This window comes from Anastrepha ludens, chromosome 2 (genome assembly GCF_028408465.1).
Source record: "Anastrepha ludens isolate Willacy chromosome 2, idAnaLude1.1, whole genome shotgun sequence".
Lineage (NCBI taxonomy): Eukaryota > Metazoa > Arthropoda > Insecta > Diptera > Tephritidae > Anastrepha > Anastrepha ludens.
In genome coordinates, this window is record NC_071498.1 from 72875817 (window position 1) to 72996569 (window position 120753).

Here is a 120753-nt window from a genome sequence, read left to right on the forward strand (position 1 = left end):
AACTTTCTATTCGCCACATTTTCGTTATTACTATTTGATGAAAATATTTATGCAGGATTATTTTCACCACAAACGCCTCAAGATATTAGGGAGGCAAATAAAGTATAGATTATTCGTTTATATTTAGCGCTAGAGTATGAGCACTCGTGATAAGCCAGATGACACACATGGTTTTTACAGCAACCCTAAAAAGCTTAGCAAGAAGAACAAACATATATTACACGTACTCATACATTTGTGTGTATGTGTTTGGATATTTTTTTTACATGCACAGATGCAAATACAAACAGTGTAGACAGATAATACTGAAATATAACACAAATAAAATGTCTCAGCAAATATTTCAGGCCGTTCACTTTGATGTTTTATGCATAATAAACAATTCTATTTATTTAAATATTTCCATTGGGTCTTAGTTAATAAGCTCCCACAGAAGTGGAGAGCTAAGAACAGCTAAAAACAAAAAATGATCCAAAAAGCAAAACTGAGACCGTAGCAGCCGTCAAATGGTTTTGACTTGGCAATCGGAAAGCCCAGAGCGTCTCCTAATACCTGGTTAAAAAATAGTGTAAAATAATTAATTTTTTTTTCATTAGGGAAAAAACCAAAATTCTATATTACGCTAAAAACTGGAAAAATGGACTTCAGTGCAGTATTGGAGAAATGCGGCAGTTATGGACGCTATCAATTTATGTTGTTGTTGTTATTTGGATGCACAAATATACTCTCATCGATGCATTATTTTGCACAGACGATTATTAGTTTTACGCCAGAACATTGGTGAGTAAAAATATCGTATTCCGAGCAAGTGTACGTGCATACATAGTTAGACATTTATCTATGCATGAGTTAAATTTATATAAAAAATTAAAAACATATTACAAAAAGTGCCATATTGTCATCTATAAAATAAAGTCATCTCTCTAACCGATATGAGAAATCAGTGATAACTTTAAAATTACCTTTAATTATTCTAAATTTTTCAACGAAATAAAATAAATAAATAATTGGCGCTACACTTCTGTTGTTTTGGTGTTTGTCCGAGCTGCTCCTCCTATTTGTCTTGTGCGTCTTGATGTTGTTCAACAAATGGAGTGACCTACAGTTTAAGCCAACTGCGAAGGGCAAATGGTTTTTATGAGGAACTTTTTCCTGGCACAAATACAATCGGAAGTTTGACATTGCCTGCCGAGGGGCGACTGCTATTAGAGAAAACTTTTTTTTTTCATTTTCGAACCTGCGCCTTTCCAAATGGTCATGCACCAACTCATTCCGCTACAGCGACCGCCCGATTTTTTAACTAACTGAGAAATAATTTCGCGTATTTCGAGATTAAAAATACACAAATATTAATGTACATATTCTCAACTTGTTTTAAGCCAGGTTATGTCGGTACTTTAAACCATACATACATTTTAAAGAGCACATCAACCATTTTTCAAAGTGATTTTTTATTGCATACCAAGTTTGTGGGAGTTTCTACTCACTTACAAATATTCTACAAAAATTCAAGAGTATTTAATTAAGCTTTTAAATTAAGTTAAGAGCTTTTCGCCTTGCACAGCGTGAACGTAGCACAATCTTTCAAAAATTACGAAAAACTCTATTGTTAGTTTTACGACAAAAATCCAAAGCCATGGCAAGTTTTTAATCCTTGAATCGGGTTCAAATGTTTCCTAATGAATTATCTTAAACGAAAAAAAAATATAATTATGCCTACATAGGTAGGTATCATACCCCAGCTTCATTTTGATACTGCTTTATAAACACGAAAAAAAGTAGTCGAACTTTTTTCCTATGAAATGAAGTATACGCAATGGGTACCTCTGCCTGCGTTTTCCCCTTTTTGAGTTTTAAAAACTGAGTATACCGATTCTATTGTTTCACGCACACATACAATTTTTCCTGGATGACAAAAAAAGCTGATTTTTGCCGCATGTAATTCACCGGTAAGCAACATTTTGAAGATCAAACTTTGATTAATATAAATAGTTTTCCTTTTCCTAGTTACGAAAACGCAATCAAACTATACCAAATAAGTATAGCGCGACTCAAAATTTGTACTGACCGCAGAATTAATTGAGTACATATGTTTGACCCTTAGGTTGGAGGTGATTTTACTTTTGTCACACTATTATTTACAGATGTATGTCTGCACGTATACGTATTATTATTACCAGCCATGGTGCCCAGTGGAAAGTATACATATAAATATTATATACTGTTATCATTGTCAGGTGTTACCACGAAAAGTTGGGCAATGCCAGCATATCTTACATACGCAGCATTTATGAGCAGACGGCAAATCCTCACTGTACCCTGCTCGATGATATCATCGACGACCGACCAGTGGTTGCAGGGGTAGGTAAGTGCAGAGAATGGATATACGCTTACGATCGCGATTACCGCAGCATAACAACAGATGTAAGTATACTATATGTGTCATATATTACATATATTGTATAAGTCATTAAAAGTATAAATTTTTGTTAATCACATTAAAAAAATGATTACATTATAAATGTAAATCAATTTAATGTTGAAAAAATACATAACTAACGTAATAACATATATCCATATTTTTCAAATTATTCAAATGCAAAATCTTAAATATCTCCAAGTAAAATAAAATATAATATACTTACAACACTTTCAAAGAGAACCGCTTATATTTAAAATATAAATGTACAAATGCAACAAATCATTTTTGAAACAAGGTCATCTATACCTTCTGTTTGAATGGCCTGCCTTTACTAAAGCAAGGCTACCAATTTTGCATTCTGATGTCTTGAGAATGAGTAATATTCCTTCTCTAAAATTGGAGGATATTTTCAGATTTGCTCACAGGACTAGCCATCTATGTCCCTATTCTATACTATCTCTTTCTTTCTGTTACGTCTCTCCTTCCCTTCTTGACTATCTACGCTTTTACTTTCCCCAGATTTTAGCAATCCCTGGGTGCTTCTTGGCTCCCTGTAGAGGCAATGATTTATTTATAGGTGCTGTAGTTTTTTCAAGTGCGGCAGAGTAAATATTGAGGGTAATCAATGCTCAAGCCGGACGATTGATTGATTGAGGCGGCATCCCCAGACATTGCTGCAGTGATGAAAAGAACATTTCTGGAAGGTTTACGTTTAAAGAAACAAACCGCAGAAATCGTTGAAATTGAGTTTTTGAATGTATAAAGTAAAAATATGGATAAAATAAAGAGTTGGATGGTTAAAGCAAATAAAACTTGGTTCCATCAGAACACAAGTTGAAGTCAGAGTCTACACAGAGGCACAAAATAGATGCACCTCAGTTTAGAACTGTATCGTTGGAAAGATGAAGGCTACCGGCTTTTGGAATTCAATTGCAAAGCAAATTGTGCATATATTAAAAATGAATACTGTCCTACGAGATTTCATTTAAGAAATTAATAAAATAAGTCGAGAAAAACCATTTCCTTATGATGATGAAATGAATTTGACTATTTTTTTCTGGTTTGAAAGCCTAGACAAAATACTACTTTTTTCTTTGGTTGGTATATTTAAACTTTATTTTCGTATAATTGTATCAGGATTAGGGGATTAGGGAAGAATATATAGAAAGGTTCCATTCCACACTTCTTTCTCTTTCTTACGCCACCTTTTTGACTCATTTCGTAAAAAAAATGTTGTAGAAACCATATAAAGAAAAACTATTTACAGAATCACAGTAGCCAAATATCTCAAGCAGAAAAAAAATAATTTTATTCATAATTCCACATCCATTCATCGACGGTGTCGCATAGCAATATTTTGATAATTGGACAGCATTTTCCGGAAGAAGCAAAACCTTTTAGCATAATGGTGGCAAGTTCAATGTGGCTTTCCAAAATGATTTAATTTCTGATAATTCAATAATAAAAGGTTCTTAAAAGGCGCGTCTAGATGTTGTTTTAAAATAAAAAATGTAATCATTTAGAATCTTTCAGGTTTCACTATTTTTCGTCATGTCATTCTAGATCTAAATGTCACGTCTACTGGTAAAATCCATCAAAGAGTCGATTAATAAATCCCGAATGCCTAATTGTTGAGAACGTCGAGATATCGATGTTGAAGGCTGTTCAGCAACATTTTGCGCTTCAGTAACAATATTCGCCGCAAAACGTCCTGTTTGGAATTTGCCTGTCCTTTTTCTATCTTCAACAGAACCAGTTTCTTCAATTTTTTTCAAAAACCTTTCAATTGTCGACTTATTCGGACGATTATTTTGATTACAAAAAAATCACGAATTTTGCGATGTGTTGCTCTTGAAGACATAGACCTTAACTCCAACAATAGTAGTGCGACGTAATTTCAATAAAAATTGTTTGCTTACTACATTTTCAGCTCAAATGGGTGTGTGACGATGCGTACCAAGTTGCTGTGGGGCAATCTTTTTTCTTTGTGGGCTCTATCGTTGGTACAATATTCTTCGGTTTTCTGGCTGACAAAATCGGACGCCTCCCAGCGCTGATTTGTACCACACTCGCTGGTGCTTCAGGAGATTTTTTAACTTCCTTCGTTAGTTCACTGCCGACATTTGCGTTATACAGATTTGTGTCGGGCCTATCAAATGACACCATATTCTATCTCATGTACATAATGGGTAAATAAAACACCAAAAAGTAGCACTCAAAGTATGTACCTCAAACAATCTAATTTGATTTCTACGCAGTTTTCGAGTACTTGAGCCCAAAAAAACGCACATTCGGTCTTAACATCATACCAGCTATTTTCTATTGCTTTGGATTGTTTATGTCACCCTGGTACGCCATTTGGGTGGGTACATGGCGTTATTACCTCTATGTGGCCTCTTTGCCGGCGCTGGTCGTACTCGTCTACCCGATCTTCATCTGTGAGAGCGCGCAATGGTTAATAGCGACACAACGTTACGATCGTGCCATTAATTGCTTGAAGCGAGTCGCTAAATACAACGGGCGCGTGGTTGAAGAGGAGATATTCGTGCAATTCAGAAGATACTATGAAACAAAAATGGCCGAGGAGATTAAGTTGAATACCAATAAAGACTCTTTCTGGGGCATGTTTCGCACGCCGCGGCTGCGCAAGTTCACCACCATACTGCTGATAAAATCGTAAGTAAATGTTTACAACCACCAGTTCGTAATACAGCAACTCAACATGATTTGATCGATTTCTATATCAAAGCGTTATCATTACAATGGCTTTCGACGTGCTCAGCCGCAATATGGAAGGTTTAGGCTCTTCTCCCTTCATGCTGTTCTCGTTCACCTCGATTACCTATATCCCAGGCGGTTTAACAATTATTTTGCTACAAAACCGTATCGGTCGCAAAGGAATGGCTTTCGGTTCGCTCTTCGTTGGTGCAATCGTTGTAACGATCACTGGCTTCTTGATTGCATTTCTTGATCCTGAACAGAACGCTGTGCTGCTGGCAGTTATGGTTGCTTTGGGTCGTTATGGTGCGATTGTAAGTTATGATGCAGAGGCGCAATATGCTGCTGAATTCATACCAACAACTGTACGTGGACGGGGCATGGCAAATATTCATGTGATCGGTTATGGTTTTGCATCGCTCAGTTCGTATGTCATTTTCTTGGGCCACTACTTCAAACCACTACCTTCGATTGTTATCGCTGTTGCAATGATGTTCGGCGCTCTACTCTGTTTGGCATTGCCAGAGACATTAAATCTGTAAGTAGAATTATGTTTTCCAACTAAATAGCAAATAATGTACCGCTTTTTCTGTAGAAAATTACCTGAAACACTAAAAGACGGCGAGAAATTCGCAAGGCATCAGCGCTGGTACCACTTCCCATGCTTAAGTCACGAAAGAAAGGGTGAAACAAAACACAAACAAAAAAACGAAAATGCGAATAGCATTAGCTGAATAAATTAGGAGAAAAATAAATGAATTATTTTTTGTTACATTAATGATTCTAATTTCAAATAAGCGAAATTGTATGCATTTTCTTATAAAATATGCATTATTAAAAAACCGAGATCTGTATTATGTGTATATTACTTAACAATTTTATTATTTGCACAGATAAAAAGAGATACTTTTCTATAAAATAATTCTGAGTACTTAGAAATACAAAGTTTTTGGTTATGTCATTTCATCGTTTAATTTTTGGCCCTTCCAGTACTTGATAGAGCAACATGAAAATGTCCATGGACTTGCAAATCTGTGTCTATATATTTATATATGAAATGACACATACATAGGTATACGTGAAACGTATCGTATGCTGTTTATCCAACTGCAAACCGCAGGTAGTCGAAGATTATACAACAATATAATTGAAATGCCATTTTTAAGTTTAAGTTTATATAGTGATAACTAGCTGAGCTTAATGAATTCAAAAAATGTATAAGGTAGTGTGCAGTATCTGCGAGAGCTGTGTCGATAGAAGCGTATTCCTTAATTTCTCCGCCAATTTCTGTAATGCCATGTTGTTAAAACTATTTCTCCCTCGGTCAACCAATTATACGTTTTTGTTGGAATATTTGCAATATCGGGATATGCTTCAGAAGTTAAATTGTTTATGGTGTGCCCCACTTTACCAGCTCTGGCATCTATGCTAACTTCTTCTTCTTTATTTTAGGGCTAGACGTCCAGCACTCGTGCCAACGTGGTCTTCCTGGAAGTCGTGGTGATTTAAGTAGACCTTTCATCACAATCTTGGTCAATCGATCGTCTCCCATTCTCTTTACATGCTGGTTCCATTCTTTTCTGCTTCTTTCGGCTCCATTTTACTACGTCAGTGATTTCGCACATCTCTCGTATCTCCTCGTTTCGTTTGAGATCGCGCCTTGTGTAGCCAGCTATTGCTCGAAGCGTTTGCATTTCGATGGTGGATATTATTCGCTCTATTGTAGTTGTAGCCGCTTGAGTTTCAATTCCATATGTCATAATTGGCTTACGCATGCCTTATATAAGCGAACTTTACTCTTGATGCTCATTGTTTTGTTTCTCCACATAATATCGCGTAAACACCCGGACATCCGAGCCGCTTTTTCGGATTGGTTTCGCACTTCATCAACGACATTTTTTGAACATGTTATTTTTGCGCCCATTTAAATAAATTCCATGACCTGCTCGATGCTTTTGCCATATACGGCTAACTTGCATCTTAATGGGTCCTTTGAAATTGTTAGTGATTTCTTCCTTGATGTGGATATTTGAATGTTGTATTTTTGCGAAGATTTTTCAAAAGAATATAGTAAACGTTGAAGATCATCTTGCGAATTTGCGATGAGCACTGTATCGTCCGCATAGCATAATATTTTTAACTCAGTGTTAGAGATATTAAAACCGTGTGTTACGTCATTAACATCATTAATGATTTCATCCATTATAGTATGTAATTATGTAATTCGATTTGATATATGTGTTTTTGTCCGTATTCATGTTCTCTATATCAGTTATTATGTTGTTATCCTCACATGTTTGGGTAAGTACGTATATAACCCCTCTAAGGGTACTCCTTGCACTGTCAAATGCCTTTGTAAGGTCTACAAAGCATGGATTTTTCAATAATTTCTCTTAGTATAAATATTGCATCAGTTGTCGATCGGCTTTCCTTCTTAGCGAGAATTTTTGTAAATAGCATGCTAACTAATCAAATATTGAGGGAACCCAGAGTCAATGTTTTTAAGTCCGCAAATTTAATTTTTTGCCCTTATGCCATAAAGCCGACCTCATATCATCCTTTGATGATGATGTGAGGTCGAGTACCTTTTGCTACGACCGTCAACATCAAGACGCACACCACAAATAGGAGGAGGAGCTCGGCCAAACACCTAACAGAAGTGTACGCGCCAATTATTTATTTTTATTAACCTTTATTAACATATTTGCAAATGGATTTTATTGGTTTATTCAACATTTATGTGAATTGAAAAGAATGGAGCCAGAATGGGAGAGGAAAGAAGAATCCATCGATTGTCTACAGTCGTCATAGCCCACGCATTTTAAGTATTGCTGCATATCCTCTATTATCAGGAGCTCTTCCTCGATATATGGGATAACCACCCTCATACCATTAATAAAACTGCTGCCAGCAGAGATTGCCAGTAAACGTTATAAATAAGTTCGGGCGAGCATCCTGACCCTTTTCTGGTATATATGGATGTGATTCGTTAAATGTTGTTGTCGTTGTCTAACGCTAAGGATAATAGATTACAAGGTTTGCACGATGGAGAGAATAATGAGATGGCGCATATCGTGGTCCCGTTACTTTGCTCTCAGCGAATTTGACAACTAGTTACGTGATTTTAGCTCCAGTATGGCCAGATTACCATTTTCGTAACTTGATTTAGCTTTTTTTTTGTTATTTAGTCTGAGAGGTTTAGTTCTTTCTTCATGACATTTTTCTAGCTGTTCTAATTAAAATGTAATGTTTATAATTTTGTAAAATATACATTTTTTAATAATTATTTAAATAATTCACCCAGTTTTATTTAGCTTTACTTTTTTTAACATCTGGTGACATTGCCCGCGATTGCAAGTGTTGTTGGTGTTCTTCTGCTTTCGGCAGTCAAATCTCTCTCTCGCTACTGCAGTGTTGCCTAGCTTTGGATATAAAAACGCACTAAAATGCCCATTCAAAGAAAATAACCCAACAAATTGTTATTGAATCACTTAAAGAACTTTGTATGCGTGACAAATTGTCTTTAAAATGTGCGTTTTTTTAAATAAATGTGTGATGCTTATGTACAATTTAATTGATGAGTTTTTTTTGTTAAGCGAGACTCTTTTGTTAAGGGAACGACTTTTTTGCTATTTTTGAAGTTATGTAACTAGATAAGGTACTCTTTTTGTAAAAATGTCAGTATGGTTTCTTTAGTATTTTCTGGTATTTTGTTGCTTATTTTTATAGTGAATACACCTCTTGATGCCCTATGTCCCACTAAGGATTGATGGCCGGAAGAAACGATTACACCTCTATGGTTTTAATTCGCATTCAATAAATTCAAAGGCTTTTTAAAATGTGTAAAAAGGTTTTCAATCTTAAGAAGAGTTGAGAGAAGAAGATTTAATATTCTTGCATAACCTTAAATGGAGCCAAAAATTAAATTTGCACTTTGCACTTTCAAATTATCAAATTTTATAAGAGTAAAAAATTTTCATTAGCACTAAAATCTTCTCAGAGTGACCTTTTTTAAACTTAAAGTCTCGGTAGCTTTAAATTAAAAAAAAAAACAGACACGAAACTTAAAAATTTTTGCATTTTGGGTATAAAAAAGCATTAAATTTATTGTGAAGAGCAATGGTTGGCAACACTGCACAACTCGGCAAACGTGACGTCACGCACTCTTGATGGGCGCAATCTTCTTTCTATCATTCTTGCAAGGTTTGGCCATCCGATGCTAAATTGTGAGAGCAACTTCGGCTGTCCCGTTAAAGAGTATTCTGCAGCAAAATTGTGCCCGCTCATTTCACACGTACTCTTACGCTTTCCAGTCAATCGCTGTTTATACGGCGAAGAAGTAACACGAGAATAGGCTGCGCTGATTTTTTCTTATATCACCAAATTTTCTTATAGTCCGAGAGCCAGGGGTCATTTTGACCTCATCATTTCATGCCGATTGATTTTAATACTGAAGGCAGACGCCATCCAATGAATGACGAAACCAACCATCAGCTGACCCAGTAGCGTGCGTGGGATGCTGCGAAACGTCTCGAAAAAAAATTTTTAACAACTCATTTAATACCGGCTGAAATTATATTTGTGTATTGTTGACATTTAGTAGAATAAAAAAAAAAATGGTCAGCTGCACCGTAGAGGGGGGAAAATACGAACTTGTAAAATAAATTAAAAAGTAAAACTACTTTATGCCGATTGAAATGCCTCAGCCGAGGCATTGAAAACTCCGTACGTCGCCGATATGTATGAACGCAATGATACATTCTTGCTTCGGCTGACGGTCTTCCCAGTATTAAAATCAGTCGGCATGAAATGATGAGGTCAAAATGACCCCTGACTAAAAATTACGTAAAAAATTTTCAATCGGCATAAAGTAGTTTTACTATTCAATTTTTTTTACAAGTTCACCCACAATCACACCCACCGCGGGTGCGATAGCTGACGTTCACTTTCGTTATTCATGAAAGCTAAACCACAAGTATAGTCAAGAATTTAACGGTATAAAAACGCAGTCCATAATCGACTCCTGGCTCCCGGACTATTCTGTCGTAAACAAAGCCGTCTGTGTGATGGTCTGATATTTTCAACAAGGTTTCATGCATGCTTTAGATGCACATGCCTGCGTGTGATTTTCTTTGATTAAACTGGATGTAATCTTTCTTATATCATCTTTGCGGGCATATCAACGGAATATTGATCGCATATACAATAATTTTTAAAGAAGTGCAGCTGATTTAAATTACTTGCTCTAACCATAAAACGGTAATAGTATTGCTGGAAATGTTATTTTGGCTAGCTGCGATTCGAAATATTTTGTTGTGCAATATTGAGGTGATATCCGTTATTTCCTAATGGAAACATCACAGGGTATTGAAGAGGATCGTATGTAAGCGCGATGTTATTCGGAAATTCGTTTAAATTCACCAGGGCGGCAATGCAAGCCAATGTCTCTTGCTCCCTATCCCCATTAACCAGAAGAACTACCTCATTAAAAGTAGGAATGTTATATCGTTCAAGATGATAATTATTGGCTGGACGATCAGCGTATGTAATCAAATGGCTGATGACTTCCATTTCATTTAAAATGGTATTTTCTAAATTTTACTTGAAACTTGAAATACATTGAACAGATTAGTGTTTCGGTTAGGTATCATCCATAATCACGTCGAGAGTTGATCGACAGAAACAAAATACATTTGCAACAATTTGAGGCAATTACCGTATGGGAAAAGTAATGATCCGATGCATTGAGACTTGGGCTTCAATTTTTATTGTTGGCATCAAATTTCCTTCTACTAATTCTTTTGCGGCAAAGGAGGTCATTCGAAATAAATCGTTTTAAAGGGTGGTCAACTGAAAATATTTATTAATTTTGTGTAGAACCATTCATAACATTTATTTTTTAAAAATAAACACCAATTTTGAATAACTCACTGGAGGACTCCGGTCGGTATCTCGTGAATAACTTGATAAATGAGACGACGCAATAAATCCATCGTTTCACAGACTATATGGCAAGATGGCAATTAGTGCCGACTTGTTGGAACCAAATGTTGTGGAAATCACAGGCTTCAATTTTCGGCGTTTGTCATAGCGCGATAGCGTTCTCCATTCACTGTTACGTTGGCGCCAGCCTCGTCTTCGAAAAAATATGGGTCGATGATTCCACCAGCCCATAGGCCACACCAAATTAATGGCTTCGGACGGAAACACGACAACTTTAACGAACACAACTGCAGAATTGCACAGCTGTGGACGACTCCATATGCTAAATGCACAGAATGCTAAGCCAATACAGTCGAGTTTCGATAACTCGAACTATGACATGCCACAAAAAAAATCGAGCTATCAAGATTTCGAGTTATCAAATATAATATACATATGTACATACATACATTAAAATCCATAAACAAAATAAAACCTGATGGAAAAATAAAACAATCCATAAAACTCAAGGGTTAGCAAACAATTTTATTGATAAAAGAGTACATACTTCAAATTACGTATTATGTATAGTTGCTATATAATATTGTATGTGTATATTTTAAAATTATATATTATATATATACATAATTAAGAACATTGTATGAATAGATGTATAGCTTTCATTCGTTTAAAGTAAAAAAGTCAGTTATTTGGGATTGACGAGAGGATTTTTTATTATAATCTTCAAAAAAAAGTTCAATATTATTTAAACCATTGTACAGAGAATCGGTTGTATATTCATTGGTTTTTAAATATGACCGCAAGATCTTGAACGAATTTGCAACTAGCTCGTTTGAAACTAGTTGCAGCATATCATCTTGCTAATCATCTTCTATATCACTTTCGCTATCATGCTCAAATTCGGATTTAGATCCCAATAGCTCCTCAATATCTTCATCTGTGGGAAACTCTAAACTAACAATATCGTCATCCACATGCATAAAATCATAAAAGGTGACACCTTCTGTACCTTTGATATTTTGCCAAGCTTCATATTCATTCTGCAGTCGAATTTCTTCCTTACTCCTTTCTTTTATGCGATTGCTTATGAAAACCAAAGGAATGTCATATTCTTCCTCCCATTCAGAATATTGACCGAAGCCGGCTTTTGTAATGTTAAGATTTTTGTTTACTTCAAAGCTTTTTATAGTATTTTTTAAAATTCTGCGACGATAATGACATTTTAAATTTTGTATGACACCTTGATCGAGTGGTTGTAATTTTGATGTCATATTCGGGGGAAAAAATGCAAGTTTGATAAACTTTAATCTCTTTTGGATGTCTTTAGGACTGGGCAGTTGTCAATAAAAAGTAGAATATTTCTTCCGGCTTTTCCAAATTGTTTGTCTAAGTTAAGAAGCCATTCTTCAAAAAAGGCTCCCGTCATCCACGCCTTTGAATTTGCTTTATAGTCGAGAGGTAATCATTTAACACCACTAAAACAGCGGGGTTGATTACTTTTACCAATCAAGAGTAATTTCAATTTTTCTGATCCATCCATGTTTGCGGCAATCATCAACGTAACTCTCTGTTTACTGTGCTTTCCTCCATGGCATTTTTGGTTTTTAAAAGTTAAGGTGTTATCTGGAAGAGATTTAAAGAATAAGCCCGTCTCGTCTGCATTGAATACGTTCCGTGCTTGATAACCTTCTAATAAATGAGATAAAACATCACGTTGCCATTTCATACAGTCTTCTTCGCTTACATCATTACTCTCAGCACACGCCTTTTTATGACATATACCAGATCTTAGAAAAAAAAATAACTTTAGGTGCCAGCTTGCAAATAGGCAAATTCCGTGTTCTTGCCGATTTAAACCATTCTAAAACTGCTTTGTCCACATTTACGTATGTTGGCTTTTCTAATCTCTTTGAACTCCCACTTGCACCACCACTTTCGATTGCAGTAATAACCGTTTGTTTATTTTTTAAAATAGTTGACACTGTATATGCCGGAATAGCATTCTTTACAGCTACATCTTTTTTTCGCGCACCCATTTCTACTTCCTTTATTAGTTTAAATTTTTCATCAATAGATAAAGTTTTTAAACAACGTTTTGATGGCATGTCAACAGAGTTTATTTTCGCGTAAGAACTACTAATAAAATACCTGTGGACTTAAACAGTGCAGCGACCCAACTGCTGACATCTGTTTGCTATAAAATAAGCAACACGTAATAAGGGGATTCTCCCGGAAATTCGACTTATCAAAGCTGGCGCCCAATATTCTGTTCGAGTTATCAAGATATTCGAGTAATAGAAGTTCGAGTTATCAAGTAAAAATTACACACAATTCTCACTCTAAACGCCATTGCCAAGCAATTTGATTCGAGATATCGAAGTTCGACTTATTGAGGTTCGACTGTATATGCCTCTATAACGGGGCACTGCCTGATGAGCACATATCGATGGTTTTCGAGAAAAGCGACACAACTCAAAATTAACTCAAATTCGGAGTTTTGCCGTTAAAAGCAAAAATCAACTACAGAGTTTATATATTTTTATCTGGAAAAGCGTCATAAGCGAATCTTGAAGCAATTCTGAGAAATCGCGTTAGTGTCGTTTTGTCAGGTGATCGAATTGGCGCGTCACTTATCTAGAAAACTGACCCAACTCAGTATTTTGTATTTTTGAATTGTGTCACTTTTCTCGAAAACCATCGATATGTGTACCTTCAGAATGCCGCCTAGCATTCACATGACTGTTGCAAAAACTATACAAATAAAGAAGAGATGATTTTGCACTTTCTGTGGAACTCTATCCAGAGTTAAACAAAATATAGTTAAATTTTAAACCATAAGGCAAAAAATGTATTATTTCATTAAATCACATAGTTGTAAACAAAAAACGCTACTTCTACATACAGATCAGATATCAGAGGCTAATGGTGTCTTCTTTTCTCGTAATACTGTCGCGTTCAGTCCGTCCAGCAAATTTCAAAATTTCGTTTTCTTTCCTGAAAATGGTATGCTCGAACCAGGCGAATGTGAGAATAATTCATAGTTCTCGTGTTTAGAGTAGGTATGGGACTGTGTTTATAGACAACATGTCTTGAAAGCCAATGTGTTGGTTATCGGGTACAGTCGGATCCAAAACAGAAACAAAGCGCAGCCAATCGCACACCCGTACACACAAATCTTCTGTTTTAATTGTGTGTATGGGTGTGCGATTGGCTGCTCTTTGTTACAAAGAATTTCTAAATAAATGAATAAATTATTTAATTGCAAAGCAAATATACTAAAAACACATACTCACCCGTGTATCAGCGCACACATAGAAAGAGATAAACGATTTGGGCAATGTAAAAATAGCAAATAAAATTCTGTTGATTTTGAGCTTTTACCTAAAACGTCGCCATACAAATTGGCTCAGTAGCGCTTACTTTTTTTGTGTTTAAAGAAGTTATTTGCTGTACTTTCCTGCCTAGCAATAGAGTGTACGATGTGTACAAGTGAGATGTTAGGCGGCAGTAATCATAAACGTAAGCGTTGTGGGCTTGTATGATTAGTGATCACCACTTTGTTATCGATACTTTTACTTCTCTCTGCTATCGGAACAAAGTGTCTAGGACTGATCAAATATATAAATTATTTAAGAGTCGAGTAAAATATTTAAATTATAAAAATCAGACAATTTTTCTTTGGGCATGAAGCACCAAATGACAGAAAAGGTTTTTTATAATAGCGATCGCTCCTTGGCAGACAATGGCAAACCTAAGAGTGTGTTTCTTCCATGAAAAGCTCCTCATAAAAAACCATTCACCGTTCGAAGGCAGAGTAAATCTGTTAGTATCTTTTCCCACAGATCAAGAGGCACATCACAAATAGGGCGAGGAGCTCAGCCAAATGCCCAATAAAGGGCACACATAATTATATATTCAGATATAGAATGAATTTATGATGAATAATAGTTATTCCGTTGCCATAGTGTAAATACCAGAAACAAGTATCGAAACAAAGCATCAAATTAAAAAAAAAAGGCAACCAAAAATATTACTTACTTCAGGAAAAAAGTATCGAGTATTTAATTGGAAGTACAGCTATCAAGGTATCACTATGAGTGATGCGTCGACAGCAGCGCCGACGAACCGATGTGCCGGCGTCTTTTTAGCTGTATTAGCAGCAGTCAGTAGCTGGCGGCACAAGTGTATAAAAGCTGACATAGAGACTTGAAAATTTCGAATTGAATTCCGGAAATGTTTTCGAACTTTTCGCGTGCATAGCAGAGTGTTTGTAAGGACAAGCACTAAGAAGGATCAGCAAAGTGCGAAAACAAAAGACATCAAAAACAACGACAAGATGGGTCTGCCACCGATGGATTTTGATGCTGTTTTGGAGAAATGTGGTAACTTCGGACGTTTTCAATACATTTTATTACTATTATTTGGATTTACAAATATCCTCTCATCGCTGCATTATTTTGCGCAGACAATAATCAGTTTTACGCCGGAACATTGGTAAGCTGGAAAATACTTATGGGTGCATAAGTGTTCATACGAATGTAGATATGTATGTATGTACGTGGTGATCATTACAGGAAAAAATTGAAGGGGAGTTAAGTGTATTACAAAGCAACGAAAAGTGATTACAAAGTGAGCATAAATTCAAAAAAGTGTTTAGAAATGCTCAAAGTTATTTGAATGTCAGTGATTACACTACATAACAGAAGTGAAAAAGGTCGCTTGTTGTGTGTACTTATATATGCATATGTGTATGCATGTAGTGGAATATTGAATAAATAAGGAAGTACTAAATTCCGTCTGAACCGAACTTTTAGTTATATTTCATGCAGTTAATTTGTGCTTTCGTTGTACTTACATATATTTACTTTCTTGGGCTAATTTTTTATACCAAATGTGATTAATTTTGCTTTACCTATAACGGAAAAATATGTTTTTGGCTTTTTTGAAAATTAGCGTTATATGAGCGTGGGCCGTGGTTATTGCCCGATTTCGCCGGTTTTCTATACCAAACTACCTTGGACAAATATATTGACTTCCGCTCGAGTTATAGTGCCCAAAGCAGAAAAATGATCACTACGCTGTTAGTGTTGCTTGTCAAAACTGTGCTCAGCTGTAGAAATTAAACGAAATCAAACTTCAACTTGAAAGGAAATTTGTATTAAACTGATGCACTTGCAAAAATGTGAGTGCATTGCTAACAAAATGTGAGTGCATTGGGAATTGAAGGCCAAATTACTTGAAAACTTGCTTGTGTAAGCCCCAAGTAAATACTCATTTCAAATTGCCGCTTAAGATTTTGAATGAACAAATAAAGGGGAAAAAATACTATTATTTTCTCCAACGTGTGATTGATTTGCAAAAGTATGCTTTGAGATATAAACTAAGCTGATGTAGTTACATTTATTATTGTTGCTTTTTTACTACATTTTTCATGATGATGCAAATAAAATTTAAACAAAAATTAAAACACAAAATTTATTTTTGAAAACTTCCTATACTTCATAGTGGACTTTTAGATTTGCGAAGTACGTTTTAGCAAACTTTGTAGGTGTTTAAACTAAAAGGAAACTGACGTCTCTCGGCATGAATTCCACTCTATGTACGCCCACCTCTAATTATTTCTACACGCCTGTTTGGTTTTTTTCTAAAATTTTAAAGAAAAAGCAAAGAAATGAAAACATATATTCTATTTCAACAGCTCACTTGCTTACTAGTCTCCCCCTCAAAAAAAAAAACTGTTTGTTAAATTAAATAATATTTACTGAGCACAATTGTATAAATAAAACTAAGACGCATTGTTTATTTCGCATTCTCACCTACTCTTATTCCCAACTAGGTGTTACCACGAAAAATTAGCTAATGCCAGTTTTGCTGAAATTCGCGCTGTTTACGCTCAAACTGACAACCCCAAGTGTACTCTTCTCGACGATATTATTGATGGCAGACCAATTGTTGCTGAAGTGGGCCAGTGTCGGAAATGGATTTATGAATATGAAATGGGATACGAAAGCGTTACCTCAGAAGTGAGTATAAAGTTTTTATAGAATATTCCACATGACTGAAAAATAATTATTTATTTAATGAATATAAGTAGAAAAGAGAAAGATCACCAGCGATCATGTGCTTATTAAGAATTAAAAGTTATTTTTAAATTAAGATAACAATAATTTAATAATGATCCAGCACTCGTCATCATCCACTTTGTTTTGGTGGTTGCGCGCGCAATTGTTAATATTACTCGTATAGCACAGAAGCGCACAAATGCATGCTACGATTTTTGTGTACGCTGTACACGCTGTGTACTTAAATCTACAGTAGAACCCAGAACGTTTAGTTCGATGAAGAAATGAAGTTGTTGTTGTAGCAGCATAAACATTTCGTCCCCTTTCTGTGTTAACCTCGAAACTTAATTTTTTCGAAAATGAGATTTTGAGTGAAAAACACTCCTTAGCACTCCTGTTACGTAAAACAAAACATACAATATTCATAATGATTATAGAATTTTTTCAGAGTATTTCGATTTTTCGTATCTACATGTTCGAATTCAAAAACCATCAAATAAGCTATAACTTTTCATAGAAGTTAAGTAATTCTAAACTTTTTTATCGATTTACTGAAAATTATGATTTTGTAGAAACGAGGTTAACACAGAAAGGGAACGATTGCCCATACATGTGCGGAGAATGCTGCCGAAGGGACAGTCCTTTTCCGGATATAAATACGGGCCTTTCCGGTAACGTAGGACCGACTGTCGTAGGAAGTGCTCCTCCCTATTGCTGAATTTCCTCCCCTTGGTATGACTCTATAACCCGATTATGAAAGTTATATATAGTATGAATTCATCATAAATAGTTATTTGTTTTCCAATATTTGAAACAGTAAAATCGTGGAAGCTCTTTCGACAAAGTTGTTTAAATGGTCCGAATATGGACACATCTAAGGGCTGCAGACGGTGTGAGGTATGAGGTGGAAAAGATAGCATCAAAATTCCATTATCTCTGCAAAAGTTAATGCTTTCGAGACTACAATGACATGAATGTAAACAAGAATGAGCTTATCTTTTGAACGATTACTTCGATAAATAGTTCTGAAGTCATCCAGCCAGCACTACTTAGGAGTATTTTGTCTCAGATGAAACGAAAGTCTGGCCAGGCTTACTTTCTCTAGCTTTCGCAATGAAATAGTTGGGTTTCTTTTGAGAAAAGCATAAAGCCTGTCCTTACTTTCTTCCTTAGTAACATTCCATCCAACTAGAACGGTGATCTGATGTATTTTAGCATAATAATAAACAAACTTTCTGAATATCTGGTATGAGAAGCCATATGCGTAAAACGCACATTCCTTTATATAGTGAGCAAGCTTTTTCTTCGAATTTCTTTGTGAAGAGTTGACGCGATTAATATTTAGTGGTGTACAATAATTCATCATCCGAATGACTATTACTAGAGTTCACCGTAAGTTTAAGTGAACTTTGACGTTTCATCCGCGTTATTAATGTCGTTCTTTTGATGCCGTATTTTTTTGTTTCCGAAGTTTGTGTCTCATCTCCATTTTTTAAATCATTCATGGCTTTTTTAATATTTTCTTCATTTATTTCTTTTCCAGATGACTTTTTCTTATAGTTTCGTACCATTACTGTACAAAAGTCATATATAAATAAGCCAAATCGTCAAAAATACCCCACACTCAAAAGTCAAATGTGCCCCAAATGACTTTATCTACATTCATTGTTTTATTCTTAAAAACTCAGTGTTACTTACCAATTTTTCACAAAATTGAAATCTCGAAGCACCAGTTAATAACTTTAGCCTTTAGAAAACAATTGCTTTTACTTCAAAAAATGCTTACGTAGCGATACATAAAAATTACATCACCCAATCGAAAATCACTGAAGCACGTGTTGCTCCGCTGAGCATTTAAGGAGAACTGCCAAACTATATATAAGCACGTGTTATTATATTAGGCTGCGTATAGTTCTGTATTTGCGAAGTTTTTGAATAATTTTGTCACGGAAAATGTTAAAGTCAATGCTGCCACATAGTCACAGGTACCCCACTTTACCCTACTCATAAAATGAAATGAAAAGGAATAGCGATGTGATTCCGGTCTTTGTAAAATTAAATTTCTTTTTTTGCTAACATGAAAAACCTTCACTCTTATCGAAAAGTTTTCCTTTTCTTTTTTACCTTCCAGCTAAACTGGGTATGCGAGGACACCTTGCAGTCTGCAGTGGGTCAATCGCTGTGGTTTGTCGGGTCCGTTATGGGCACGGTATTCTTCGGTTTCTTGGCTGATAAAATCGGTCGTCTGCCAGCGCTCATTCTCACTACACTTACAGGCGCTACAGGTGACTTTTTGACAAGTTTTGTCAATAGCCTACCACTTTTTGCAATCTTCCGCTTTATTTCTGGGCTATCAACGGACACCTTCTTCTATCTCATGTACATAATGGGTGAGTGCTATCGATCTGCTATAAAACATGTAAGTATGTAATTCTCCAATATGCATGTTAAAAATGTTCTTGCAGTTTTTGAGTACCTAAGCCCACAGAAGCGCACACTCGGTTTGAACTTGATAACCGGTTTATTCTACTGTATCGGCTTGGCAATCTCTCCCTGGTTAGCAATTTGGTCTGGTTCGTGGCGAACCTATCTCTACATTGCTTCGGTGCCCGCCTTGATTGTACTCGCATATCCAATTTTTATTTGTGAAAGCGCACAATGGCTGATCGCAACCAAACGTTACGCTCGTGCAATTAAATGTCTCAAATATGTTGCTAAACTCAATAAACGTGAGGTGAGCGATGAGGTATTCGACGAGTTCAAAGCATACTATCAAAACAAACAGAATGAGGAACGCAAGTTGAAAACAAACAAGGACACCTTCTGGGGCATGTTCCGTACACCGCGTTTACGTAAATTTACCATCATAATGGTGTTGAAGTCGTGAGTACATAATTCTTGCTTAATAATGGAACTCCACTTGCTAATCCAACTCTCTCTTTCTCTCTCTCTCATACATATAGCATGTTCATCTCGCTCACATTTGATGTAGTGAGCAAAAATATGGAAGGCATGGGCACCTCACCGTTCATACTTTTCTCAGCCACTTCAATTTCCTACATACTTGGCGGTATGACAATCATCCTGCTACAAAATCGAATAGGCCGCAAGGGTATGGCTTTCAGTACGCTCTTTATGAGCGCAATCATTATTTCCACTACCGGCTTTATGGTTGCTTTACTCGATACCGAAAAACATTCCACACTACTTGCCATTATGGTTGGTCTCGGACGCTACGGCGTTGTAGTGAGCTATGAGGCGGAAGCACAATATGCTTCAGAATTCATACCGACCACTGTACGCGGACGCGGCATAGCCAATATTCATGTTGCAGGTTTCGCTTTTGCAAGTCTTAGCTCTTATGTGATATATTTAGGTTACTACTATAAACCGCTGCCATCGGTCCTTATGTCTATAATAGCTTTGATGGGCGCACTGTTATGCTTAGCTTTGCCAGAGACAATGAATCAGTAAGTAACTTTGTTTTTTCTTCTCAAAAGTATATCTGAATTGTACTTTAACTGCTTCCACAGAAAATTACCGCAGACCTTAAAAGATGGCGAGGAGTTTGCGCGACATCAACGCTGGTACTACTTCTTGTGCTTCGATAGGAAAAAGAATACCAAAGAAGCTGTGATCGCAGATAAATTTTAGGCCAGTACTCGCGATCACCTGTCAAGTGAAGGATTTTTGTTAAGATTTCAAAGGCAATTTTACCGCTTTGTACGCTTAGGCCACAGCGAGAATTGACATCGCGTCTTAAAAATTCTGAGCAAATCTAACTTATTTGGATAGTGAATGAATAAATGAATGGTGAAGTATGTATGTAGTTGTGGTGAGAATATTAATAATATTTTTTACTTTTTAAAAAACTGAAAGAAACTGTGAATCATGCGTGAAAATAAATGCTGCTTACATTGTAAATTAAATTATGCGAAAATGTTCGGACATTGGTTCAGTGAAAAAACTATCTCCCCAAGCGAAAGTTCCCGGACCGATCCGCTAGCAAAACTTAGCTGAGAAATTAACCACGCGAAAACCAGTTAAAACCTGATCTGCGAACGCACTTTCTTGTCTTTATATGCACGGTCTTCATTCGAGAAAAAGTCGTCCCAAAGCAACTTATTTGATTATTAGGCGTAATTTTAAGAAATATCATACATTATTATAGATTCTGAAAAACGGGTCATATTTTGAAGGAGATAAAACAAATTTGCCTGAAATTTAACTCTGTTTTGTTTTATTTAAACATTCTCGGTACTTTCTGATCATAGGGTACGTAGGAATAATACACTTCGTACTCATTCGTAATCTACTTTGTCTGCTGCATCAACAACGGCAAGCAAATATGTAAGTAAGAAATTCGTACAGCAAAAGTGTTGATACGCTCGCACTTTGCGCGAAATAACGATAGTTTTGATTTACGATGCTTCGAAATAATATTTATTGGCAAACTATTTTTAGCATAACGCACTAAGTACTATTGTTTCATCAGATACAGTGCGATGGTCAATCAAGGGAAATGGATATGAGGCATACATTCCCAGAATTCTTCTTCTTAATTGGCGCGATAACCGCTTACGCGATTTTGGCCGAGTTTAACAAAGCGCGCCAGTCGTTTCTTTCTCGTGCTAACCGGCGCCAATTAGGCACACCAAGTGAAGCCAAGTCCTTCTCCACCTGATCTTTCCAACGCAGAGGGGGCCTTCCTCTTCCTCTACTACCACCAGCTGGTACCGCATCGAATACTTTCAGTGCCGGAGCGTTTGTATCCATTCGGACGACATGACCCAGCCAACGAAGCCGCTGGATCTTTATTCGCTGCGCTATGTCTATGTCGTCGTAAAGCTCACACAGCTCATCGTTCCATCGTCTGCGATATTCGCCGTTGCCAACGTGCAAAGGTCCAAAAATCTTGCACAGAATCTTGTCAACGTCAACGTCCACGCTTCTGCGCTATACGTTAGGACGGGCATGATGAGAGTCTTGTAGAGTGTTAGTTTTGTTCGTCGAGAGAGGACTTTACTACTCAATTGCCTACTTAGTCCAAAGTAGCACTTGTTGGCAAGAGAGATTCTACGTTGGATTTCAAGGCTGACATTGTTATCGGTGTTAATGCTGGTTCCTAAGTATACGAAGTCTTTTACAACCTCGAAATCATAGCTGTCAGCAATGATGTGGGTGCCGATACGCGAGTGCGCCGACTATTTGTTTGATGACAGAAGGTACTTCGTTTTGTCCTCGTTCACCACCAGACCCATTCGCTTTGCTTATTTATCCAGTTTGGAAAAGGCAGAACTAACAGCGCGGTTCTTAAGGCCGATGATGTCAATATCATCGGCATACGCCAACAATTGTACGCTCTTATAAAAAATTGTGCCTGAGCGATTAAGTTCTGCGGCTCGTACGATGCTCTCCAACATCAGGTTAAAGAAGTCACACGACAGCGAGTCACCCTGTCTGAAACCTCGTTTGTTATCAAACGGCTCGGAGAGGTCGTTCCCAATTCTGACGACGCTGCTGGTGTTAAGCAACGTCATCTTGCATAGCCGTATTAGTTTTGCGGGGATACCAAATTCAGACATCGCGGCATATAAGTAACTCCTTTCCGTACTGTCGAACGCAGCTTTGAAGTCGACGAAAAGATGGTGTGTGTCGATTCTCCTTTCATGGGTCTTTTCCAAGATTTGGCGTATTGTGAATATTTGGTCGATGGTAGACTTTCCAGGTCTAAAGCCACATTGATAAGTTCCAATCAGTTGGTTGACGGTGGGCTTCAGCCTTTCTCACAAAAAACTTCGCTAGAACCTTATAGGCGATATTTAGTAGACTAATCCCGCGGTAATTGGCACAAATTGCAGGATCGCCCTTCTTATGGATTGGGCAGAGCACACTTAAATTCCAATCGGCAGGCATGCTTTCATCCGACCATATTTTGCATAGGAGCTGATGCATGCACCTTACCAGCTCCTCGCCGCCATGTTTGAATAGCTCAGCCGGCAGTCCGTCGGCGCCCGCGGCTTTATTGTTCTTTAGCCGCGTTATCGCTCTTCTCACCTCGTCATGGTCGGGTAGCGGAACGTCAATTCCGTCGTCAACGATTGGGGTATCGGGATCTTCACATTCTCTTTGACATGCGCAGCTATCACTATTAAGTAGGTTCGAGAAGTGTTCCCTCCATAATTTAAGAATGCTCTGGATGTCGGTTACCAGATCGCCGTCTTTGATCTTACAGGAAAAAAAGAACAGAATTGTATGCCGTAAATCTAAACCGGTATTTGGTTGTAATGATTATTGCGAACACAATTTTTGTTTATTTACAAACAAACACTAGGACCAACAAGTGAACACTTATTCCATTGACGAAGAATTGAAGATTCGTAAGATAAATATTTTAAACCATTTGCGAAAGGCGGGCACCCTTTGTTCAGGGTCTAGTCGAGTGCCTTCTCTAAAAGTGGAGAGCACGACAGTTTTATGTTTCCTTCGAAGGGAAAAATACACTCGGAAGTTTCAATAGCGTAAGTTAGTGATTTTAGCTTCAGATTAGTAGCATAGGCGACACCCTCACCTTAGTAACTTCCACTAGGAGGATTGAGATATTAGGTGAGTGAACGAAAAGGGGCATACATCTTAAAATATTGCAGGGAATCCACAGACAACTGATTCGCAGACTAGATAGGGTAAATTTGAAACCACTTTAGCTAGCAAACAAATCAATACCGAGTTACAGCTCGATTCAAAAATAGGCGAGTGGGGTTCGGCGGTTCAGTGAACGGAAGAAGCAGATTTCTCTCCAAGGGCGAAAAAAGGAAACGGAAGCCTCCAGTGTAGGCCACTCGTATAGCAAACCGGAGTAGAGAATACAGAAATTTGTATACTGAAGCGAAATCCAAATCTTTGCCCGCCAACGCATATTTAAGTATGCCACTATGTATTTTGTATTTTGGTGAGAACTGACTACATCGTCCCGACGGTAACTTTCAATAGGAATTTTGCCACTCTCTTTCCAACTAAGGAAGAATGGAATAAGGGATTCTCTCTAAACAACTTCGACACTACCGTCTATATGGATGGAAGTAAAATGGGCTGCGGTGTTGGAGCTGGTATATATTCTTACAGACTTAAAATTGAGAAATCTGTGCGTCTCCCTAATACCAGCAGTGTCTTCCAGGCGGAAGTACTGGCGATTGGGGAAGCTTGTAGGCTACTAATCGCAGATTTCTCTTTTAAGGGTAATATCGCTATTCTCTCGGATAGCCAAGCTGCAATCCAGGCACTGGGTTCGGCCACAACAACCTCCAAAGTGGTGGAACAAAGTAGGAATAGCCTCACCATCTTGAGTGAAATCCATAAAGTTACCTTAATCTGGGTCCCGGGACATCGGAACATTGAAGGTAACGAAAAAGCAGATGAACTGGCAAGAGGGGGATCTGCCATGAATAACGCTCTTGCAGAATCGGTACTCACACCATTAGGTGCAGTCAAGAGCACAATTTCCCAAAAATACCTCCTAATCGCTGACTGTAGGTGGAAAGTCCAGACGAAATGCAATATTAGCAGAACGTTATGGCCCACCTACAACCTCAAGCAATCGTCGGCATTAATAAGAATGAAACGACGGGATGCCTGGAGACTAACGGCAGTCATAACTGGCTTTTGGTCTATCGGAGAACAAGCAGCCAAAATGGGTATCCCTCACAATACATACTGTCACAGTTGTAAACAACCGGAGAAAAAGGAGACAATCTTCCATTTCCTCTGTGAATGCCCTGCCCTATGGAAGGACAGACTGTTAACCCTGGGCCAACCGCTGTTCGAGAATCTCGAACAACTATCTGGCTTAGACGTTAACAACCTAATAAGGTTCCTTAACTGCACAGACTGGATATAGTTATGCTGTAAAAAACCGTTAAACAAGTTGGCAACGAGGATGTGGCAACAAAACTTTAAAACCAACCAACCAAATGTATTTTGTCAAAAGATAGAGAGCACTTCGGTGGGCAACAGACTCCGTAAAGTGTTATCCACGAGACCTAATAGGTCTAGTTTTCTCATAAAAGAGGAAGGCACTTAAGAAACACTATAACTAGTAATTTAAACACATTTTTCGAGTTGTCTTTGTAATAGAGGCAGCACCACTTATCCAATAGACTGTAATGGGAATCCACCAACAGATATACCAGCTGACCTCAAACATATTATAGATATCTTTGATGCGGTTATCCGGCTTAACTACATCCTTTTCGCAAAGCGAGAAAAACCACACATACGAAACCCAAGGACTTCAGGCAAATTAATCTATCATTCTTCTTACTAAAATCCCTAGAGCGATTGCTGAATATGGGAATAAGCAGTGCGCTAGTCTCGTTTAAAGAACGAATGCTAATTGGCCGACGATAAGCTAATTCTGCACTGCGGAATTGTATTAAGAAATTTTCGGTCAGGGGTACGCCTGAAGGTGAGTTAATCACACCCCTACTCCGAAACTTGGCGGTCAATAGTCTCGTCTAAGAACTCGAAGATATCGGAGGAGAGATAATTGCGTACGCCGATGATATCGGACAAACACGTCTAATATTGGGTAGTTTTCTGCAAAGGTCTCTCAACAAACGGGCCCATTAATGTAACAGTCGAGGCTTAAAAGTAAATCTGAAGAAAACGGATTTAATAATCTTCATCCAAAGACATAAGGCACCTGTTCCTAAGCAAATATCCCTAGCGGGGAGAACTCTCAGGCCTTTGGCTGGATATGAGGCTAAACTGAGGCCCACAGTTTCAGATAGAATGTGCAAAACAGCGGCAATAATGCACTCCTGTAGCAGCCCAATTTTGAAAAAATGAGGAATGGAACCCAGAATAATACACTGGCTCCATACCGAGTTAGTTAGACCTGCTATAGCAATTTGTGTGGTGGAAAGTCCTTGAGAATGGTGTGAACGTTAAGAGGATTGAGCAGGTTTTAAGGCAATATACTAACACCAGTGTTTATAACCTATGCAATATCAACAACGCCATCGAAAGCAACGATACTGGATTTCCTTCGAGTAGATCTGCAGAGGAAACTTGCCGCAATAAGACTGAACGCTTTAAAAAAGTGTTGACGTGACGAAATCCCGCATACAACTGCAGATGTATGCACAGATGACTCAAAGCTCGAGGGCAGTGTGGACAGAGACGTATATTCTGAACATCTGGGGATCTCCTTTAAGACCGTGACACGTGCGACACCGGGAAATAGTACCTACGTTTTCATTGAAAACCAGGCAACCTCCAAGGAAGCTATGAAATGCCGCACATCCCTTAATGAAATGGTTTAATCATTACGCTAAAATGTAACATGTCCCCTTGCAAAATGGAGCGGAATTGAACTAGCAAGACTTGATTGTATGTATGTATAATTGGCACGTGCCCTTTTTGGGTGTATGGCGGAGCTCCGCCTCCTATTTGTGTTGTGCATCTAGATGTTGTTCCGCAAATGGAGCAACCTAATGTTTGAAGCCTACTCCGAACGGTAGATATTTTTATGAAGAGCGTTTTCATGGCAGAAGCACAGTTGGAGATTTGCCATTGCCTGCCGAGGGGCGACCGCTATTAGAAAAATGTTTTTTTTTATTAATTTTGATTTCACCGAGATTCGAACCTACGCTCTCTCTGTGAATTCCGAATGATAGTCACACACCAGCCTATTCGGCTACGGCAGCCGGATTAGAATAATTAAAATGGCATATAAATCACTTATTTTTGAGAAATATTAAAAAAAAAGGGTCGCAAGACAGCATAGCGAACGCATATGTAGAATCGCCTAACAAATGTGGCCGACTCTCCCTCAATACTGAATGCGCAGAATATTTGCTAAGCTACTGTCCTGTTCCTGGCAGACGAAGGCTCACCACTTTAGGTAGCCAATTTTTTAATGGGTTGGAAGTTCTCAGGACTGTGGAAATCAGATATTGAAATTTTTTAAAAAGTTCACATGGACTTTAGGGAGATTAGGACAAGTTCCTCATTCGGTATCACAATGGGCATCGTAATGGACAGCCACTACCACTTAACCTACATAACTTAATATGACTTCCTCTGACGCAATTTCCTTGAGCGTGTTCTATACCTTCGGTGGTTAATTTAGTTTTATTTTTTTTTTCTACTGGCTACCAATAATCACTTGCCCTGGATGTTCAAAGCATTTTCTAACATTGACTAGGGATTTCTTTTACACCCAATCTTTGATACTCTACCTCGGTTTTGAAGAATTTTGGTTTTTCTAAACCCATTCGATGAGTTTTTGACGTGATAACGTCTTATAATTCGATTTAGCCGGCTGCACGCACGAAAAAATGTGTCGTTACCTTGCTCATTTGTCGTTACCTTGCTCATTTGCAGTTACCTTGCTCATTGTCGTTACCTTGAATGAACTGCAAGCGAAAGCGCGGAACGAACCACAAAGCAAACGAACGGCAACGTTCGACATCTTGCGCTCTCCTACTTAAGTGAGCGCATATGTACATATATAAATTCACGTATTTGTATTTGCATATGCCTTCTTATTGATTATTATTAATTTGATTTACTTTAAGAATTTAAAATAAAACCAAGTTTGTTAATAATAGCTGTTGTTTTAATGTTATTATTATTCATTTTTTTATTATATATGAAGGAGAAAATGTATGGTAATATTTACCATATACCATATAAGATATTTTGTATACTAATATGTATATGCATATAAACATGCATATGCATATACAATTTCGCGCAATTTTCAAAAAGAATAAATCTATATGTAAAGATGCATACAAATCATATGGACATATCAAATATACGAATCTATTCCGTAGGCAAGCAAATGTAAGCTAATGTGCTTGAACTGCAAGCGAGAGCGCGGAACGAACGACAAAGAGCATAATCGGCCCCCGCGTTCGGCAACGTTCGACATCTGGCTCTGTCCTACTTGAGTGAGCATATATATGTATGTATATGCGCATTTGTATATAAATTCACATACTTGTATTCGCATATGCCTTCCTCCTGTGTGCATGGTACTCGTAATGAACCATTTCTCTGTTGAGAATAAACGATGATAGGAAAAGTAGGAAATGAAAGGGAGTGTTTCAAGTGTAATGTGTCTTGAGAAAGTCAAATCGATGATGGTGCCTCTTAGTGTTGTTGACTTATTAACGTCTGTTGCACAATCGAAATTGAAGATATCTTTCATGAATTTGATAAATGTTTCGTCATTTTTCACGTTTGTGTAAATGTAACTTGACCTATTCCATTGCAATTCCATTTACCTCCTCCTGTATATCCATAGAAAATATCTATCAAACAAATAAAATTAAAATTTTGTTTTGAAAATTGCAACCCTTACATCAGTATTTTCTTATGACGTTGTCACGTTAAACTATCGTCAGTAAACCGACTTTACAGACAACCTCTTTTTGGTGTTGTACCGTTATAGACGTTAACATGGGAGGTCTTTCAAATTTATACCCTGAGGACATAATCAATCCCTCCCTGCAATATAATCGAGTACGCCAAAAGGCAACCGGCAGACTTGTTGTTTGCCGTTGTTTAAAAAGAAGGCTGTTTTCTCTGTATATCTTTCCGATTTGTTGAAAGACGGTTTTTAGGACGAGTGTGGTTAATATTATTCCTGACTGATATATATATTTTTGTATCTGGTTTTTGTAAATGGATCTTGAGGGCCAAAGGTCAGCCAATTCTTTGTTGACAAAGTCAGCAAACTCCCAAAGTGCGGGTAAGGTTTAAAATATACCGATTCCTCTGTCTTTGTTCAAATAATGATGAAAGAAAGCGACTCGTTGGGATCTGCAAAGACCTCCTTTTTATTTCCCACCATTGTGCAGAACTGATCTTCATGGTGGAAAAAAAATTAAATCAGACCATTAACCGGCTCTCAGCGAATTTGAAAGAATGCATGGACTGGCTGTCGTAACCGGAATCATAACAGCGGTTTGTTTACAAAAAACTGAGACAGTGTGGGTGATATAGGAAAAAAGTAAACACAGCCTTCGCTTATGGCTCTTCGTTGCCGTCTGAACAACAACAAACAGATTGGACTGGTCTATAAATACGTAAAAAATGAGCGGGCAAAACTCTACTGCCGAATCCCCAATGACGTGGCAGCCGAAGTTACTCTCACAATTTCGTTTTTCACCATAGCTGAAGACCAAACCTGGTAATCTACCATCCTTTATTGATTTTGGATAGAAGACGAAATTTCCACGCTTTATAAATGAATATAATTCACAATTTTGCATTCCTGGGATAATGCCATCACCAATTCTTTGGTTAATACACTGAAACAGCGAAGCTCCCTTAAAAAAATGAATTCCGTGAATTCCCACCTTTCCTCATCCAAAGAATTTGTTCTCTGCATTTCTTTCTAGATTCTGCTTGCTGTTCTATGTTTTTTGTAGTCAGATAAAAGTAATATATTTTTGTTATTGCTTTGGCATTGTGTTTTGTCCTGATAGGCGCCAGGTTGAATTCTTCGATTCAGATGACTCGAAACCCATTAGTGGATCCTATTGCTAATTTTATTCCCCCTTTACTTGGTTGACTCCGCAACTTCTGCTCTGAGTTTCTATTATAAGTATGTAGCTGTTTGTAAATTATGTTGGCGGTGGATAGTTTCCGTAGTGAAAGTTCGTAGTGAAAACGTTGCTTTTTTTGTTCGACTCAACCTTTCGAGCCAGAGCCACAGCACTAAATACACCTTCTGAGCGTGATGCGAAGCGAATGCCTTTAATGTATTGGCTTTATATAACTACTTTGTGCAAACAGATTGGCCACTGAGGCTCACATATGTATGCCAAGATAGCTTTATTTATATATATAATAGACATATTTCCCTGCAGTGGCATACAGTGGCTCCCATAAGACAAGGACAATTAACAAAATCTTAAATTTGTTGCATTTTTTATAATTTATTTATACCTTTTTTCACAATTTATTAAAGTTAGAGGTTTATAGCACATAATTCAACAAAGTTGGGTAAGTATTTTTCCCATTCCTCGGCCAAAAGAGACTTAAGGTTACTTTTTTCAAATTTTGTACTCCCGCACTTTATCCCCGAGATAGGCCCAACAATTTTCTGGAAAGTTTATTTTAGGACTTTGGGGAGGTGTTTGCAAATCCTATACAATATTTTTACGTCTTTAGGAAATTCGCAACAATTAGAATACGCATTTAAATAAGTAAATGCTTCTACCTTATATATGGGAATATACAAATTAGTTCTGTAGTTCTAATCGAGTGATTATTACGTCCAAGTTTAATACTATGTTAAATGGGTCAAGACCGACCTTCCTAGTATGTTCGCTATTATACCCAACGACTTAGTGCCGGGAAGTCTTCTAACACCCGCAAAATAACTCATATGTCGTATGTGCTTCCTGACCCTTACACACCCTTAAATACTTTACTAAGTCCATTGACTCTACACATATTTTCCCCATAGTCAAACTCGTTATTTGTTCCACCAGTTTCGCTGTTCGAATGCTTCCTTTGCTGTTCAAGAACACCTAGCCTGACAGTTTGAACAAAACTCTCAACAAGAATTAAAATTAAATAAAAAACTTCCCACTAAATATTTAGGTATGTTTATTTATTAATGTAGTTTTAAATGATTACGAGGGGTGCCTTTTATATTTCGGGATTAGAGAACAAAAACAAATTTTAATCATCGAAAATATTGTTTTTCAAAATATTCTCCATGAAGGTCTATACACTTTTGCATGTGTTTGAACCAATTGTCGAAACACTTTTGCCACTCTGAATGAGGTACCTCCAAAACATGCATTCCGAATGGCGCAACCGCTTCTTCAGGTGTCGAAAAACGTTGACCTCTCAGTTGGTTTTTTACGTACGGGAATAAAAAGAAGTCATTCGGTGCCAAGTCAGGACTATACGGCGGATGACCCATTAATTCGATGTTTTGGGTGCTCAAAAATGCAGTTGTTTGAGCCGATATGTGAGAGCTCCCATTGTCCTGGTGAAGAGTGTTCCGTCTTTGGCGATTGGTTTTCCTAACTTCTTGGAAGACAACTGGCAAACAAATGGTTGTGTACGACTCAGAGTTTACTGTTCTGCGTTGTTCTAGTGCTACGGTTGCCACATGTCCAGTTTTTCCGAAAAAACAGACGACCATTTGCTTGAAAGTGCTTCGTGCGCGAACAACTTTTGTTGGATTTCGCTCATCCTGAAACACCCATACAGTCGACTGCTGTTTACTTTCGGGCTCATACGCGTAAATCCATGATTCATCACCTGTCACGATGTCATAGACGTGTTTCGAAGCCCCGCGATCGTATTTTTTGAGCATTTCCTTCGACCAATCGACACGAGCCTTTTTTTTGAGCGATTGACAAATTGTGTGGGATCCAACGCGAACAAATTGTTTTGACAGTCAAATGTTTATGCAATATTTAATGTATGCGGGTCCCACTAATGCCTAAGATTGTCTCAATCTCACGATAGGTCACATGACGATCTTGCAATATCAGTTCGCGCACAGCATCAATGGTTTTCGGAACAACAACTGATTTGGGACGACCTTCTTGAAGTGAACTACGACCACGATTGAATTCACCATACCATCGATAAACACTGGTCCTTGATGGAGCTTCATCGCCAAAAAATTAATTAAGTTCATCCATGCAATGGTGCTGAGTTAATCTACGTCGAAAGTTGTAAAAAATAATCGCACGAAAATGTTCACGATTTAATTCCATTTTTGGACCGAGATGAATCTTTTAAGTTACTGTAAACAACACAAATAGCGCTGGTATTTCAAAACGTTCTGAGTACGTAAAAGCCAAAAAATCTCAAACTTTGCGATGCAGCTGTCAGTTGCCAGATTGCAACACCAGGGTTGCCAAATCCCGACATATAAAAGGCACCCCTCGTAATGTTTTAATGTTTATGTATGATGATTAGATTCAACGCTTCCAATGGATTACTACGCTTATATTGTCTTTTTCATGTGTCGTATTTTAATATAATTACTTTAATTTTGCCTCTATTACTATAGCACTTATTGAGCTTAATAAAATCTACAGTTCCTTTGACTTCGTCGTCGCTATGCTGAGATATTTCTTTTTATAACAAATCTCTTGCAATTGATCAAAAAAAAAATGAAAGCTCTTCTAGCCTGTAAGGTTTGTAATCGTACACTTAATAACAAATGAATGAAAACTAACAATTTGTCAAAGGTTGTCAGTATGTCGTATTGAATTTAAACTGAATTTGGCACTTCCAATTTGGCATCACCGTGCATAATGTATATTTTTACATAATTTTTATTCTTTTTTTCTTTTTCATTGAACTCCTAGACTTTTACGAAGTCTTTTTTATTTGCGCCTGATTGTATGCAACATGTTTGTGCTGAATTCCAACCCTCGCCTATCGTCACTGAAGCAGCTCTATGCAGCAAAGCTGCTCCTAACACTTCTTCTTGGAGCTGGTATTCATCCTAACCCTTGATCTGAAGTTCAATTCTGCTGCGCTTGCCAAAGACAGCTTCACCTAAACTCAACTTTGGTGATCCAATCTTTGCAACGGATGCCCATCTTAAGACATGTTCAGGCCTTTAGACCCACAGGGAGTGCACCACACGGATTATAGCCACAAGGCGCCTCCAGCCTCTACGGCCTCTACTTGCACAATGCGCCAACGCCTCCGTTAAGCACCTTAATCGGATCTCCCTTGGCTCCTCACTCACCACTTCTTTCATACCCTTTCCACTCCGATTCTCACGTAATGACCAACCAGCTGCTCCAACCTCTTCGAAACCTGACATCAGTCAAGTGAATACGTGGTCCCCTGCTCTGCACCCGCAATCGCTACATCACCAACAACAACACGTTGGACAGGCAGTAACGGTAGAGTAAAACCAAGTAAACTATTTGGAAGGTAATTCATATTAAATTAATACCTTTCTTTTCATGTGAACACTTTTACCTCTTCGTGAGTGAGTTTGAGTAAATAAATTTTTCATGAAAAAGGCAAACCAATTTACACAAAACTATTCTTTCGAAAATTTGCGCTATTAATGCAGTGTCAATACACTACAGTTTCATCATATGCCCACTTTTAATTTTGCTTTCGACCGCACTTCGGATAATAACCCTCATTGAACCAACTCCAGCTGCGCTATCCCCAGTATTTTTGTGTGTGTGTATAAGGCAAATTGATAAATTCAGTTGCCAAGCTGATCACTGAACCTCTAAAAGGGTTCATGAAATGGTAAATAAATAGCACACAAAAGATCTTGATGTGGGTTAACAAACCTATGAGATATCAAGCAGCAGTAAATAAACCCGTAAACGAGCTCACCTCGAGGCTCAGGTAGCACTCCCTTAATCTTCGACCACTCTTCCTAAGCTAAGCACCTGTTAAAACTTTTTATTTCGGTGATATTAGGGCAATTGAATTTGTATGCTGCTCCGTTTCAGGATATTTAAAGTGAATGAAATGATTTACCTTAAAATGGATATAACCCTAAGCTACGGTGCACTAGACAGGGCTAGTTTACTGGGGCGGCAAGCCTTGGTCGGGAAAACCCCAAGTCATTTCGATAATTTAGAACCGGATGCCATGGCAACACTGGTTATTAGGCCAGGTCGATTTGTGGGGAGGCAAGAAAATCGCCCATTGCTCTGTGAAAATCATATTCTAGGGATCAGAATAAGAAATTTTGCCGAAGGAACCATACCTCTAAAACGATTTCTGATGTCCCCCAACATGGGTCGAACTTTTTAGTTTCTTTTCCATAACTCACTTAAATTAATTTTTTCATTTACATATGTTCTGACTAAATAAATTTCTTAAGAGAAAAAATAGATATTATTATAAATAAATAATAAATATTATTATAAATAAATAAATAAAAATAAAGAAAAAACATAGCCATTTAGCTGATTTTTTCATGTAAAGGCCAAAAATGGTGATATTTTTAAATTGGGGGACATCAGAATTCGTTTTAGAGGTATGGTTCCTTCGATAGAATACGATTTTCACAGAGCAATGAGCGATTTTTAAATCGACCCGCCCTACTGGTTATATATGTAACTAGTTACACAATTTTAAATTTAACAGTCGTATGATGACAAAAAATTGCCATTTTCCTTTTTGCACACTTTTTAAGATAGCCTTCACCTCATTTAATATGAAGATATGTCTCGACATTTCAATTCAACCCGAACGATTTCAAAAAAAATAGCAAACTTTAAAGAAACAAATTGGGGGCATGGCTCAATCTGAAAAAAAAAAAACTATGCCAAACGGAGAAGAATATATACAAAGTAAAGTTGGAGAAACCAATCTGCACGCAGGAGTTCATTGAAACTACTTAAACAGCTGCGAAAAATATGTTTAGTTTACAAAGCTAATATTGGGTATTTTATCATGAAAGAAACCACTATAAATTCAGGTCACTATTAGTTTTAATGTTCAAAATTGTTAAAACTTTTCATAAAGCCACACCTTTTCCTTATTTGCAAGCAAAATTCTACATAAAACGCTAGGCAATTATTCCTTAATCCATTTTTTTTATTCCATCAAGTAGCTCCTGCTCGTCAGCACGCTCTGTGTTCTCAATGTTAGTGGTGACTGCTTCATCTATTCGCAAACGCCTGGTAAGGCCGCTGGCAATGAACGTCGCACTTTAAGGTAGTAGTTTGGTAACTTATTTTGAAAATTTCGAATTTCGGTTTTTTACGTATTTTGAAAGTGCGATATATTGGTAATATACTGTACAAATTTTAGACCGAAATTCGAAATATTGGCAAAATTATAGTAATATACATACATGAGAGCGGCTTGTACTTGCGCGGCTCAATTGCTAAAACTTTAAACGCGTTTTTCTCAAAACAACGTTTTTCCGGATGGCCGTCGTGAAAACAAATTTTCTAACGGATTGAGCTGAAATTTAGATATGTTTTTCTACACATTAATAGTTCTGGCGGGTAGTAGATTTAATTTATTTCGTCCCTAACTTTCCATTTTTTAGTCCGATTTCCACTTTAAAAAAAGGCAATTTTCTTACGAAGTCCGCCATTTTGTTATTTTTTGTCAAAATCATTTGATCTTACTACCCGCCGGAACGACAAGCACACTGATTAATAAGCAATTTGTTTTTTCTGTTTCAGATGACCACAAGTGACGAAATCACGCCGGCCAGCCACTGAACCTCTTTTTTTTTGCCGCTTGCTGCAGTGTACAAAAATAGTATGAAAGCATTAAAAAAAATACCAGTCTAAAGGTTAGACGCGATTGAAGTGAAACAACTGAAAGCAAACTGAGAGAGAATGAGACGGAAGCAGCATTAGGAGCGGGATAATTATAGGTTCATTATAATATTGCTATAAAGTTCATATTTTACTTTCTTCATTTTATTATTATTCATCCTCAATGTTTTCAATTTCAACAAATGATACGAGCGGCTTGTGATAGCTAAAATATGATACAAATGCTTTATTTCGATGTTGTCAACATATCTTTGAAATACCGCGTCAATTGTTGTTTTCGATCGTGTTGTCGATTCAGTGCGATTGTTACACATTTTTAAATTGAATGTTGTATTGAGAAAGTCAATTAAAGGAACCTCCGTGCCCAATGCAAAATTTACGTTAAAATCGCCACTTAAAATCATTGGAACTTTATCGTAATCTTTTCTAAGTATCCGTGATACTTCTGGTGCATACTTTATTAAATTTTCGTGAATGAATTCCGTGATGCTATTTATTGATTGATTCGGTGAAATATAAATTGCCACAATTAAAACTGTTTTTCCATTGCTCAATCTGGTTTCGCATGCACATATTTCTCCCACTTTAGAGACAGTGATTCTAGTTGCTGTGCATTCAGATCTATCTGTGGAGTTACAATACGAGCACCGTCATTTTGATTGTGGTATATTGCAACACCGCCTGCAATTGCGGTAAATATTTAAAAGTGAAAATATTTACGAATATAAAAATACGGACGCAATACAGCACACGCGGTTGCTATTATGAGCATCATAACGCGTATATTACACAGACGTACTAACATACACACAAACATTCGTAGGACGCTTGGTCTAAGCAAGTATTAGGTAGTGTAGTATAGGTATACATAATGCCTTCTCGCTCACCGTGGCTCCGTAATACGCAGGCGCGCACACATACGTACTAGCATACATACAAACATACATACTACAATACTCACTATACTAGCGTGGCTCAGCAGTACGCAGCTGATGTCAACACTTAAATACCTCAATTTTTCCGAGGCAATTTTTTATCGAATATTTTTCATTGCCCTCTTACAGAACCGAAGACGTTTCAGCAGCAAAATGGTGCTTGATATTAAAATATATTTTCAATTAAGGAATGATATTCTTTACTGATATAAAAAAATCATCTCTATTTAATCACACACTAAGGCCCCTATTATGAGCAACATTCGATCTTCGACTGTAGTCGAAAGTGCTGATCGAACGAATTTTCATTTGGTATTATGGTGCTCATTCGTTGAAGAATAGGACTATTGTGAATTTCGATCGCTCGACGCATTTACAATAGATAATTTTTCTCAGCTGATACAGCAAATCAAAATAAAAGAAAAACCGATTGTGTTGAAATTCTTTGCTAACAACAATTTTAAAAGTTAAAAAAAGTATTTTTTGTGAAATGAGTACAACGGAGTTGTGGTTCGACGATTCAACGCTCGATGAAAAATTAGTGGAACTAGCTAGATGTAGAAAACAGCTGAGGGGCGCATCCAACCCCCTTGAAATGGCTTCCACTGAGCAAGTTTAGTATTTTCAAACTGTGTTGACGTACATAATTTTACAGAAATTTCCTTACAATTTTTTAAAGAACTTTAGATTATCTAAAGAGCCATTTATGAACCTACTCTCCAGTACAAAAAACCAGTTGCAGCAGTGCACCCGAGCCAAGAGCTCTTCACTATTCTCCAAAAAAAGCAACACAAATTATAAATGTGTGTGCAGCTTTGCACAACATTTGCTTGTTTTATAATGTTCAACTTCCGGATGAAGAGTTATCCGATGAGACCCTCAACGATGATGCTGAAGATATTGAAGTGGAGCCAAATAACGGAGAAGCAGAAAACATAAGAAATGAAATTCTTAGAATATTATAGAAAAATCTAAAAAGTAATAAATAGAAACCTTTACGCCACAGTTTCTGTTTTATTTTTGTTATAAATTTTCTTTATTCAATTATTCGTCATTCGAAAAAAATATGTATTTCAGTTCCTCTACGTATTTCAGCCCATACCTGCCAAGGGAAAATAAAAATGTATTTCTATAAACATCACAAAAAAAAAACATTATTAACCTTAATCCATTTTGCTGCCGTTCTAACTGGTGGTCCCAAGCAATTCAGCTCCGTTGTAAATTCCTCCCAAAATATTAACATATATTAACATATTCCTGCATAATATTAACAAAATTAGTATATATTTATTATTTGGTTACTATAAAACAACAAATAATCGCAAACAACTTACATTTTAACAAGTTTTCCCACAATACGCTACACAATCGAAAGCAAAATTGCATTCGACTCTAAATTCGGTATACAACGAAAATTTCGACAGGCATGCACCGCTCATAATACCAAATTGACATTCGATTTTCGATCTTCGACAACGAACGAATATCGAAAATCGAATGCAACTCATAATAGGGGCCTAAAATAAACCAAACCGCAACATTTCTCACTTGGCGAGGTATAAATATAAAACTGCGAAAAACACAGTACTACCGAATAAAAATAAATAAGTAGTGATTGACAACTCAGTATGGCTCTCTTTAAGAGACTACAATGTCAAAAAATAAACACACTAATTAAAATGGAATTTTTGTTTTTCATTTCATATTAAATATATTCCTTATGAGAGCACTGTCAAATTTAGTCACAATTTGTTGAATACATTTTGCCCACCATGCATAACGGTCGCATACACGATGGAGAGAATAATGAGATGGCGCCTATCGTGGTTCCGTTACTTTGCTCTCAGCGAATCTGGCAATGAGTGACGTGATTTTAGCACCAGTACGATCAGATTAATATTTTCGTAACTTTATTTAGAATTTTTTTGTTATTTAGTCTCCGAGTTTTAGTTATTTCTTCATGAAATTTTTGTAATATGTTCTAATTAAAATGTAATGTTTATAATTTTGTGAAATATACATTTTACAAGTTTAGTTTTATTTAACTTTACTTTTTTTTAAGATCTGGTCACATTGCCCATGATTGCGGTTATTGTTGATGTTTATGAATATTCGCTTCTTTTTTGAAAAGTGCGTTAATTAACCAAACGTTTTAGTGAATATTTACGCAAAAATAAGATAATTCGTGAAAGTGTAAAAGTGCAAAATAAGGAAAAATGAAATGTGCAGTGAAAAATTGTGATACTAAGAACCTCAATAAAGCGTGTGATATAAGCTTTTTTATATTTCTTATCAGCCAATATGACATTTCTCGCTTTATTTACATTTTTAATTTCCAAATTTTTCTTCTTCTTCTCCTTTCAGCAGTCAAATCTATGTCCCGCTATTGCAGTGATGCCTAGCTTTGGATATAAAAACGCATTTAAAGAAAATAAAATACCAAATTTTTATTGAATTACTTGAAAAACTTTGTATGCGTGACAAATTGTCTTTAAAATGTGCGTTTTGTTTTAAATAAATGTGTTATCGAAATGTACAATTTAATTTATGAGTTTTTTTGGTAAAAGAAACTCTTTTGTTAAGGGAATGACTTATTTGCTGTATTTCAGGTTATGTAACAAAATAAAGTACTCTTTTTGTAAAAATGTCGTTATGGTTTTTTCAGTATTTTCTGGTATTTTGTTGCTTATTTTTACTGTGAATACACCTCTTGATGCCCTATGTCCCACTAAGGAATGAGGACCGGACGAAAGTATTACATCTCTATGGTTTTAATTCGCATTCAGTAAATTCAAACGCTTTTAAAAGGTTTTCAAGGTTGAGAAGAGTTAAGAGAAGAAGATTTAATATTCTGACATAACCTCAAAAGGAAAAAAAAATTAAATTTTCACTTTCAAAGTACTAAATTTTATAAGAAACAACAAATTTTTATTAGCACTAAAATCTTCTCAGAAGGACCTTTTTTAACCTTCCTTTGTTTAATAATAAATTTTTTTTAACTTGCAGTTTCGGTAGCTTTAAATTAAAAACAAAAAGAAACAAACACGAAACATCAAAATTAACGCATTTTCGGTATAAAAAAGCACTAAATTTATTGTGAAGAGCAAATGGTTGGCAACACTGCACTACTTGGCAAACGTGACGTCACGTACTCTCTGATGGGCGCAATATTCTTTCTATCATTCTTGGGTCGCATATACATACAGTGGCTCACAGCTTATTTCCAGTATTCATTCATTCAAGTTTTTTTTTGAAAATGTAACTATCACGCAAGATATCACACATTTTCTTTTGCATGAAGTGTCACAGCCTACCAGTTCTCCAACCAAACTGTTCTCCACAGATGTGGTTGGTTTGTGGGGACACCAACAGACGTGTAAGGGATTAAGCTCGGTGAATTGAGTTGAGATGAAAGGTGATTGAATGATTATTATTTTTATAAGACTACAGAAATATGAGTAGAGATATCTTAACCACTGTAGATTGTCTGCCTTTCACGTATTTAGTATTTCCGAATTTAAAAATAAATAAGGGAGAATGGGGAGTTTTGAGATGGGTTTTGTTTTTGGACCCGTATTACTCAAAATCTTAATATTCTGCATATGTCAACGATGGAATCTTTAGTCAATGAATACTGGTAGCTATTGGTATGGCCTATTTAACAAAACAACAATTTTCCTTAAAATTAAAATTGTATATAATCGTATAAAATATAATACAAAATACAAAAATGTGGGGAGTTGTGAGACACCATGGTTTAAATCAATAAAAATGACTTATTTTAGTTGTTAGTTCTTTATTAAGATGAAAAATAAAAAAGAAAAGACAATTGTTATAAAAAAGTGTACAAAAAATGCAATGCCATCAATCTGATGATTCGCAGTGAGAACATGTATAATAACCAGTTCGTAAATTGGCGCACTTTAGGTGAATGGAGTTGTTTCTGCTTAACTTAAAACAATAAAAACTCAAATTTAACCAAAAATTTCATGATATATATACAAACAATGCATGAATATTGCGAGGTACTTATGAAAGATGCGTTAAAACGTCGAAAAAATGGTCTCACAACTCCCCACATTTGTTGTCTTACAACTCCCCAAATCGTTTTTTTATAAATGGCCGCGTAGTCATAAACACATCGAACGTTCCTGCCCAAGTGAATGTGTAAATTCAAAGCTAATAGGACAATTAATAATTTGTATATATTAACATTTGCAAATTGCTTCAACAACTGATCGAATGTATCGCAAAACAAATGATGAAAAAAACTTACCGAGAAGTTCCAAAACACAGTAACTGGAGAGACGCGTCGAATGCGTTTAAATATGACCAATGCTAGATGAAAAGTGAGATCGCATCGAGAACACTTGTTGACACTTAAAATCGAATGTAAACAAATGAATAATGCCGAAAGGTAACAATGTCTCACAACTCCCTGTGTCTCACAACTCCCCATTTTCCCCTACTTTATCAAAAGGATGTATCAATTTTTTCCTTTATAAATTTTCTTTGTGTATTTCGTTTGTATAAAAAATCAATTTACAAACATGCATACATAAATTGTTTATAGTTTGTTACACCAGCTGCATATATAAAAATATGAAGACAAAAAAAATCGTTTTAAAAGATTTTGCTTTATAATTATTTGGATTTGCTAGTAAAGGCTAACATTTATTTAATTTATATGTACTATATGCTTATAAAAAACTAAATATATTGAAAAAAATATATATATATTATACAACTTTTGTGTTCATATGTGTAAATGTATTTTATAAATTTGTATAAGTATTTTTTCTTCGTTAGCGCTTAGGTATGAATATAATTATTATTTGACTTATTCATGCGCATATGCATGGCTTATATATGCAATATATGTATGGCTATGTGTATACAGCATATTTATGTACATGCATTTACATATATACATATATATAAATACATACGTACAGATTATTTTACTGCCGCTCACATATGTATATGTATTTACATACATTTTATAAGGAGCTTATAAGCCTAACTTGTTTGTTTGTATGTATATTTATATATTTCGCGGTGTTCTTGTGTCATCATACGATATTTAGATTTTCCATATTTAATTTCACTTTTTTGCAAATTTTTATATGCCTGCATTTTTTTTTGTTTTTTTTTTTGTAAATCAGCATAGAAATCAGTACTTGCTTAAAGCCTTGCTTAAGTAAAATTGTGCCCAATGCTAAGGGTGGTTAGTGAACTTTTGAAGTACTACGATATACCTTTTGTATATATGTATGTATATGTATTTATTTATGCCGATTTGATTTCTATAAGAGTTTATATACGGGTTTAAGCTAGTACTAATTTTCTTTATATCTATATATAAGCTTTGCGTATAAGAATATATATATTGTATATACATATATACCAAATACCCGTTTCGCTTCCCTAAATTCTTTTAAATTTTTAAATTATTTTTTCTTTATATGTACATACATACATTTGTAAAAATTGATCTCTAGCAAATATTATTTTGAGTGCTTTCCACGAATTTCTTCTACATCCGCCTATCACCTAGAAAATTATCAGTAAGTACTTAAGAACTAAAGACGTTTACTAACAAAATTAAACTGTAAAAAAAATTCTTTCTACTTTTTGCGCTTGTTTGTATTATTTCTTTGATTTATAGCTTAACATCTAAGGAAGCCTACAAAAATATTATATTGTAAGTATATCTAGCGAAATTCATGCGCTCCATTACTTTTACGCCGCACTGTTAAGGTTCTCATCGGCCGATTCATCACCACGTTCAAAAACAGTTAACGATTGCTTTCGCTCGTAGGCTTCCTCCTCTGAATTGCATGAATGTTTGCCTTTCTTCGAAATACATGGGAAATCAAACATGCGTTCACCTTTGCCGAATACCTCACCCTCCTCAACGGTCTTTGGAAGCGTTCTATAAATGCACATAAAATAAGGATTAGTAAGAAGATTTTCATTATATTCTAATCATGTTTAAAAATGTTTATTTACCTGTTCAGCGTTTCGGGCAAGAGCAAGCAAACAAAGGAACCCGTAAAGAAGAGCACACCCAAAATAATAGATGGCGCCGCCTTGAAGAACGTACCCAACCACAAGATATATGGCGCTAAGAATGATGCCGCAAAACCAGCTACATGCACCGCTGCCACACCTTGCCCGCGCACACAGGTCGGTATCAGCTCAGTGGCGTATTGTGAGCCTGATTCGTAAGAGATGGCCACACCGAAACGCGCCGCAATTGTTAAGGCCGCCAATAGTATCGCATTGTGGTTGTGTTGTTGATAGGCGATTGCTATGCCAGCCATTGTTGTGAATAAACCGCCGACAAGCAATGATCCAGCCGCCATACCTTTACGTCCAATGCGATCCTGCAGCAAGATGACAATAATACTCGACGGTAGTACGGCGATGGCGCTCAAGGAGAACATGATGAAAGGCGAGATGCCCATGCCTTCGACATTACGTGACACAGCATCGTAGCAAAGGGTGATGACCATGCTGGCGGATGAGAAAATGGAATATTAATTAATGTTACTATCAACTATAATACATATTTATGTATTTAGATATATATATGTGTATATATATTTTCTTTGTTCACTCCTCTCGGGAGCATAGGGCCACGGCAAGACTTGTCTTGCGTTGGTTTCGTCAATCTATTTGATTTCTGACAGGGTAGGTGATTAGCCTGCCAGTAGTCGGCATGCCCTGTCGCAGCTTGGAGCGCCATCTGTGTGCCACATTTTACTAGCAAAAGGATCACACAGATGGTTGAGGACTTCGCTGAAGTGGTGTGTCTGCGCTATTACCGCAGCCGCCTGCTTCCTCTTGCTGGCGCCACTGATGCAATATGTAACTCTGTGTTTTTGTTTGGTTTTAGCAGGCACAATGCAAATAATGCGCTGACTATTGTGCGGGAGTAAGGATGGAGAGAATGGGTTTTTGGGTTTGAGGAATGAGTTTTTTTAGAATCGCGGAAAGTAAGTAAATTTGGAAAAGTGCGAGGACCGTGCTTTACGTGGGATCCGAACCCACAATCTCTGGGATCGTAGGCTAGTGCACTTACGCTAGACTACCTAGCCCGCCATGTATTTATATACTACAACTAAATACAGTGAAATTCCCCATTACGGACAGTCCTTATAACCGGACAGCTCCAATAACCGGACAAATTTTGGGCACACTGGTTTTTCATTCATTTTTTCATACAAATATCATCCTAATAAACGGACACTCTAATAACCGGACGCGGACAAAGTATTTCAAACCATTTTCATAAAAAAATTTCTCATAAACGGACAAAATTCAAAAATATCACAAGCAAGCTTTGTTGTTCATTATAAAAATGAAATAGGTGATTCCCCTTTTAAAATGTATGCACACATTCAAACCCTGTGTTTTAAATTAAGAGTAGTTTTTAATTCAGTTTGTTAAGTCAGTTGCATGCGAATGGTTGCGTTCAAAGTTCGTAATAATATGGCGCCGAAAAAGAAGGTACTTTCTATTAAAGAAAAAATGGAAATTATTAATGTTGTCGAAAAAGATAAATTATCAGTACGTGGAATTGCAAAAAGGTAAAGTATAATGAGCCCAAAAATTTAATGGTAGGTACACGTTTCTTTTGCTTTGAAAGGTTCAATATTGGCAAAACACTAGCTGCTGAAATCAATAAAAATAAAGAAAAAATTCGTTCTAAATGGGAGCCTGGAGTTAATGTTCATCAAAAGCGAAGCTTTCTTAAAGAAGGCGGCTCTGAAATAGACAAGATGTGTTTTAATTGGTTCGCTAAAGCTAGAAGTCAAAACATTCCGATTTCTGGTCCCATTTTGAAAGCAAAGGCAATGTAAATTGCAGGCAAACTGGGTGTACCTAATTTTAATACTTCAGATGGATGGTTAAACAAATGGCGAATAAAGAATAATGTTGCTTTCAAATGCGTATCTGGTGAAGCTGCAGATGTAAACCAGGATGGTGTCGAACAGTTTAGGACAAAACTGCCATCTCTGTTGACCGGTTACAAGCCTCAAGACATTTACAACGCAGACGAAAGTGGGCTTTTTTCGTGTCTTACCTGACAAAACCCTCGCTCTGAAATCGGAAAAATGCGTGGGCGGTTAATACTAAGGAATGCAAATATTCTTTACTTCCAAAAATTTCTTTGTGTGGTATATATTTTGTGACTTCATCCCTTATAAGCGGACATCTCCCATAGCCGGACAAAAACACTGCGACGGTGAGTGTCCGGTTATAAGGAATTTCACTGTATATGATATGAGGTTATTAAATAGCGAGGCTGACAATACTTACGATTTGAAGAACAGTATAAGCGTATGTTTTCGCATGCGTGGCGTTTTAAACATATCCAAAAGCGTCGAATGCACCTGCTCATCGCCGCCCATCTTCTGACGCTGCTTCTCACAATGTTTGCGAAATTCCTCAAATTCCGCTGGCGTTACTTTACGTTTATTGAATCGGGCGACACGTTTCAAACGCTTTATAGCGCCATCCACATCATTTCTTGTGACCAACCATTGAGCGCTCTCCTGCACCACAAAGTAAAACAACACTATAGATAGAATTGGCAGTGAAGTGCAGGCTAAGTAAAGTTGCCAATGGCCAACAAGTACCGCCAGCCACGGAGTAAAGACTAGACCGATTGTATAAAAGACGCCGACGGCTAAGTTCAGTCCAAGTGTACGCATCGACGGACGGATGTATTCGAGTACTAAAGAAAAGAGTACAAAGAGATAGTTAGATATGTACAATTTTTTATTAAATATTTTATAATTTTAAAATAATACATAATATATAATATATTTGTCATATTTTTATTTGCTTACAAAACATTAGTGTGCGCCGCGCATCGCTCGGCTTTCGCTTTGTGTAATAATGTAGTAGTGCGTTGCACCTAATCGCCAAAGGTAACAAATATTACAATATTTTTGTTTGAGTGTCAAAATCAGCTGGTTACTTTCCATGGATTCTATAAATTCCATGCATTTCAATCATAATGTAAGCGAGACACTTTGGCACTCAAACAACCTAAGCGAAACAAAAATCTGCTATAGAAACACCACCTATATGAATTTGCCTTGGCGAAAGATTGTCACGGATTTCCGGGTGAACGCTGATGAGTTTTCATTTGTATGGTGCCTGGTAAGGGAGGTGGTGTCAGCAGACATGGGATTTTTTAGTTTGTGTTGATGAGTAACTACACCAGGGCCGTAGAGAGCATATCCGGGCCCGGGGGAAAATCCGGGCCCCGGGGCCGGGGGAAAATTGCAAATGCGGGCCCTTTCAAATGATGTCTAATTCATATAAATACGTATAATCTCGAGTCCGGGCCCCTCTGAAAACTCCGGGCCCGGGGGAAAAAGTACCCGATCCCCCCCTCTCGACGGGCCTGAACTACACCACAGGGTAAAACGTTACGGTTATGTTAAAATTGTTCCTACCGAAACCAAGAACGCTTTAAGCTTGTAAGCAAATTCGCTTGCATGTCGTACAATAATCACCCCTATTATGGTATCCGCCGGATGGTTGCGGAGGGAGTTATACTCGATCCGACAGTATTCCGTATCATAATAAACGTCGGATAAAGCAGTACGCGGATCGATAATGTGGTTTACGGATCGATTAAAAAAAATGGCATTACCAACAACGCATTCAATACGCGTTTCAAACAAATTTACTCGTTTCTCATCCGCAGGTCATTGTGTTGCGGATATTATTATAATAAAGATGGAGAGCAATAAAATGTAAGGAAAAACATTTTTATTTGTTTTTTTCGGATTATATATATTGGCAAAATTTATACAAATGGCAAAATTTATATTTTTTAGGAAACGCACAACCACCAGAGAGCAATTTAAAGGTTTAATATCTCGTATGAAGGAGCGTCCCGATATTGCAAAAAATTTTACCAGAAGTGCTCCTAACGAAGTAGAGCAATTTTGGGAGAGTGTGCGTGAGGAACTGAATTCATTAGGGCCTCCATCGAAGAGTATTTCAGAATGGAAAAAGGTTTGTTGATAATTCAAAAGTTCATTGAGAATATAAATACTTATTTGCTTTTTAATTAAAGGTTTGGTCAGATTTTAAATCAGCAGTCAAGAAAAAGTTGGCGCACAATAAAAGGGAATTACAAGCAACTGGTGGAGGCGAAAATAGGGAACCACCTTTATCGTCGCTAGAAGAAGATGTTGCTACTCTAGTGGGCCTAAACGGCTATGTTGGGGGCACCAAAAATTCAAAAGAGTTTGGAGTGCCTCAGAGGAGAATTGTTAAGCATGCCACTCCACTAAATTCAGAGCAGGTGGTTGAAGACATTACTCCATCTACATCGAAGAGAGCTCGTGAGGGTACAAATTCATATACTTCGAGAGACGCCATCTGCATAGAGTTGTTGGAAAATGACGATGTGGAAAATAACCAAAACATTCGAAATGAGCTCCGAAAAAAAAGAGACCGGAGCAGTTTGACTTGTTAGACAAGCAAATCGGTGTGCAGGAGAGCTTATATTCAAAAGTTTCGGAAGGTGTTGAGGCACAGGAACTACAAATTTAAAAAAAGAACTGAAAAATCTGACTAGGTCGGTTGAACGTCTGGGTGATAACCAGAATGAATGAAATGAAATTCTCCAAGCTTTTCTTGAGGAGACAAAAAGACATAATATGGCTATGGAGACAAATGCTATTGAAAAATTAAGGGTGAAAAAAGAACTTTTAAGCATTGAATTAGGAGAAGTTAACAAGCAATTGAGACTTAAAAAATGACTGAATTAGAAATTTTGTTTAGCTTAAGTTTTAATGTGCAACATTTGCCAAGAAGGCTGTTTTTATTTTGTTCTTAAGAAATATATACAAACATACATATATTTATGTACGTTAAATGAAAACAAAAAATGTTTCTTTATAAAAAGCTGTGTAGCATTTCATTCCGGATTTGGTTTGTTGTACAGGCTCGCTATTTTCATATTCTTCACTTTCAAAAACCCCTTCTAAATATTCGTCTGAAATATTATAATGGATCCGAATGTTGTGAAGTGCCGCCGCAACATTAACAATTTGAGCCACTTTTTCCGGAGAATAATGAAGTTGGCGAGCTGAAAGCAAGCATCGACACCAATTCTTCCAGACACCTATTGTGCGTTCAACAATATTGCGACCCGAGCTATGGCTTTTATTGAAACGGCTTTGGGGTGTATTAGCTCCGGCATTTCGGAAGGGTAAAAGTGGGTATCCAGAGTCACCTAGGGAACATTTAAATCAAAATTACTTATGTATTGCTAACTGTTTCGTTTTTGTCATATATGTATGTACCCAACAATCTAGTGCTTCTGTGTACATTTTCATACATGGTTTGGAAATGTCTTGAAGCCTCACTATTTTCCCAAATAAAAGAATCGTGACTTGCACCCGCGTATCTACTGTTCACATACCTTATTCGCTGCTTATGGTCACATATCTTAAGATAGAAAAAAGTCATTTTATTAGTCAATTAAAATTTCAGAAATTAACTTACTATCATTGCATTAATACTGTAATATCCTTTCCTATTATAATAAAGGTGCGAATTGTCTCCAGCAGGTTTCAAAATTTGTATGTGGGTGCCATCTACGCACATAACTATGCCGGGAATTCTTGTTTTTCCAAAAAAATATCTTTTGGTTTCAAGCTCTCAGTCTCGGTCATTGCCAAGCTTATCCATCTGGGGCATGGTGTTGCCTCTAAAATATTTAAAACTTCTGACAGTACTGTGGACACTGTGGACTGCGCCATGCCAATATTAAAATCTTGTCCAGTACCATTTTGATAACCCCCTTCAACAAAAAATCTTAGACAGGCTTCTAGTTTGAGCACTGGCGATATCGACCATGTTTTAATAACAGGAGGCATTTCCCTCTTTAATATGTTAAGAACATATTGGAAAGCTATCTTATTAAGGCGGAATTGCTTAACAAATCTACAAGAGGAGTTCACATAAATTTTCGTCAATTGTCCTTGAAAAGTGAACTTACACATCATCAGGCAACTGGAACACGTCAACAGCATTATCCCTTACTTTTTTCCGGGTTCGTCTTGCATCATTGCTTGTACTTTCATTAAAATCTATATAAAACGCTATTGAATCCATTTTACACACTTAACAAATATTTATTGGTATTTTGAAATTTTTGCACAGCTGATTATGCTGATAACACAGTTCACGGATAGTAATGCAGTGCATCCGTCGGTAACAATAATGCCATTTTAGTGAAAAAGTGAATCGAGTGCGGATCGAGTTAACTCCCGCCGCATATCATCCGACGATTATCATAATAGGCTTGAATGTACACCAGTGCTGGTCAAACTTTTGCACGACTTTATTTTGGTGTCTGAACTGTACGACTGGTAATTGCGAACAAAGAAGTCAAAGTAACGTAGCTCTAAAAGTGTCTACAATCCTTTTTTTTGCTACACAGGCCTTCAGAGTTAAAAACTAGACTACTTTGTTCCTAATATTTTTGACTTGTTGAAGCCGAATCTGACCTCAACATATTCGGTTTTCGAAATATTCCTGTTAAGAAGTGCAAAAAACACGATTTTCTACTAGATATGAGGCTATGTAACGTAATGAGATATTTGTAAAGGTCCTTATACTACTTTATGTTCAAAATTCGCTTTGATGTTCACATACTCAATTAGGCTAATTCAATATGATTTACATTAATTCAAAATACAACTCTTCCCATTTTAATATGTACTAAAAGCGCTCTACTTCTTCGGAGATACCGTCCATTGAATTCGTCGATATACGAAAACTGAGTAGAATCCCTCTCTGATGAATTCAGGTTACTCTTCTCAGTTCTCTCACAAATCGTGCCTATATTATTCAAAGAGAACTTAGGTTCGAATCTCGGTGAAACACCAAAATTAAGGAAAACATTTTTCTAATAACGGTCGCCCTCGATAGGCAATGGCAAACCTCCGAGTGAATTTCTGCCAAGAAAAATATCATCATAAAAAATATGTAGTTCCCTCCATTTGAGGAACAACATCAAGAGTTCCTTCTCCTATTTGTAGTGTGTGTCTTGATTTTCTTTCTTGAGGGACATAAATTTTATGCCGCCCCGAACGGTAGATGGTTTGTTTTAGGAGGAGTTTTTTAATGGCAGAACTGGATAAAACTTTCTACCAATTGTAGTTTCGTGACCGGGGTTTCGAACCTGTACTTTAAATGTGTATACCTGTGTATACATATTCACTTCATCTGATTATATTTTTAATGGAAAGCGGCAAGTAAAGATTTTTTGGGCTTCAAATTATGTTGAGGCTTCATCGTTTTAAGCTACTTCTGGGAAGATTTCAATTTAAAGCAGTGCTGCAGCTGTGTTTTCTACATTGCATGTTACATCGATGATTCGTTTAGAAATGTTGTAACAGCAAAGGCACGGTTATGCAAGACTTACACTTGATATGGCTTTACTTTTCAAATTCAATGATTACTCAATGTGTCATTCAGTAACTTCTCTCTTTGTGTTGTCTAATGGAAAAACAAATTTAAATTGCATCAACGTATATTTGTCATACAGCACCCTATTAGGCTCTACAAGGGATACCAAGCGCTCATCATCTATGGTCACAAATATTTAAAATAACTGCGCTTATTTTTATTTTAATTTTCAATTAGTGAAAAAATTATGTGATTGAAAAAATATGATGAAAAAATGAATTCCCTCCCTTAGAAACACAACTTAGAAATCAAATATATATAGCTTTCAGACTTCTAAGTTAAGTTGTTTTGTTTTTTTTTGGGACACTAAGTACCCCCGCTGATCACTTGCCAGATATACAATTTTCAAATGAAGTGAAGTCTAATTCTTGCAAAACCGAGATTTAACAGTGAAGTCACATGAGGCAGTAAAGGGATTTCCAATAACAGGTACTATTTTGAATAGCCCGCTATTTCGGTAGATGTCACTTCTGAAGCTGTCATTTTTTGATATTTGACAAGTAGAAACTGCGCCATTTATAAAAATGGAACGAAACACGTTTAAACAACGCATTGAAATTATTAAAATTCATTATAAAAATGGTGATAATTTGGCAGAAACGGTTCGTAAAACTCAAACATTTTTGGTTCATCATGAAGCCCCTGTCGGACCGCAATACATAAATTGGTGAAAAAATTCGAGCTTTTGGGCTAAGTTAGTGATGTGAAGAATGAAACCCGTGCACATTGCTCAAGAACAGCCGAAAATAATGCTGTTGGTGCCGAAAGTGTTGAAGAAAACCCAGGTTGGTCCATTCCTCGTCATTCCTTGGAATTAGGCATTCCACAAACGTCATTACACCGTATTTTGCATAAAGGTTTGGGTTTTAAGGCTTATAAAGTCCAGTTAACACAAGAACTCAAGCCGGCAGATCATCAACAACGTCGTGTCTTTGCTGATTGGGTCGTTGAAATGCATGAAAATATCACGGAATTCCATCTAATATAAAAATCATCTTGGCACCTCGGTGGCTTCGTCAACAAGCAAAATTGTCGGATCTGGGGCTCAGAAAATCCTAGAATTATTGTGGAAAAGTCTCTCTATCCTCAAAATGTGACTGGAGCGGTTTATGGTCCGGCGCAGTCATTGAACCTTACTTTTTCGAAAATGAAGCTGGAGCAACAGTTACGGTGAATGGATTGCGCTATCGAGAGATGATTAACGATTTTTTATGGCCGGAATTGGATGGTTTTGATCTGGACAACGTGTATTTTCAACAAGAGGGAAAACACTTTATAAGTGAATCGGAAAACAGCGATTTAGTATCACTGTTATAAACGGTGACTTGCAACTCGATGTGAAAAATCGCCCTTAGTGATTTTTTGCTTATCACTAATTTCTACATATGTATATCGGAAATATTTGTAATTTAAAACAGGAGGCTTTGCATCCACTTGTAAAACCATGCTTCCGTGGACTTTTTCGATCAGAATTGCCAGTAGGGTAGCTTAGATACCGAAAGAAAATTGTATGTATCTTAATACGAATTGACCCACGCTACTATACTTTTATAAGGGTAGAAGCAAAACGTTTTCATAGAATTAACAAGAATTTATTGTACGACAACTATCACCATAGAGTGTAAGTAAGAAGGGTTCACGGTTTTCTAGCTAGTACACTCATACAAATTTTACTCAGTATTACCCTGACAAGAATGTCACTTTGACTCAAAATTTAAAAATCTGATTTAAGCAATGAAAATGGAAGCGTAAAACAAGTCTGTATATGTATAGAAACCAAATCGAAATACAAACATTGAAAACTAAACGCGAATAAGAAAAAAATATTCATTATGCTGTACATTTTTCGTACCAAATGAAGCAAAGTTTTCGTAAAATTGACCCAAGGGACCGGTGCGTGCTAAATAATATCCCTATTCACTGTAATAAAATATCAACTGAAATCTTTCTTCAAAATAGATATTCTACAATTTAAGGGATGAATTCTGCGAATAAAATCATTGGAAAAAGAATAACTTGATTCTCTTTAACTGTAGCGCACTGTATATATGTTTCCCGATAGCAAAAACTCAAGTAAACTGTCATGTCTTGAACGTCTGATTCTAATGTTCCATACGTAAAACAGGAAAAAAACTTAAATAGCGCATTATGGCTGAATTTATTTATTTAGAAAAAGAAAAGCAAAATGCATGTGCTACAAAGTAGATGAGGGGCTTTTATTTGTTTATTTTTTTGTTTTCGTTTCAGCTTTTATCACCAAAAAGCCTTAGTGTGGGGCAAGATAGTTCGTAAGTAAGACCTCATGGTTTAATATTACTGCATCCGTACTTTGTATATATAAATACTAACATATTGAAGCGATTTACTATTCTTTATTTCTTTTTTAACAAGTTTTACTCGTGCGTATATAAAAAAAAATCCGAAGAAAATATTAAAATAATTGCAAACAATTTTCAATAACAGACTTCTGTGGTACTGTGCGGGCATACTTTTCATATACATACATATTATAGTTATGCAGAACAGGAAAAATCTTAACTATTAAAACAGTCAACCGTTATTGAAGATTTAAATTTCTTGCAAATTTTCCGTTATTATACTGTGTTATTGATATTTTTCTCTTTGGTGGCGATTATTATCAAATTTTGTGAAATTATTACTTGCGTTCAAAAACATTTCAACAAAAGGTTTACTCAGTGGTGCGGCGATGTGATTTCGCAACGAACTTTTTTTTAGTTGTTGAATAAAGCTGTCTGACGAGATAATATCTTTATTAAGCTTATGTAGGAGATATTTAAATTATACCTAATAATTTAAAATATAAATACTGATGCTTGACATACCCGCCACATTAAAGGCGCGGTAAGTGAAAATATGAGTTTCTTATTCTTGCGGGCTAAGACAACAGTTATACAAGTTATATTAGAAAATTAACAATGTAATCTTATGGCGGATTCACCGTTTTCACAAATTTCTTATACGGCACATTTTGCGTACTTCTGAAGTCAACAGGCATAAAGTCGTTCAGACAGAAAATCAAAATCAAATTAATCTAAAAAGTGTTCCGCACATTAGGCTCTGAGAAATACAGCAGAGAAATTGTGCATAAAATTGCCAACAAAAGTTGAACAAAAGTCACCGTCTTCGACTCGCCTTGACACAGACAGAAGTCGCACAGCGAAAGATTCGACGAATAAATCCGATAATCTAGCACTGACTGTGCCAAGCTAAAAACATTGAAACATTGCAATGTCAGACTCTTTTATTGCATTTAAGTAGTACCATCATATCCATCGTGTACACATAATTTTATACAATATGTCGCATTTACTCACCGATAATATACATGAGGTAAAAATTCGTATCTGCTGCCATGCCGGATATGAAACGACAAAGTGAAAATGTTGTCACACTTTGCGAGAATATTGTCGAAAAATCCCCAATAAAGCCCGAAAAATTCGAAAGTATCAAAGCAGGCAAACGACCTATCTTATCCGAGAGTAGACCGTAAAAGAGGGTTCCCACAACGGAACCTATAAAGAACAAGGATTGTCCAACACGCGCCTTGTACGATGACTCACATACCCAATCCAGCTATGAATGAGATAGAAAACGAGCGTGAGAAGATCTTATTATTACAGCATAAAACACAAATAGATCAACAGTAAATGTGTAAATATAATCTATAACATATGAATCGTCTGGCTTGCACTCACCTCTGTGTTCATGCTCCGATAACCGTAATCATATTTGTAGATCCAACGCGTGCAGCGCTCTGGACTCACTGTCACATTTGGGCCATCGATATCGAGCAGACGCGTACAAGATGGATTGGAGAATTTGGAATAGATCTCCGCTATCTCATCGAATGACTTATTCGCTAATTTCTCATGGTAGCACCAATGATCGGGCACAAAACTTATCACAGTCTGGGTAAAATAGTGTAGTGAAACGATGAAATTTATAACACCGAACAGGCTCAACAACATCAATTGATAACGACTGAAATCGCCGCATTTAGAGAGTATCTGATCAAAATCCATGGTTGATGCGTATGATGCGACCTGACCTGTGTTCGTAGGTGCGGTAATTTCAAAGTACCTGTTAGTGGAGCACAACGAACGACTTCCACTTTTGCGCCTATTGTACAATGGACAATAGTGGTTTGGTGGGGCGGTCTCGTAGCCAGTTGGCGGTGTACTATATGTCGATAGTGATGATGTTGATGTTGATGTTGATGTTGATGTTGATGTTGATGTTGATGACGATGACGGTAGAGAATAAATATGCTGCTTTGTTGGCTTCAATTTTCAATAGCAATGGCGTTGACGTTTTAGTATTGAGTTAAAGTTGATGTTGGCGATTTTGACGATTTGTGGGTGTATGTTTTATTTTATTACTTTTTCAGTGTATTCGTTCGAAGTTCTTTGAAATGCTAGCTGGGTTTGAATGCGCGTTCGCTATCCGATTTTTTATATTTAAACGACGTCACTTTTATATTGGAGCTGTTTGTTTCGTGTAACTATTGCAATTATTGCTATACTAGTACATATGTAGTATGTTTGTGACTTTATTTGTGTGTATTTGTGTATATCACAAGCAGTTGCTAGTCACACTATATCCGTTTATTTATATAATTTGATTTTTTTTAATAAAAAATGTTATTTATTTCCGTTTAAATTTTATATATATGTAGAATTCTACGCACTTCAATTAATCAATTAGGCAATAAGTTGATGTTACAAATCCAATTTATTACTGTAATTAGAAAGAGAGGGAAAGAGAGGTATAGATATATGAAAATAGTTGTGAGGTACTGTTAATAATAAGATTTGGCGGCCAAGTTGTTTTAACGGCGTCTATCAAATCTGTCGTTTATATTAAGTCACTAAAGCCAAGTAAATATGGCAAGTTTGACGAATGAGTTGCACGTGCAAATGATACAACTTAATATGAACAATTTTAGCGTATAGTTATTTAGCACGGAGAACCCAACATAAGCCAACATAGCCGCATCTAAAATATATACTCCGATGAAATCTAATAATTTTGAGATTTTTTCAATGTTGAAACTTATGCTGTGGAGTTTTTAAAGTAAAATATCTATGGTTCTTTTTAACATTAAAAAAATATTGTTTTTTTTAATTTTTTAGAACGAGAAAAACTTACAAAAAAAAATGTGAGTCGTCATGGGACGCCTGGCAGATGTGAAACATCGTGTGGAATTAGCCTAATGAAAAAATGAAGTATTACGAATTTTTTACAGAAAATGGTAACTTTATTTAATAAACATTTATTTACATGTGATATCAAAGTTCGATATTAATATCAAGCTACAATTTAAATATTTTCATCTGTGACTTCAGTAATAGTTATATTCGATGTTTCCTCTGCCGGTAGTACTGTGACGATTGGTCGATGATAACTAAAGTACGTTACAAAAGTATTGGATGAAATATTATCAAGATATCTCACAAATACAGCATCTTTTGCTGTTCCATATTTGGTAGTAGATTCTCTTGGATTGTTGTTGATTTGCAATTGAAATCCTTTTTGAAGTGTGCTTTGAGTGCTGAAATTTTTTGAATTTTCAGGTGGCGCAAAATTAAGCATCCAGTTTTGTATTTGAAAATTATTAAATAAAATTAAAAAAAATTAAATAAAAAAATGACTTTGAGTGATGAAATTTTTGGAATTTTCAGGAGGCGCAAAATTAATCATCCAGTTTTGTATTCGAAAATTATTAAATAATATTAAAAAAATATTAAATAAAAATATGATTTTGAGTGATGGAATTTTTGAATTTTCAGGTGGCGCAAAATTAATCATCCAGATTTGTATTTGAAAATTATTAAATAAAATTTAAAAAATAATAAATAAAGAAATTATATTGAGTGATGACTTTTGAGCTTTACGCCCGCCATTGCTTGTCTGTTTTTATACAGCAGCTCTACACTTCACAAATTTTAATTATGATTGACGTACTGCACTATTTGTAAGAAATATAAATAATCCGATAGCATGATTAATTTTGTGTCACTTTGTATGATAATCAAAATGTGTCTTTAAAATATGCCTTCCTCCATAAGCTTAAACTTTTTATTCAATTTTAACTTTTGCTCATTACGAGCTGGCATATCTCGAATTTGCTATTAAATAAGTCTGCACTTTTCATTTCGAATTAATAAAGCAATAAATCTGGCATTGCAAAATAGTTCCACTTGGTTTAAATAATTGAGTAATGAAACTTCTTTCTGCTGTGGCTCTGCTTTCTGTGACCTTTTGATATTTTCAACTCAAACACTGACCTTCGTCATTTCTTCGCACAGAGAGCGCGCCTCAAAGGTGCCCACTCTAGCCAGCCTTTCAGTTTCCCATGAATTCTCTGTGATCGAATTCCTATTATCTAGAGTAGAATGGGGTAAGATAGGTATGGGGGCACAATAGGTAGGTGGGGTTTTCGTCGCACTGTTTTTGCAGAGGTCACTCGTCTTATGTGAATTGAGTACGTGGTGGGGAACAACGTTTGCGACTGTCATTTCGGCCGTCACCATTCATTAGTTATCCTAGTTCTGGCGTCGTTTAGTTTTTTGTGAGCTTTCCTCCGACATAGCATTTTTTTTATTCTACGGTGCAGTGCATTTAATGTATGTAAATATTTGTCAGGTGAGTTTTATTTTACGTAGAAAATAATGCTGAACACGAATAATGTGTCAGTTTTTTGATATTTTTGTTTTTTAAAAAAATATCGACACTAACATAAAACATGTGCTTGGGGGCACTATAGGTCAGCCGTCTGGGGGCATTATAGGTCACTACTTTTAATTGAATAAAATAAATTTTAATTGTTTTTGCAGCAAAATGGTGCGTAATTATGTGCGAAAAACGCCGAAACGAAATGAAGAGGATGTAAAAAACGCAATCGCGGCAGTCCGAGATGGCGCTAGTGTTCGATCAGCCTCTAAACAATTTAAAATTCCGTTCGAAACATTACGTGCTCGCGTGATGAATTAAAGAAAAATTCCTAACTTTTATAACATGTGTTCATACTCTATAAATAAAAGTTAAAACGTTAATTTCCAAGCCATGTACATTGTTCTTTTCCTCTCACACATAGTGACCTATCGTGCCCCCCGATTTTGAAAATATCGAAAAAAAGTACCTTTGTCTTATTGAATGCAGCTTCCAAAAAATATTTAGCCAAACATAAGTCAGTATAACCAAAATGTTAGCAGATAAATAACCTTTCAAAATCTTGCTTATTTTTCAAAATCAATGCAAAAACACCGTAGCAAGAGCTCTCCAAAAAAAAATGACCTATCTTACCCCATTCTACTCTACATAGCAAATTACCGAACACATTCAAAAACACATAACGCACCAACATTTACTAAGCACTCACGAGCATCCAACTTACCGCTCTTTAGCAACTCTACATTTGTCTCTCTAACATGGCACACATACTAACACACTTTAACCCACATCATTTGTGAGTTGTTCCTTTGAAATTGGCCTAGCACTTCTCATACTACTACACATAAAATATCTATATGTATGTATACCTTAGTATAACGTGGCAAGCGTCGCCACGCCAACGATTCGGTTTACAAGTGAGCCTATAGATGTTTCACATCAAAAGAGATTTAAAACAAATTTACTTTTTGTTCCAAATTGTATGGAACAAATGTGTTTGCTCACCCGTTATTATACCCGTTTGTAAATCGAAATACAAGTTATTCGAACACTTTGGAAAATCAATGTTGTGTTTTAGCGAAATTTTACTTAACAAATTTCTATTTTTTTGCAATATGTAGTTTGTTTGTAAGTAGTTTGTTTAACATTCGCATGTGCAATGTATCCGCAGTTCTCAAAGCTCGCATAGCGCCGGAATACCAGAATCCCACAATTCGCGACCGGCATCCCCAATAAATACTCGTACATATATGTAACAAGAGATAATATAACTATTTTGAAAATAAATTGTTTTGGCAAGCGGAAAAACATCAAGACGCGCACCGAAAATCCAAAGAGGAGTTCAGCCAAACACCCATTAAAGGCAGTAAGCGCCAATTATAATATTTATATATATCATCTAATTTTCAATACTTAAATAGCACCGAAATCTAAGAATCTCGTTATCGAATTTCACGACTGGCAGCTCTAATTAATGTAATGCTAATGACGTTTTGTTTTGCAATTTAGAAATAATTTTCTTAACCTTCGTATGAGTACCATAAATTGAAATTATAACTTGAACATTCGTACGCACACGTTTGTATACACCATTTGTTGCTCGTACGCCAATGTTTACCTACTTATATATTCGCCCACAGCTAACTAAATTATTGCACGCTTCACATAAAATGTTTTTAACATTTTGAGGTAAACAAAATAAGTAGCATATATTTTATTGTTAGGAGAGTAAATAAAAAGTTCAGCGATCGCACACGATATCAATTGAAGGTGGACCTATTCAAAGGAACTGACTACTTAAACACGAAAACTTATTTGAATTATTTTCTTTTTGTTTGTGAATAGTTAGTAGAGTATACACGTTTTATGAACACGTATTGTTGTTTTTTGTTGTTTGTTTTTAGTGATTTCACTCTAAAAGATAACTGTAGTTTAGTCAGTTTTAGTTAGTACCACTTCAATCCGGTAATAACTCACAACATATTCGCAAGAAAATCATTGCCTTCTTACACATCAACTCTTCAAAGTCTGGCTAGACTTTTAATTAATTTAAATAATAATTATATCTGTTTACATGGCAGTTAATTTACAGTGCAAACTAATATTTGCGCCAACTATGTACATACACACATTTCTATTCAACAGTGTCAATGTGTTGTTAAGGAAGTGGAACGAATGGATAGCCTATACGATTAACGGGTGTTTTTTTATACAAATGCATCTTTGTCTGTCTGTCAAACTAGCTGCCGAAGTATTTCGGTTGCTGAGAGTAGCAAATACTGGAATTCACACAGGGAGGAGAGGAGGAACAATTAGCACTCCAGCTGACAGTGTAAGTGACAGATGACTAAGAGATTGGCGGCACAGTAGGTGGTTGCGCCCTCTCGAGAACTCCACAGCTAAGCACGTATTTTCGGTTGCGGTATCAATGCAGTGTCTCTCTTCTTAGATGATTTTTCATAGAGGCTAAGGAGTAGCATGGATGTTTGGCAAAGAACAACTAATAGAAAATATAAGTATTAATTTTTAGTAATGGTCAGATCTATGAACTGATTCGCGTTTAATTGCGATCTCTGCTGGGAGAAAGCTAAACGTAACAGGCCATGGTGACATAGGGGAAAGCTGCATAATAGATACATACCTCTTGAAAGCTAATTCTAAAATAATTTAAATTATTTCCAGAAAAACGTGACTGAAATGGGATCGGAAATAAGAGTGCAGAGTGCACTCTCTAAAAAGATTGGGTATATTCACTCTCACTGTAACTCTAAGAGAGCTCTGTCTAAGTAACTTTTCCAAAGATGATGTAGGATCCAACTCAAAGATTGAAAACGATTTTGCAACTCCTTAAAAACTAATCCACAGTGTGGGATGGGAATCATCTGTACTCACTTGAAATACCTGATGAAATTCATCTGAAATGAAATTCGGTGTTGTACAGTTCAGCAAGGAAGGCAACCAATTAAAACTATGGTAACATAATGGACTTTCATTTTGTGGTATAAGTGTGCCAATGTTCCCGGCGGCAACCTTTCAAACATAAGGCGTTTTTCAATAGGTGCGCTTCAACTTTTTTCCGATAGGGAGGGCGAACGACGCAATATTTTTTATTTTTCGCTTGTCATTTGTAAACTTCATTAGTATACATTTCATCATGGAACGCTACACACTTCAGCAACGATTGCAAATCGTGCAAATTTTTTATGAAAATAATCGTTCTGTTGCTGCCACTTTAAGAGCATTACGGCCATTTTACGGTCTTCAGTGATGAAGCTCACTTTTGGCTCAATGGCTTTGTCAACAAGCAAAATATGCGTTACTGGGCAGAAAGCAATCCACACGTGATTCATGAGGCACCGTTGCATCCCGAAAAAATCACTGCTTGGTGCGGTTTACATGCCGGCGGCGTAATTGGCCCATATTTTTTCGTTGACGAGAACGATCGCCACGTTACTGTGAATGGAAATCGATACCGCGACATGATAAACGATTATTTTTGGCCGCAATTGAATGATATGGACCTAGACGACATGTGGTTTCAACAGGACGGGGCCACAAACCACACAGCACACGCTACAATTGATTTGTTGAAGAGTAAGTTCGATGAGCGCATTATTTCCAGAAAGGGACCGGTCGAATGGCCGCCGCGCCCGTGTGATTTGACGCCTCTAGACTATTTTCTTTGGGGTTATGTGAAGTCATTGGTCTACAGTAACAAGCCGGCGACGATTTGTGAGCTCAGAGCCAATATTGAACGCGAAATTGCTGGAATTTCGGCCGATTTATGCAAAAGAGTGGTCGAAAATGGGGTTCAACGATTGGACTTCGTAAAACGTGCACGCGGTGGTCATGCAAAAGAAATCGAATTTCATACTTAAATGTATATGTTCAAACTCGATAATAAAAAAAAAATGTATTAAAAAAGTCAAACCGTTTGTGTTTTATTCAAAAAAAAAGTTGAAGCGCTCTTACTGAAAAACGCTTTACATAACTCTCTCTTCTACTGTTTGGTGTAGTATACTTTTTCAACTGAAAATGGAACCTTCAGTTCAATAAAGCGTGATGACCGCTAATGGCACGCGGTCTGCAACTTTTTGCTTCCCCATGTAAATGCCTTGAAACTTTTTTCCACCTTTCGTGAAGTTATATCGGGTCACTGAATCGTGCTGATAACAGCTACCATCAACGACTTGGTCAAAAGATTCAGTGCGTTTATAGTGAGGCAAAGCGGGTTCTGCTGGAAAAAATGAAATTACCGACTTGTCTTCGTAAGATACAGCCAAGATAGGCAAAACACGAATCTACTTTTTTGTGTTTTATTAGAAGATGTACCTATGTATTTATAGTACATCTAAAAAGCACCCTTTATAAATCTAAGAGAAGATACTCTCTGCTGTAGAATTTTGAAATTCTATAAAATCTGCGCAATTAAGATAAATTATCATGGAGTGGTAATGAGGCTCATAAAAAGTTGTTGACAACATGCGGATAAGTGCGTCGGCTTCGTTTATTTCATTTGCTTACCGTTTTACAGATCCAATAAATGACTTGCTTTGAGTGCTCTGCTGTGATTTTAAAAACATGGCCACTGACTGATAGCAAATGCTGATTAACCACGATATATGATGCCCTTTCCTTATATATCTTCTTTAAAGCGCTTTAAATGATTATTTGTTTAGAGCCTAAATTTTAAGCAACAGCGGCTATTTAATTCAGCCGATATGAGCCTATGTTTGAAATCCGGAACAAGCTTGTGAAAATGCTGTTGTGGTAAATTTTGATCGAATTCAGCTTTCGAAGGGGTAGAAAATGAAATGCACCAATTGGAGTCACCCGAAGTGTCACGCAGCATGAAGACAATGCGATTACTGGGCCAAGCCACTTGGAATCAGAAAAATTACTTGAATTATTTAACGCTCTTAAAAGCATGGAAAAAACTCAGTCTCATGGAAGTTGAACAGTTATATTTTTTGTAGTTACTGAAAGGAAATTTTCATTTCAACTTCGAAAAAATAAGAGACTTCTGATGATTCGCCGCTCCACATCTAGTCATTTTGCTTGTTTACGAAACCACTTAACCAGAAAAATAACCTCATTACTAAAGAGAATTAAATAAAAATTTTAGCAATTTCAATGTTGTGCTTACAGTATTCTGGTTCAATTTCTAAACTAACTAAAACTAAGTATATAACGGGTAATTTTTTAGCTATTATCTTTTTAAACAGTTGGTTTAAACAGCTGACGCACGGTTCGTGTTTTGTTTCACTGTCAAACATCTTCAGTTTGGTCTATAATTTAACCATGAATCGTCTTACAAACGAACAACGTTTGCAAATCATTGAATTTTATTATAAAAATGCGTGTTCTGTTAAGAAAGTTTATCGCGCGCTTCTTCCATTTTATGGTCAGTTTAATCGACCCACTGAAGCAGCTATTGGAGCTATTGTGACTAAATTTAGAACCAAATTTACATTATTTGACATCAAACCACCAACACGCTTACGTAGAGTGCGAACTGAAGAAAATATCGCAGCTGTATCGGCCAGTGTTAATGATGGCCATCAATTATCGATTCGTCACCATTCGCGGCAATCGGGCTTCTGTTACTCAATAAAGTGGAACATTTTGCGAAAGGATTTAGGTGTGAAGCCTTTCAAAATACAGCTGGTGCAAGAATTGAAGCCGAACGACCTACCGCAACGCAGAATTTTTGGTGAATGGGCTCTTGGAAAGTTGGTCGAAGATCCACTTTTTTATCGAAAAATTGTGTTCAGCGACGAAGATCATTTTTGGATCAATGGGTACGTAAATAAGCAGAATTTTCGATTTTGTAGTGAAGATCAGCCAGAAGAATTGCAAGAGCTACCAGATATCCAGAAAAGGTCACAGTTTGGTGTGGTTTATGGGCTGGAGGTATCATTGGATCGTACGTCTTCAAAGATGCTGCGAATCGTAACGTAACTGTGAATGGTGAGCACTACCGTGAAATGATATCCAACTTTTTTTTCCCCCAAAATGCAAGAGCTTACCTTGCATGGCATGTGGTTTCAGCAAGACGGTGCCACATGCCACACAGCACGCGTAACAATGGACTTGTTGAGAGACGAGTTCGGTGAACATTTTATATCACGTTCGGGACCTGTCAATTGGCCACCCAGATCGTGTGATATTACGTCTTTAGATTATTTTTTGTGGTGCTATGTTAAAGCTCATGTCTATTCAGACAAACCTGCCTCAATTAACGCATTGGAAGACAACATTAAAGCATTTATATGTGAGATACCGGCCGAAACATTGGATAGAGTATGTCAAAATTGGATTAAGCGGATAGACCATTTGAAGCGCAGTCGCGGTCAACATTTGCATGAAATAATCTCCACACATTAAATTATATGGACTGTACTATCGATTTAATCGATTAACGGCATACCTTCCTCTTTATAATGAAATAAACATCGGACCATTAATTTAAAAAATAGCATTTTTCTTTGAATATCAAAATAACACCTCTTATTGGAAAAACCTTTATATACCTATTTATTATTATTATTATTTATCTCCAACAATTTTGTATCTGCAGTGTTCCCAATGGCCGACACTTCGACCTAAAAGATTTTGTGTGTCCTACTACATGTTTCAGAAGTAGTTAATACTAGTCGTATTGACTGGCACTGCAACCTTAAATATTTTACATCAGGTTCTATTTAACGTAGATGTTCCCTGCTTCAGGTTGGGAATTGGTTGGAAACCAAATTCTTTCTGTAAATTTTTCGAATTGCAGACAAATTTGAAAATATCAGCAAGACGAGCATTCCTGATTTCGTTCGGATCCATTTAATCTCAGTGAAAGATGTGAAGTCTATTCTTTGCCGAAGCAATACAGTTGCGTAAGATATGCTCTGTGATCCCATCATCTTCAAAATAGAGTCTACACTCTGTCTCATTCCCAATGTGAATTACTGAGAGCCAACTTTTTTCCTTATATCTAGAATTAAAGAGAAATTCCTAACTTTTATAACATGTGCAGTGTTCATACTCTATAAATAAAAGTTAAAACGTTAATTTCCAAGCCATGTACATTGTTCTTTTCCCCTCACATATAGTGACCTATCGTGCCCCCCGATTTTGAAAATATCGAAAAAAAGGACCTTTGTGTTATTGAATGCAGCTTCCAAGATATTTAGCCAAACATAAGTCAGTATAACCAAAATGTTAGCAGATAAATAACCTTTCAAAATCTTGCTTATTTTTCAAAATCAATGCAAAAACACCGTAGCAAGAGCTCTCAAAAAAAAAAGACCTATCTTACCCCAATCTACTCTACTTACATATTTTACCGCATATCCCTATTCTAGATGAAAGGTCTTATACGCTTTTTGGCTTGACGGTGTCCTTCTGTGACTTCCCAATGGATAATTGCATGAGCATTTTCCCAACTATTTACCTTGCATCTAGCGTCTATCCAGTTGATACCACAGTATGGTGCACCGTGAAAACCTACAGCCGACCCCGCCCTAACGTGTTCATCAGCAATTTCGTTACATTTTATTTGAGAGTGACCCGGAACACATCAAAGTATAATTTTCTTTGTTGCACTAAGTTGGTTTGGGTTGCTAGGCGATTCCACAAAATGTGAAGCTAGTGCTTTTAATGAAACTTTACTATCCGATTATACAGCTATGCGTGCACCCTTTTTGCCTCACATATGATTTATTCTCGTACAGACTGAAATTGTTCGAATTTAAGCCTAAAAGACAATATGCCTGTGAGTTCCCAAATTTTCGTGTTTGGACCATAGATTCCCGCATCGAATCCAGTATTTGTTTTCAAACCGTCTGTAAGCCATTCGAAACTTCTGGGATCGACCCAAGGTCCTCCTAGTTCCCATTCATCGCGGTCTGAGATTATGATTTCAAACCTACGGTTAAAAACACATTTTCGAATCATATAGTTTGTTAATGAACAAATTATATTCTGATTCGGTATCTCGGTTATGATATTTGTATGACCAAAATCAGGAAGATATTTTCCAAGCAAGATTTGCATTTTTAGTGCACTTCTGGCTGCGCATTTTTTAAGGAAAATATGCAGGGGGGATAGTCGCTGTTATAGCAACAGTGGGACACCTGTTCATGACGCCAGCTATTGCCCAGCAGGCTTGTCTTTGATCACTACCAAGTAACATAGTTGTTTAGTAGTTACTTGTTTGCCCATTAGCCACCAAACAAGGGAGACATAGATAAGAAACGATAAAATCATCATAATATACACTCAATGAATCATTTCAGAGTAGATCCCGTGTTCTGCCATAAAGACTTCGGCAGTCTCACATGGCTCTATTGGCTTTTTCTATCGCCGCTTTGTTACCTCGAAACAACTAAATATTTGACTTCGTTGGAGCAACTTATAGTAGTTTTTTCTACAATTATTGTACCAAGGTTTAACTTTAATTTGTTTGTAAAAGGAACGATGATTGTCTTGCTAGCACGACACCTGTCTGAAATGAGAATCAGCGCTTGATTCATGATGTAGGAAATTGTACTTCCAAATTCGCTGGCACAATGACCGTAAAATGGTCAGCATATTCAATGGCGTCAAAGCCTGTCTCCTATAGTTGGAGATAGAGCAGATTTCTTATTTTGTATAAAAAACACACCCCTACTTTAACGTCAAATATTATTTATAAATACACATCATCCATATATGTACATCCATAAAAAAATATTGAATGTTTTAAATATGGAAACAACGCAAGTGAGACAATGCACCTAGAGATATCTTAGATGTAAATGTTTTAGTTCAAAATTAATCAAATCAGTCAGTTTAGTACAACACATTTTATGACTCGTATTATGTAAGATAATATGCACTTTACAATAATGAAATTTCCAACACCTTGAAAATGAGGTCAAGTAGATTTTAAACGAGCGAAAATGAATTATTTGCGAAAGATTTTATGTACATAAATGATAGGCATTTAGGAGTTGCATTACTGTGAAGTGATAACTGAAAAGAAGAGAAGAAATAAAGAAGGTGTGAAGACAAAGCCAGCGGACGAGGAACTCACGATGAACGACGAGTTTTTGATAAATTGCAAAATAAATAAATATAAAATGTGTAGGCAAGGTACCAGACAAATTCGAATTTAAACAGATGTTATCTTACTTAACCATTTTTTATAAAAATATACATATAATTATGTAGAGTAAATGTGCCACAGCTCTTATGATAAAAGAGCATGCTTGCCCAAGACAGGGTAATGGTTGTATGAAAGAAAAAAAAACTACATACAGGTGCAATCGATGGAGTGCAAACACTTTGGATTTTGTATGACTTAAAAAAAATATTAATAAAATCATGAAAGTAAAGGCTTGAAAACAGAAGGAATCTTATCAAGCGAAATCATGCCCTATATTTTCTGCAACAGCCCTCGATAGTATTAAAAGCATGTTTACAATGGTTGCTACTTAAATTGGCATATGACAAAAGAAATGTGAATACGTCATATCACGACATCGTCATCGAAAAGTTTCAAATTTCTAATGATAGTCAAAAACCGAACGTTTTTTCATCTTAATGCTATTTGTGTTGTTTAGTGGTCTTTAAACAGTTAATTTTGCCCAAAAAATTACTAAAAGACGATCAAAATTTAAATAGCAATCTTTGTATACAAATACTGAAATTTATCCGATGATCATATTTCTTTATGGTTATCTGTCTATTCGTACTTTATAGACTTTTAAAGCACCGATTTCACAATATCTGCATAACATACGAGGTATGTTTCAAAAAGAAGGTGAAAATAGTAAAAAATTTTTTTCTTTTAAATAACACTGTAATCTTGCCTGCGCCGCCGTGCTTACCGGACTTGGCTCCTTGCAACTTGTTCTTGTTACCAAAATAGAAAATACCTACAAACAAATAGAGATTGTGGACATAAAGTCCGCAACGTTGGTAAGGCTCAGATCCTTGGTTTCTGTAGACATAAAAAAAATATACAAAAATTTATGTTGACTATGTTCACACATTTTTTACCAAGTAACGAGAATCACAGGGTTAAGAACATGGCAAATAATGATCAGATTTGTCGACTCCACGCTTTAGTTGTTTAATTTCTAATTTACTTTCGCACATTTATTGGCTTCCTCGATAAGAAAAGTAATTAAACTACTTAAAAATAAAAAAAATCTGGCATTGCAATAACTTTCAATCAAGAATACCGCAAAGTGATTAATATTGAGAATTTATGTGTCCAAATATATATATGTATAAGTTGGCATTTGCTCACCAATAGCTGCTGATAAATGAACACGCATGTGCACACACACTTCATGTAGCTGAGCCAATAAATGGTAAATGCAAAGTACACCACACAGAAAAAATCAACCAAAAGCTCGTGTACGCGCCTACAACAAAAACGAATTGAATAACTAGTTACCAGCTGCTAGCCGAACAGTTTTCTTTGCCAGTATACAGCCACACTATCAGCCCAGCCGGTCAACAACACCGCCATCTATACTTACCCACTAGTCTGGGCGCGTGCGAGTTGATAAAAGAATTTGTTTATATTTCATTGATTGCGAATTGTTGTCGCCTATTTGTCTGCGGACGGCTAAGTACTAAGGAATAACTTGTTTATTGCACACTCAGTGGCCATTTGTGGAAATCTTTTGACTGTTTTACGAGGTAAACACAACACCCACACCTGCACATCATCACCGAGGGCACTAGCAACAGGGAGCACTCAATCCTTTTCTCTTATTACTGGCAAACGCTATGTGAGTATTATTATTATTATTTTTTTTTGTTTGCTCTGACTGTTATTACTGCCATCGTTAGGCATGGTTACTGGTGTGTCAGTTGGTGGCACAACCAAATAAAGGGTGTTTTTTTTAGAGGTTAGGTTTTCAAGTTGGCACTACTTTTTTCGTAGATGGTCTTTTTGACAGCTGTCACTTGATTTATGCTCAGTTTGGTTTGCCATTTCATAATGAATAGACTTACACCTGAACAACGTTTGCAAATCGTGCAAATTTGGGCCCAAAACGAGATGGCCACCGATCCCGATTTTCACAAGAAAATTTTGTTCAGCGATGAAGCTCACTTTTGGTTGAATGGGTATGTCAATAAGCAAAATTGTCGCATTTGGAGTGAACATAATCCACAAGCCATTGCTGAGACGCCGTTACATCCTCAAAAAGTCACTGCTTGGTGTGCTCTATGGGCAGAGGGAATCATTGGTCCATATTTCTTTAAAAATTAAGCCGGCCATAATGTTACAGTCAATGGAGAGCGCTATAGAACCTTGATTAATGACTTTTTCGTGCCTTAATTGGACGATGTTGATGTGGACGACCTTTGGTTCCAACAAGACGGCGCCACATGCCATACAGCCAACGCAACAATCGATTTCTTGAAGGAAACTTTTGGTGAGCGCATTATCTCGCGCCGTGGACCTGTGGCGTGGCCTCCAAGATCGTGCGATATAACACCGCTGGACTATTTCTTGTGGGGCTATGTGAAGTCGCTTGTCTACGCAGATAAGCCCGAGACGATTGACGTCTTGGAAGAGAATATTCGGCGCGTTATTGCTGACATACGGCCCCAATTGCTGCAAAAAGTGGTCGAAAATTGGGCCTCTCGGCTGGAATTTATTCGTGCCAGCCGCGGCGGCCACTTGCTCGAAATCATTTTTAAAACATAATGGCAAACCCTTATCTTTATAATAAAGCTATATTCTTGGCCATAACATTAAATTATATACGTTTTATTTCATCTTGAAAACCTAACCTCTAAAAAAAACACCCTTTACATAACTATGTGTACAGCGGCGGTAAAAGTAATAGCAGCGCGATATATTGCCCAGCTTAGGCTATCGATTTCAAACTGTGCACACAATTTAAAAAGATTCAACAAATTTCCACCCAAATTTCAAACTTAGTCAGATTCTCCGAAAAAGACCTGGATATGATTATTTGTAGTCCTATCGAGTTTTGTAGAATATTTTGCAAATTTGATTTAAATTTATTTATCTTTTTGTTGATGATAATGTCCGTTTTCTAACAACAAACAATTACTTAATCCATAGAAAGTGCATATACACTATAGAACTTTTTACCAAAATTTGAAAAGTTTGTGTAATGTGATGAAAAGTTAGTGAAATTTTTGTATAAAGTTTGAAACTTTGATTTAAATAGTTTTTGTTACATAATTTTATAAAAAAACAAAACAATAATGAACATTAAAAAAAAAAATCTTCAAAACTGATCAAAATGATGAGGTGCTATCGGTAAACTATCAGATGGTAAACATGACAGATTTGAATATTTAAAACTTTGAAATATGTCATGCTCCTATTATTTTAACCGCCACTGTACATTTTTCAGTTTGCTCATCTTCAATCGGCCGCCGTAGCCGAGTGGGTTGGTGCGTGATTACCATTCGGAATTCACTAAGAGAACGTTGGTTCGTATCTCGGTGAACCACCAAAATTGAGAAAAAAAATTTGCTAATAGCGGTCGCCCTTCGGCAGGCAATGGCAAACCTCCGAGTGTATTTCTGCCATGAAAAAGCTCCTCATAAAAATATCTGCCGTTCGGAGTCGGCTTGAAAGTGTAGGTCCCTCCAATTGTGGAACAGCATCAAGACGCATACCACAAATAGGAGGAGGAGCTCGGCCAAACACCCAAAAAGGGTGTACGCGCCAATTATATATATATATCTTCATTTTTATGCGTTTTTATGACTATTGATGGGTGGGAATATATTTTCATTGACGTTTTTATCGGCCCTTCGGTTTTTCACTATTTTTTGTGCAATAAAGAACAGATTCCGCCCCTTGCTTATGCAGGCCACAAACGAAAAACAAATCGAAAAATCGGGTGAAATTTCAGCAGATTGACACGCGTGTGACGCAGTTGGTAAGCCGATCGAAAACAAAATCGAACAAAAATGTTTATCAACTTGCAATCGGTTGCATGTGCGTGGCGAAGTTGACGACTTTCCTTCGGCTTTTACAATCGGTTGCGTGTGTGTAGCGAGGTCGATGATTTTTCTCATTTCCTTTGAAATTTTGAAGTGTGCACATGAGCCGACAAATGGCAACATTAAGCAAAACATTTGTTGTAATAGTTATTGAAATTAACTTTTATTATCAGGTTTAATTTAGGTTTTAATTCCTAATTCTGCCAACGGACATCCAGTGTAAATATGTACACGCAAATCTGTTTCAAAATACCATTTTATGAAAAACGTATGAACGAAATAACTGGTTTTCAGAGAAATCCCTAGTAAAGCACGCAACTTCTACTACGTACCTCGACCCCAAAAAGAACCAAACAGTGCAAAAATAAATGAAACAGGAATAGTCATAAATAAGACTTTGCTAAACCTAGTAACATCTAAAATATTTAAATTTTAATAATATATGTAAGTACATATGTAGGTAATTTAATTTCCACTTGTTGAAAACTTTTGGCTGCGAATTGAATGAAAGTCTTATTGATTCAGCAGCGTTTCACTGGAATTACCACTATTTGTTTGCACAATACTTTTGCAAAGTCAAATAAAAAGTTAACGGAAACATCAAATATCAAAGGTTGGGGAAATACTAAAAAATGTGGTGGTAATTCACTTCTAAATAGCCCTTGCTATTTAGCCGATTCAGTAAGAAAAACGGTTTGAAATAATAAATATTTTAAGAGGACAAAAGCAGAATTAATAAAATTTGCGATACAAATTTAAGTATTGCGAATGAAGTCGATAAAATACAGGAAGCTTTTGCAGTAGCATCAGAAAAGTTGGAGGGTTCGTCTTCAGTAACTCTTCGCTTGAGTTTAGCTCAAGTTTAGCATTGAGAAAGGGATTGTCGTAGATTGAAAGGGATTTAGATTTTAAAAAAATTTTAAAAGCCTAATTGCATACTATGTGCAGAAGATAATTTACCAATATTTCACAAAATTGTTATATTTTTATATCCGCCAGCTAATAACCTATACAATTTTCAAAAAATGAGAAATGATTATTAAAAAATGAAATCAAGCATGTAATACGAATATAAATAAAAGTGAATAATAGAGAAGAATAAGGCAAAGATTTTTTTATAATGAGAAAATTTTACTCATTCGGGTCTGGGAAAAAAGTATGTTTTGAGCGAATTTAACTTGCACTTTATTCTACTGAATTGTGTTAGACTATAGAGCTACGTGCCCAAATTTCTTTTTTGAATTCTGATAAAAAATTTAGAATTTTGAGGAAAATATTTCGAATTTTTATAAATTTCGTACAAAATTTGAAATTTTGGTTCATAGATACATAGAGTGAACTATGTATGTGTTTATAAAAAAACAGTTATGAAAAAATAAATAAATAAAAGCAGTCAAAACTGGTTAAAATGCTGCGGTACTATATTACCGTATATTCCAAACACATTCTGTTATTTTCTACGCACGATTGCCTGGAATGTACTTCTGACCATATCCTGCCTTTTTTCGTGCACACGTACACATATTTATTGCTGTGTATGAGTAAATTTTTGCACAACTTTTCAGTTGTAACACTTAGTACAATTGACAACTGTTCATAGACATGAAATAACAAATAGATTTTCATACCAATTGCTTCATATCGAATTAAAAAAAAAAACTATACAAAATTTAAATCAACGCCTATGTTCATGAATCCTATATCAAACGAAATATAACCTCATACAGGTATGCAGAATAAAAAAGTAGTTGTAAGGCCGCTAGGTTGCACGGGAGTCGAGACAAATATATATCGAATCTTGATTTTTTAATGAGAAGGACGTCTAGAAACATTCCATACTTTGAAACCAACGTACATGCGCTGCCTGGTGTCACCTTCAATTTTTTTTTTTTATGGTATTAGAACACTAAATCTACTATGAGCAAATAACAGAAAAGGTCTTTTCTAATAGTAGTCGCTCCTCAGCAGGCATAAAAATCTATCGATTGAAGGCGGCATACAACTGTAGGTCGCTCCATTTGCGAAACAGCATCAAAACGCAGTCCACAAATCGGACGAGGCGCAACAAAGGAAATACGCGCTAACTAAATATTTTATTTTATTTTAGTTTGTTTTATTTTTATACAATACATTTACAATTTTTTGAAAAATAGAGTTCTCTCTTTTTTTTATATTTAATATTATTTAATTTCATTTAAGTTAATTTTGTATTATTTTATTTATTTAAATTTCAGTTGATTTTTCTTTTACTTAGTTTTTCCACTTAAGTTAATTTTGATTCAGTTTATTTTATTTTGGTATTATCTACAAAGTGATCAAATGAAATGAAAATAAAAATATAAACTAGCAGAAGTCTAAATGTGTTAAAGGATATTACACAAAAGTGGTAAAGGATATTACACAAGCGTTATTTGGTTAGTTTTTCACTCGGCACTAAAATATTATATACATTTTTATTAGCAGTAAATTAACGTTATCGCCAGTATTTTCCGATTTTTTTTTTTTGGTAAATATACTTCAAATGTTACGCTGTATAAAGAAAATTGAAGTTTGGCGCCTGAGTGTATTTATGTACTTAAGTTAGTAAAAGAAGAGAGCAACATTATAAAATTCATTTTTATTAATAACTTTTGAACGATTAAAAAAATCACTTAGCTCCTTCAAATTATTAATACTGGAACCAATATGCATCGATTGGTACCCCATCGACTTTTTTGACCAATTTTTGATTGTGCGCCACAAAATAGATTATTACGTTACGTTCACAAAGTTTTCATTTTATTTTATTTAAATTAATTTTAAAGTTTTTATTTGATTTAATATAATGTGACTTATTTTTCATTGCATTTAAATTTTATTTTATTTTATTTCTTTTATTTAGCTTTAATTTTTATATTTTATTTGTAGAAAGATGAGTTGGTATGTAGTTGGTACGTCAGAGCAGGTACACTTTTATACACTACAAATGCGTATGCCAACATTTAGTACTTATGTGTGTGAGTAGTTCCGGAAAACTATTCATTTTCATTTTTAACACACACAAAAATCGGCAAAAAATGCACACCATTTCCAGGATTTATACATCTCCCCAAGCAATGAACAAAAACCAAAGCGCTTTCTTCTTTCTTTACTTTTAGTGTTAAATCAGTTAAATGGGTTTTCACTGAAGAGAGCGCAAAAGTTTAGATGTCAAAAAATATGTAGAATTTACTAAACATAAAACTTCTGCGAAAGAAAATCGCATCAATAAACAAAGGAAAATTTTTAATTCAGAACGTACACTTTCAAGAGACGCCCAACGCCAAGCACACAAATAAAAAAAACGCGGCGCGAATGCGAACAACGCAACAAAACTTAGCTAAGGTTAACGAAATGTGAAACAACAGACACGTGCAATAATATCGAACGACATAAACAAACTGAACGGCAACACAAAGCGAACAACTGTCAAAGATCCGGCAGCAACATATTGAGTGGCGAGAAAAAACAGGCTGACTATCACCAATGCGCTGGTAGGAATGCTGAAGAAAAGAGGGCGGTTAGTAACAGCAATACCTTTTGTAATGGCAATGGGCCCAGTGGCAGCCACAGCAGCCAGTCAATTTGTTGTGAGTGTCTCTGCTTGTAGAGCTAAATGATAGCAGCTTAACACGTTGAATGCCACGCCGATTTTACATGGGTTGCCCGTAGCACCAACATGAATTCGCTAGTATGCAAAACATATGATGTGGATATGAAATGTATACACAAATTTCTTATATTTAAAAAAAATATTTTTGCAAAAACGTAAATAAAATTGAAAATTGTAAAACTTTTAATTTTAGTCAAATTATGTTTTTCTTGACCCCCACTTTACTACAAAAAAACTTAGTGCTGGTCACCGATGACTCCCATGGCCTTCAACGTGTTAATAAACAAATATGCTGAGCGAAGCGAGTGAGAGGGAGAGCGAAGAGAAAAAGTAATTTATTGTTTATTTTGCACCGAGCACAGTGATACAAGATTGTACTATAAAATTCTATATAAATAAATACCGAACGCAAAACAGCTGGTTTGCGTACAACAACAAATAGACAAAAATTATACCAGTCTTGCTAAGCAAAGAGAACCCACCGAGGTATGCATGTGTGCGTATGTCGACGAGTATGTAAGTGCAAATTTACTGTGACAGCTGTAAAAAGATACAAACGCAAGTATGTTGGCTTGAAACTTGGCTTCAAGTTTGTAAATATGTACATGTGTATGTATTCATGCATATGTGTATAAAATCGGTTTAACAGTCAACCAGTTTCCGACACGATTTAACTGTTTCACATGTGCATGTATTGATCGCTCTGGGTTCCCCACATTGCAACCAGTTTAGCGATGGTGAACAAGTTACATATGCAGATAGCAGATATGCCAGGATAGATGGTCGTTTGAATTGCAAAATGATATAAAAAAATAAAAAACATTTTTTCAAATATAAAAATAAATTTACAAGTATATAAAGCAGGTAAAGGCAAAACTAAGTTCGAGCGGAACCCAACCCGGTTTTATTATAAAAAAATACATTAGCAGCCATGCTATCAGTTTGACTTTTGCTGGTATTTTGGCATCTTCATGGAAATCTAGCTCACTGATTGAATATCGTAATTATATTGTTTCCGATACCCCCTTGCCCTTGAAAGAATCTGATCGGAAATTTAAGTTTTATAAAATAATGAAAAGCTAAAAAAATACGATATCAAGGAAGACGGTATACAGGTTTCTAAATTTCCCACGCTTCCTTTTGTCTGGGTCGTGACAGAGGAAAACATTTTGAAATGCTCAAATGTTGTCAACATTTTGCAACTACGGTGCACATGGGCAAGTATACATACAGTTTGTCAAGAGTGACTTTTGACATAGAAAATAAATTTAATTTTTCGACTTCATTTGCAAAAAATAGCACTCTTTATTCATCTTTGACTTATTTTCTGTACTGATTCATATTTATTCATAGAATTTAATGGGAATTAATAAAAAAACTTGAAATTCTTTGGAAAAACAACAACTAAAGCAACAAAAACAACTACCACACTATTTGGACACTATCATAACAACGCACCAGCTGAAGCCTCAGCAATTGTGGTCACAAAATTAATGGAAATAAGGAAACAACTCGTTTTTCATCACCCCTATTCTCCAAACTTGGCTCTCTCGGACTACTACTTGTTAACCAACGGACTAGAGTGTTGGACGAAGTGTATGAGGAAAAATAAAAACCGGTTTACCCCAAACAATTAAGTAGTTTATATTTTTGCACGGACTTTTCAAACGACCCTCGTATATATAATAGATATTTCTAGAAAGAAAAAATAAATTTTATCGATATCTATAATTTTTCTAGTTTTGAGTGTTTTTACGTCTCGTTGTTGTTCGGTAAGCCAAAAAGATCAGGTTGTTAATCCAGTTTTTCAAACCTGAATAAAAACCGTCGTTAATCGACAACCGATTTCTTGGAAACAGTGCCCATCTCTAGTATGTCTCTAATACAATTCAGTTATTTCTTTTAAAATATAGAATTTAATTTAACTACAAGTCGAAATGGTTTACATAATTTCTTATACTATTCGAATGTAACTTTGAAGAAAAGAATTGTAAAACGTATTCGGTATTTAAATTTTAAGCTAAAAGAGAACAAAACTATATATCAAATTAAGCAGGTAAAAAAAGACAATATACGCTTAGATTTATTTTAAGTTTTTGGGTGAGAGCGGAAAATTCCATAAGTATAAGTACATGTGTATATATTTTGTATGGTGCATTAGACCGTACCACCTTACATTAAAAGAAAAATTTTCCCCTGAGCCTACAAAATTTTGGCAAGGAAATTTCGAAAAATAACTGTTTTTTGCCAACCAAGGTAGGGGTCGTTAAATTCCATCATATTCAGCATTTAGACTAGTGTGTAATGGTATCTTAGAATAGTACAGACCTTACAAAGCGATTCGGACCCACCCTTCGAATGAGTTGGTTGGTAGTTTTCTCCGATTAAAAAAACATCGACACAAGTGTCCATCCAATGATCGGTCAAAATTCATGTGAAAAGGAAATCTATGAAACTCAATTAATGAATTCTGCGCTCTCCACAGATATCGTTTGTCCGACATGTTACTCATAACTTTTTCCCTCTAAAGCAATTTTAATCGAGTATTCTACACATAAGTTTAGAGTGCGCTATTCCTACAGTCTGTGCAACAAAATTTTCGCACCACAAGAATCCCAGAGAGGAACAAGTGAGAATAAATAAACGAGCTGCATTCAAGATCAACAACTATTTCACAGATAGCTTTATATTAAACACCATGGTGGGTAGGAAGCTTCATTCTAATCATCTCTCGCTAAACCCAAGCCTTCATCTACCTCAAATTAAGAAGAATAAGAAATAAAAAAAGTCGCTCTTTGGCTTTTAACTTCCTGACAACTAAGTTGCTTTTAAGCCTATACAATCAAACGGCAACCCCTCGAAAATACACAGCTAAAGTATGCAACAGATTTCTGAGCGAGTTGGTTTTCCTATCCAATGATTTCCCTCATAGCTGCACAGTTACCAGTGCCCCAATCAGGCACCAATGCTTATATAATTCTTGAAATGCTTAGCAGGCTAGGCCCAGCAAGTACTCTCAACTTTTTGCGCTTCATGAAGCACACTCACTATTATACATATACGCATACGTATACATCCTTTAAGAGTTCTTTGTATATTTGTGGTGTGCGTCTTGATGTTGTTCCACAAAGGGAGCGGCCTACAGTTTTAAGCCGACTCCAAACGGCAGATGATTTTTCTATCATTTGATCTTGCATGCTCGGAGATTCGAACCTGCGCACTTACAAATGGTAGTCGTTAGTACTTGTTACTTGACTAATTTGCTGAAGTCCTAGTTTAAGAAGGGAACAATTCTAGTTTCTAGGCGAAGTCGGCGGAAGCGAATGGAAGTTTGTCATAGCTACTGCGTAATGCTAAAATGCACAAATAAAATGCATATTAATTTCTTCAACTGACACACCAGCATTTTTAGAGTGTATGTATGCAATGTATTTCCTGTTTAAAATATAGACAAAGTGCAAAACGCATGTACGAGTATGTGAAGCGTGCCCATGTCATGACTAATTCATTTAATTCAATTGAAGCAGATAAACAATAGTGAGATTTGCGTTCTCAATATTATGCTGATTCAACGAGTTAGAGCTTATTAAAAAGGAAAGAAAATATATACTACACATACGTGCATACATACCTTCTGCTCAAATATGAACGAGACGTTATCAATAAAACGGTCCGCGGATGACATATGGCAAAAATAAATTTTTTGTTTTTGGTAGGACTGTTATAAGCTTACATGGCAAATTTCAGCGTGATATGTCACATAGCTTGTTTTCTGTGCTACTGTAAACATGTCAAGCTCGATTGTGTTCTTCGAATTTAACGATGGAAATTCAAGTTGAACAAAGAATTTGTTTGAAATTTTGTTATTCCAACAAAATTTCGGCTTCAGACGCCTTAAAAATGTTGCAGACAACCTATGGGGACTCTGCTCTATCGCGTGCACGTGTTTTCCAGTGATACAAATCGTTCAAAGAGGGCCGTACATCGGTTGAAAACTTGCCTCATGAACGTCGTCCAGCAACATCAGTAAACGACGAAAACATCGGAAAAGTAAAGGAAATTGTGCTTGAAAATCGCACAAATCGCAAAATCGGTTAACGCTGAATATTATTTAGACGTTTTAAAGCGTTTGCGCGAGAACATTCGTCTTAAAAGGAAGGAATTGTGGGACAACAAGTCATGGTTCTTGCATCACGATAATGCACCAGCTCACACATCACGTCTTGTTCGCGATTATTTGAACAAAAATAATGTTAATATCGTTCCGCAAGCACCGTATTCGCCTGATATGGCTCCATGTGACTTTTTCCTGTTTCCCAAGCTCAAGTTGCCGCTCCGTGGAAAACATTTTGAGACAATTGAATTTAATTGAGATATTTTTCTTTTTAAACTTTTTTGAGATATTTTTCTCCGTTATTTTTGAATATTTCTGTTGAATATTTAAGGATTTCAGTCACTAAATCTCTGGGTAGTCAATCACTAAGTCTGGGGGTTGGAGCCGACCTTTAAAGATTTATCTACAGAATGCTTAGCGACAGAACGGCCGTGGCAGAGTGGGACCGCATCTCTCTCACCATTTCTCTAGATTATTGTTATTAATGACTTGCTGGAGGAACTGGTGAGGAGCGGCTGTAGGGTGATTGCCTATGCGGATGACGTGACAATAATTGTTAGAGAAAAGTTTGTAGATACTCTGTACGATTTGATGCAGGGATATCTGAACGTAGTTGTTCGATGGGCAGCGGACTGCGGCTTTCCGGTGGATCCCCTTAAGACGGAGCTTATCCTCTTCACGAGGAAATATTAAATACCCAGAGCTCAACTCCCCTCAATAGGGGGCGCTCCGTTGGTGCTTTCTGACAAGGTGAAGTATCTAGTAGTATCGCCTTGTATGGATGCAAGGGCGCAATTGGCAAAAGATGGGGCCTTTCGGCTAGAGTTGTATTTTGGTTCTATAATACCATAATAAAGCCAATATGGAGTCGTTGTCTGGTGGAACTTACTGTAGAGGATGGCATCAGTTAAAAAGCTGGAGAGAGTTCAAAGGTCTGCACTCATTGGAATCAGTGGGGCGCTTCAAACTACACCTACTCTAGCGCTTAATGTAATGTTAAATGTGGTAGATACCTGGTCTCACTTTCGATAGCATGATAATTTTTCGACATAAGGATAATCTGGGTACCTGGTCATAGTGGCATTGCTGGAAACTGCGAAGCCGACGAGCTGACCAGGCAAGGGACCTGTCAGGCAGTGTGCCCGCGAAATGAGAGGATCGGGATCCCCTTGACAATCTGCGCTCGGAGGGGTTCGCGGGATTATCTGAGGATGACAACATCTCAGCCCTCTAATTTTGTGGGCATCCTCATGAGGTGAAATCATCTCAGCACCTGCTCCTTAGCTCCCCCGCTCTCGCGGGGCTAAGATTTACGCAACTTGGTTCTCACTTCTTTTCTGCGCCTGCTGGCATAGCAGGTCTTGATATAAAAAATCTGATGAACTTCATCAGCAGCATAAAGCGGCTAACGCAACCGCAAATCAATCACCGTTCATAGCTCACAAATACTCGAAGAATTACGACTCAAGCATAATTTTGGGTAAATGTGTGTACTCGATAACGACTTAATAAAACTAGTCCAAGCTTAGCATACGTAGTAGCCAAAACCGAACTAGTTCTGTACCCTAGAAGATATAAGATACCGAGTTTTCAGTTACCGTCTTTAGGTGGAGTCCTACTTTATCTGTAAGAGGTCATTTGGCAAAAAATGCTGCCTGAAACCGTAGGTATAGCAACCAATGGCTATACAATACGATCATCGGACCCATTTTGAATTATGGAGATTTCGTTCCTATCTAAAGAATTTCATAAAAATTAGCCTTTGTAGGAATAACACTTGCGCTCCGATCGACGCCTCAGACGACACTGGAAGGAATTCTACATATTCCACCCATTGATATATGTGTTAAATGGATAGCACCCAAATCTGATTCTAGGATTAAAACAGCAGACATGCTAAAAGATTCGCACGGTCATGCATCAGTTCTACTAACTGTGGAACAGTTACAAGATTGTTTTTGATGCGTCTATCTATCTAGTTCTCAAAATAGATCTGAACAAAGACTATAAAATACGAGTGCCCGACAAAGTCAAATCTGTTGATAGTGGGCGCCATATTTATACTAACGGTTCAAAGATGGAGAATGACACTGGATCGGGAGTGTACTCGGCACAATTATCTTTATTGATCCTTTAGACTCCCATATTTGTATAGCGTTTTCCAAGCTGAGATCTACGCTATAGACAAAGCAACAAAAACGATAAGACTGATGGACTTACCTCCAGCAATCCTAACCATTTTTGTTGATAGGTAATCCAGCAGCGATCAAGGCTCTGCCCTCAAGCGCATCAATTCAAGGTGTGTTAAAGAATGCAGGAAGTCCCTCTCGCTCATCCAACAATACAACACCACACTTTGTAGGGTTCCCGGCCACTCTGGTGTGAAGGGAAATGAAAGGGCGGATTAATGTGCAAGGAAAGGCTCCGAGCTTGACCTTCAGCGGGTAGTTGAGAACATAAGCAACGAATTATACACTGCGATTGATCTGAGCTTAACCGCGAGAACCAATAAAAAGTAGTCTCTGACTACTAACTGCAGGGTCTTCAAAGCGATCTGGCCAAAACTGAATCTTAACATGACAAAATGTCTGCTTGGATTCAACAGATCAATTACCAGCGCCCTTACAGGTGTTATAACGGATCACTGCGCTATTGGCACCCTAACCAGTAGAATGGGTGACTTCCTCAGGAGCTCTGGAGATGAAGAAGAAATTGAATCGGTGCAACACCTCCTCTGTGAAAGTCCTGCACTTCAAAGAAGCCTTGCCAAATATCTTGGCGATTATTTCTTTGAAGACCTGGGAAATGTGCAAAAAGATCTCAGTGGTTTAAACTAAGTTGTTTGGGGATGGAATTCAAATGTAGGTCTTACACAAGCAACCTAGCATACGTTTTGCTCTGTGCATCACTTAAATTTGTCATAAATATTAATGAGATCGGACAAACCCCACACCCCCACTTTTTATGCTTCAAAACTAATTTTCGTCCATCCCTCTGATACTATAAGCTGTAAATCTCATTGTCTATAAGTTTCTTTGATTCCAAAAATAACAGCTAGCCCTTATTAAACTCTACAATTCATTCCTATTGTTCTTTCACCTTAATACGCTCGTGCTCCAGCCACTCCTTTACAAGGCTTAAATGATTTTGCCGGATTTCTGATGTCTTCGATATGTAACTGCGATATGATCTGTGAATGATGAAGTTAACACATTTTTACTTTAATAAATTTGTTTACTCTTACTGTGAAGCGTCCGCAGAGAAGTACGACTTGAAAATACTATGGAAGTTTGAATTAGTAATTTACTAATTTTATGTAAAAGACACTCCATTATTGTCATATAATCTTAAAAAGGAAATGTCATACATCCAAGCCGAATTATACTACTTGTACCATCGGGACCAAATTTTGCACGGACACTTTGAGCAACTGAATAGGATTTTTTATCCAAATAAAAAACACGAAACTAGTACAGATCCATTTTCTCACTACTCACGTAAACACTTAAGCGTGCTTACATATATACCTAAGCATCAATTTGCAAGGCAGTATAACGGCATTATTCTTATCAGAGAGATGTTTTTACTGTGGTATATGAGACGGGGAAATTAAACAGCATAAAATCAAATAAACCAACACATATAAGCACTTCAATAAAAATATGATGGGGGAGTTACCGCAAGCATTGCACTTTTATTGTCAAGTGCATTTGCTGTGTAATTTCCGAATGATGTAAACGAAATTTAAACTCACGAGGGAGTAATATGCTGAAAAACAACAAGAAAAATAACGCACGTTGTCATCTGTTGCCGAGTAACAATCGTCGGCTCTTCAAAAGTACGATTGCGAAAAATTGTTGCCCGCGAGCAAGTACTTGCACAGCACTACACTAAATGCATCGAATGGCTACGATATTGACAATAAAAACAACAACTCTCCTTTTTCAACAGCTGAACAATACACCCTTGCAATGCGAATCTTATATTTGCACATACTCATATACGAGTGCGTACGTACTATATATTATACACATGCGTATATGAACGTCGCAATGTCAACGACAGCGAGAAGCAAAAGCAATTGCAGCAACAATTATTGTCGACTATTAATCGTTATCATTTCGCAATATTTGTTGTTTTTGTTATTATAAATACTTTAAGTTATTGCTGTTGTTTTTTTTACTATGCATTAATCTTAGTTTTAACCGGTTCATATGCGAATTTAGCTGGTTCTGCTATGATATACCCTTTGATCAGAAATTTCCGGGAATATTTAAATAAAACACAGCAGAGTTAAATTTCAGGCAAATTAAATTATCTCCTTCAAAATATGAAGCAGCACACATGTGCCAACGTTTAACCCAGTCCTCCATGCACCCCTGGTAGGGCGAGGAAAGGGATGGTCTTCAGCTCCTTCGTCGCATTCTCTTTAATCTCCTCTATCGAATGAAATCTCCTTCCACGAAGTGGTAAGTTCAACTTGGGAAACAAAAATAAGTCGCACGGGGACATATCAGGTGGATACGGTGCCTGCGCGATATATGTATATTTACTTAGTGTTTGGTCAAATAATTCAGTACAATTTGGGCTCGGTGCGACGGCGCGTTAACATCATGCAAAATCCAAGAATTGTTTGCCTACATTTCCGCCCGTTTGCGATGTACAGCATCTCTCAAACGCTTCAAAGTCAATAAATAATATTCTTTATTGACTGTCTGGCCCGATGGAAGATACTCATGGCGCACTACGCCTTGGCAATCGAAGAAAACAGTCAACATCACCTTCCCGGTACTTTTTGATCATAGGGTAAGTCCACTTGTGTTTTTTCCATTACAATAAGCTCAAACCAGGGTTTACCGATCTGCTGCTGCTTAACTGATGACGCAGACGAATGCAATTTTATTGCTACTGCTGAACCCTGATTGCATTTGTAATTATCCTAATTATTATTGCTGATGTAATTAGAAGTGGAGTAGTAGCATTCTGTTCTGTTTTTAATATAATTAGTTACTATATTTTATTATTTCTTTCTTTATGTAGGTATTATTATAATATACACATTTTTATTGATTTTCGTAAAGCACATTTTCCGTGAATTTTTGTTGTTACTATGGTGTTGATTGATGGTTAAATACTCATAGCATGAACAGATTTCTCCCATTTGGCTCTTCATCAGCTCTTGCCCTAAAATTTTTGTTTATATTTCGGCCGTAGCTGAACTGCAATTCGGTAATGTCCAAATACGAAACCCGTTGTGGGCACGGAACACCAAAGTGATAGAAGTACTTTTAAAGCGTTTTTCAATAGGTGCGCTTCAACTTTTTTCCGATAGGGAGGGCGAACGACGCAATATTTTTTATTTTCGCTTGTCATTTTTAAACTTCATTAGTATACATTTCATCATGGAACGCTACACACTTGAGCAACGATTACAAATCGTGCAAATTTTTTATGAAAATAATCCTTCTTTTGCTGCTACTTTAAATCCAAATAATTGCAAAAAATCATCTTCAGTGATGAAGCTCACTTTTAGCTCAATGGCTTTGTCAACAAGCAAAATATGCGTTACTGGGCAGAAAGCAATCCACACGTGATCCATTAGGCACCTTTGCATCCCGAAAAAATCACTGTTGGGTGCGGTTTACATGCCGGCGGCGTAATTGGCCCATATTTTTTCGTTGACGAGAACGATCGCCACGTTACTGTGAATGGGAATCGATAACGCGACATGATAAACGATTATTTTTTGCCGCAATAGAATGGTATGGACTAAGACGACATGTGGTTTCAACAGGACGGGGCCACAAACCACACAGCACACGCTACAATTGATTTGTTGAAGAGTAAGTTCGATGAGCGCATTATTTCCAGAAAGGGACCGGTCGAATGGCCGCCGCGCTCGTGTGATTTGACGCCTCTAGACTATTTTCTTTGGGGTTATGTGAAGTCATTGGTCTACAGTAAGAAGCCGGCGACGATTTGTGAGCTCAGAGCCAATATTGAACGCGAAATTGCTGGAATTTCGGCCGATTTATGCAGAAGAGTGGTCGAAAATTGGGTTCAACGATTAGACTTCGTAAAACGTGCACGCGGAGGTCATGCAAAAGAAAGCGAATTTCATACTTAAATGTATATGTTCAAACTTGATAATAAAAAAAAATTAGTTAAAAAAGTCAAACCAGTTGTGTTTTATTAAAAAAAAAAAAGTTGAAGCGCTCTTACTGAAAAACGCTTTAGTACTTTTGCCATAAACAAGCTCCTCATAAAAAAAAATCTGCTATTCGCAGGCGGTATAAACCCGGTATACGAGTAGACACGCAAACTTGGTGTAAGCGCGAATGTTATATACATATATACGAATATTTTTCCTTTGATTTACTAAATTATTAGCTGTTTTGTCGATGCTAGATGTTTTGATTTCTATGTTGCATTCATGGGTCCAATATCCATATTCTATTTTAAAATTATCACCCCTATTGTTAACTAAGTTTAATATTGAAAAATATGCCACCTAGTTTCATAAATTGATTTAACAACTTTCACTAGCCGACAAAATCACCATTAGATGACTCAGCTACGTGTTTAGAGCAGCGCATGCGACATAATCGAGCGAAGATTTAAATCGATATATATCAATGCAGGTGATACAGGGAGCGGCAACTATCAAGGAAATAATGGAATAGCTTTCACCCAATCGGTCGGCATCTTTAATTACATTATTAAAAAATCGTTTCAGTATAATTGCTCCCATGTATTAAAAGAAAGTATTGAAATTATCAGGGAGAGGGTTACCGAAAATCCGACATGCCACATGTTACACTCATTAATGGACTTTTTGCGTCGGATGTTTTCAGAACGTGCCCATTTGCGGGTGGGATTTGAATGAGTAAAGTTTAGAGTAAAAAGCAGAAGTTTTTCAGAATGGTCAAGGACACACTTAATGAAAAAATACAACTTTTCTAAATCTTGAGCGTTTTCAATGTTGTTTAATCGATGTTGATCGACACAAATTGTGTTTTCTTTTCGAAAAACTTGAACTGCTTTTTCTATATCATGCCATGTTGAGATATTTTATGAGTACTTCCGAAAATGTCGCTTCAACATCTAAATTTTTACAGAATTCAATGTAAATTTTCTGAAAAAAAGAATTTGATTTCCAATTAAATAAAAATATTGTCTAACATTTAAGTACCTACTAAGTATATAAACTACTTATATACAGGGTGGCTGATGAAAGCCGCTACCAAAAAAAAATTGAATAACTTTTTTTTCTTTTTAAGTTATCTGTTCCATTTTTGTTTTAATTTGCAGATTGATCTTTAAAATTTATTAAAATGGATAACTGGGACACGCAAACAAGAATTTGGATAGTCCGCCGCTATCACGCACTGGAGTCCGTAGTTTTGGTACAGAGAGAGTACAGGCGGATGTTTGGCGGCGATCCCCCGAGCAGATGGACCATAATGAGACTGGTGAATAATTTTGCTGAGCAAGGAACAGTCGCAAGAAGGCCTTATCATCGAAACCCACCAGTTCGGACGGAGGAAACGATCGCTGCTGTAGTTGCAGCTATACAAAGCAATCCAAGGGTTTCAACAAGAAGCTTATCTGCTCAACTTGGTGTCAGCCGACAGTCTTTGCAAACAATAATGCACAAAGATTTAGACTTATTTCCCTACAAAATTCAAATGGTTAACAAACTGAATGCAGCAGACTTGCCGATTCGCTTGGAATTTTGCCAGAAGATCCGGCAAATGGTGGAAGAAGACCAAAACATGTTAAACTGCCTTTTCATGTCTGATGAGGCCCATTTCGATTTAAACGGCAATGTGAACAAACAAAATTGTCGAATATGGAGTACTTCTAACCCACAGATACTCCACGAGGCGGAGTTGCATCCTCTTCGCGTGACAGTGTGGTGTGCGGTTTCTTCACGCTGTATTGTCGGGCCTTATTTTTTGTAGAAAATGGTCACACCGTTACGGTTACTGGAGACCGTTATTTGAAGATGCTGAAAGAATTTTTCTATCCAGAACTACGCCGAAAGAGAATTCCTTTCAACTCTGTGTGGTTTCAACAAGATGGGGCAACGTCTCACATAGCCCAGACTGTTATGACAGAGTTGCGACGAAAATTTCCCAATAAACTGATTTCAAGAAACTCCGAACTTCGTTGGCCCCCCAGGTCGCCTGACCTTACTGCACCTGACTTTTTCTTGTGGGGTTTATGCAAACAAGAAGTTTATAAAACAAAGCCAACAAATTTGGATGAACTAAAACAATCCATTCGGGCAACAATTGCGGCTATTCCTGTCGCAACTCTCAAAGCAGCAATGAACAACTTTTTACTAAGATGCCGCACTTGTGTCAACGAGCATGGAGGGCATTTAAATTCAATTATTTTTAAAACTAGTTAAGCTACATTTAATAAAATTTAATGACCTTCAACTTGAAAAACAAATAAATGAATTCCATACACTAAAAAAAAAGTTATTTGAGTTTCTTAATGTAGCAAAATTCATCAGCCACCCTGTATAAGTATATATTCATATATCCGCTTATACCCTTTTTTTATGTTTTTTTACAAATAGAGGGACCTACACCTTTTTGCCTCCTCTGAACGGAAGGAGTACCCTCGGAGGTTTGCCTGCCGTGGAGCTACCGCTATTCGAAAAACTTTCTCCGTTATTTGGGTTTCATGCCTGTGTGTAAATTGAAAAATTTTCAAACAAGTGCCAGCAAATGTATTAGCATAAGCAAAAATAATAATTAAAGGTAATGAAACCGAAGAGACAAGGTTTATTAAGGTTTATTAGAGCGCTAATTTTTGAAAAGTCGATCAAAATATACACATACATACACATATTTCTCTGCAAATATTGATCGACTCGCTGATTGCATTTGCATGCCTGCTTTGAGCTGCTACGTTTTGTTTTACTTGCTGGTACCTATCAGAATTTTGGGGTCAAATGATGTTTAAAGATGTTTAAAGATTCAATTGGTCTGAATCCATTTACAAATGTGGAAAACTTAGCATACTCCGATAATTGACATACTCAAATGCAGAAGTTTAGCTCGTCTTCAGCGCAATTGATGCTTTTTAAAGGAATATTCATAACCATTTCGCCTTTTTTAAGTAAATGTATTGTTCCACTTAAAAAACTCATTAGAAAAAGATGGCCATTAAAATCTACTTATACAAGGTGATGTGAACAGTCACATCGGAAGTAAACACGTTTATCTACATAAATTCAAACTATGATTCGAAGTCAGAATTTTATCGCCACAAGGTGGAAAAGGTGAGGAAATAGACTTTGAAATTAACTTGTAATTTAGTTTTTTTTAGGCGCTATTTTAGTAAAGAATCAGTATGAGCGAATAAGTTTTGTTATTAAGTTATATGATACATTATATGTTTATTTTTTACTTTTGGTTTATATGTTTGTTAATGTTATGAATAAAAGTATGTTTTTATTTCAAACAATTTAGCGCTTTTACTGTTCGCGCTTTATTTCCAAGTCCTAGTGAAAACTCAGTAGTTGGCAACGCTATTTAAATGTATTATTATTACTCCATTCGTGGAACAACATCAAGACGCGCACTACAAATAGGAGGAGGAGCTCGGCCAAACACCCAAAAAGGGTGCACGCGCCAATTATATATATATATATTATTACTCCAGGCTTAAGACACCCTTTTTTTACTATAACAAAGTTAAAACGGTGTTTTTGTAAAAAGAAAAAAACATTTTAATCATTAAAGTCCTGTATACTTCTCTATAACTACGGTATTAAAACAACTGGGTTCTATACGAATATATTTGTTTTAGACCACCCTGTATACGCATGCGTAAATATACGTATAAGTTGCCAAAAAGACGGTGAAGTTTTGCTGCTTTCTTTATTATTATATTCCTATTATTGGATGTCGGTTGGTGATAGGCTCGTACCAGTCTTAATTTCAAATAGTTTTCGTAGATTTTACTCCACATAGCATTTTTTGCGCGTTTTGTTGTTGGATAATTTGTTTACGAAATCAATTGACAACTGTGACTTTGCCATCCACAACTCTGCGTATTCATATTTCATTATTATTTGTGTTAGCTTGCGTATTTAATTGCAAGGAAATTTTTATGCTTTATCAGCTAGTTAGCTGAATTTTTTTGTCAGCATATATGTACATTAGGGCGGGTCAGTTTGTTGCTAAAAAAATATAACCGGCTTTTCTTCAGCGACTGAATGAAAAAGTCCATAGGAGCATAGCCCTAATTATTGTTTACATTTTTTCTATCTATCTAATCTATGTTTATAGTTTTCGCGTACCAGAAATTATTTTTTTAAGTTTATTTTATTTATTTATTTAGGCTGACATCACTGCCATTCAAGAGATGAGATGGACGGGGCAAGAAAGGAAAAACATAGGACCTTGCGACGTCTACTACAGCTATCATGTAAAGGAGCGCAAATTCAATGTCGGATTAGTTGTGGGAGAGAGATTTCTTCGCCAAGTATTGTCATTCACTCCAGTGGACGAGCGTCTGGCATTAAATCTACGCACGCGCCTCTGTGCAGCAAAAAACGTACATCTAACTACGCAAAGAATGCTCGACATCGAAAAGCTGCAATCACAACAAACAGCCTGCTCTCAGAGAATACTACCCAACAATTCGACATGCTCGAGCATGAAGCAACATTTCTCGGTCTCTACCTACCGCCGCCGAAGAAGAAATGGGATTCCGGCTCATCCGAAAAAACAGTTGGTGCGATGAGGAATGTCATGCTGCCGCAGAAAGAAAGGATGCTGACTATGGAGCCACGCTACGATCGGACGCAACGCGAGCCATGTGGGATCGCTACCGAGAGCTAAGAAAGGAAGAGCGACGTATTATCCGAAAAACAAGAGGCCGAAATACGTGAGTGCGAGCAGCTTGAGATGCTGGCCAACAAGAATAACGCCAAAAAATTCTACCAAAAAGTTCGGCGGTTTACAGAAGATTTTAAGACCGGGGCGTTTTCGAATATTCCCAAATTTTCAGGATAAAGTGGTCGACCTCAAAAGTCATATGAAGAATCGTCAGGGAAATCTAAAAAACGAAAAAATATGTAACGTAAAAGAATATGGGTTTGATTTATACACAACGCTTATGTCCAATACTTACGGTCAATCGTCGAATCAAATGAAGCTTCTATTGTGAATATTGCACGCACTTTGCCCAAGAAGGACAAAAAGGAAGTTGTTAAGAAGATATGGATTATTAAGAACTTACTTATCTGAAAAAAATGTGTTTACCTTTCCGTCATACTACATGATATTGGATGCAAAAAAGATGTGTTATTCCTAAGTTCCAATATCCAAAACCTTTTAGATTATACGGCTTTATATAATATTAATTGCTACCGAAGTCGGTCAATACGCAATGGATATAGCTCAAATATTTGTTAATAAATATAATTAGTATTATATGGCATTATATGCCATCCACGCTCCATAAAAACCTTATTCATGGTGACATTTATTTTCGCAGTTTTACCTAATTCATTATTATTCACGTCAGATCCATATATTTCAAGTCTAAAAGTCAAAAGTCATACTCATTATTTACAAATTATTTCAAAATTTTATTTTTATTTATCATTTTCGGCTTTTAAATTTTCAAACCTTGTTTTTATAAAAAAATTTAATGCTCATATGAGCATATGCTTTGATATAGCCATCCTTATGTCTCCTGCTAAAAAGTATGAGATCCATTTTCTCCGGACTGTTACACCAAAGTGATAGCTGAGTCAATTCATCCAAAAGCACCATGGGTTCCTGGCAACTGCGACATCGAGGGGAACTGCAGCGCGATGAACTAGCGAGGCTTGGCACTAATCTTATTGACGATATATAGATAGATTTGATACACAGTACCTCATCCAGACCCAATTCCCTTATTAAACTTTAGATAGATTGTCCAACAATTGTAGCCGACTATAAATGCTAAACGTACATAATATTTGATAAGACAAAATAAGGATTACCTTAGAACACTGAGTTCCACATGCCTTCTGCAAAGCTGTCTAGATGAGAAAGAAACAAGTTTGCCTTTCTATGTCATTATCCTGCTCTATCTATGTAGACGCAAATTTAGCATTTTAAATAGACAATTTTGAGAATCTCAGTAATCCGGAAATCAGGGATCTTCTTTAAATTTCTTGAAAAGTTTACATTGGTTTTTGAGCAATCACTACAACCTAACCTAACCTAATCTGATCTAAGATGTTTAGCTGACGTGATCGAAGACTTGCAAATACAAGTGAGTTTAACTGCTGATGCTTTCCATTTCAATTGAGCATTGAGCAATATGAGCATTTAAAAAAAAAATTTCCTATATAATTAAAAAAAATCGATTTTGAGCTGAAAAACAAAATTGCCGATAACTCTTGAAAAAGATTTTTTTCGGGCGAACAAAAAAATACGTGTCTCATTATTTTGACTAGAGAGCAACATATTTGATTTACAACGAAATCGAAGAACATGACCCGAATAGCCCGGTTGAATTGAAATGGAAAGCATCTGCTGTTTTTTCCACACAAACATACAAATTATGAGTCCGATGAAGGCGTATTTAGAATACGTTTTACGAGCAGGTTTAACTATGCCATCAACTTGTCCTTCTAGAACTCGTGCACAATGTAGTGCCGCAGGTTTTCTTGGAAGATTATTTCGATTTGGAAGATCATTACCACACAAGATTAACCGATATTTTGGTTCCCCAAATTAAATAAAACGACATAGACGGCATTTGGTTTTAACAGGATGACACTACTTACGAGCCACACAGAGAACCTTGCAATTAGATTGCCAAGATTGTATGTTTATATAACTAACAGTAAGTAAATTCACTACTCTACATCAAATCAGTCATAGCCTAGACAGATGGCGGCGTTAATCGGGATTACTGGCACAGTTAATTCAGATTAAAAGTTTATTACGCGGATTAGTGAACAGCTGATTTGGTTATTGGATAGTTTTGTCAGTAAAGTATGGACTGCAGGCAACAAATACGGATGTTAGCTGCACTGATACCAAGAAATAATTATTTATTAAAAAAAAAAGTTGAAATTGCAATATCCCAAACTGCTCCGAAATATCATTACGTCCCCTTAGTATAACAATAGCCTATGTGCTCATAGGCTATTATTTTTTTATTGAATTTTTGGATTCTCCATCGTCGATTTTATATGTGGTCAAAATTTTGTCAAATTCTAGTTCCACAAAGTGGGTCAAAACGTCAGTCAAAAAATAATAAATATTTACAGACATAACGAGATTTGAGTGAGAGCTACTTTTGACAAAAAGTTTGAAATTCATTTTCTCAAAACATCAAAAAATTTATAGGCTATTTTAATACTAAGGGGACGATTACAATTAATGTAATTTCGAGAATGTGAGGGCAAACTGGCACAGCATCCAGTTTTTCTTGTTCTTCTCTGTAAAGTTGTATTTATTTTTCATTCGCAATAGATATTAACTGTCATTTTTCGGCAATGTTGTCATCGAAAATTCCCCTTATCCACTTGAATTAACAAAATTAAATGTAGTTGTCGAATTAAGTGTCTCAAATAACCGTGCATGAAACAGCAAAAATGTTAGAAACAGTTTTTTCTAATAGCGGTCGCCCCTTGGCAGGTAATGGCAAACTTCCGAGTCCGTTGCTGCCATGAAAAAGCTCCTCATAAAAAAGCATTTGCCGTTCGGAGTCAGCTTAAAACTGTAGGTCCCTCCAATTGTGGAACAACATCAAGACGCTTGCCATAAATAGGAGGAGGAGCTCGGCCAAACACTTAACAGAAGTGTACGCGCCAATTATTTATTTTTATTTATTCTTAAGTCTAGTTCCTGCACTTAATTTCTGAGATAATTCCGAATTAAGTCGTTGATCCCGATTAACGCCACCATCTCTCTAGGCTATAACAATGTTTTTTTTTCAGAAAAGATTATACAGGTTTTACATTCGTTTGTTAAAGTATGTTTTATAGATTTTCGATTTTTTTTATATTCGATTTTCATTGAATTTGATGCAAAAATTCATGATTGGGAACTTTATTGTTCAATTATGGAGCTAAAACAAAAAATGCCATAGGAATCATAAATACATATTTCAGAATACCGCAAATTCCTTACTTTTTTGTCCGCAACTACTTGCAAACATTTAAATAAATTGCTTACACTAGTCTTGAAACGTAAATAAACACAATTTATTTATATGCAAATTGGAATGCTGGGGTACTTGCACTTACAAACCAATTAATTACCAACAACAACGGCAACAATTAAAAGCAATTGAATAGCAAACTAATGGGTGTGCAAAGCCTCGAAAAACGTGCGCGCATATATAAACATAAATATATAGGTATACCTAAACAGATCCATCCCTTTCATGTTGGTCTCCTTGCCCGGGGATGGGGCTTAAATGGAGGTTAGATTCTATTTAGGAATTTAACCCACCATGAACTAAGAGGGAAGCTCCGTATAGGGATTGGCGAACAACCCATTCGCGAAACGGCGCGTGTGCTGTTCGTCCAATCATCTATACGGAGAGCACCGTACCAACACATTCCCAAGCCAAGGTGTTCTGGAATCCTGCCGAGGGCTGAATGCTGCAGGGAACTGAAACATATGCATCGCGAACGGAATTTCCCTCTCGAATACCTGGCCGCCTTCGAGAGTAACTGTGGCCTTACCGCGGTAAGGGGCGCTGCCGCGGAGGACCCCTTTACTTTCCCTCGAAACTCGTAGGTTGTGGAGCTTCACGCAGTCAGGTGCAGCAACCGTAAGAAACAGGATGGATAAAACAAAAGATAAAAACAATAAATTCGTGCCCCGCTGCGACGCAATACTCTCCTCCGAGGAGGATAACCTGCTGGCTTCCAGCCAAGATACGACGGAGTCAGCAAGGAGTAAGGGAAGGCCCAGCCACAGCACTCCCTTACCAAGCAGGCAACAACAGCAAACAGACCTACCGACAACATCGCAAAACATCTCAGCAAGATTGCTAAGAATGAACTCGCTCGAGCGACTGACGAGCGTGACGTGGCCGATAAAATAAGATACCAGCAGGTGGTCAAGGAGTACGAGGACTTCTTAACCAAGAAACCCAAACCAGACAATAACAGAAAAGGCGATGCGACGAAGAGGAACAGGTCACAGGACGTGATCGATCAGCCACCGAAGAGACCTAAGGTGTCCAATAGCATCGAAGATACAACAAAGCAAAAACCATTCAGTGAGGTGGTTAAGGATAACCTCCTCTATGCACTGATAGGCGAAACCACTAACAGCGGCAAAGTAGTCCTGCAAAAATGTAGTTGGAGCACAGGGCGGAGCTCTCCCTTCTTTCGATTCTGCAGGCGCACTGAGAGGCTGTAGGGTAATAAAGTGCGACGACGACTGGTCAAGGGTTGTCCTAGAAAGGTGCGTTGCTGAGATCAGCAGCTCACTGGAAGGCTTAAAGCTTAAGCTTATTCCGGCCAAGGACATACCTTGCCCCCCTCGCGCTCGCTTTTGGCCCCCGGTGATGAATTTAAGCGGTGCAGACGTACTGAAATACTTAAAGTCACACAACCCTGCGGTGCCGATGGACGACAGGGCAATCGTTAAGGCAGAAAACCCGCAAAAGAACAGCATGTCATTCGTTCTGCAGATTAACGAATCAACCAAAGATACGGCTTGAAACTGTAGGTACCTCCATTTGTAGAACAACATCAAGTCGCACACTACAAATAGGAGGGGGAGCTCGGCCAAACACCCAAAAGAATGGTGTACGCGCCAATTATATATATACATAAAATCACACTGAAAAGGTCCAATCAATTGGTTGATGATGGGCTTCAGCCTTTCATACAATGCGCTCGCTAAAACCTTATAGGCGATATTTAGAAGACTAATCCCACGATAATTGGCCCAGATTTCAGGATCACCCTTGTTATGGATTGGGCAGAGTACACTTAAATTCCAATTGGCAGACATGCTTTCATCCGACCATATTTTGCATAGAAGCTGATGCTTGCACCTTACCAGCTCCTTGCCGCCATGTCTGAATAGCTCAGCCGGCAGTCCGTCGGCGGCGGCGGCTTTTTTGTTCTTTAGCCGCATTATCGCTATTCTCACCTCGTCATGGTCGGGTAGTGGAACGACAGTTCCGCCGTCAACGATTGGGGTATTGGGATCTTCAAATTCTCTATGACGTGCGTAGGTGTCCCGATGTGTTGTTGTATAGGCTGAGTTTTCCGACTGTGGGACCTAAAATTCCCTCCTGGCCCTCCTTGAGTTGAAGTCGCCAAGCACGATTTGTATTGTGTGGCCGGGTCAGCTCTCATAGGAACGTTCCAGGCGCTCATGAAAAGAGTCATCCTTCTCTTCCGTCGGGGTGTGGGCGCAAATGAGCAAGATGTTGAAAAATGGCGTATTGATGCCGAGTATTGCAAGGAATGACAGTACTTGCCGATGAAGTCTCTCTCCCACAACAAATCCCACATTGACTTTGCGCTCCTCTACATGGCAGCTGTAGTAGACGTCGCAATGTCCTAAGTTTTTCCTTCCTTGCCCCGTCCATCTTATCTCTTGAATAGCAGTGATCTCAGCCTTTACTCTTACGAGGACATCAACCGGCCGGGCAAATACAGCTTCCCCATTAAGGGGCCGGACTTTCCAGGTGCATGCCCTCAAATTGTTAACCTTATTTCGTTTGCAGGGATCGTCATCAGTACAGGAAGTTCTCATCCGGGGCTTTGTTCGTGTTTTCATATCTGGCGGGTCATAAACCCAACGCACAACTAGCTATCCTGGAATGCTTCGCCTTCCCACGTTGGCTCGCTTTCGAACGGGTGTTCGGAAGCTACCCAGAGGATACTTGGGCTAATCCCGAGAGTTGTGAGCTGTTTGAGCCATATGTAGAAGAACCGTCCTGGCCACTCCCAAGTGAATAGCGATCTGTAACTTTCCCCAATTGCGTGGACTTCTATATATGGAACCACTAATTTGCCGAATAATAAATATAAGTGAGCCCAAACAGCAAAAATACGACGCAAACGATGGTCATTTGATAGACACGAGATGTATTTTACAGGTGCGTAGCCAAAATCCTTTTGTAAAACTTTCCACGTAGTCGGAGGACAAAGGCCAACAAGTCGAGAAGGACGACGAATCGACATTTCAGTGACTTCTTCAACACTACGCTCTATGAACTTGGCGAACAAATTGTTTTTTTTAAAGTAAATCCCCACAATTTAGGAGCTTACCAGAATTAGAACAGAAGCTGAATTACTGCAAAGAAATGTCGCAGTTTGCCATTATCAGCTGTCAAACTATAGTTATCGATATTGATAGTTCCCATGCAGCTAAAAATGCAGCGGATAGTTCGGGACTAGTAGATTTTACTGTAGTGTAGCATCGCAAGTGCTGTTAGTTAGGTGTGTGTACATATAGATATTTTAATATACTCGTATTTATAGGTATACATACTTTGTAAATCTGCAAGTGTCGTGTGAGCCTGTCAACGTCGTTTTTACAACATTTGATTTACAAGCCTTTCAAGAAGTTCTCAAACAATAAACCGATTGCTTCCTCTGTTTTTTTTTTTTTTTGCTTTTGAATATGCCAAGCATTCAAGTTTCGATCGACAATAGCGGTGGTTTCACTTTACTTATTCTATGGGAGGGCTAATTGTTGCAATCCTACTGATTTTTGTTGTTGCTGCTACTTCAGTTGCTGCTCATGGTAACACGTTCGTTAGCAATTCACGTGATATTTATTTAATTTTACTTTTTCAGGATTTTCATTGTTGTAATATTCGTTGCTGTACTTTTTTGGCACTACAAACCTGACAAATATTCCATCCGGATCTCCTATTAATTTCTTCATAAACATTGAAATTTGCATTCGTATGGACAAGGGATTTATTTTTGTCATTGACATATTTCTAATATTAATATATTAACATAAACTTTTATTCAAACTTTTGTTCGCGAATTAAGTATGCTCGATTTTCGATTATTATTATTATTATTTTTTTCACTTTTGTTTTGCTTTAATGATACACATGTCCCGAGCATACGAGGGGCGGCTCATCAATTAGTGGTCTATGGCACTGAACGATGACTCAAAACCTCGTTACTGATAACAGTAATTGTGCGACTAATTGGTGGAATAAATAACACCCCTTTTTTATTTAGTTCATTAGCAGCTATGCCTAGCACAAACAATAATAACCTGTCGAAGGAAACTGGAAATTTCTATAAAAAAGGAAAAAGGGTGAAGAAAATATAATCGGTTCTTGGCGATTCTGCGCCTTCATTCACATACATACACACATATGTATATACCTACAGTTTACTATCAGAGTGCCCGACGTCGTTCGGAATGATGAAATAAAAATCTAAAAATGATAATATGAACCTTATCTTTAGCATAATTTAAAAGAGATAAATAAATTTTTAAATTTATTAGTAGAACTCGGGAATTGCATTAGGTTGGAGTGAGTTTGAAAACTCCACAGGGTAATATGCACTTCCCTCCTGGCTTGATACGATATCTGTAGATATACCTTCTGCTCAAATATGAACGAGACTGATTTAATAAAACACAAACGGTTAATTATTGTTCCATTTTTATTTTATCTCTTTCAAAGTAATCACCATTGGAGGCGATACACATATGCCAACGTTTTTTCCAATCATTATAGCATTTCTGGAAGGCCGATTTCGGTATGGATTTCAGTTCTTTCTTCGAACTCTCTTTTATGACTTCAATTGTCTCAAAATGTCTTCCACGGAGCGGCAACTTGAACTTGGGAAACAGGAAAAAGTCACATGGAGCCATATCAGGCGAATACGGTGCGTGCGGAACGATATTAACATTATTTTTGTTCAAATAATCGCGAACAAGACGTGATGTGTGAGCTGGTGCATTATCGTGATGCAAGAACCATGACTTGTTGTCCCACAATTCCTTCCTTTTAAGACGAATGTTCTCGCGCAAACGCTTTAAAACGTCTAAATAATATTCAGCGTTAACCGATCGGCCTTGCGGAAGGAACTCCGAGTGCACCACACCTTCGTAATCGAAAAAAACAGTCAGCATAACATTAATTTTTGAGCGACTTTGGCGTGGTTTTTTGGGTTTCGGCTCCTCCGGGGAACGCCATTCCGATGATTGTTGGGCTGTTTCGACGTCATACTCATAAACCCAAGTCTCGTCACCAGTTATGATGTGCCGGATGGCACAGTCATGGCGAGCATTTCCTTAGCGACAATTTTGCGTTGTTCTTTTTGAAGAAAATTCAACAATTTTGGAACAAGACACGCGGACACTCGTCTCATGCCCAAGACATCATGAATGATAGTATGAGCGGATCCATTTGATATGCTCAGCTCACTAGCTATCTCTCTTTCGGTCACACGGCGATTTTCAAGCAAAATTTTCTTTACTTTTCCGATGTTTTCGTCGTTTACTGATGTTGCTGGACGACGTTCATGAGGCAAGTTTTCAACCGATGTACGGCCCTCTTTGAACGATTTGTATCACTGGAAAACACGTGCACGCGATAGAGCAGAGTCCCCATAGGTTGTCTGCAACATTTTTAAGGCGACTGAAGCCGAAATTTTGTTCGAATAACAAAATTTCAAACAAATTCTTTGTTCAACTTGAATTTCCATCGTTAAATTCGAAAAACACACTCGAGCTTGACTTGTTTACAGTAGCACAGAAAACAAACTATGTGACATATCACGCTGAAATTTGCCATGTAAGCTTATAACTGTGGTACCATCCAACAAAAAATGTATTTTTGCCATATGTCATCCGCGGACCGTTTTATTGATAAAGTCTCGTTCATATTTGAGCAGAAAGTATATGTACGTGCTCATCGTTCCATGGAGCTGTTGAAGAAGAGATACCTGCAAAGACGACAACCGCCCGGGTCATCTAGTAACGTTAATAATAAACATAAAAAACAATCGAAAACGTCAAAAAAATTAGTACTAGCCCATTGAAAAATTTAATTGTGGCAAATAGTAGATCTGCAGATTGGTGAAAAATTAAATGAGAAAGCAGATCCAGTAGATAAAAAGAGAAGAAACCGAAGAACCACCAAAGAAATTCAAAATGGAAAAATCAGCATCAAAGATTATTAACCATTCTACCGTAAGGAACTGCAATGAACGGCGCGTGTGGCAAGCAGAAGAGACTGTTGGCAAGTTTGCGGGCGTATTGCTCGCCTTGGTTTTACTGAACAAGGAGAGTGCTGAGGTTAATTTAACAACCTGTGGGTAATAGGCGTTAATACACATCATGTAAGGTTTCAAGGTTCATCTGTTCAGAGGAAGACCTGCGCCGAACCAAAAATCTTTTTGGACTAACAACACCGTTTGTTCGAGTAAATCTTTCTTAGAAGCCAATCTGAAAGCACAATATGTAGCAGAAAATCCTTCCAGCTGGAGATCTAAATTGCCACCCTAGTATGTATGTACAAATATATAGGCGTAAAAGTTTAGCCAAGTGAACGATTGTGCTTTGTTTTTCAATATTAGCAACAATAGTGGCAAATCGTATATGGAAATGTATATGTACATATGTATCTACATATTAAAACACGTGTTTAAACATTTCGAAAATCCAATGGCAACTACTATTTATGATTATATGGATACCATTTAATGCCGATTACTCTCTCATGAATAAATTTCTAAATTCATATAGTCACATGGATATGCAGTACATGTATGAGTAGATATGTAAATTTAAGTACAACACACGAATGTCTATATATGTATGTACACCTCGGTGTACATTTATATAAAATTGTATTGCTGTTTTTTGCCTACAGCTTATTATTGGATGCCATTGGTGACAGCCTCGATGAGTACTTCATACTCTTTAATACCATTTTTTTTTTCTTTTTGTACTGAGTGGCTAAAAAAAAATATACCCGCATACATATAAACATACATATTTTCAATAAGTGTCTGCATAATTCATTCATATGGCAACAGGCTTTGTGTGGCTTCATTATTGTTTGCAGTGACTTCATATGAAATTTACTACTCTTGCCTCTCTTCCCTTTGTGTAATGTCATTCACATTTCCCACCCTCATATGGGGATAATCAACCATTAATAATATTTTATTAGCACTTGAAATACTTTGTTTGATGAAGAAGCCTTCTAGTAGCTATCAGTAAGCACAAATTGTGAACTTTAGGAAAACGTATGGATGTAAGTGCCTAATTTTGAATATACGGGGTGCATACGATAGTTGAGGACCTATACCTTCCCGAAACAGTTATTTTTTTACTCTTTTTCAGATAAGGCATGGTTGACTACAACTTAACTCAAGGAGTGAAGAGACGGGCAGTCGTCGTTATATGTGCAAATCACACTGATTTGGAAATCTACAATTTTCTTAAGTGTGCCCGTGCATTCGTTCATAAGATTCGCAGTGCATTAGAAGCATCAGGCGGCGATGCTGAATCTGTTCCAAAACACAAAAAAACATGAAGAAAATTCTGACACTGTCCGATCTGCAGAATTTATTCAAAAAGTGCAAGCGATCATTGACGAGCACCCTTCAAAATCAATGAGAGAGCTTAACGTTTCTGAGGTTGTCAATGAAGATCTCCGGTATAAATCCTTCGTTGTGCGCAGAAGACAGTTTCTGCCGGAGAAAACAAAGAAACAGTGAGTTTTCTGATCAAAACGCCTTCTAAACAGAATTAAACACTCTGAGATATTATGGTTTTTCCTGACGAAACAAATTTTAATCAAAACCAAAAAACCAATCTCAGGGAAAGGACATGTCATGCCACCACACTTCTTTACTCAAGGATTTCGAGAGAAGTACGCTGCATATATCTAGAGACAATAGTGAAACCCTGGATTGATAGTGTACGCGGTGACAGTTGATACATCTTTCAGTACGTCTCTACTGTCACACAAAGCGATGGCGGCTCAAGTTTGGATGGCTGAAAATTTCCATGATCACATAACATCGAAACTAAGGCCAGCTAGATCCCCACACCTTAATTCTCTGTATTACTATGTATGACCCAAACAGTTGTAGTTGAATTATGGTCAGTATGAATAAGAAGCATTTGATTCGGGCATGCATTCGTTTCCGGACCCGAACCGAGGAAGTTATTGGAGCTAATAGAAATTTTATTGAATGATTTTATAGATATATAATAAGTTAATGAATTTTCAGTAAATTTTGTTCAAAATTAAAGCTAATTAGTTTCGCTCTCAAGTTGTCCTCAAATACAGTACGTACGCAGTCACGAAGTCGTAGTGAAGTGAAGATTTGATTTGTCAATGAGTGCGAAGGTTTCGGGCAACAATTTCGGTGGTAAGCAGCTCACGGCCGGGATCTAGCTGAACATCGAGAACGAATGAAAGTATTGAACTCGTCGCTACAAGTTAATTTGCGTCATTCCGCGCGCAAGAGAGCGGCTGCCTTATAACTTCCAAAAATTATTGTCCATGAAAAATTGAGGAAGGATCTTAGGCCTCAAATCTTACAAGTGCTTAAGCCTTACGATTGCAATTTGCGAACAAATTTCTGGTTCACAATGTAGGAACGATTTCGTACAGTAGACATTTTCTTTTAGAGTGATGAGGCTCGCTTCCATTTAAATAGAAGTGCAAATAAGAAAAATCGCCCTTATTTGTCACCTCAAGCACAGACCCCACTAACATCAACTTCACAGTATCAAAGTGACCGTTTCGGGTGCATGGTCAAGCAGGAGAATAATTGGTCCATGAACAAGGCACACACATGGTTTCAGCACAATGGTGCAACGCCGCAAACGACAAGAGAAGCCATAGCATAACTGCGCGATTTCTTCCTTAATAAACTGGTAAGCCGTTTCGGTCACATGTCCTCGCCACCCAAGTCGACCAATCTTCTCCCTATGGACTTTTTTTCTGTGGAAGTACCTCAAAAGTAAAATTATGAAACAAACTAACCCTCTCAGACCTAAAAGAAAATATCATTCGTGAGGTTAATGGCATCTCGACATCACTTCGCCAGCAAGTGATACGGGGACCAGATTCCAAGAATGTACACGACGTTATGACCAACATTTAGAGGAAATAATTTAAAAAATCTGCACTTGTCTTCTTTTTATATTAATAAAAATAAAAAAATAAATAATTGGCGCGTACACTTCTGTTAGGTGTTTGGCCGAACTCCTCCTCCTATTTGTGGTGTGCGTCTTGATGTTGTTCCACAAATGGAGGGACCTACAGTTTCAAGCCGACTCCGAACGGCAGATATTTTTATGAGGAGCTTTTTCATGGCAGAAATACACTCGGAGGTTTGCCATTGCCTGCCGAGGGGCGACCGCTATTAGAAAAATGTTTTTATTAATTTTGCCTTCACCGAGATTCGAACTAACGACCTCTCGGTGAATTCCGAATGGTAATCACGCACCATCCCATTCGGCTACGGCGGCCGAATAGTTATTTAAATAAACTTTTAAGATTAGTAATTTCCTTATAAATTTAACTTTTAATTCCTAATCCTGTCACCGAACACCCTGTATGTATTGATATTAAATTAAGTCATCACAACTTCCCATTCACCCAGCCATTAAGTGCAGCCAGCCATTAATCAAATCCAAGATAACCGATATAAGCAGAAGCTACGCCATATGTTTGGCTTACAAGTCTAGTCTTTTGGTTAAAAAAAAACAATTTGCCTCAAATTTATATTATAATGTCTCTAAAGCTAGCAAGGATAGAAAGAATGCTGGGTATTAGCGACTATTGTAATAGGGAGTCGGGAAAATAATTTCATGGCACTCTTTTTTTGTTTTGATTATAACTATGGACTACGAGTGATATGGTCCATTTAGTTAGCTGATCGATTTTTGGAAACAAAAATTCAATCCTCATGGCTCGATAGCGCCATACACATTCACCGCAACGGTAGTTCCTTTCTTATATCGAAATAATTAAGAACCAATGAGATCGCCAGTTCTCTATCAACTTCGCAAACAGATTTTTTTTTTAAGTAAATTCTCGCAATTTGGAAGCGTTGTTTTGCGTTAAACGATTCTTGATGGCTTACCAAACATTACTAAACAGAAATATCAACACTTTTTGCCATTCCCAGCTGTCAAACCATACAGCTAAAAAACACCCGATATTATTCCACTAAGAGGGTATCCGCAATATTTTGCCCACCTGTGACCCTCCACTTCATCCCAGCTCTTGTGCCGTTCAAACTATACTTAGCCCTATTTATTCGACTACATTTAAGCTCAGCTAAGGTCACAAAAGCGCTCTGGCCCAACGCATAAGCGTTGAAGTTAAAGTAAACGAAATCACTTGGAGAGTCCAATTTGACTTTGCTTCTGAATTGTTTTGCTTTGTTGACTCAGTTCCGGAATGCGTTTAGAGACTTTTCCCCCTTTGATATACGCTAATTGGCGGCAATCTGAAACGCCTTCCCTTTTCTAAAAAATTTTGAGCACGAAGATGTTGTTGGGATCCACTTTTTACGAGACAGTCATCTACCATTGGTAGAGACTAAACTCTTCAGGCCCATCATTACTGTGTAGAAAGAGCTTATTTCGTTTAGTAGTCGAAATATTTAATTTTAAGTTAGAAAGTGTGCACAAGGAAAAACAGATACCAAATACGACTTCTTTTTAGTTCAGCGGATATAACGTCTGGCAATCCAAATTTGATCAACATCAGACATACATATTTATTTCATTTAATTTAGAGAGAAATACCCAACTTGTACAGTTATCAAAGTAAAGTAAAAAAAACTAATCTTGTTAGCTGTCAATATTTTGCATATCTATACTTTTAAGATAACTAAGCCACTCCACTTCATAGCAACTAGAATAGAACTACAATTCGAAGAATTAAAAATAGACACAATTGAAAAAACTTCTGTGATTGTGAAAAAACCAAAAACGGGAAATTCAATGATAGAATGCCAGGCGTGCACATAAAAACAATAGAAAAATTAATAAGCAATAAGGCACAAAAGCATTTGTATAAGTTAACGCCCTCCACAGTTATTTCAACATAGGGCGTTGACACCTGTAAAAAGCTGACGATATGTCTACTGCAAGTAAGCGTATGTACGTCCAAGCTGCATTTCTTGGAAGCGGTATCCGGTATCGTTGCATTGTGCTCGACATTAGCTTGATTATAATTTAATTTAATTCAGTATAAATTTTGTATTCAATAAAGTAAGACGGAGTTCGCTCCGCAGTTTTTTTGTTTTGTTTTTAAAATAAAAATTTAGTTTTAATTTTTTAATTTATATATTAATGCAGGGTGTCTAATAGAGTGGCCGGTAAAATTCAAACATAGAGTTCCATTATAAAAAAGATTAAATGTTGCTTAGGGATACGTTTTCCTTTTCGCAATAGACGTTAGGCAAATTATTAGTTTTGTGAAAAATTTAGAAAGCGAACGTAGTTTTCAGAAAATGAGTTCCACGTGTGAAAAACGATTTGAGCAGTATTCCTATAGGTCCAAAAATTTCACGAGTATCTGCAGCAAATAATTGAAAAATTCGAAGACGTTTATATATAAAAGGATATATATATGTAGATATATATACATATCTATACTCAAAAATCAAACCCTTTATTTGGTGTTTGGAGGAGCTCCTCCTTCTATTTGTGGTGTGCGTCTTGATGTTTTCCCACAAATGGAGTGAACTATAGTCTTAAGCCAACTCCGAAAGGCAGATATATTTTATGAGGAGCTTTTTCTTGGCGGAAATACACTTTTTCTATTATTTGGTGTTTCATGCACCGAGATTCGAACCTGTGCAGATGCACATTCGGCAACGGCGGCCGCGACAGGTGTAACGGTATACCAAAGTGGACAATGCTGTTTGTTAGAATCGAACTGGTCAAATATGATAGTTTCTATGTTATGGCGGTCACGCTTCTATCAGACAGACTGTAAATACAAGATACGTTTTATAGATACAACTAAACGATCTAAATTGGATTAAACTAGAATAAATCAAACTTAACTAACTAAAAATCATAAATAAAAAGAGACAAATAAAGGCAAAACAAATACAGCAAAATAAATAAAATAAATTAAAATAAAATTAAGACAAAAATTAAAATAAATTAAATTAACCTAAAAATGTGTAATAATTTAAAAACGAAGTAGAATTTAATATAATAAAATAAAATAAATTAAATTAAAAAAAAATTAAATAAGATTAAATTAAGTTAAATTAAAATAAAGGGACATAAAATGTCTCCCATCGTCAAAAGCGCATATTCTTCTGGTAAAAGTCAGTTCGAACAGGATATGCTGATAAGAAAGAATGACTTACAACACAGCACATCACCATAATAAAACATCAATTTGACGAAGAGAACATTCAGCTCAACCTGCTTTTGCTGCCGGAGTAGTAAGCACTACATTCACTCTCAAGCACGTGGAGCACTCGTGCAAAACGTGAACACAACGGTGGAACGTCTAGGCCCGCGATACACAACAGTCATCGTTGTTTACACATATATAGGCGTGTACATGTGTACTCATGGGTACATCATTTTTTTACTAAAGACATATGTACATATATGCGAGGGGTGCCCTTTATATTTCGGGATTTGGCAACCCTGGTGTTGCAATCTGGCAACTGACAGCTGTATCGCAAAGTTTGACATTTTTTGGCTTTTACGTACTCAGAACGTTTTGAAATACCAGCGCTATTTGTGTTGTTTACAGTAACTTAAAAGATTCATCTCGGTCCAAAAATGGAATTAAATCGTGAACATTTTCGTGCGATTATTTTTTACAACTTTCGACGTGGATTAACTCAGCAACATTGCATGGATGAACTTAATTCATTTTTTGGCGATGAAGCTCCATCAAGGACCAATGTTTATCGATGGTATGGTGAATTCAGTCGTGGTTCACTCCAAGACAAATTTCGTGAAGGTCGTCCAAAATCAGTTGTTGTTCCAAAAACCATTGATGTTGGGCGCGAACTGATATTGCAAGATCGTCATGTGACCTATCGTGAGATTGAGACAATCTTAGGCATTAGTGGGACCAGCATACATTCAATATTGCATAAACATTTGAGGGTCAAAAAAATTTGTTCGCGTTGGATCCCACACAATTTGTCAATCGCTCAAAAAAAGGCTCGTGTCGATTGGTCGAAGGAAATGCTCAAAAAATACGATCGCAGGGCTTCGAAATACGTCTATGACATCGTGACAGGTGATGAATCATGGATTTACGCGTATGAGCCCGAAAGTAAACACCAGTCGACTGTATGGGTGTTTTAAGATGAGCCCAAATCCAACAAAAGTTGTTCGCACACGAAGCACTTCCAAGCAAATGGTCGCCTTTTTTCGGAAAAACTGGACATGTCGCAACCGTACCACTAGAACAACGCAGAACAGTAAATTCTGAGTGGTACACAATCATTTGTTTGCCAGTTGTCGGCCAAGAAATTAGGAAAACCAATCGCCAAAGACGGATCACTCTTCACCAGGACAATGCGAGCTCTCACACATCGGCTCAAACAACTGCATTTTTGAGCACCCAAAACATCGAATTAATGGGTCATCCGCCGTATAGTCCTGACTTGGCACCGAATGACTTCTTTTTATTCCCGTACGTAATAAACAAACTGAGAGGTCAACACCTGAAGAAACGGTTGTGGCATTCAGAATGCATGTTTTGGAGGTACCTCATTCAGAGTGGCAAAAGTGCTTCGACAATTGGTTCAAACGCAAGCAAAAGGGTATAGATCTTCATGGAGAATATTTTGAAAAACAATAAAGTGATTTTCGATGATTAAAATTTGCTTTTGTTCTCTAATCTGGTAATATAAAAGGCACCCCTCGTAAGTATGGTTGAATACAACGCATTGAATCAACACATTTTATCTGAATATATGATCTAGGCTAGATCTCATTACATCTATCTAAGTGTAAAGAAATACAATATTTATATGGCAATGCCAAAATTATACTGAATATTTATCAATACCTCAGAGATGTACCGTTATGGAAAACGGACCAGGCAAAGAGAATAAGTGTACTGAAGAAACTTAAAAAGCGTATAAAAAAACACTTCAAATATCTGGGTCGTGTTTTCGAAATTCGACATTTGGTGTCAATATTCCGATTTAAGCTTTGAAAATCAGAAGATCGGTCTAGTTATTTGCATAGCAACTTCACCTAAATAAACAGAAGCCAAGTACAAACGGAGGTAGAGAAAGCCCTAGTATTTCATATGAAGAGGGGCTGCGTCAACAAAGTCACCCGATTAAACGTCTTGGGACTATTTTCTGCATTCTTATTTATGGTAATGAAAGAATATTTGTTCACATATCCCTTTAATTGCTCCGTTTGCAACTGGTACAATTCTAGTCACTCTGGAACTAGTATGGCTTCTTCACCTCATACCAGTTAATGCATCAGAATATTTACCGCCTAGTTTGGCTTTTCACTGCAGGGTACACAGCCACTATGATACATACCTATGTACATATATATTTGCGTGAATACATACCTTGCTACAACAATACTTTATACGCCGATTATTTGCTTGAAATGCTTAAACTCATATACATATGTAAACGATTTTTACGCCAAATGCACTTACATATGCAAAAACTGTGGGGCTGATAAGTCAATTAATGGTCTGTAATTATGTATTTCCATGTCTAAACAATTATAGTTGGTTATGCACATGCATTGCACTAACAAATACTCGTAGTGGAAAATTTCATTATGGCTCTGTGCATAAATTGGTTGAGCAAAAAGACAAACAAATACGACACAACAAAAATGAGGGCTCACAAAAAAATGTTATTAAAGAGACAAAAACAATTTACACATTTAAGCACTTTTTACATGAAATTGGCACGATCAACATCAAGACGCACTGGTAGACATTCTCTTCGTGCGTGCACTCGTTTTTGATCTTCTTTTTTCACTTTTGTTTACAATAATTTATTAAAAAAAATTGGTTTGTTTTCTTCTTTTTCTTTTGTCTTTCACTTACTGCTGAGTTGCAGAAAATTCAAATTGCATTACAATAACAGCAAAAATAGCAAACATAAAGAAATGACAGCCTCAGGAAATCCAAACGTTAATTGCTTCCGTACAAGCAATATTTATTTTCATTATTATTTTATTCTACTTAATGCATACCCGTATGTATATTTGTGGTCTACTAATCGACGTTTTATTTATAAAAAATTTACGGAAAAAAAATTCTGTGGAGAAAAAATTCTTTTGGCTTTGTTATGCTTAAATGTCTGATGTGTTCGTAAAAATAAAATTCCTTTGTTCGTTAACCACACATTTTTTCACAATTTCTGCGCGTTTGAACTTGGCTTTACGTTCGTCGGCGGCGCCCGGCAGGATGAACAACACCGTTTACCGAGTAGTTGGTTATTTAGCGATCTTTCTTGTTGACAGCGCGAATGCACACGATCGACTAAATGGCCAAAGCTAATGAAGCGTTAGGTTCAATTTAAAGGCGATTTTACATGTAAAGACTATAACGATGACGATAACGACAGCGTCGGCGTCGGCTCAACACCAAAACCAAAGCCAACGCCAACAACCAGCAACTTTTTCAAGGGCAGCGACCGAAAGGTAAACGCCGAACCTCGCTTCCTCGGTTGGCGGCAGCAAAATCAGCGCCAGGTGATGTGTATTATTTTAATGCGGCTGTCAGCTGTACGTTGTTCCTTTTTCTTAATATATTTATTTGCCATTATTCAGTTGTTTATATTGCACGTTTAGCCGGCTTTGTTGTTTGTTTGCGTAGAAGCTGATTTAATTGTCCCCCTTTGGCTGTGCTTCGATCGAATGGACTGCTTTACCAGCGCCAACGCCGAAGATTTGTACACGCTTTTCCTTATCTTCTCAAAAACTTAAAATAAAGTGAGAAAATCAACACCACAAATACCTCTCAGAGATCAATTCTTGGTCAAGGTTTGATTTGTGTGGGAATGCAAAAAACTTCAATAAAAAGAAAACGATACCTGTGACTTTAGCAAAACAACGTATCTACAAGGAAAACACATCTATGCTGATACTAAAGATATTAGCCCCTTAAAATCAGGAACGAGTGAAACCATAAAGAAACTTTTGTAATGTATGTCTTGTATGTAACTAAATTTCGCTATGATCTACTATGCATATAAATGTAATTTGATAGTAGTCACTGAACACTGCCTCTTTTCATATAATATACTTTCTTGGCAGAATCATAGTTTTAACTCCGGCATGAAGGCTGAGTAACTTAAAATTTATTTACTGTGTTACACCAAAAATTTGCGTTCACCCAAAATTTTCCGTTGCCGACCAGTTTTCCCAATCCATTCTTCCCAAAACTTTTTTCCCAATGCTTACTCTTCCCAAAGGCAAATGTTCCCAAAATTTTTCATCCAAACTGTTTTTCCCAAGACTTTTTCCCCAAATACATTTTTTTCCAAAGAGCAAAAAATTATTTATTAATGATATAAAAATTATAAAATGTGTAAAAATTCTTTAGAGGAGTTCTACGCAAAAATACGGTGGATTGCGTAGCCGGAGCTGGACTGATGAGGGTTATTTTTTTGAAGCGCGGCCGAAGGCCGCCCACGCGAAAAGGAGTTCTACGCAAAAAAAAACAAGTTTGGGAAAAATAGGATTTTAATTGAATTGGGAAAATTGTTTTTGGGAAAATTGGTTCGGGAGTTATTTTATTGGGAACAAAAGTTTTGGGAAAAATGACTTTTGGGAAAAATGGATTGGGAAAAGTGTACGGTAACCAAAATTTTCTTTTGGAAACCACTATACGGGAAGGCCATGCTCACTAACTTGGGTTGGTTTTCGTTTTTCAGGTGCTTAAAACATTAGCCTTTCTAATTTTGTGCGCTTGAAACCTATATTAAGGCATACAACTTTTTGGAAGTATTTAGTTCGTTTCCCACCCCTTACAATTCTTACGGAATTGATTAAATGATAACCCCAAGTCTAATGGCCTGTTAGATACACGAATGGTAGTATAGGACGCCAACGTGATGTAATTTTATAGGAGCGGTGCGCATAGGTGAGTGGGGAGAGTTGCGAAAATAGCAAACTGTTGTAACCAGAAATAAAAAAGTTAGGTTAGGTTTATGTAGAATGACAGTAGAACGAAAAAAGTTATTTGTAGAAAAAAAATTAACGAAACTCTCCTACTTCATTTGCTCAACAGCGTGCTCTCTCAATTTCACTTGTACCGCGATGCCCGCCACCTTCTGTATTCTCTCAACCATGTAGAGTACCTTAGAGCACACCTAATGACGAAGCAGTATGTAGAGATTACACTCATCAAGTTATATATGTACATATTTCAGAGAAACAATCATTTGTCAGTAATAAGCATGTCAAGAAATTAATCTGGTAATAGCACCAACATCTACCACATAAAGAGGCTTAGCGCATTTTAAAGAGCCATTAACAAAGAGGAGGCTCCAGGCTTCACTTGAGTAGGATCGACTTCTTCAAGAAGTTTAGTTTAACGGAACGTCAGAAGGATTACTGCAAAATACATAATTCAAAACATTTATTTAGAATATTTAATACTACAATGTTGAAGTATTTTTTAGTAATAAATTATGTTCAAATTCCACGCCATTGAAAATGTAAAACACTAATCTTCTTGATAACTTATTTCATAAATAGGTATATACATAAACTATTAACTTAAAAAATTAAACATCTGCATTTGAAAAAACAAACTGTAGCAACTGTAATATCATATTTTTTATGTCCGCATTTTGCTTGGTCAGATTATCTTTCTATATCGGAACTGATCTGAAAGTATCAGGTGTTTTTTTAGTTGCTGTTGTTGTTGTTGCGGTATCAGGCACTAGGCCCTGCTAGTGGGGTATATTCACCGATCGTCATCGTCTAACTCAACTAACGGGAGGGGCAGGAAACGTGCTGTTTCGACAGGTTGGGTCCAGAGGGAGAGGGATGTTAGGTGAGTGGGTTTGAGTGGGCATGTAAATAGGTGGTTAGTATTGTGCGGTGTGCGTTGACAAGCCGGACATACATATATTGAGTATGTCGGGGTCAATTCAGGATAAGTAGAAGCTTAACCTACTACAATATCCAGAGCGTAATTGAGCCAAAGTTATGCGATCGTGAGGCTGCTGAAGCTCTTAGGGGGTCAATAGGAGGTGGTTGGTTGTCGATTCGTCGTCGTTCTCAACTTGTTGGCATTTGGCTTATAGGTATGCCTATAAAATACATCTGCTGCAAAAATTTAAGCCAAATGACCATCGTTTTCGTCGCATTTTTGCTCATTGACCTCATTTATATTTATTATTCAAATTTACATGAAAAAGTAGTCAAAAATTGGACTGATAAAATGGACCATGGACTAGTGGACGCGGTGGACATATACCGAATATCATATACAAAAAATAAATGCCATGAAATTATCGACCAGATTATTATAAAAAATCATTCGAAAAATATTTTGTATTGTACTATCATTTTAAGTTCTCATGCTCTTAAAAAACACCCTGTATTACAAATATTTCTAAGCGATCCATAGAAGGCGTAAAATTTTACTAAATATGGCATAATAGGGAAGAATACAGTTGAGAATGGCTCATTTGTCCTTACATTTGTCGAGAGCTCGCCTTAAGGATGCAAATATTATTGCAATTGTTGATCCCATCGCCGGACATCTTTAGTGTAGTCTCAAGATCACGAAATACTTTCCTACTATCTTTAATGCACACTTGTCCACAGCTGTTCTTATTTCATACCAAAAGTCAATTAACCGAGCGGACCCATTATTTGCAAACTTATATCTTCCCACGTAACAAATTTGCATACATATATTTTCAATGTGAACCAAATCCATCTGTATAGGTAAAAGGCAATTTTTCAATCCATCAATAGAAGTTAACTCAAAATGTAATAATAAAAAAGTCATTTGTTCGAATTAAGGCAGTAGTCTGCTTTACAGGCTTCAAAAAATCGATTTTTTTGTTTTGTTTTAAATCTCTTCCAAAACTATCCAAGAATATGTCTTTAAAATTCCAGAGGCCAATTCGACATATTTTCGAAGCTAGAGCAGTTTTGGTGGCCGAGCGTCGAGCAGGTGCGAATGCTCAGGCAGAACTTTAAAGCGCGTTTTCTCGAGTTTTCATTTTCACAAGTGTTAGAAAACGGTGCCGGCGATAGCAAAAAGAATATATGTCCGATCGAAAAAAACCAAAGTGATCTAGCTTCAGTATTAAATTATCTTCTATTTGAACTAAAAAAGTTGGACAAAAGTATTATTTAAACTACTTGTTTTGCAACTTAAAGTCAATTTTTTTTCTTAAAAAAGTGAATTTTTTTTTCAAACTTCGAAAAAATTTGGAATTTTATAACTTCTTCGGTATTTTTTTTAGTTCATAAAGAAAAGAAACTTATAAAAATTAAAAAAAAATTTGGTTCGACTGTTTCAGATGCATCGCACGACCTCCATCACCGGCACCGATTTACAAGTGCAGACTCCAGGCGCTCCAGAAAAATACTTACAACTTTAAAAAATTTCAATATTTTTTAAAAATAAATATTGTTTTTTAAACCTTAAATATAGTACACTATCGTCTTAAAATTCCGTTTACCGCAATCATTTCCTTCCCTTTAAAAAAAAATTGCTAAAAAAACGCTTTTTTTCGGCTTCTAAAGCAGACTACTGCCTTAACTCTGTTTGATATTTCTGCGGTTAAGTTCTTTATGGAAATATGCCATAAAAATTCCATTTTTAAAAGTATGGTATAAAAAGCATTTGGGCAAAGCAAAATTATGATAACACCATCAGAACATAACAAAAAAATGACATGCACAGCATTCGCAATACAAAAAACCCCACATGTCTCTCACCCCGTTTATAATTCACCACACTGCGCAACCACAAAACTTATTGATGAAGACATCGATCGTAGGGAAAACACCTTACAATGTCACCTGCTCCTCGGTTAATGGTTGGTTAATGGTAGTAAAGGGTTAAGGTATGGCCCTTTAGCACTGCGACGATATTTATCTATTGTGCACCCTATACTGTCTATTGATTGTTAAGTATGCTTATGAATTGTGCCAGCTCCTTCTGAGGGAGTGATTGAAGGTCTTCATCTGTAAGCATGAACTTGTTTAACAACCTTTTCCTTCTATGAGTCAACCCCGGACATTCGATGATGAGATGTTCTATAGACTCCTCATCTTCGCAGCAAAATCTGCAGGTGCGGGTGTTAGTTATGCCTAATTTATGTAAGTGTTTGTTGCAGGTGAAGTGACCCGTGAGGGCGCCTGTGAGAGTGCGGATGCTCTTTTTGTTTAACGTGAGGGCCATGTTAGCTCTTTTAGCGTTGAAACTTAGCAACTTTTTGGAGTGTCTAAGACCCTCTACGTTGTTCCAATGCTGATTTAATAGAGTTTTGGCCCAGTATTTTACTTTTTGTTTTAGGCTGTTTTTGTTGAATCCGAGCATGGGACTAGGTCCGATGAAATTTACATCTGCCCTTTTTTGGCTTGAAGGTCTGCCTTTTCGTTTCCGTCATATCCCTCATGTCCCGGTAGCCAAATTAATGAAACATTGTTTTTGGATGCCAGGTTATTGAGTGCCTTGTGGCATTCTAAGAGGGTTTTTGAGTTGTAGGTATAGCTATCTAAAGCTTTTAGAGCAGATTGGCTGTCCGAGAGTATTTTGATCTTTACTCTCTTGTGGTTTTTACGTTGCATGATGTTTGCTGCTTCCATTATTGCGTATAGTTCCGCTTGGAAGATGGTGGTGTCCCTGGTGAGAGTGAATGATTTGTGGATTCTGGGCCCCACTACTCCTGCTCCTACACCATAAGGTGTTTTTGATCCATCAGTGTACCATTTTTGTGAATCATCATTCATCCATTTTCGGTTTGTTTCCCACTCGATCCTCTCAGGAAAGGTAACTATGTATCCTTTTGTGAAACAGAGGGTTGGGTCAATGTGGTCTGAGACTTGAGCCATGCTTATGGTGTTTTTGATTTTATTTAGGATACTTAGGTGACCGGTGAGGTTGCCTAATTTGAAATTTTCTTTCATGTGTAGCATGAGTGCTTGCGTAGCTGCTTCCTCTTGGATTGCTATATGAAGTGGTGGGAGATTAAGGAGTGCTTCCATGCCAGCGGTTGGGGTAGTTCTCATAGCCCCTGTAATGCATAGGCAAGCAAGCCTTTGTACTTTTTCCAGTTTGGTTATCGCTGTTTGTTGGATAGATTTGCTACACCATACTAGTGCCCCATACAGTATGATTGGTCTAACCATTTGGGTGTATATCCAGAGGGCCATACTAGGGCCGAGGCCCCAGGATCTCCCTAGTAATTGTTTGTTTGTCCACAAGGATTTCGTGGCTTTTTTTTGTTATATTATTTATATGTGATTCCCAAGTGAGTTTTTTATCTAAGGTTAAACCTGGATACTTGACCTCTTCCTTTTGTTCTATCACTATTTTAATATAGGAAACTCCAACTTTCTTTTTCTTGTGAAGGGGATAATTGTGGTTTTGTTAGGGTTGATCGACAGCTCCTCGGTTCCTTCTAGATATCACCCTAGGATTGAGGCGCTGCTCAGATGTGAAAACCGTTTGATAGTTGGTGACTTCAAGGTGCATAATGAACTTTGGCTTTCGATACAGTTAGCCATTCCAAGCTTCTAGATAGCATCGAACAATCCACCTCCCGCCAGAGGTGGTCTGCAAATTGTCTGCGTAGTCGGAACTCGTCAATAGCATTTCGAGATTAAAATTCTCAACAGAGGAGAAAAAAGTAAGGGTGAGCCAGCCATTGACAAAATGCTTATTTAATAATTTTTTGTAGTAATTTGTGTTAGTAGTTACAGTTAGTAGCTTCCATTAACCGATAGGAAGCAAATAGGGTAAAAGTACCTAAGAATACAGTATGATATTTCAATTAAAATTTTGCAAAACAATATCAAAACATACGTTTAACATAAAACAAAGGTTTGATTCGAAAATGAATCCTGCTTTTGAAAAATTACTTTGTTACGTCTATGCCAATTGTGACATTTCTACTTTTTCCAATAGTACATCAAATACACATTTTAACTGCTAAGTATCTTTCCCTTAACTCCTAAAAACATATTTTTCAAAAGTTGTAAATCTTTTAAAAAAATTTCCTTTGGTTTGATCAAGTTTTCCCCCGTTTTGTATGAACCATCCAATCTCGTCCGAAATTTGGGTTATTAAATTAAGTTTTTTAATAATATAATCTGAGATGCACTCCAATGCGTCTTCGTAAAATTCATCGACCTCAATACTGTCTTCGATTTTATTATTATTCAGTTGCATGACTATTTCATCTAACTCATTAAGTTCTACAGAGAGATCTATGTTAATTGTCAAGCTCAATGTCAATCAACTTTGACTTATCGGCTTCAACATTAAGCATTGCACTGAGTATTTCGGTATTCTTTGCTAACAGAACAAATTAATCATAACGTACATGATAAGTGTGTTTCTTCTTCTTAATTGGCGCTATAACCGCTTACGCGATTTTGGCCGAGTTTAGCAAAGCGCGCCAGTCGTTTCTTTCTCGTGCTAACCGGCGCCAGTTGGACACACCAAGTGAAGCCAAGTCCTTCTCCACCTGATCTTTCCAACGCAGAGGAGGCCGCCCTCTTCCTCTGCTACCACCAGCTGGTACCGCATCGAATACTTTCAAAGCCGGAGCGTTTGTATCCATTTGGACGACATGACCCAGCCAACGTAGCCGCTGGATCTTTATTCGCTGCGCTATGTATATGTCGTCGTAAAGCTCATACAGCTCATCGTTCCATCGTCTGCGATATTCGCCATTGCCAACGTGCAAAGGTCCAAAAATCTTACGCAGAATCTTTCTCTCGAACACTCCAAGCGTCGCTTCATCGGATGTTGTCATCGTGAAAGCTTCTGCGCCATACGTTAGGACGGGCATGATGAGAGTCTTGTAGAGTGTTAGTTTTGTTCGTCGAGAGAGGACTTTACTGCTCAATTGCCTACTTAGTCCAAAGTAGCACTTGTTGGCAAGAGAGATTCTACGTTGGATTTCAAGGCTGACATTGTTATCGGTGTTAATGCTGGTTCCTAAATAGACGAAGTCTCTTACAACCTCGAAATTATAACTGTCTACAGTGACGTGGGTGCCGATACGCGAGTGCGCCGACTGTTTGTTTGAAGACAGGAGGTACTTCGTTTTGTCCTCGTTCACCACCAGACCCATTCGCTTTGCCTCTTTGTCCAGTTTGGAGAAGGCAGAACTAACAGCGCGGTTGTTAAGGCCGATGATATCAATATCATCGGCATACGCCAACAATTGTACGCTGTTATAAAATATTGTGCCTGAGCGATTAAGTTCTGCGGCTCGTACGATGCTCTCCAACATCAGGTTAAAGAAGTCGCACGACAGCGAGTCACCCTGTCTGAAACCTCGTTTGGTATCAAACGGCTCGGAGAGGTCCTTCCCAATTCTGACAGCGCTGCTGGTGTTGAGCAACGTCATCTTACATAGCCGTATTAGTTTTGCGGGGATACCAAATTCAGACATAGCGGCATACCGGTAACTCCTTTTCGTACTGTCGAATGCAGCTTTGAAGTCGACGAAAAGATGGTGTGTGTCGATTCTCCTTTCATGGGTCTTTTCCAAGATTTGGCGTATTGAGAATATTTGGTCGATGGTAGACTTTCCAGGACTGAAGCCACACTGATAAGGTCCAATCAGTTGGTTGACGGTGGGCTTCAGCCTTTCACACAATACGCTCGCTAGAACCTTATAGGCGATATTTAGAAGACTAATCCCGCGGTAATTGGCACAAATTGCAGGATCGCCCTTCTTATGGATTGGGCAGAGCACACTTAAATTCCAATCGGCAGGCATGCTTTCATCCGACCATATTTTGCATAGAAGCTGATGCATGCACCTTACCAGCTCCTCGCCGCCATGTTTAAATAGCTCACCCGGTAGTCCGTCGGCGCCCGCGGCTTTATTGTTCTTTAGCCGCGTTATCGCTATTCTCACCTCGTCATGGTCGGGTAGCGGAACGACAATTCCGTCGTCAACGATTGGGGTATCAGGATCTTCACTTTCTCGGTGACATGCGCAGCTGTCACTGTTTAATAAGTTCGAGAAGTGCACCCTCCATAATTTAAGATTGCTCTGTACGTCAGTCACCAGTTCGCCGTCTTTGTTCTTACAGAAAAACGCCCCGGTCTTAAAACCTTCTGTAAGCCGCCGAACTTTCTGGTAGAATTTTCGGGCGTTGTTCCTGTTGGCCAGCATCTCAAGCTCCTCGCACTCACGTATTTCGGCCTCTCGTTTCTTCTTTCGGATAATACGTCTCTCTTCCTTTTTCAGTTCTCTGTAGCGATCCCACATGGCTCGCGTTGCGCCCGATCGCAGCGTGGCTCTATAGGCGGCATCCTTTCTTTCTGCGGCAGCATGACATTCCTCGTCGTACCAATTGTTTTTTCGGGCTCGCCGGAATCCGATTTCTTCTTCGGCGGCGGTACGTAGAGAACGAGAAATGTTGCTCCATTGTTCGTGGATGCCGGTTTGTTGGGCAGTACTCTCTGAGAGCAGGAGTGAGAGTCGAGTGGCAAATCTTCTAGCTGTCTGTTGTGATTGCAGCTTTTCGATGTCGAACATTCTTTGCGTAGGTATGTAGATGCACGTTTTTTGCTGCACAGAGGCGTGTGCGCAGTTTGGCTGCAACAAGGTAGTGATCCGAGTCGATGTTGGGTCCTCGGTCGTACGTACATCTAATACACTAGAAGCGTGTCTTCCATCTATCACAACATGATCGATCTGGTTTCGTGTTTTTCGATCAGGAGACAGCCAGGTGGCTTGGTGAATCTTCTTATGCTGGAATCTGGTGCTGCAGACTACCATGTTTCGGGCCCCGGCGAAGTCGATCAGCCTCTGTCCGTTACCGGATGTTTCGTTGTGCAGGCTGAATTTTCCGACTGTGGGACCAAAAATTCCCTCCTTGCCCACCCTGGCGTTGAAGTCGCCAAGCACGATTTTTATGTCGTGGCGGGGGCAGCGCTCATAGGAGCGTTCCAGGCGCTCATAGAAAGAATCTTTGGTCGCATCGTCCTTCTCTTCCGTCGGGGCGTGGGCGCAAATTAGCGATATGTTAAAAAAACGGGCTTTGATGCGGATTGTTGCGCGACGCTCGTCCACCGGAGTGAACGACAATACTTGGCGACGAAGTCTCTCTCCCACAACAAATCCGGCACCGAATTTGCGCTCCTTTACATGGCAGCTGTAGTAGACGTCGCAAGGTCCTATGGTTTTCTTACCTTGCCCCGTCCATCGCATCTCTTGGATGGCAGTGATGTCAGCCTTTACTCTCACGAGGACATCAACCAGCCGGGCAGAGGCACCTTCCCCATTAAGGGACCGGACATTCCAGGTGCATGCCCTCAAATCATATTCCTTATTTCCGATAAGTGTGTTTATACACAAATAAATAAATTATTCAATTTTTACCAAACATAAGTATATTTCTGCAAACAGTACTTAAATTGAAGTGGGTTGAGGTGGTCATTGAAATTCGCTGGATACTTAATGGCGCCAAAGAAATGTTCCAGCCATCTTGGTATAAATTGTTCTTCTTTCAACTACGAATTATTGCTGAAAGTAGTAGTACAAATCTATAAGTGACGTATTTGTGAAAAGTATTCCTCTCTGAAATGGTGCTTAACTGGTTTTCATTGGAATATAGGAATTTGGCATATCTGAAGTCATTTCGTTTAATATATAAATCCGTTTTCAGCCAAATGGTTTCTTGAATACGGTATAAGTAATATTTTAGAACTTTTGAATTTTGGGTATCGAACTAATCATTTACCAGTTGTATTAAATCGTAGTAGTATTCGAAAAAAATGTTTAAAAAGAAATTTCATTCGGGTTAAAACTAATGACACTTAATGAACCAATGCATTCAAGCGATTTTTCAAATAAGAGTGTTTACATTTGGCTCACTGTATACACTGTGCCGCACTGCACATACGAGATCACCTATTTTTTTTAATTTCTCTTTTGACTAAAGAATCGAAAATCGGTTTATTACATCTAAAGTGTTCGTACCAATATTTAACATTTACTGAGTAATTTTTATTTATTGTTATTCCTATTTCCCTTAATTTCAAGAATTTTTTATTACAAAATTGTACTATACTTTAACTTGAAAAAAAATTAATGAATTGTCTCGGAGCTCATATCAGTTCAAGCCGAAATTTAAAGGGGTTTCTTGTAACTTTATTTTAATCAGATTTTATTTCTGGTAGTTACTATTTCACACCAATTCAATTGCCAAACTTTGTCCATACATGATTTGAATGAATACCCCTGAGCCGAGCATCTTAAGCTGCATTTAGGGGTGTCGTATTTTAGCCATAACCGTAACCACTGTAATCAACTGTTCTGATCAAACATATGGGCATCACTGTAAACGACTACAGGAGTCGCACCATAACGCCATAACCATAACCGTAGCCGAATGTATCTATTGAATTTTGATTTTCCCCGTAACCGTAAGCCGCCGTGAAATACTTTGGTTGGCATTGGTATTTGCAATAAAAATGTGTTTAATAGAAATGAACCAAAAAAAAAAAATCAATTGACTTAGTGGAAAAGTATCTGTGTTCATAGCAAAATGTAAATGTTGACATTAATTCTACTTCAATATCAGCTAATCCGCAAGTGCGGCTATGATTATGGTTACGGCACCACTAATTGCAGCTTTAATTTCCTTGCCGGTAGTCATCAACATTAAATTTTAAACAATTTAAGAAACTGCGAAATCAATGCAAAACGCCTATACGTTTATGTATTGTGTATGGTAATACACTATTTGCATTAAATGAAAACGTAAAACGAGGAACTCCTTTGTTAAATTCAATGGTGAGTTTCCTGTTCTGAAAACTCTTTCATCTTGTTGTTTATGATTAAGTCTGTAAGATGTTCTCTATAGTATGTAATACAAAGAACAATGCTGCAACGCTTCAGACGAAAGAAAGGCCCCTATAAATTATATTTTCTGAAAAGCGCATATAACTTCCCCGGAATGCAGAGGCAGCAGCAAAAGCAGCTTCATATTTAGCAATAATTTCACTAGCCTCTTTGTTCCTAAACACTCATCACCATTCTTTGCTAGTCAGAAAACACAACAATAAAGCAAATGAAAGGGGCAATAAACGAGAATGGAGAAAAGATGCATCGTTTAAGTAAACAAAAGGAAGAGGAAAAAGCAAACTAATTTTCATTCTCTTATTCACTGTCATTGCTCGTCAATTAGAAGATTTAGTTTTATTACATAAAGTTGAATAAAATTTCCGTTCATTACATTTTCACAGCAGGCGAATAAATTGAGCAGAAAAAGAGTACTGATGATACATACCTACACATATATGCGCATTAGGGTGGGCCTTTTCATATGAAGGTAAATAAGTAGTCAGAAATGGATTATGAGTACAATATGTTAGGAAAATACGTGATATAAATATATCCGCCGCCGTAGCCGAATGGGTTGGTGCGTGATAACCATTCGGAATTCACAGAGAGGTCGTTGGTTCGAATCTCGGTGAAAGCAAAATTAATAAAAACATTTTTCTAATAGCGATCGCCCCTCGGCAAGCAATGGCAAACCTGCGAGTGTATTTCTGCCATGAAAAAGCTCCTCATAAAAATATCTGCCGTTCGGAGTCGGCTTGAAACTGTAGGTCCCTCTATTTGTGGAACAACATCAAGACGCACACCACAAATAGGAGGAGGAGCTCGTCCAAACACCTAACAGAAGTGTACGCGCCAATTATTTATTTTTTTTTTAAATATATATAAAATATAATATACATAATATAGTAGTAGTAGTAATTCTTTATTTATTTATAAATATTGCATCTTACATTTCAATAATTTATACAATTATTCATTTAAATATATAAATACATAAAGAAAGAAATAATAAATTTGTGGCAATAACAATATTGTCTGTCACAGCACAGAAATTCTCTATAGCGTAAGGCTGAGTAAACTATATAAAGCAAGTTAGTATTTTCCAATTTAGGACGGTTCCATCTGTAGAAGTCCACGCAAAAGGGGAAAGTTACTGACTGCCATTCACTTGGGAGTGGCCAGGACGATTCTTCTGTATATGGTTCAAGCAGCTCAACGTTACAAAGATTCAAGCAGCTTCAACGTCCGGGATTAGCCAACGTATCCTCTGGGTAGCTTCCGAACACCCGTTCGAGAGCGAGCCAACGTGGGAAGGCGAAGCATTCTAGGATAACTGGTTGTGCGCTGGATTTGGGACCCACCACGTAAAAATTCCAACCAATAAAAACAGGAACAAAGCCTCGGATGAGAACTTCCTGTACAGATGACGACCCCTGCAAACAAACTAGGAAAGAGGCTTCGTAGCCAAGTATTGTCCTTCACTCCGGTGGACGAGCATCTCGCAATAATCTGCATCAAAGAGCAATTTTTCAACAGCTCCTTCATTTGCGCCACTCCCCGATGGAAGAGAAGAGCGATGCGACCAAAGATTCCTTCTATGAGCACTTGGAACGTTCCTATGTTCCGCTGCCCCCTCCGCGACATAAAAATCGTGCTTGGCGACTTCAACGCCAGGGTAGGCAAGAAGGGAATTTTTGGTCGGAAAATTCAGGCTGCACAACGAAACATCCGGTAACGGACAGAGGCTGATCGACTTCACCGGGGCCCAAAACATGGTAGCATGCAGCACCAGATTCCAGCATAAAAAGATACACATCTGATATCACTACTGACGAGTTTGAGAAAGCCGTCGGCAACTCTAAGGGGAAAACACCAGGCCTTGATAGGCTATCATACCCTTTGTTGAAAAACTGTCCTTCTCCCTTTAAAAAAGGATAGTAAACTTGTACAACGAAATTTTTTCGCTAGGTATTTACCCACAGAATTGGAAGGTAGCAGACGCAATACCAATAGCTAAACCTCTCAAACCACAGTTTGAAATTAGCAGCTACCGTCCCATATCCTTATTAGCCTGCTTAGAAAAGATATTAGAAAAAATATTGAGTAGCCAAAAGGAGTATGTGGTTTTCAGAAAAAAACAAGTCAATTAGCGCCAAGCGAGTAGCATTCAAAAAAGGGCATGGTACTTTAGATGCTCTGCTACATCTCGAACACTCCGCGGCAACCGCAATCGCCAATAAGGAGCATTTAACAGCTCTAAGTTTAGATTTCGTGAAGGCATACGATCGTATCGATGCACACGTCGTCCTTCAAGAACTAGCAAACTGCAAAGTAGGCCCTAAAATTTACAACTTTGTTAACACTTTTTTGAGCAATAGAAAATTGCGAGTTAAACTCAATAATAACTACTCACACTGCCTTCCGTTGGAAAAAGGAATACCTCA

General features: G+C 37.1%; 3 protein-coding genes across 7 annotated transcripts; 2 read left to right on the plus strand and 1 right to left on the minus strand.

The window, feature by feature from the left end:
- Positions 1-474: 474 nt before the first annotated feature.
- On the plus strand, positions 475-6008 carry LOC128871819 (organic cation transporter protein-like). Its single transcript, XM_054113907.1, has 6 exons — positions 475-780; positions 2238-2424; positions 4353-4611; positions 4681-5098; positions 5172-5678; positions 5736-6008. The coding sequence occupies exons 1-6, from the start codon at positions 638-640 to the stop codon at positions 5872-5874; spliced, it is 1653 nt and encodes a 550-aa protein (XP_053969882.1). The 5' UTR covers positions 475-637; the 3' UTR covers positions 5875-6008.
- A 9253-nt stretch (positions 6009-15261) lies between these two features.
- LOC128871820 (organic cation transporter-like protein) lies at positions 15262-21373 on the plus strand. 2 transcript variants are annotated; one of them, XR_008456063.1, is made up of 7 exons: positions 15262-15577; positions 16920-17106; positions 19277-19535; positions 19611-20028; positions 20109-20615; positions 20679-20963; positions 21025-21373. XR_008456063.1 is itself a non-coding variant. In XM_054113908.1 (6 exons), exons 1-6 carry the CDS (start codon positions 15420-15422, stop codon positions 20797-20799), a joined length of 1650 nt encoding a protein of 549 aa, XP_053969883.1. In that variant the 5' UTR covers positions 15262-15419; the 3' UTR covers positions 20800-21373. The 2 variants fall into 2 exon arrangements, 1 of the variants encoding a protein (XP_053969883.1); XM_054113908.1 differs by having other exon boundaries at positions 20679-21373.
- Positions 21374-41449: 20076 nt separating this feature from the next.
- Positions 41450-107005, minus strand: LOC128871821 (organic cation transporter protein). 4 transcript variants are annotated; one of them, XM_054113910.1, is made up of 6 exons: positions 106488-107005; positions 53584-54625; positions 53203-53461; positions 44681-45098; positions 42365-42871; positions 41450-42287 (listed from the first exon to the last, which is right to left on the minus strand). In XM_054113910.1, exons 2-6 carry the CDS (start codon positions 53908-53910, stop codon positions 42095-42097), a joined length of 1704 nt encoding a protein of 567 aa, XP_053969885.1. In that variant the 5' UTR covers positions 53911-54625; positions 106488-107005; the 3' UTR covers positions 41450-42094. The 4 variants fall into 4 exon arrangements, with proteins under 4 accessions (XP_053969885.1, XP_053969886.1, XP_053969884.1 ...); XM_054113911.1 differs by having other exon boundaries at positions 106339-107005; XM_054113909.1 differs by having other exon boundaries at positions 105844-107005.
- Positions 107006-120753: the final 13748 nt, after the last annotated feature.

Bases quoted from the DNA above. Each gene is read 5' to 3' on its own strand.
- LOC128871819 (XM_054113907.1), top strand. From the start codon at position 638: ATGGACTTCAGTGCAGTATTGGAGAAATGCGGCAGTTATGGACGCTAT. The intron at 781-2,237 runs GTGAGTAAAAAT...TATCATTGTCAG, and splicing joins AGTTTTACGCCAGAACATTG to GTGTTACCACGAAAAGTTGG. The intron at 2,425-4,352 runs GTAAGTATACTA...CTACATTTTCAG, and splicing joins ACCGCAGCATAACAACAGAT to CTCAAATGGGTGTGTGACGA.
- LOC128871820 (XM_054113908.1), top strand. From the start codon at position 15,420: ATGGGTCTGCCACCGATGGATTTTGATGCTGTTTTGGAGAAATGTGGT. The intron at 17,107-19,276 runs GTGAGTATAAAG...TTTACCTTCCAG, and splicing joins ACGAAAGCGTTACCTCAGAA to CTAAACTGGGTATGCGAGGA. The intron at 20,616-20,678 runs GTAAGTAACTTT...CTGCTTCCACAG, and splicing joins TTGCCAGAGACAATGAATCA to AAAATTACCGCAGACCTTAA.
- LOC128871821 (XM_054113910.1), bottom strand. From the start codon at position 53,910: ATGGATTTTGATCAGATACTCTCTAAATGCGGCGATTTCAGTCGTTAT. The intron at 53,462-53,583 runs GTGAGTGCAAGC...TCTCATTCATAG, and splicing joins ATCGGAGCATGAACACAGAG to CTGGATTGGGTATGTGAGTC. The intron at 42,872-44,680 runs GTAAGTATTGTC...CTCATCCGCCAG, and splicing joins CTTATACTGTTCTTCAAATC to CATGGTCATCACCCTTTGCT.